The sequence below is a fragment of the Lacerta agilis genome, chromosome 14 (assembly GCF_009819535.1).
Source record: "Lacerta agilis isolate rLacAgi1 chromosome 14, rLacAgi1.pri, whole genome shotgun sequence".
In the NCBI taxonomy this organism is placed as follows: Eukaryota; Metazoa; Chordata; class Lepidosauria; order Squamata; family Lacertidae; genus Lacerta; species Lacerta agilis.
This window is the reverse complement of record NC_046325.1, coordinates 6264939-6403176: the sequence shown is the minus strand read 5'-3', so window position 1 is coordinate 6403176 and position 138238 is coordinate 6264939. Positions and strand designations below refer to the sequence as shown.

General features: G+C 49.4%; 8 protein-coding genes and 1 non-coding gene across 28 annotated transcripts in view; 2 read left to right on the top strand and 7 right to left on the bottom strand.

Moving 5' to 3' along the window:
- RBM23 (RNA binding motif protein 23) overlaps positions 1 to 15014 on the bottom strand; it is a 16881-nt gene extending 1867 nt beyond the window's left edge. For 2 of the 15 annotated variants that reach the window (XM_033171053.1, XM_033171054.1), the window contains exons 1-14: positions 14873 to 15000; positions 10022 to 10150; positions 9830 to 9910; positions 8056 to 8103; positions 7857 to 7927; positions 7724 to 7774; positions 7035 to 7214; positions 5821 to 5874; positions 4572 to 4689; positions 4203 to 4355; positions 3612 to 3749; positions 3434 to 3499; positions 3142 to 3349; positions 990 to 1088 (exon numbers count right to left, since the gene is read on the bottom strand). In XM_033171053.1, coding sequence (XP_033026944.1) covers positions 990 to 1088; positions 3142 to 3349; positions 3434 to 3499; positions 3612 to 3749; positions 4203 to 4355; positions 4572 to 4689; positions 5821 to 5874; positions 7035 to 7214; positions 7724 to 7774; positions 7857 to 7927; positions 8056 to 8103; positions 9830 to 9910; positions 10022 to 10057 — 1303 coding nt within the window. In that variant the 5' untranslated portion in view covers positions 10058 to 10150; positions 14873 to 15000. Of the gene's footprint in view, positions 1 to 989; positions 1092 to 3141; positions 3350 to 3433; positions 3500 to 3611; positions 3750 to 4202; positions 4356 to 4571; positions 4690 to 5820; positions 5875 to 7034; positions 7215 to 7723; positions 7775 to 7856; positions 7928 to 8055; positions 8104 to 9829; positions 9911 to 10021; positions 10151 to 14567; positions 14685 to 14872 lie in introns of those variants that run through there. The other 13 variants (XM_033171049.1, XM_033171052.1, XM_033171050.1 and 10 more) reach the window with 12 other exon arrangements.
- Positions 15015 to 16657: 1643 nt separating this feature from the next.
- On the bottom strand, positions 16658 to 36867 carry PRMT5 (protein arginine methyltransferase 5). The gene is made up of 17 exons (XM_033169562.1): positions 36757 to 36867; positions 34585 to 34703; positions 33926 to 34011; positions 32115 to 32249; positions 31349 to 31464; positions 30470 to 30519; positions 30180 to 30343; positions 28725 to 28886; positions 26984 to 27061; positions 26444 to 26502; positions 24787 to 24909; positions 21995 to 22170; positions 21718 to 21827; positions 20508 to 20601; positions 20148 to 20264; positions 19005 to 19069; positions 16658 to 17035 (listed from the first exon to the last, which is right to left on the bottom strand). The coding sequence occupies exons 2-17, from the start codon at positions 34685 to 34687 to the stop codon at positions 16883 to 16885; spliced, it is 1791 nt and encodes a 596-aa protein (XP_033025453.1). The 5' UTR covers positions 34688 to 34703; positions 36757 to 36867; the 3' UTR covers positions 16658 to 16882.
- A 462-nt stretch (positions 36868 to 37329) lies between these two features.
- On the top strand, positions 37330 to 37402 carry TRNAR-ACG. The gene has a single exon. It is a non-coding gene; the product is annotated as a tRNA-Arg (tRNA).
- Positions 37403 to 38808: 1406 nt separating this feature from the next.
- On the bottom strand, positions 38809 to 49635 carry HAUS4 (HAUS augmin like complex subunit 4). Of its 2 annotated transcripts, none has more exons than XM_033170387.1 (10): positions 49417 to 49635; positions 47583 to 47655; positions 47217 to 47359; positions 45437 to 45553; positions 44485 to 44625; positions 43029 to 43125; positions 42266 to 42411; positions 41307 to 41437; positions 40162 to 40230; positions 38809 to 39073 (listed from the first exon to the last, which is right to left on the bottom strand). In XM_033170387.1, exons 1-10 carry the CDS (start codon positions 49618 to 49620, stop codon positions 38896 to 38898), a joined length of 1299 nt encoding a protein of 432 aa, XP_033026278.1. In that variant the 5' UTR covers positions 49621 to 49635; the 3' UTR covers positions 38809 to 38895. The 2 variants fall into 2 exon arrangements, with proteins under 2 accessions (XP_033026278.1, XP_033026279.1); XM_033170388.1 differs by lacking the exon at positions 49417 to 49635 and adding an exon at positions 49258 to 49356.
- Positions 49636 to 52631: 2996 nt separating this feature from the next.
- C14H14orf93 (chromosome 14 C14orf93 homolog) lies at positions 52632 to 63079 on the bottom strand. 2 transcript variants are annotated; one of them, XM_033169535.1, is made up of 7 exons: positions 62982 to 63079; positions 58756 to 59410; positions 57812 to 58057; positions 57559 to 57620; positions 56895 to 56998; positions 56270 to 56382; positions 52632 to 53980 (listed from the first exon to the last, which is right to left on the bottom strand). In XM_033169535.1, exons 2-7 carry the CDS (start codon positions 59275 to 59277, stop codon positions 53579 to 53581), a joined length of 1449 nt encoding a protein of 482 aa, XP_033025426.1. In that variant the 5' UTR covers positions 59278 to 59410; positions 62982 to 63079; the 3' UTR covers positions 52632 to 53578. The 2 variants fall into 2 exon arrangements, with proteins under 2 accessions (XP_033025426.1, XP_033025425.1); XM_033169534.1 differs by lacking the exon at positions 62982 to 63079 and having other exon boundaries at positions 58756 to 59528.
- Positions 63080 to 64306: 1227 nt separating this feature from the next.
- Positions 64307 to 69572, bottom strand: PSMB5 (proteasome 20S subunit beta 5). Its single transcript, XM_033169767.1, has 3 exons — positions 69287 to 69572; positions 67731 to 68037; positions 64307 to 64783 (listed from the first exon to the last, which is right to left on the bottom strand). The coding sequence occupies exons 1-3, from the start codon at positions 69533 to 69535 to the stop codon at positions 64485 to 64487; spliced, it is 855 nt and encodes a 284-aa protein (XP_033025658.1). The 5' UTR covers positions 69536 to 69572; the 3' UTR covers positions 64307 to 64484.
- A 1362-nt stretch (positions 69573 to 70934) lies between these two features.
- Positions 70935 to 75724, top strand: PSMB11 (proteasome subunit beta 11). Its single transcript, XM_033170306.1, has 2 exons — positions 70935 to 71090; positions 74852 to 75724. Exons 1-2 carry the CDS (start codon positions 70935 to 70937, stop codon positions 75635 to 75637), a joined length of 942 nt encoding a protein of 313 aa, XP_033026197.1. The 3' UTR covers positions 75638 to 75724.
- Positions 75725 to 89396: 13672 nt separating this feature from the next.
- On the bottom strand, positions 89397 to 120501 carry CDH24 (cadherin 24). 4 transcript variants are annotated; one of them, XM_033169771.1, is made up of 12 exons: positions 120255 to 120501; positions 108644 to 108951; positions 106352 to 106646; positions 102352 to 102471; positions 100223 to 100390; positions 97652 to 97842; positions 96407 to 96660; positions 96120 to 96274; positions 95060 to 95181; positions 94555 to 94669; positions 92215 to 92463; positions 89397 to 90365 (listed from the first exon to the last, which is right to left on the bottom strand). In XM_033169771.1, exons 2-12 carry the CDS (start codon positions 108860 to 108862, stop codon positions 89851 to 89853), a joined length of 2403 nt encoding a protein of 800 aa, XP_033025662.1. In that variant the 5' UTR covers positions 108863 to 108951; positions 120255 to 120501; the 3' UTR covers positions 89397 to 89850. The 4 variants fall into 4 exon arrangements, with proteins under 4 accessions (XP_033025662.1, XP_033025665.1, XP_033025663.1 ...); XM_033169774.1 differs by having other exon boundaries at positions 96120 to 96256; positions 120255 to 120500; XM_033169772.1 differs by lacking the exon at positions 120255 to 120501 and adding an exon at positions 116149 to 116421.
- Positions 120502 to 128244: 7743 nt separating this feature from the next.
- ACIN1 (apoptotic chromatin condensation inducer 1) overlaps positions 128245 to 138238 on the bottom strand; it is a 16729-nt gene continuing 6735 nt past the window's right edge. The window contains 18 exon segments of the mRNA XM_033169279.1: positions 128245 to 128915; positions 129375 to 129475; positions 129892 to 129990; positions 129993 to 130110; positions 130152 to 130208; positions 132316 to 132423; positions 133290 to 133393; positions 133501 to 133608; positions 133611 to 133649; positions 133763 to 133796; positions 133799 to 133911; positions 135797 to 135866; positions 135868 to 135897; positions 135899 to 135958; positions 136059 to 136093; positions 136096 to 136135; positions 136138 to 136178; positions 137062 to 137107. Of these exon segments, the coding sequence (XP_033025170.1) occupies positions 128250 to 128915; positions 129375 to 129475; positions 129892 to 129990; positions 129993 to 130110; positions 130152 to 130208; positions 132316 to 132423; positions 133290 to 133393; positions 133501 to 133608; positions 133611 to 133649; positions 133763 to 133796; positions 133799 to 133911; positions 135797 to 135866; positions 135868 to 135897; positions 135899 to 135958; positions 136059 to 136093; positions 136096 to 136135; positions 136138 to 136178; positions 137062 to 137107 (1869 nt within the window). The 3' untranslated portion in view covers positions 128245 to 128249.

The following is a 138238-nucleotide window of genomic DNA, read 5'->3' as shown; positions in this document are numbered from 1 at the left end:
TGGTGATGGGAGCTTATGGTTCAACAATATCTGAAGAGCACCAGGTTTGGAAAGCTTCACCCACTGGAGAATAGCAGAATGCATGCCTTGAACTCAGAGTGACCCACCTTTCCGTAATCTGCAGCATCTCTGGTTTAGAGAAGCTCATGCAGCAGAGGTAGAAAGGACCTATCCCCAAGACCGTGGAGAACTGCTGCCAGTCAGAGCAGACAAATGGGGCCGATGACTGGCTCAGTATAAAGAGGTATCTCCAGACACAATTCCCAGGAGTGTCCAACAATGGTCAGGGATCTGTCTCCCTGCTAAAGATGCCTTATTAAAGATTGTAATACGACTCGTATTATATTTTAACAACATTTATCAATTTTGTAAACAAGAGACAATTAGTAGCAAGATGCCACAAAAACTTGCCAACTACCCAAACTGAGATAAACTTGAGATGATAGATTAAGCTCAGTTCTTACAGATGCTTGGCTCAGTTTTCTGTTTTCTTTATTTTTTAGGTAAGTTCATAAGGATTCCAGAATTAGGTAAGTTCGATGTTGTTCACAGTAGCCATGGGGTGCTGTTGAAGATGTACAGAAGACAGGGTGCTGGCGTTCCACCCCTGTTTCGCCCTAGCAGTCCAAGTAATTAAGAGGCTGCTGTTTCGCCCCAGATAGGGCCAGCTTGCTGGGGATGGCAAATAGTGCACTCCCTAGGTGGTTTTCTGAGCTTCTTCAGTGGTCTAGTCTCAAATCATTAATGCATGTACTGATATTAAATATCATTGAAGATACAAATTCTTGGCTTAAGAGGCTGGATTGCTTATACTTTTCGCCAACTCCCGTGCTCCACAAGTCGTATTACTTCTACTAACAGCACAGGTTGTATTTTTCTATTATTAAAGATTGTGGCTGGACCTCATGTCTCTCAAGGTTCTCATCAGGGTCACCCCCCCCACCCCCAAACAAGCCCATCCAATGGATCGCACGCATTTCCCACCTTACCTGTCAGGGCAGCTGGGTTCAGTGCTCCCAGGGGTATCGCTCCATTGAGCTGCAGGGCCGCCTGAGCCGCGGCTGTAGTTGACAATGGGATCCCGGAACCTGCTGAGGGGAGAAGCCCCAAAGGAGACGCTCAGCCACAGACACATTTTCATTCAACAAGCATTTCCTTAGCAGAAGGCGTTAAGTGATTTAACAATTCTTTGCACTAGGCTGCTGCCCAAGCCACAAGTATATTGGGACGTGAATGAGGACCCTTTCAAAAGTTTCCCCTGCACTCCCCCCAAAACCCAGTCTGAGGTTAGTGACGCGCACTTTTCGGTGCTCCACGCCTCAACTGCAGGTGGCCACACAAACTCTCCGAAGCAACTGAAGAATCCAAGGGGATCTTTCTTTCAGTATGACTAAGTGCTCAAAAATAGTAAAAGCTGCTATGTGGATAACGCTACGATGAGCCCAATGAACTTTTTTTTGCTCTCCTTCCCACAAAACGGGGAACTATAATCTTTTCGGACAATTCTGCAGGAACCGCAACTGTCCTCTTAGTGTCTCCTCTCCCCGTCATATTATTCTGATTTCCTTCCCAGCATATCACGAAGGCCCAGAGAGGACGGCGCCCTCTAATAATTTATCCTCACAAGTTTATTAGGCAGGCTGCCCGGAGATCATAGCAGAGAGCATCGACCTCTGTAAGAAGCAGGACTCCTGTCATGTTGAACAGAGGGGCCTGGGGAAGAAGCGAAGCAGACCAAAGTGACTCTGCAGCCAAAAGGAGGCTCAGTGTTCCTGCTTCTGCCACACTAACTCTTTTCTCCATGAGAACAGAAGATGAAGTACATCAAAGGGTTCTAATTTAGAAGGAGCTGTTATGTGCTGACACAGACAGAGGAAGAGATATTCCATCCCCTCGAATAGAACCAATGCAAGAAAAGGTGTAATTAGCCTTCAGGTGTGGGTGGGGCTGAAGTTCTCTATACCTGAACCAGGGGGCAACCTACTTCTTCTTCTCCTTGCCCACTACCATAACTGTTAATAATGAAAGTATAGAAGAGAGGCTGGAGTGTTGTGATTTCCTCATCCCTCACCCACCCCTGGGTTTGCGTAACTTCCAGCTTCATTAAGAGTTCTGGAGAACTTGGAAGGTTGCTCAATGTTCTGTGACATTTCAGTTGTTCATAATACTAGTATTATTAATTATTATTATTAAGTTTTCTATACCACCCTTCATCTGAAGACCAGAGGGCACTTCACAGTATAAAAACACAAAAATATATAACATAACACCAAACAAAAACAACACCCCCCCCCCGGCCTGCACAATTAAATTCGCCAAAGGCCAACAGAAGAGGAACGTTTTCATCTGGCACCTAGAGATATGCAATGAAGCTGCCAGGTGAGCCTCCCTGGGGAGAGCATTCCATAAGTGTGGAGCCACTGCAGAAAAGGCCTATTCGTGTGTTGCCACCCTCTGGACCTCTTGTGGAAGAGGCACACAAAGGGCCTCAGATGGTGATCGCAGGGTCCGGGTTGGTTCATATGTGGAGAGGCAGTCCTTGAGGCATTGCCCGACTACTTGATTTTGGTGTGTTCCCAGTTAAAGAGAGTTCAAAGGTTTTAAGACCAAAATGGCCTGGGAAATGGATCTCTGAAGGACCGTCTTCTACTGTATAAACCAAAATAAAATAAAAAAATTCCTTCCAGTAGCACCTTAGAGAACAACTAAGTTTGTTCTACTGGAAGGAATTTTTTATTTTATTTTGTTTTGACTATGGCAGACCAACACGGCTACCTACCTGTAACTTCTACTGTACAATCCCTTGAAAACAGAGATCTGGATATGAGGTCCTATTTGCAAGGTCCTATTTGCCCTAGAGGCAAGCTAGGCAAACGTCTACTAGAAGCAGGTGTCTTCCTGGTGGTACCCTTTCCCCTCCGTAAAATTTACTTCCTATCAGATCAACACCCTCAATTGTAGTGCCAAGCATTTAAAGACTGCTGCTCTCAAGATATCTGTCTCCAGCCTGTTTTAATATTGCTTTTATTGCTCCCTGCATGGCATATCACTTCTCAATAAACAAATCAGTTTGTTTCCATGATTCATGTGAAGAAATCACTCCCAGTTTCCTCGTTGCTCAATTCCTACCAGGAAACTCACCTTCTGCCAGTTTGGCCATGAGCTGGAGCTGGGAGCCAGTGGTGCTGAGATTAAGGGCCGACCGCTCGGGCTCATCACCATCTGGGAAGGTGATGTCGGTGGTGCCGTCCAGCCGCTCAGTGACCTGCCCCACCCGCATGGGTCGGCCGGCGAGCTCGAAACCATTTAGCTGCTCCAGGGCACGGCGGGCACACTCAGCCTCTGCAAACTGACAGGGAAAGAAAGTGCTTTAAAAGGGAAGTATCTGAGGCTCCCCACCCACCTTCAAAACAAGGGGAGAGGAGATACATACCGTGATGAAGCCATAGCCCTTGGACTGCCCGGTATCCTGGTCACGCATCAGCACAATGCTGTCAATCTGCATGCAGGACGAAAAAGCCACAAATCAGAACTCCGTGAGCCCCCACCACGCTCTGCCCACTTGCTCCTCCAACCCTCCCTCCCGCCTCACCCCAGTTATGGCCTCCTACCTTGCCAAAGGGCTCAAAGATCCCACGCAGCATCTCTTTGGTGATGTTGCAGTGAAGGGAGCCAACGTAGAGCCGCATGGGCCCCCCACTGCCTTTCTGAAGGTTGTTAGCCATGGCTGCCAGCCGGTTCTTCTCTGCCTAAGGCCAGGGAAAACCGGGCAGGATTAGAAACAGCCGAAAGCAATAGGCATTATTATTTTTAAAAAATCAAATGTTTTTTCCAAACATTTGTTCCCACAAGATGGCTCGCAATATTAAAAACAGTAACAGTGTTAAAAAGTCAAGAGCCGGATACGAGTCTTACGCAAGTGTAAGCAGCTCCTCATCCCCTGGCCTTTGGGTGGGAGAAGAGGGCTGCACAAACATGCCCAAAGGAATATCTTACTAACTCTGGTCTTGGGCTTTAAGAACTTCCAGCCTTTTCCTTAAAACCCCAGCCCAGCCAGTTCCTTCCAACACTCCTTTGCTCCACCTCTCTGCATCATCTCTAGCTCCATTTCCTGTCGTTAACAACTACCCCATGCATACAAAGTTTCTGTACCCGCCCCCCTCCCACCTCAAATGTCAGCTAGTTCCCACCGCATCTCGCACCTGGGAGGCCTGGACAATGATGGGCACCCCGAGGAGGCGCTGGCCTGTCAGCCCAATGGCCAACGGTACCGACTGGATCTCACAGAACTCCACGTAGGCGATGCCCTTGGAGCGGCGGGAGTTTCGGTCGGAGATGATCCGCACATCGCGCACCTGCTCGGAGGTACAAGGGGAGGCAAGTGAGAGGCTGAACAGCTGCAGGAACCCCATAGAAGTGCAGCTGAGGACGACTAAAAAGGCGTTTCTGGTTGAGATCACTGGGTACCATACAGAACACAGAGGGAACTGTGGGTTTCAAGTCTGCACTTGAAAGCGGGGGGAGAAATAAACAGAAGTCAAAGCCCAATGGAGGGAGGGGAGACGGCCAACCTTGCCGACAGCGGAGAAAAAGTCCTCAAGGTCACGTGGGCGAATGCGGGCAGCCAGCTGCATGCAGAAGACAGTGCGGGCATCACGCTCCTCTGGGCTCAAACTGCCCAAGGGCTCCCTGTGGGAGAAAAGAAGAAGTTGCTAAGGGGCAGAGAAAGGAAGGTTCAAACCTGGGAGGAGGAACTCAACAAGCCTTCTTGGTTCTAGGGGTGGGGGACCCCCTGGTCCTGAATGGAGTAGACCAGGTGCACAGCCTGGGGGTCATTTTGGACTCACAGTTGTCCACGGAGGTGCAGGTTAATTCTGCATGCAAGGCAACTGTCTACCAGCTCCATCTGGTATGCTGGCTGAGACCCTAACTGCCTGTGCCCTGTTTTGCCAGAGTGGTGCATGCTCTGGTTATCTCCCACTTTGACTACTGCAATGCGCTCTACATGGGGCTACCTTCAAAGGTGACTCGGAAACTAGAACTAATCCAGAATGTGGCAGCTAGACTGGTCACTGCGAGTGGCCGCCGGGACCACATAACACCGGCCCTAAAGGATCTACAGTGGTGCCCCGCTAGACGAAAATAATTCGTCCCGCGAAAATTTTCGTCTAGCGGGGTTTTCGTCTTGCGGAGCGGCAATGGGAGCCGCGCTCCGCAAAACGAAAAAAAAAAAAAGACGAAATTTTTTCGTCTTGCGAGGCAGCCCCATAGACTTTTTCGTCTAGCGGGGCAGCCTCCCGCTAGACGAATGCTTTCGTCTAGCGAGTTTTTCGTCTAGCGAAGCATTCGTCTAGCGGGGTACCACTGTACATTGGCTCCCAGTACATTTCCGAGCCAAATGCAAAGTGTTGGTGCTGACCTTCAAAGCCTTAAATGGCCTCAGCCCTTTATACCTAAAGGAACATCTGCATCCCACTGTTCAGACTGAACACTGAGATCCAGCACTGAGAGCCTTCTGGCGGAAGTGAAGTTACAGGGAACCAGGCAGACAGCCCTCTCGGTAGTGGCGCCCACCCTGTGGAACACCCTCCCATCAGACGTCAAACACATAAACAACTTTGTTACTTTTAGAAGACATCTGTATAGGGATGTTTTTAACATTTGATGTTTTGGTGTGTTTTTATATTTTGCTGTAAGGGGCCCAGAGTGGCTGGGGCAACCCAGTAAGATTGGTGGCATATAAAAAAATAAAATTATTGTCATTATTATTATTCTGGCCCAAGAACCACCACCCAGCCGTCCCCCGTCGCAAACACTCACCGGAGGGGGCTTTTCTCTCTGTACAAGGGACTCTTGCTGTGCCCAAACCGACGCCTGCAAGGAAAGGGAACGGGACACAATGCAAAATGGCCTAGTTCAACCGTGAGAGCATAAACAGAGCAAGCACTGTCAAAATACACAAACTACCAAGTCCTTTCTCATTTGCTTGAGATCAAAGCCAAGAGAAAACATCCCAATGCAAGTGACAGCCTGGCTATCAAGGGAGATGCTCAGTACCACTGCTACTATCTGAAGAAGAAGAAGAAGAAGAGTTTGGATTTGATATCCCGCTTTATCACTACCCGAAGGAGTCTCAAAGCGGCTAACATTCTCCTTTCCCTTCCTCCCCCACAAAAAACACTCTGTGAGGTGAGTGGGGCTGAGAGACTTCAGAGAAGTGTGACTAGCCCAAGGTCACCCAGCAGCTGCATGTGGAGGAGTGGAGACACGAACACGGTTCCCCAGATTACGAGACTACTGCTCTTAACCACTACACCACACTGGCTGCCATATATTACCCACTCCCCAATACTGTTGCTTCTTTCTTAGCTCTTTCACCTGAAACACCTTCCAGGGCAGGGTTCAGATAGGAAGCAGCAATCCTATACTGTTTATATGTAGATTGTCTAGCCAGTGTGGGGAACCTTTGGCCGTCCGGATGCTGCTGAACTACAACCCTCCTCGGCCCCAGCAATAACGACAAAGGGTCAAGGATCATCCGGGTTGTTGTGGTTAAGCAAACATCTGGAAGGCCAAAGGTTCCCCACACTTGATATGTACATTGATTATTGTACATCATTTGTAGTATACAATAAATTTGCATTGTTTGCGTATCGTCAGCCACGTTGGGCTTCGAGTCTGAAATTCGTTTTTTTAAAAGAGACTTGTGCATTAAATGAAATGGGGGGGAATTGTTTCTGGGATATGCAATGGATGGAGAAAGCTTTAAGCCATGTCATGGAGATGCTGCTGTGGCAGAGCAGGCCAAGGATTTGGGAGACATGGATAGGAGATGGAGGGAGAAGCTCAGAGGGACATGGTCCCTCTGAGCTTCTCCCTCCATCTGCTATCCGTGTCTCCCAAATCCTTGGCCTGACTCAGCCTCTTTCGCCATCGCTGTTGCTAACACAGCTGAGACGAATTATTTCCTCTCTTTGCATTAAACAGTTGATCACCCGGGGCTTTTGTGACAGGACTGTGGCAGTGTCCCTTACCCAGGGGGTGGGGGGCTCCGGTAGCGCACTCTCTCGTCCCGCCGGCGCTCTCTGCTGCGAGACCGGCTGCCCCGCCTGCGGTCCCGGCTGCGGCTCCGGTGGCGGCTTCTGCTCCGGTGGCGGCTACGGCGATCTCTGCTGCGGCTGCGCCTGCGGTGGCGGTCTCGGTCCCGACTGCGGCTAGAAGAGGTTTGAAGAACGAGAAAGGATTATGAAACACGGCGGCCTCCCGCAAACTGCCGTCGTTGCGACTCCTAACGCAGGACCATGGGAAAGGGAACTAAGCGTGCTGGGTGATACCAGGCCCTCCTTTCACCCCACGGTGCACGACACATTTAAAGTACATTCAGAATCCTGCCAGGACCCTTCCCCTGGGATGTCTGCAGGGGAAGTTTGCGGAATGCACTTTAAATGTATGGTGTAGATCTGCCCAAAGATACTGGCTGAAATGCATGCATGCAGCTAAAATCCAACTATCCTGGCCAAAATCCTCCAATTTCTCTGGAGCATGCAAGGGGAAGTGCTCCCCCTCTTGCATTCCCTGGAAAAGGAAGGACGGAAGGCAATAAACTCCTGACATCTACGTTTGCCAACCATGGCAAGTGGGGTTCCTAGGCTAGCAACCCACACAGCTCCTTACTCACTGCTGAATCCTCTCTCTGTGCTCACTGGAGCCCATCCCTACCTACCTATGTCTGTGGTCACGGCTCCTGCTACGACTCTTGCTCCTCTTCTTTTTGCTGCAATCGGGAAGGAAGGAGGTGAGATGCGCAGGAAAGAGGGAGGGGAGAAGGAAACGCCAGAAGAAGCAGACCAACTCACCTGCTGCTTTCCCCGCTGCTGCTGGGGGCACTTTCTTTCTTTGCGTCCTTTGCTTGCTCCTCCTGAGGTGGCTGGAAAAAGGGTCGGAAGACAGAAGAGAGGGGGGTAATATGCAGCCCCTGCTCCTCCCTCAGATGCCTTGAAGCCCAGCCCCACTCTGCCCACCCCCCAGCTGCTCCCGACCGCTTTCATACATTACCTGTGCTGTGGGGGGATCAGCTGGTGACTTTGAGGGTCCTGGCTGGGCCTGGAGCAAACACAGGAGGGATGGGCCCAGCAGGGAAGGGTCACTGAGACACACAGGGAGAGGGGGGCATACATACACACACTCCACCATTCCTCACCCCACTCAAACCAAGAAAACAACAACCACCCAAAACATGTTTCTTTCCATGTCTAGCACAGAGCGGCACATCTGAGGGACCTGCGAGAATCACTGGCAGTACGTCTCAGCTCATTAATTATACGACGCATGGGAGGGAGGACCTGGAACCCCAACACTTAGAATTAAAGCAGCTGTACACCCCCATTCCTTGGAGGGTGCAGCTGCTTTAAGATACTATGCTTTTAACGTTTTGCCTTTCATAAAAATTGGGAGCACAGCTGCAAGAACAACTGAGTACTTAAGCTGCCTCAGCCGAGTGGGATATGAGAGCAAAACACACACATGCACCCCAATATAGGCCTGTCCCCCACCAAATGCTGGGAGGAGGACCTCCAGGGCTCTTTGGCAGGGAGATAAGCCACTTTTGAAGTTTGGAAACCAAAGAGTTTTTATTAGGAAAGTAAGAATTATTAGCTTTTCATATCTGGCATGTACCAAAACTCCCCCTGCCCATCATTCTACTACCAGGAATTGTTTCCTTAAAAAAAAAAACGCAATATACTGCTCAACGCAGAATTGTCGCAAGCAGTTGATATTCAGCAACTCAACTTTCAAGGGGGTTTCCATCTACTTATAGAAGGGTCAAATCTGCTTGCCTTACACCCACTTTGAAACTGGTGCAGGATTTGCTTCCCTGAGAACCCCAACTTCTACTGTAAAGAAAAAACAACTTTTCACCCACTGTTTGGCCTACCCAAAATACCAGTGACACTTAACTGAGCTCTCTCCTATTGCCAAAAACCACTCTAGGAACATTTACCTGGCAAGTATTCAGTTTCCGGGGGGGGGGGGGGAGGAGGACCTGCAGCCGGAATCAACAGCAACAAAATTCTTTGATTTAATTAATACAGAATTTGTTGTTTTTGAGCTCATAATTGCATGAGCCAAGGCTCTGCAAGGGATGCTGTTGTTTTGGTCACAACAGCAGGTGGGGCGAAGTGCCGCATGCAACCAATGCTTAGGAAGAGATAAATGTCACCACGGCCAAAATAGTGGCCAGATTCATGCCCAATGATTTCTAATGGGAGCTGCTTCTAAATTAAGTGCATTTCAGAACTACCTTAAACAAATAAAGGCCAGGGGAAAAACAGCATGTCACACAAATGCACGTGGCTTTCTTTGGAATGGGTTATTCTGCTGCAAAGTTTGGGTGCTCTTTGGCAGGGATGGAGAGGAAAAGTGGTCTAAGGTTTATGAAAGAGAAGGAACATTTTTATTTTATTTTCTAGACTCTAGGCAGCATGGTGACCAAATTGTGGCAAGCAATTGGCAACTCCTGATCCAAGAAGCTTGTTTCTGAATTATCATGATTTCACATCTTTAGTGGAAGCTGCCCCTGCATCTATATGCAGGCCAATAGCCAATTTATTTGGTGGCCTTACAGTAACAATGGAAACAATAAAATGCAGCTACGGAGATTAGAAACGACGCTTAAAAACAAACAAACAAAGTTGAGGCCTTCAGAGAAGGGAGCTACACAAGGAACTACATTAGGCACCACACTGCAATCTTGGTAGCATGGCTAAGAACCCCTTTTTTTTCACAGGCTGGGCATGCTGCTGCTGCTTTCAAGAACTCACTTCCTTACCTCCTCTTTCTTGTACGGGGCCTCCAACATGGCCTCTATCACGATATCAAAGTCATCCGAGGCCATGCCGTCCTCTTGGCTCTGCAAGTAAGAAGAAAGAGGGGAAGGGTTAAACACAGAGTTGCCTGCAATGAAACCCCACAACACTACCTTCCCGAAGAACAAGAGAAGGGGGTGAGGGTGGGTACTCACTGGGTCCTGGGATGGATTGGGGAACGCCGGATCCATGGCTGGCCCAAACGGGTGGGCTCCCCACCACCCCGAGACACAGGAGCTGCTAGTGGAGAAGGGCTTCTAGCAGGCAGAGAATTCGATCACAGCCTGGAGAAGATGGAGGCATGGGTGAAATTGAGAAGTGGGCTACGCAGGGGTGGGCAGGGGAGACCGTGCATGTTGCTTGGATACGCTAGAGTTCTAGAATCTACGGATCTGTAAAACCAACTGGAGCCCACCATGTGACCTCTGGGATTCTGGAATGCCAAGACAAACATGAAAGAGCATCTCAAGTTGCCTGCCCACCTCCCGTGCAAACGATACCTCTCCTCTAGCAACCTGCCCCTGCCTCTTTTTCTAATCTAGAATGATCTCAATCCATCCAGTAAACTCCTTCACTTGGGAACGTGCACTCCACACTCCTTCCACAGACCTCACAATGAAAAACATCCCCCAGGAGAGTAAAAAATGAAAACACCCCACTTCTCCGTCTGGGTAAAGGGGTGCCTGTCAGGTGCACCTGCAAAATAGTGGTTGCAATATTTTTGCTTTAGAATGATGTGGGCAGGAGTGGATGCAGGGAAATAATTATTATGTGATGTGTTTTAATAAAATCAAGGTTTGGGCACAGAAACCGAACTTTTTTAGAGGGGGAGCAGAGACAGGACATAGAGGGACTGTGTATTGGCAACCTTTGTAAATGAAGACCTGTATTTTTACTCTAGAAAACCAGAGATCTGTACTAACACCTCATAATCCCAAATATCTCCACTCTGAACTGCCTTGCACTTATTTCTACGGGACTTTGCATAGGACGGAGCAGTTAAGTCTTTAGCAAACAGGAGAGCTGTTGTTTTCTCTATGGCCATGAAGTCTTCACTGCCAATAGCAAATTTTACATGAAAATGCTGAGATTCTTGTCATACCACTGTAGTACTGAATTTTAGGCACACACCTCACTGCCAGAACACATTGTTCTTCAAACCTTTTTAAACTCATATTCTTCTATGTTTATTCTAGTTACCTGAGCTAGGAAGTTACTATGCAGAAACCTTGCACACTTTTGTACGTATACTGTGAGTGTAAGGATCTGAGCACTGGGGCACTAACCCAACACTGGCAGTAGAAGAACCAGAAGTGGGCATCCCTGATCCCCTCCTACAGCCAGACAGTCATTCATTCAGAGAAGAAGGAAGAGCTGCTTGATCAGAAACTCTAGTCCGTTCCCTTCCTCTTTGCCGCTTTCACTGTTAGCAAAGTAGATTGGGTGGTTGCAAACTTCTGTTGCCAGGAGGAAAGCATATCTGGCTCTGTCTGCTGCAGGATCCACTGCCCTAAGAGTACCCCACAGTAGATTCACACAACCAACAGTAACCCTAAGGCTAAGAAAAACCTGCAACTTTTGGATGCATGGAGTTCATGTAGTTTGTGTATTGTCAAAGACCTGATGAACAGTGAGTCATAGTCTGTAAACATGCAGGAGTTTATGAGAGGCTTCCTCTGAAATTCCAAAGTATACATGTAGGAAGGAACCTTCATGTAGCTTTCCAACATTAAAAGACTATCACATCATTGTTTTAAATTTTAAGTTGATTCAAAGTTTCTAGTCCTTGTTGTTTCGTTCAAACAATTAGTTTTGTCACTGCTATGGAATTCTCCCCATCTTTGCCCTGGAGTTCTTTGGGCTTTAACTCTTCCATAGAAAAAGAGAACCTTGTTCTAGAATAGTAGCTGATCATTTACTGGGATACAGAAGCAACAATTTCCCACCTTCCAGTGATTTACTCAAGCAGAAAGATCAAGTGACAGTATCCGCTAGATAATACAGTACAATTAATTTCTTCATTTCTCTCGATAAATGCCTAAGCTTTATTACAACAGTGACAGCTTTTAAAGGACACACGGTCTACTGAAGACTCAGAAGCTAAAAATGGACTTCAGAAGTATTCCCAATGGCCATGCATGGCCTAGAAAACTCTCCATAACTCCTACAGGCTACCAAACACAGCCTAGATTCTGGGTTGGGTGGTGGTGGTCTTTCTTGGGATTTTTTAGCTTAAATATTCTGGTGAAGCCTAAAAAGTGCCAACAGACCATGCATATTGCACACATGCAGATATTTGCCTAAGCTTGGGGTTTCCTTGGAATCTGGAATGTGTCCAACCTTAGTTAAGATCTCTCGTGGTGTATAGCTGCATTCAGTTGTGACAACATGCATGGGCTTCTTATGTTAACAGACAAAAGATGCAGAGGAGCTGCTCTTCCAGTCACTTGCAGATGTTTTCTGGAGTGTCCAGAGTTGCCCAGTTCTAGTCTTCATGGTACAGTAGAAGCTATTATGTTTCCATCATGAGGAATTTAACCACACCAAAGAAAGCTAGCAGAGACGAGGCTAGAACACAGGATCTATACCACCCTGATAAAGAACTCACTTGGATCTCAGGCTTTTCAAATCCTTGTACTGTATCCTCTAAAACAGAAGCAGCCAACGTGGTGCCCTCCAGAAGCTGTTAGCCTGCAACTCCCACCACCCCACACCCCTAATGTGAGCTGGCAGTCCAACATCCGATTGGAGGCGCCAATAATGACTACCCCTGCCCTACAGCATCAAAATGATAAAGCATCTATGAAGATTGTCAAGCCTCAAATTTAAGGATTCACTATGCAGAACCTGCTTGCTCCCTACTCTCCCCAATTCCAGCCTTTAATTACTGCTCAGGTTTTATTACACTGTGCAACTCTTCCATCATGAAATCTATGACTAGCTTGATATACATGCCTGTAGCTCCAGACACCCACTAGTCTAAGGCAGTTGTGGGGAGCCTTTGGGCCTCGAGAGCTGGTTGGAATCCAACTCCCATCAACCGTGATGTGAGTTGTAGTCCAGCAATATCTGGAAGGCCACAATCTCCACCCCTGTTCTATTCCGTTCATGTCAGATATAAGTGAGGTGCCCTATGGCCACAAGACAAGTCCTCTTTAATACCAAAACAAACAAAACATGCAACTCCAACTCCGTCATTTGTTTACTAGACTTTAGTCAAGGAGCTCACACATGTATTCCATAAGACCGACTCACAGCCTGCTCCAGCTGAACTATTCCCTCTCCACCACAGGGCTACCTACCACCAACTGCTCTGTGGGAAGGATTCTCAGCAGGCAAACCCCACCCCAGAGTCTACTCTGGCTACACTTCCTTCACTCTCCCATAGGGCAATGCTACCAATAATGGTTGGATGGGAAGAATTGTGAGGGCTTTTCATACACTGATGTTGATCATCATCATCATATGAGGTTGAATGTTTCTTGCAAGTTGCCTTTGAAGAATCGTTATCCTGAAAGGAGGATTTAAGGAAATGAAATGAGCAGAAGCCACCATATTCTCAGGGGTAGTCTCCAAATGTTCTCCTTATACTGCAATTCCCATCTCCCCGACTATTGGGCGTGTTGTATTCCAACAACATGAGGAAAGCACCACATTGCCTACCCCTAGCGTTAAATAAACCCTTAGTTTGACTTTTCCTAATATAACTCAGTAGCTTTCCAGACTTCAATCTAGTGGAATCTAGACAGACAAGAATGGTTCACACCATTTCAAAGCTTTCCCCTAAATAATATCACTAGAGAATGCCACTCCAGTACCTGCTGGCTCTTCTTCAACTCCCTGCCTACCCCAAATAATCTACTGAATTTTGAAATATTATATTCCCACAGATCACTTAATACCTGTTCTGCCTTCAACTCGACTGTCAAAGTTACCAATACTTCAGTTGATGAGGTTGGCAACGAGGGGACTGCAAACCACAAAAAGAAAAACAGCATTTCTTGGGCTTCAGGGACTGCAATACCATGCATGCTAACCTGAACACAACAGCGCTTACTTTTTAGGAAAGATACACAGGTCTATATTAGACCTGCAGTCTAACAGGGAACCCAATAGGCTGCAATCATGTACAGTACTTGCAACATCCGTATCTATGTACAGCATCCGTATCTATGTACAGTATATGCACAACCCACTTTTCCACCCAAGTCTTCAAAGGGCCTCTTCACGTTCACCAAAGTACAATGGATACACCACAACAGACACCTCCCCCACTCCAAAGTGTGGCCTTAAAGCTTTTTTATCCCGAGGTGGTTTGGCCCTCCTCGAGTCCTAACTCCCTTTAAAAATGGAAACAAAATAAAAAATTCCTTCCAGTAGCACCTTAGAGACCAACTAAGTTTGTTCTTGGTATGAGCTTTAAAAATGGAGTAAGCTATACCACCACTCCAAACACCGCCTGCAAGTAGGAAATGAGCCACATACATCTTGAACATTTATGTTGCAAACCGCCCTGCTATTCTTGGATGAAAGGCGGTATATAAATTTAATAAGGATGATCATACATACATATATAAAACACAATACCGCCATGTTTAGTACCCCTCCCCCCGCTCTCTTTTAGGCTCAGAGGCACCATCTTGTTACCTGCCTGGAAACCCCCTCCCCTCCCCCATCGGAATGAGACCCTGCACCGCCTACCTGGCCTTTCATCCACCACCTGCCCCCGCCCGCAATGCGGGAGGCGGGTGGGAAGGAAAGCGGGAGGGCAACCAAAGGCCAGGCCCCGCCCCCTCCTCCCAAAGCCCCGCCCTTTGCCTCTCGCGGCGTCTGCGGCCCTTCGCCCCGCGCTCCCGTCTCTTTTTCAGAACGGCGGGGAGCCCTAGAAACCCCTCCCGCTGACGTCAGCACCGCGGCCGTGACGTCACCGCCGCCACTTCTGCCCGTTCGGCGCCTCCGGGCTCTTCCCCCCTCCCTCCCCTCAGGCCTTTCTCGAAGTCACTCACCCACCTCCCCCTCCCCTTTGGCCGTTAGACCCCAGAGGTCTCTTTCCGGCCCGGGTCAGCTCCAAAGTCTTTCGCTCTCTCCTCAGACGCGGCCGCAACAAGCAGCAGCGGCGATGTTAAGATGGCGGCGAACACTTCTCCCTCCAGAAGCTTCCCCCTCCCTTCTCCTTTGCCTCGCGGAGGCCCCAAAGCGCATGCGCGTGGACTCTATCGCCGTTGATTGGCTAAGAGCGGAGGAGGAGGAGGAAAAAGAGCAAGAAGGGTCGGGGGAATGGGAGGGGGAGTTCCATTACAATCAAGACGGCGATTGGTCGGGCTACGGCACGAAGGCGGGCTTTCAAGCCGTGATTTCGATGCTCACTCGATAATGGCTCAGGGACGTTTGAGGTAAGGTTTTCCTTTTGCCCCCGCCCCCGAGCGGAACCAATAGTTGCGAGGCGGAGGTGGGCCGAAGGCGGGATATACTTAAAGACGATTGGCCAAAACGACGGAGGAACTGTGAGGACGAAGTCTGATTGGGTAAAAGTGCGGGGGGTGGGGAAATAAAGTGTATTGTTCGCCATAACAATCAGTACTGGCTGTCATTCCTCGAAGGAGAGGGGGCTCCTCTAGCTATCATTTAATTATATGAAAAGCTTAGGAAACGGCACCCAATCGCTTGAACTGATTGGACGGAGGCCTTCATGGTGGAAGCGAATTCCTGATTGGCCGCTTCGCGGCGGAGGCAAGGCCTCTTTCCTGGTAGAGGCCAAAAGCCGCTGAGCTCCTGTAAAAAAAAAATGGAACGGAAGGGGGGCTGTGCCGCGCAGTTGCCATGGCAACAGGACGACAGGCCTGCTACGACTCCCGCGGTCCTACGGGCTGCGGTGGAAGCCAATTATCGCTCAGCCCGATCCAAGATGGCTTCCCTCCCCTGGGGCACCTCTCCCTCCACCTTTAAACCCTATAGTGGGGGGAATATGGAACACCCAAGAGCCGTATTTTGCCACCCCCTTGTCTTCCCAGTGAACCCTGCATCAAGCACAAAAGAGCCATTTCCTTTTAAATACTGTACCTTTGGGGGCAAAGGTAAAGGGACCCCTGACCATTAGGTCCAGTCGCGGACTCCTCTGGGATTGCGGTGCCCATCTTGCGTTACAACCCTGTTCAGCAAGGAAGAGCTGAAGCGTTTTTGAATGAGAAACCTACGCGGGTGCCTTGCCCTACATACAGGGCTTACTCAACCTGTTTGGGCACTTTGGAACTCCCTGCCTCTTGACATCAAGCAGGTGCCTCCGCTGTACTTGGCGCCTGCTGATGCTTAGGAAGTTGAAGGAATTTTATCCCGTTTTAGTATTTTAACTTTTGTACGTTTTAAAGTAGGGTTGTGATTTCCCCCCTCAATTCGTCTTATTCTTTTGTAAACTGCTTCAAGGTTTTTTCACAACCAAGCAGCGTATATATTTAGGAAATAAAATAAGTCAGAATTGCGTAGAAAATAACAACTGTTGGGTGTTCTGCTTGGGAAGACTGGAGTGGCTCAGGGATGCTTGGGGCCTCCAGCTGACGTGCGTCCTGTTGGCCCTGGTTCCTGATAGACTGCCTCTGAACATGGAAGTTCTACTTAGCAGCGACAGTAAACAGCCATCAGCAGGGCTATCTTCAAATGGTTTTAATTGTTTAAAGCCATCTAAGTTAAGACGTCACGACATAAGATGGCAGCTACTTCTATAACGGTTGTATCACTTTCAAAACCAAATACTGAAAGCGAGTTCCTTGCTTCATCACCGACAGCAGCTCCAAATACACATTTGAATGACTTTATTGAAATTTCACAGACCGGAAGCAACACATGGAACAATGATAGGCGTTAAGAATGGACCTTTTCTGGACCTACACCCGCAGCAAGGTTGGAGCCCCCTGCAGGCCTCTGCACAGTCTCTGATGCTACTCAGAGTGGAAAGAGGATTTCTTGTCGCTCAGGGCTGGCAGGAAGAAGAACTTGGTTAAGGGGAATGGACTTGATTCCTCTCATAGTCCAATGGTGTAGGAACGTCCTGTGGGGTTGTGGATGACGGAGCACATGGGAGAGACTACGGCCCACTCGTACCACACTTTCTTCGAGTTGCTGCAGCGCCAGAAGGCCACGCGAATGCGCTCACCTGCCTGCACGTTCATGGGTTGCTGGGAGGGAGGAGGGAAGAAGAGCATTAATAGCTGAGGGTCCGTTCATGAACCTGGAAAACACCACCCCAACACAGGGTTATATCAGGAACCTTTGTCCACAAATCCTTTTCCCTCAGCGGTCTGCTAAAGACTTTTCTTCCCTTCTCTTGTTTGGTTGTAAGTCACTTTGGGTTGCCTTGGGCAAGATAGAGGTTTAAAGACTCACTTGAGGCAAACCTTTAAAAATGTAGTATAAACACAGACAACTGGGAAACACTGGCCTGCGAGCGCTCCAATTGGAGAACAGCCTTTACCAAAGGCGTCATGGGCTTTGAAGACGCTCAAACTCAGGACGAAAGGGAGAAACGTGCTAAGAGGAAGGCACATTTGGCAAACCCTCACCGTAATCAGTTCCCGCCTAGAAACCTATGTCCCCACTGTGGAAGGACGTGTGTATCCAGAATTGGCCTCCAGTCACTTACAGACTTGCTGTTAAAACCATTTTCATGGAAGACAATCTTACTCGGCTACGAGTGATCGCCAAAGAAGAAGAAAGCAACTAACAATTTGAGAAATAATAATTTCTCTGCTGGAGGCAGTCTACTAGGGCAAACAGGGCACTGCTCCATCAAGCTCAGTCTGTGCTCAGACAGCTCTGACTTGCCTACGTGCTCAAAACACAACCAAGTTGGGAGGTCGGCCCTGGCTGCCAGCTCCCTCAGCGTTGCCTTTGTAGCTCCTCCCTGCCAAGTTAGATTTAGCTGGCTCAGTCTATCCCTGGGCTCTGGCTCTACCTACTATTGCCCACCGGGCCTTCCACCCTTACCAGCACTGCACTGCTTTTCTCCCAGAAAAGACCTTGTTCGTTTATAAGAGTTTTTGCATGCAGAGAAAAAGGACGAGAAAGGGTTCATTTAGGTGTGCTTGCCTACACCTGCAGCTGGCTAGGATGTGAAAACTTGTGAGAGTAAGTCAGAGAGCGACTTGGCACAATCCAAAGTATAAATACCCTTGTGTTTGTAGCAAGTTTGCCTTGGACCCCTGCCCCTTGGCTAGAAACTAACCTGCGCTTTATTATTTTTTGCTGTAAGCTGTCTGTTCGGACAGACCAAGATAACTTTATGCTGCAACTGCATGTATCTGCTAAGATGCGGATCTGCATTACACTTTGGACTTCTGGTCAGTAAAGGAACGGACTTCACCCCAACGTCTGGTGCTTTTTTTTTTACAACCCCATTCCGGGTTTTCCATTTGCACATTAAGCTGGTGTGTTGAATGGGCACTCTGCTCATGCCCTAACAGACCTTTCCACATGGATCCCCCAAAAGTTACACTTTGACATTCCCCCATATTTCCCCCAACCCTTTTAATTTCTGGAAGTGAAAACGACCACATTTTAGAACTGCTTTGTTGTTGCTGTTCTGCTGCACACCTAAACTGAGAAGCGGCAAGCCTTCCTTCCTCATCTACGCTACACGAGAGCCAGAACCTGGTGCCTCTCACCCTACTCTTGACGAAAGCCTCGTGATCTCAGCCCTAATCCTAAAGCATTAGGAATGTGTGAGCTAGCTGGAAGCATCCTGCTTTGTTATTTCCACCCCCAAATAGGTTTTCTTATAGATGTGAAAACCAATTTAAAAAAACCACCTGGTCCTACCACCACCAACAAAAAAAAGAAAAAAGTCAAAAGGAGATCAAAAGCAAAAAAAAAGGTGTGTAAGAGGGCAGAAGAGGAGAGACAGTGGGGTAAGAAGCGGCAAAGACAGAGATGAGACGACAGAAACCGTGTTGCCTTAAATAGCATTTGATTATCCTGGCACACGTTGTTGTGGTTTTCCCCTCGCTGAATGTAAAGCACACAAAACGCCCACACCTCCTACAGCTGTTCTTATCACCTTGGAGGTTCCCTTGGTGCAAAGTCTTACCACCCAGCGGTAACAAGGGATGCCTTCCTCTCCCACAAGGGAGCGTTCAAGGAAGCACTTACCTTGAGAGGGAAGAAGATAGGGAACCACGAAAACATGCCAGGTGAGTGAGTCTCAGGCCGAATACCTAGGCGGAGGAAACGATTGAAAAAGCCACGTTCTGCAACATCAAGGAACATCAAAGCAAGACCGCTCACTCCACACCTTCAACCTCTGAGGGGGGCACACCTGGTGGCTCCCCACCACCTGAGCTTCTGTTGGCGTTTGCTAGGAACCAAACCTTCAGTGCGACAGGTTCCTTACCCCGTGGAACTGCCTGCCATTAGAGGTTCAGCAGGAACCATTCAGCAGGAATGGCTCAGGACTGCAATACCTCAACACCGCCTCTTTCCCTATGAACCTACCCGGACCCTGAGATCATCATCTGAGGCCCTTCTTCGTGTGTCTCCTCCATGGGAAGTCCAAAGGGAGGCAACACGAGAACAAGCCTTTTCTGCACTGGCTTCCTGTTTGTGTGATGCTCTTTCCAATGAAGTTTGGGCTGGCACTTTAATTATAAGCCTTTAAGTGTCGGGCAAAAATGTTCCTTTTCGACCAGGCCTTTGGCTGACCGACATCCAACACCCTTTGAAATGTGTTGTGGAAGGGGGATTGTTGACTTGTTTTTACTCTTTTTTTTATTATGTACAGTGGTACCTCTGGTTACGTACTTAATTCGTTCCAGAGGTCCATTCTTAACCTGAAACTGTTCTTAACCTGAAGCACCACTAATGGGACCTCCCGCTGCTGCTGCGCCGCCCAAACACGATTTCTGTTCTTATCCTGAAGCAAAGTTCCTAACCTGAAGCGTTATTTCTGGGTTAGCGGAGCATGTAACCTGAAGCGTGTGTAACCCGAGGTACCACTGTATTTTGTGTGTTTTTTATATTGCAATTTTATGCCATGAACCGCCCTGAGATCTACAGCTATAGGGCGGTATACAAATTTAATAAATAATGTAATATTTATTATTGCCTTTTCAGAGTCGCTCAAAAAAACAACACCCTGTTATTCGGACAGGCCTTCTACCAGTGACTACTGACATTTTAAATTGCTTTTGTTGCAGTTTTGTATGCTGTACACCGCCCTGTCGTACTTTTCACGGGAATGGGGTTTAAAAGGATTTAAATGAATTAAATAGCCCCACTTATCCCCCCTCAACTTACTGAGAGTGATGTCTCCATACAGAGTGGTCTCAAAGTAGCCCGCGAAACCATGAAGCACTGTGTTTACATCCACGGGGAACTCCAGCGTCTGGTAGCGGTTGTTGTCTTTGACTCTGTCTACAAGAAGGAAGAGGGTGTGGTCAGCCAAGGCCACGCCCCCTCAAAGGACGGCCCACCTTGCTCTCTTAAGGGCACAAGCTGATCACCCACCACTCACCTGGTGTGTGCCAACCCAGGTTCTGTGCCAGTTTGGTTTTTAAAGGTGTGAGCAACAGTTCCGGCCACATCACGTGGCTAGTCCAAGCCCCACCCTCCTCAGCAGGGAACGTGTGGTTAGCTCCTCTGCAGCCCTCCTCCTACCTGGGTTAGGGTGCTTGAAGGAGAAGCATGCCTGTGGGGGTGCCAACTGGTGGAAGTTGTGAAGCCGGACAACGTAAGGCATTTCAAACTGAGCCTGGGGACATTAAAAACAGGAACAGAACAAAACACTGTTAGGACACCGCTCTAAAATTCACCTTGCATACATAGGCACCGACTGCTTGTCGTACTTGAGAGAGCCATGTTAAAGGTTTGCAATTGTTTCCTCCTATTATTTGGGAGGGTGGGGAGTGAGACAGTTGTATAAAAACTGTGTTGGGCCTTCTTCAAAAGAATACCGTCTTCGTCTGCTGGGTTTGTGGAATTCGAACTGACAAGTTCAAAACAGCTCAGTTCATGTCACTAATCTCTCCTGTCCCTACAGACCATTTACAGGTGGGTAGCCGTGCTGGTCTGCCATAGTCGAAACAAAATAGAAAATTCTTTCCAGTAGCACCTTAGAGACCAACCGAGTTTGTTCTTGGTATGAGCTTTCGTGTGCATGCACAATTCTACAGACCATGTCATTCCCCGTGCTCTTAACACTGATTCTTTTACAAATGCATTAACAAGTGTCTAGTCCTCAATGTAACAAGCTCTTCACCTCTGATTACATTTAGGCTGGAAGCCAAGCCTTATGAGGAACGGTTGAAGGAGTTGGGCACGTTTAGCCTGCGAAAGAACAGGCTGAGAGAAGATATGAGAGCCATCTTGTAGCAACTGGAAAACTAGCACATTTATTATGCCCTAAAAGCTGTCAGTAACAAACACTGTGCCATCCACATGTTGCTGAACGACAAGTCCCATCATCCCTGGTTATTGGCTCTGCAAGTTTTGGCTGATGAGAGCTGGGAGTTCAAAACTGACATAATGGATATGAGTCCATTCCATGAAGGCACGTAACACGTTCCCATCTTCCAGGTGCTACAAGACTCTGTTGTCTTAGCTGAATTTAGCTGTCTGGTCTCATATCCTTCCAAATGCATTTGTGTGTGTGTGGTTTGGAACAATAAAGGGGTATTTCTTTTTAACCTTGACCCAATGTTTTCATGCATTACTGGCGGTTAGGAAAAGCACAATTTTTTCTGCCTGTGTTATTCAGAGAGATTGCAGGATCCTGCTTTTTCTCCATACAACAGTTTTTATTTATTTTATGCATGCAGCAGCTGCAGAACTGCAGATCGCAGGGCACGGGGTACGGAGGAAGTCCCACCTCGGGGTCACGGTCTTTCTCACGACAGACGCGCACTTCGTTGTAGAGCTTCGAGGATGAGATTGGGCCCAGGAAGGAGGTGTAGTCGCCTGGGATGCTCACCCCTCCCTCTGCGTAGGGGAAGAAGGGAAAAGGCCTCAGGTGCTTGGAATTGGCTGGTAGCCCCAACCCACTTAGCACCTAGATGCTCAAAGCAGTGCCTCCCTCCCCACTCAAAAGGACCCCCCAAATTATACTCTCCCAGTCCGTGGGCTGCCCTCCACTGTACCCCACTCACCTTTCAGGCAGTGCTCTGCCCCATCCAGGCACTCTGGAGACAGCTCGTTGTCAGCAAAGGAGCCCAGCAACTCTGACACCATGAGGTCAGCCTTCTCGGGGGCTTCCCACTCACGCATGTCACAGGAGACCACCGTCACCTGGGAACCCCATTCCTCGTACTGCCAGCTCTCCAGCCTGCAGAAAGGGAAGGCAGAGGTCAAGGGCCCCAAACTGGCGCAGTTTCACCCTCAGCTGCTGTTGCCTTCAGGTAGGTCCGGCTTGTGGGCTCCCCAGAAGAGGCATCTGGTTGGCTACTGTGAGAACAGGATGCTGGACTAGATGGGCCTGATTCAGCTGGGCTCTTCTTATGAGGCTCCTTAAAGGTAAAGGTACCCCTGACCGTTAGGTCCAGTCGCGGACGACTCTGGGGTTGCGGCGCTCATCTCGCTCTATAGGCCAAGGGAGCCCGCGTTTGTCTGCAGACAGCTTCCGGGTCATGTGGCCAGCATGACAAAGCCGCTTCTGGCGAACCAGAGCAGCGCACGGAAACGCCGTTTTATCTTCCCACCGGAGCAGTACCTATTTATCTACTTGCACCTGACATGCTTTTGAACTGCTAGGTGGGCAGGAGCTGGGACCAAACAATGGGAAGTCACCCCATCGCGGGGATTTGAACTGCCGACCTTCTTATTGGCAAGCCCTAGGCTCTGTGGTTTAGGGAGGCTGGAATGAGTAACTGTTCCCAGCCTTTTCTTTCCCTGGCTCTTTGTTCTGGCAACACCACAACTCCACCACCTTCCCCCTTATCACCACAAAACAAAGCGAGGGGTTTTATAGCATAAGAACACAGGGGAAGCCCTGCTGGATTGAGTTGCAGGCCCATCTGGTCCAGTATTATCCTCTCTCAGTGGCCAACAAGACACCTAGGAGAAGCCTGCAAACTGGAGCACAACAGCACTGCAGTTTCATTCGTGTGTGTGTGTGTGTGTGTGTGTGTGTGTACTGTTTAACAATTGAGAATATACATTTAAACAACCTTAAGATATCAATGACTTCCCTTCTCCTCTTTCCATGCATATTTTCTATAAACTAAACCATTCAGTATTCCATTATTACAGCCATCAAAACTTATTTACGCTGCTGAATTTATCTTAGTGCAGCCAACCTTTTCAAGTGTACACTATTTCCCCCCAATATATTCAAGAAACATTTTCCAATCATTAAGAAGAAAGGAATGTCCTTCTTGTTCTCTTATTCTGTAAGTTAGATCCACAAGCTGCGCATATTCCATCAGTTTTAAGTCGCCATTCTTCTTGGGTTGGGACATCGCTCGCTTTCCATTTTTGGGCTAAGAGAACACGGGCCATCGTAGTGGCCTACATAAATAACCTTTTTCGATACCTGGGAATTTCCATCTGAATTATCCCCAACAAAAAGGACTCTGGTTTTTTTTTGGAAAAGTGCTTTAAAACATTTTTTTCAATTCATTATAAATTATTTCCCAATACTCTTTTACCCTTTTACAGGCCCACCACATATGAAATAACGTATCCTCGGCCTCATTGCAATGAGCAATGCAGTTTCTAGTAACTGATAATCCCAGCAGCGGAAGGAGAGCCTAGCTGTAAGGGTTAGCAGCCATCAATAGCCGAATCCTCTGTGAATTTCTCTAATCCTCTTTGAAACCCATTCAAGTTAACCACCACGTCTGCACAATGCTGAGAATGATAGTTACAGGAAAAGCAAATTTTCGCTGCTTCCCAGCAACACATCTCTAAATTAGTTCGGACTACGTGTGGGGGAGCCTTTGCTGTTGCTGAACTACAACTGCGATCGGGCATACACACTAGGGCTCATGGGAGTTGTAGTCCAGCAATAGCCAGAGGACCTCAGGTTCCCCAAACCTGGATGGGACAATGCCATTTCCCCCGGGGGGGGGGCACTGTGAACTGAACTCCACACTTGACTCACAGTACGAAGCCTCCTCACTATTTAGGGAAAAATGAAATTGTCATCAGGTCTCCCACCTGCAGTTTATATGGGAATTATGACAGGGTTGGGTGAGGCCTCTAAGAAGGAACAAAGCCTTTTCCAACCTCATGTTGCAAAGAGGTAATAGTATTATTGCTGTTGTATTTAGTAACGAGAAGTGCAAATGTGCCTGTCGTTATATTTTCGCAGCCTGCTAAAATCTCTTTATTTATTAGGAACCTGCCCAAAGAATACAAACCAATGTACAAGGTATCTGCCTAGAAGCTTCCATTTTAAACTAACGTGTAATACAAAGGGAAGGGGTACGGAGAGGAAACCCAAGCCCTCCGTAGTTCAGAAGGCATTTTCTCTCCCCCAGTTAAGAAACAACAACAAAGAAGGGGGGCGCCAGAGAGCAAAAAGTGCACATTAAAACTATCTGTTAATCTGCAGACAGCAAAACATTCTAGATTGCGGTTTCCTGCGTTATCTCCCATCTAGGTTCCTGTTTTGGAGCATTTGCCTGAGGCAGTAAGATGCAATGACCTGCAGGGAACTTACTGCTGCAATCTTATACCTTCAGGTTATCCGCTGGTAACTGCAGTTACCGCCCAACTATTGTAAAAATAAATAAATTATCTTTCGATTTGTTAGTTTGTGCAGGATGAAGAGCAGAGCCCCGGTCCGTAAACCTTTCCAAATCCTGCAGTTTTCTGGTTTCCTTTTCCTCGCAGCCAGTACGGGGGCCTGTGTGGGTTTCGCCTGCTCTCCTCTCAGAAGAGTGAGCACAAAACATTTCTTTTCCATTTCCACCCGGGGGTGGGGGGCTAAAGTACTTACGTCACCACAGCATTGGGGTTTTTCTCCACGGCGTAAATCTTGATGTGCCTGTCGGCCTGTCGCGCAGCGCGGAGGGAGGCATTCACGAGGGGCCCCCGCCCTGCCCCCAGCACCATCACCACCCTGAGCGGTTGGAGAAGGAGAGAAGGGAGAAAGGAGGAAGACACTGAGGGGGGTGCTAAAATAACAGGCAACTGAGCAGCTTATTCTCCAGATGGGGGCAGCTGGGGGCAAGATGGCTGAACAGCTGGAAAGAGCCGCTGACGCAGACCCCGAAAGCACAATGAACTCAAGGCCCACCGACGTCTTGTGAGGGAAGGCCACTATCCGTGCTCCATTTCTGAAGTACGCCAATTCCCGCTAGGCCACGTTCAAACACAAGTTGGGCTACTTCATTTTGACCAACATGCCCAGTTGGATTTTGGACCTTTTCTCCTCAGGAGCGGTCCTGCAGGGTTCAGTGGTGTTCGCTCCCAATTTAAGTGTGCGCAGGAAACAGGCCTAGCGCTCCCGAACACAGTCTTCTCAGCGAGAGAAGAGTTAAAAGTGAAGGAGTGCCGATTTCTCTTAAAAACGAGAAACCCTACTTCCAAACTGTTCATTCCTCTTTATTTATTTTTAATGCGCTACAAGAAACTGCTGGAGCCTGTGCTCAGGGCAAGACAGACAAAAAAAAAAGGAGAAAGCTTCATCAAACGGTGTGTTTCTCTGGGTGCACCCTGTGGTAGTTTTGATGCCAAGCTTTTCTTGGAAGAGCTGGCAGTAAATTTGTTGCTCCTGCGGCTGGGGGGGCGGCGGCTTGAAAGACGCTGTGCAGATTAGAGGATCTGGGAGTTCAGGCCGAGTAAGAAGAAACAGGGAGAGGGCCCTTTTCAACTTATAATCCACTTATATGAAAGGAAAATGGGGCAGGTGGTGCCGAACAAGAGTTTCATCCCCACTAAGGTGGCACCACAAGCTGAACAGAACTGAAATGGTACTGTATTTTTCGCTCCATAAGACACACTTTTTTCCTCCTAAAAAGTAAGGGGAAATGTCTGTGCATCTTACGGAGCGAATGCATGGTCCCTGGAGCTGAATTGTCTAGGGGCCAAAAGCAGATCCTGCTCTTTTCTTTAACAAAGAGAGAAGGGGGTGTTGAAAGGAAGCTGTTCAGCAAGTGATCTGGAGAGAGAGATAAGGCTCCCTTTCCAGCCCCGCCCGCTTGCCCAGGCCTCCATTGTTGAATGCAGAGGGAGGCTGTTTGTTTCCCCAGAAACATGTGACTGGCTGATTAGATTATCTGTCTGGAAACTGTAGAAATGGCTGTAGGACTAGAAGCTGCAGAACTGTGAGTTGGATCCCATAAAAAGGGGGCTTTTCCTCTTTGCAAAAAAAGCTGCACCACTTTCAGCTCATCCTCAAAAAAGCAGGGCTTTCCCCCTTTCCTCCTCTAAAAACTAGGGGCATCTTATGTTCAGGTGCGTCTTATGGAGCAAAAAATACAATATATTACCAAAGCTTCCCTGCCTGCTCATCTACTACTGAGCCTGCTGAAAACTTTTCTATTCCACCAGGCAATTGGGAATACGTCCTTCCACGCCCTCCCATTCCTAGCATCCTCCGCAAAGGCGGACAAATAAGGCCAACCCGGTTCATCATTGGGATTCTTACTCACTGAACGTTAGTTTCTTTCTCCTCCTCAGGCACACGGTCTAGCAGGCACTTGTATATCGCCTGACAGGAAGGAGAATAATGGGTTGGAGTGTGTCTGTAAAAGTTCCTCTCCCTGCCATTGAGAACTAGCCGATAATGTTCCCACTTCAATCTCCTCTTCACAAAACACTTTTCTTATAAGGCCTTTACTCTCTAGCCCAAATGTGGTGTCCTCCAGGTACTGCTAGACTACAACTCCCATCACCCCTGACTATTTGCCATCAGCTGGGGCTGATGGGAGTTGGAGTCCAACAACACCAGGAAGGCCAATTAGCCACCCTTCCCTCTAGTCTCTCCTCCTTCCCACAACATGTTGGCCCTGCAGTGCTCCAACCGGCTTCCGTGTTCCACCCAAGCACAAATATTTGGCCTATGCTCCTCCCCACATACCCCTCTCCTGCGCCAACCCCCCCTCTCTTTCCCTCCCCACTTCTTGCCCCTCTCTCATAGCTCCAACCTCCCTCTCAGCAAGCATCACACCTTTTCTCCACCACACACCAACCTGTTGGTACTGGGAGTACTTGATAGGGTCCTTCTCAAACACCTCATAGGTCTGGGATTCCAGGTTGTCCATCAGGGGCTGCGCGGGGGAAAAAGCACCACAAGGGGAAAGGATTCGCACCCAGTGTGGGCAACACAGACAACAAAAGGGGCCGGGTGTTTGTTAAGGAGCAGGACTTCCAGCATTGTGGGTTAAGGAGATGGGCGGATGGAAAAGACACACCAAAGGAACACACTACAGAGGTCAAATGGGAAGATCACAGAATCATGCAGCTGGAAGGGACCCCGAGGGAATTCTAGTCCAACCCCTGCAATGCAGGAATCTTAACTAAAGCATCACCATCATAATTTATTAGCATCCTAAAGCACCCAGAGATAGATCAGACTATTTTAGTCCAACAACAATCTGATCGTTGTTGGGCTAAATCCTGGCTGCGGTGGAAGTCAGATAAGGAAGAGGAGGTGAGTGCGAAAGGCGGTGCTCGCAGGGGGAAGCCTGACAGGGAGGGCCCCTCTGCTCCTTCGCCTCTACAGCCTGGGGAAGGGGAGGCAGTTTCACCTGCTCCCTGTCATGCCCCCACCGCCAGAGCGATTTGGCAAGGGCGCCGACCAGCCAGGAGAGGAGGCGCTCGGCAAACCGTAGCCAAGCACCCGTTACGCCAAAGCAGAATATGTGCAGGCTTCCTCAGTGTGGGTTTCGCACCAGGATGGTGGAATTCAGCCAAAACACACGGCAGTCCTCTTTGCAACATCTTTGATCTGATGCTTATCGCACATCCAAGGTGGTCAGATTTCAGAGGTGGGGAACGAAGGCTGAGAGGGAGCAACTCGCGTAATCAGATTGAGGTTGAATCCTGACAAGACAATAGTACTGTTTTGGGGGGACAGGGGGCGGGCAGGTGTGGGCGTCTCCACCCCCATCGTTCAGCCGGACACTGTGCCCCTGAAGGACCAGGTGCGCAACCTGGGAGTCATTTTGGACTCACAGCTGTCCATGGAGGCGCAGGTTAATTCTGTGTCCAGGGCGGCTGTCTACCAGCTCCATCTGGTACGCAGGCTGAGACCCTACCTGCCCGCAGACTGTCTCGCCAGAGTGGTGCTTGCTCTGGTTATCTCCCGCTTGGACTACTGCAATGCGCTCTACATGGGGCTACCTTTGAAGGTGACCCGGAAACTGCAATTAATCCAGAATGCGGTAGCTAGACTGGTGACTGGGAGAGGCCGCCGGGGCCACATAACACCGGTCCTGAGAGATCTACATTGGCTCCTAGTACGTTTCCAAGCACAATTCAAAGTGTTGGTGCTGACCTTTAAAGCCCTAAACGGCCTCGGTCCTGTATACCTGAAGGAGCGTCTCCACCCCCATCGTTCAGCCCGGACACTGAGATCCAGCGCCGAGGGCCTTCTGTCGGTTCCCTCACTGCAAGAAGCAAAGCTTCAGGTAACCAGGCAGAGGGCCTTCTCGGTAGTGGCGCCCGCCCTGTGGAACGCCCTCCCATCAGATGTCAAAGAGATTAGCAACTACTTGACATTCAGAAAATACCTAAAGGCAGCCCTGTTTAGGGAAGTTTTTAATCTGTGATATTTTAATGTATTTTCATATTTGTTAGAAGCCACCCAGAGTGGCTGGGGAGACCCAGCCAGATGGGCGGGGTACAAATAAGCATTATTATTATTATTATTATTATCATCATCACCATCATCATCAGAGCTGGAGAGGACCTTGAACCCAGGAGACTCACCTGCAGCGGGGACTGGAGGTAGTCTTCATAGCCCTTTGCAAAGAGCTCGTAGGCAGAAGGCGGAGGGCGGTTCTGGCTCAGGTACTCCAGGTACTGCAGGTAGGAGCAGAACTCCTTTTCTGGATGGTGGTGGGAACCTGTGATGATGAACTGCACCTCAAGCTGGGGGAAGGGAGTGGAAGGGCCAAGTTTATTTCTTTTATTACATTTACATCCAGCCTTTCCCCGAGGAGCTCAAAGTGGCGTAAAGGGTTCTCTGCCTCCCTCCTTTATCCTCACAACAACCCTGCGAAGTAGGCTGACAGACTGCGACAGACCCAAGGTCAACCACCAAGCTTCATGGCCGAGTGGGGATTTGAACCCCGGTCTCCCGCATCTTAGTCCAACAGTGTAACCCCTACACCATCCCAGCTCACGGCACACGCTAAAATATCCGCTCACCCACCCTAGTGACCCATCGCTCTGCAAATTATTGTTAGCGTTAATTGTGAACATGACGCTGCGGGGAACCTTCCTGGCCTGGCGGGCCAGTTCCTCATCTCCCCTTTGCAAAGCCTGCCTATCAATCATTTGATAGGTGACTGACACCTGTCAAAGTCCTGTGCGCAGCACTTCCCAAATGCCTGGCAATCATTGGGCTCTTGGGAAGTGCCATACAATAGGCTTTGCAGGCTCTGCAAATCAGTCAAGCTCAGCTTTTAGCAGCCCCGCACCTGACATTACATCTAACGTGGAGCAGGGACTAGGCCCACATGCACCCCAGATCTAAAAACAGACCCAGAGAAACAGGGGAAGGAGAGGGATGGAGACGGGAACAAGCAGGCAAATAATGTAAGATTATTTCAATTGCAGCTTATTTTGGCTTAGCTAGATCTCTCAGATGGCTGCTTCAGCCTCACAGACTGCAAGTCCCTCAGGAGTTACCTGCCAGGCACCTGTTCTAGTCATACATCTTTTCACACGTAGAGCTAACGTTTTCTCCTCAGGAGGATTTAATTTAGCAAAATCACACGGCTCAAAATTCTCTACTGCTAATCCTCCCTCCCCCCTTCATTCCTTGCGTGCCCTCGCAAAAAGCAAGGCTCTCTCCCAAAATGGCTTTGTGGCAGAAAATGGCGCCCTAGAGAAGACGGCGTTGTGCTCTTTCCAATGGCCGGATTTGTTTTGGGAAAGGCGGAGAAGAATTTAGACAGGGAACCCTTCACTCAGGGTTCCAGTGGTGGAAGGAAGCAGGCAAGAACATGAGAAGAGGCTGCAGTATCAGGCCAATGGCCCATCCAGCCCAGCAACCTGTTCTCAAGGTGGCCACCCAGATGCCTGTGGGAAACCTGTAAGCAGGATTCGAACACAAGAGCACCCACCCCTCCTGTGGCTTCCAGCAACAGGAATTTGGTAACATGGTCACCTCCAACCGTGGAATGAGCCAAACCGGAGGTGGAAAAGAGGGAAGCTGACCTTCAGCAGGCGGAAGACCAGGCGCTGATGCATCTTGGAGAGGACAGGGAAGCCTTTCTTATTGGTCAGGAAGATGCTGGTGGGCAGTATGGCCGCTTTGATTGGCTCCCCCAGCCAGCGGTCAATGACGTGATTGGACGGCAGGTCGGGGCCCACCTCCAGCGCTGAGGAGAAGGCACAAAAAGGCGTCAAAGGAAGAGAAGAGGCGCCAGTCTCTGCACCTCGAGGGGTGCAAGCCTCCCTCCCCCACCCTCTGGGGGTGCCCCCCGCCTCGGCCCAGCAGCACTCACCCACGGCAACACGCTTGTTGTAGTCACACAGCGTCCGGAAATTGTGCCACCTGGAGAAATAAGAAACTCATGTGTCCCTATGGGAAGGCTGGCATCTCCTGTCACTTCCTCTGACCTGCATTGTCCTCTTCCAATCCCTTCCTTCCTTCCTTCCTTCCTCTCTTTCTCCCTCAGGACTTGCTTACGCAACTAGCGAAGCTACTGATGTGTTCAGGAGGTGAGTCAGAAGACTCAGGTGTTGAGTTTCGGGAGAGGGGAGCCAAAAGGGCAGCCCCACTTTGCCACACGAATTGAAATAGCCAGTATTGAAGGGTCGAAACGTGTTTTGTTTTGTTTTTTTTAAAAAAGAACACGGCATCTAGTTCTTCAGCGGCATAACAGGAGTTCCAAGAACAAATCTGGATTCCGCCCCTGCTTTTAAAGAGAGACAACGACCTCTAGCAAGGTCAAGACCCCTCGATTCATTTCTTGCCCATTTTGGGATAAATGAATATGGGGTTATGGAAACCATCTTACTCCTGCCTTAAGTACAGGGCTGCATCCAGGTGAAAAGGGACCTCTTTGCAATTGTTTGTATACACGTTTAGTTAGGTATGTGGCTGTCCCAACTATTTTCATATATTTCCAAGTTATTTCAAGAGGTTTCATAGGAAGAGATTAATAGTTTTTAAAAATACGGTAAATAAATTTGTTTCATTTATTAAATTTGTGTACCGCCCTTCATCCGCAGATCTCAGGGCGGTTAAAATGAAAATAAAACAAACAAACAAAACTCAGCTTTAGAAGTGTGACTTGCACTCTGTTCTTATTCAGTAACAAACTGGCTCTACCTTCCCAGCATTTGCCCAGGTTCCTGCTGACAGCCAATTCCTCACTCACCACTGCCAGGTCTTCTCCTCGCCTGCAGACTCATCCTCTATCTCCTGCACTGCCTCGTTCTCGATGACGTCATCCCGCAAGTCCTCAGGGGCCAACAGTGGGACCCGCATCCAGAACTAGATTTGATGGGAAGGGGCGGGGGAAAGAAAGAGGTGGAGAAATGATCACATGCATGAGGCAGGAAGGAAAGGGTTGGTCCGTCTTTGTCTTCAACACTGACCTGAGCATATTGACAGAATCAGGGAATCGTAGGGTTGGAAGGAAACCCCAGGGATCATCTAGTCCAACCCCCCAATGCAGGAATCACACAGAAAGAATCCTTGGCAGATGTCCACCCAACCTCTGCATAAAAACTGATGAAAGATATATTCCGATGAAAGGCTGGCTGGCTTTCAACAGAATATTGAAAACACAATAAAACATCAAAGGGTAAATTAGGGTTTTCATTTTGGAAACTGACTTTTAGAAGGCACCTTTATATAGGAAAGTTTTTAATGTTTGATGTTTTATTGTGTTTTCAATATTCTGTTGGAAGCCAGCCAGAGTGGTTGGGACAACCCAGCCAGGTAGGCAGCATATAATAATAAAATTATTAGTATTAGTATTAGCTTTGTATTGTGTTTCATTGCATTGCTTTGAATGGCATTTATTTTTTCAATTGTTGTACCAACAAACAAGTAGCATGTTAGAGGGATGCAGGTGAGGTTTTTGCAGGTGTACTGTGGATATAATGGCCGGGGGGGGGGGGAGTATTTGATGCACTTACCATGGAAGTGTGATGCCCAGTATTGATGTGGTTACAAAGAACCCGGGCCAAGTTGGGGTTGTCTGCCTGCTTCAGGGGCAGCAGGAACGCTGGGAGTCCCAGGTACGCCCCAAAATTCAGCTCCTGTAACATGGCCTGCGGAGGACAGAGAAAGCATAGAACAGCATGTAAAGTTATTGCCAAAATCAAACTTGAAAGGATATACAGCAAAACTGGAGGAAGGTTTTGAATGGCTGGTGTTTTGTTTTAGAAAGGGCAATGAAATAAAAAAGGAAACCTCATTTCCCCTCCACAAGGACTCCAAGCGATACAAGGAAACGAGCAAACGAGAGGAAGAAATATTGGAAATGGCCAGCAGCTAAGATGGATCCCTCCAGATTTTGTTGGGCTACAACTCCGATCATCTCTGACCTGAGAATCTCTAGCTAAAAGAATATCAGGTAGCAGGTCTGGAAAGAGACCTTGGAGAGTTTCCACCCATCAGAGTGGCCGATGCTGGGCTAGAACGACCAAAGCTCTGTCTCTTTGTGCAATGCACAATTAATTTATGGAATTCAGTGCCACAGATGTCACGACAGCCACTGGCATTATTATTATTAATTCAATTTATATGCCGCCCTTTATCAAACAACGCCAGGGTGGCGTACAATATTATAAACACATTACAGAACATCAATTTCAAAAACATAATAGAAACATAGTAAAAAGCATACCAACGTACAGCCTAATAATAAAATAATCATCATCATAATAACAGTCTTCTCCCCCACAATTTTACAGGCCAGAGATTATTTAATAGCCATAGGACTGGGTAAAGAGGAAAGCTTTTTCCTGGCGCCTAAAGACATGTAACGATGGCACCAGGCGAGCCTCTCTGGAGAGAGCGTTCCATAATTATTATTATTATTATTATTATTATTATTGGGGAACCATCACAGAAAAAGGCCCATTATATAATAATACTAATAATTTATTATTTATACCCTGCCCATCTGGCTGGGTTTCCCCAGCCACTCTGGGCGGCTTCTGACAGAATATTAAAATGCAATAGTCTATTAAACATTAAAGCTTCCCTAAACAGGGCTGCCTTGAGATGTCTTCTAAAAGTCTAGTAATTGTTTTTCTCTTTGACACCTGGTGGGAGGGCGTTCCACAGGGCGGGTGCCACTACCGAGAAGGCCCTCTCCCTGGTTCCCTGTAACTTGGCTTCTTGCAGAGAGGGAACCGCCAGAAGGCCCTCAGCGCTGGACCTCAGTGTCTGGGCAGAACGATGGGGGTGGAGATGATCCTTCAGGTATACTGGACCAAGGCCGTTCTCTTGCTGCCACCCTCTGAAACTCTCTGGAAGGGTGGGGACATAGCGAAGGGCCTCAGATGACAAGTGCAGGGTCGGGTCGTTTTGTATGGGGAGAGGCGATCCTTAAGCTATTGACCAGTTACACGTACCTGGTCAAAAAAAGGAGGCTCATACTAATTTATATTTCAGAGGATATTAGTTAGGTTGGTTAGGACCAGGCGTTCCCATGCAAGATACCTCCAATTTCCATATGCCAGGAACACACAGACCATCATCTCTGTTGAAATGGTTATTCGGCACATCAACAATAAATTGGATTTACACAGATTTTAATAGACAAATTAACACCCACTGCTTATGATCTGGCTGGCCACTTCTGAAACGGTGGCCACGATGGAGTTTTGAGTCTAACAAGTCTTGGTGGACAGTTTCCCCCTCTCCCAAGCACCGCACGCAAACCTTTGCAGACCATCTTAGAAACAGTTTCCAACCCTTCGTTGCCAAGCTCACTCACCGCCTCAGAATTCCTGCGAACCTTTTCCACATTGGAGTCTGCCCGGATCCATGGGGACAGTTTGCCCACGATCAGGGTGTTCCAGTCTGCAAGGAAGCAGGATGTTAAGGAGAATGTGACCATTCATTTGGGGAGGGACAGACAGCTTGTTCAGAGCCAATAGCCGCAATGAGAATGCAGCTTGCTCTTTAAAACCAAATGAAAGCTTGTTTTAATAATAATAATAATAATAAACTTGTACTACTCATGGGTCACACAGTAACAAGTACTCGGTGACCTCCTACTAAGGAATTATCTCCCCTCCCCAATTTTTTGTCCAAATCCAGACCTGAATACCTTCCAGCATTTGTAGTGGAAAACGTTTGTCTGAACTGGCAATCACTGGTTAAGAATAGAGAGGTGGACATACTTCAATTGCTGTTTGTTTTTTACTGCAATTTTGTCCCTTTCTTTTAAACTTTGTTTCCAGTAAACTGCACAGAGGTCATCCATCAAGTAACTGGTGTGTGTGTGTGTGTCTGTGTACCAAAATAAATAAAAAATAAACCGAAGGGCCTTCCCTTGAGAATGTCACTACATTTTGACAAGTAAACAAATCCATTACTTCCCGCCCTGCCTTTTATGGACAGAGAAAGCAATCTGGGTTCCCAAGTTCTCACCTCTCCCCGAGAGCAAGAGGTCAGAGCGTGTCTGGGGTCCCGGTCGGTTTTTAGCTGGCTCCTGGAAAAACTCCCTCTTGTAGCGAGGGTGGAAAATGGGCATGCAAAGGAAATCAAACCTATAGGGTGAGGAGAGAGGATATTGAGAAGTTAAGATCCTGATACCGCGAGTTAAAATGACAACACTGCATCCCACCAGCACCTGAGATGTGTTTGGTTGGGATGCAGAAAAGAACCTTCTCTGTGGATGTGTCTGGAGTTTGACAAGGGAGTCACATCTTAACAAACAGACCCCATATTTTCTATACATTTAAAACGGTATCATACCACAGTTTGCAAAGGGTGCTGAGAATTGTCAGGAGTTTCCTATTCCCCTCAAAGAGCTACAATTCCCTGAGTGCTTTAACAAATCAATCCTTTTTCCCAGGTACCTCTGGAGGAAGCTATGTCTGTTTGAATTGGCATGATATGGCTTTAAAGTATAGTGCAGATTGGGCCATTCGCTCTGTTGGCCTTCGATTGTTGTGCAAGGCCATTTATTTCCCACTTGGCCGCCCAGGCAATTAAATTTAACCTCCCTGATATGTTAGTTCATGTGCTACCTACTGCCTCTTCTCTCTTTTATCGCTGATTATTTCATGGGTTTTTTGTTGTTGTTGTTTTAACCTGCCAATCAGAACGTAAGCACCTTCAGCATCTCTACTAATTGAAAGATGGGATAACAAATGCCTTAAAAAAAAAGATAAGCTGCCTGTAGTTTTTCTAAGTTTATTAATTAATGGATTAAAATGATTAACTAGTGGATTAAAATTTTAATACGGTTGTACAGCTTATACCAACGTCCCTTCCCCGTTTCTTTTCTTTTTGGGGATGATGTTATCTTTATAGTGGCGATAATCAACACTGTCTCCAGTGAATTGGTGTGTTTTTCTACAGAATCCCTTGAGACAGAATTGAAGCCTGAGCAAGAACTGGGGGAAACTCTCACTTGCTGGAAAAGTTAATTTCTTTTCTCCTCCAAGGCCATCAATATGCCACTAACAACCGTCACATTAATAGTCAGGTTTCACCTATAACTCTGCAGGTTTGTGACTACAGGAATTTGACCGAGAAGAAATCTTACAATATACAAAGACTGAATTTAAGTTTTTAGACCTACAAAATATATATGAGGGATGTAACTACAAAGCTAGAACGTAGTGTCTAAACACAGCAACTCACCCAGATGATATCCAAGTTCATGGCTGGCTAGGTGGTTGCAAACTACCGGTACTTTCCAAGGGAGGATGAGGGTGAGGAAACTCACGGTTTAAGTGTTTCCGCAATGAATCATAGAGTTGGAAGGAACCCTAAGGGTTATCTGGTCCAGCCCCCTGCACTGCAGGAATCCTTCCCGCAGCCATTCCTGGATGGGCTCAAACTGCCAGACTGACACATTGTGCCACCTGCTTCACTCATCAGTGAGCTTAATGGCAGAAATCCAACAGCGTCGCCACTACACCCTAGGAGAAGGTTCTTCTACGTCAGAGCTGGGGAGCCGGTGGCCCTCCAGATGCCGTTATAGACTCCAGCTCTGTCAGCTCCAGCCGTGGTGGACAACCCCTTGACTGGGTTACAAAAGTTGTAGGCCAGCAAGATCTGGAATGCCAAAGGTTCCATTGTCCTGATCTATGAAGCAGACGCATTGATCCCCGTCAATCTATCTGTTCAAAAGTGGAACCATCTCCCTCGGGTGGTGGTGGACTTTCCTTCACTGGAGGTTTATAAGCAGAGGCTGGATGGCCATCTGTCATGGATGCTTTAGATGAGATTCATGTGCTGCAGGGGGTTGGACTAGATGGCTCTTGGGGGTCCCTTCCAACTCTACTATTCTGGGATCTTCTATGGTAGGGGAGTCTCTGTCTGCTGGGAAGTTGTTGAAGCCACACAGAGGCAGCACTTTTGCATTCTCTGAGGTCAAGGGTCAGGTGACATGACCTCCGCTGGGGTCAGAGGTCACCCCAGGGATCCTGAGTAAATGGGAAGGCATTGAAAAAAATAAATCAAAGCAAACCCAACCAGCCCTCAGCCTAGGATGGTCCCAGGTGACGCCGCAGGTAGAGGTCAGGGGTCACCATGGCACGCTCAAGGGAGGGGTCGAGGGTCAACAGAGGACCACGTGGCCCCTCTCACCCCTGCCTGGCGACCGCTCCGAGGGTGCCCGCCACTTCCGGGACGCAGCTCAAGTCCCTCCCGCAGGAGACGCGCGCCGCCGCCGCCGCCCCCGGCCCCACCGCTGCCGCCGCCGCCATCGCCGCTGCTGCGTTCGCCGCCATGTCCCGCCACACAAGGAGCCGGGAGCCCGGCAGCCGCGCCCACTTCGTCGCCCTGGCCAATCAGCGGACGCCCTCGGAGGGGGGAAAAATAATAAAAGGTCCAGCCAATCGCAGGAGGCCTTTCCCGGGCAGGAATGAGAGGAGGAGCCAATTACTCCAAGCCGGGGGCGGGGAAATAGCTTTCTAGCTCAATGAGGCGTCGGGGGAAAGGAATCAGTTTCCCATCATGCTCTTGGGTGGAGAGGAGCTTGAGGTCTTTTATGTTCCCCTGCTGTTCTTACTAAAGATCAGCATGCCTTGCTCTCTGCTCGTCTGAGGACTGCAGTTCCCGGCATGCATCACGGCACAGGTTTTAAGTTGTCGTTCTTCGCGCTCGCCCGTCGTAGCGTGCTCTATAGGGAAGGTGCCGTAAAGCTCACAGAACGTCTAAGGGCCAGTGGCGCAATGGATAACGCGTCTGACTACGGATCAGAAGATTCTAGGTTCGACTCCTGGCTGGCTCGGAAAGGGCGTAATTTTTCCTCCACCCCTACACCAGTTTAGAATTAAAATATTATTGCCATTTAGGCATTAGCGTTATTTTACATCTTGTCTCCGCCTCATACTGCAGGGTTAATCCGCATAAAAATAAGCCTGCCCAAACGTGGCAGAAAGCTTTGCACACAAATTATAAATATTTTCATATGAACCCTTTAGATTTGAGCAATATTTAAATACAGCAGAAAAAGTCCTAATTTTTCATATTGGCCTTAAACAATTGAATATTTCCTTCCAACATCATATTTGCATTTTAAATTCCCAAGCAAGGAATATTTGCTTGCAAACCTAATAAACCCTTTAGCTACTACTGGGACCAAGATAGAAGGCTGGTTTTCTTTTATGCAGTTAAATATGGGCTGCTGGCAGAACGCCCTTATTTGTTTTTCCTAAATAATGCAGTAGCTGAGCACATCATTGTTGAAAAGGCATCCCTTCTCGCCTTCAAGGGGTGTTTTTTAATGCATCAAAGTTAGCCTCTTCAATAAGCAATAACGCTTTTAAAAATAATCAAAAACACCAAGCAACAAATAGCAACCATTACAAAGTTAATTAATTGAAGTTGTCTATGATATACTGAAAAATACTGCAGGTGTCTTATTTTTAAATCCCTTTTTACCAACAGCAGTCTATTTTTATTTTCTGCTTGCTAAAAATTTTACAAAAGGCTGTTTAGTAACATAAAATATAGCAGGAAAACTGACTATCCACAGGTCTGGTGGAAGCATATAGATAAATAGATATTCATTTATTGTATTCATAATTCAGTTGAATATTATATTTATATGTGCCTTTGAAGCCAACTGGCTCCCAAAACAGCTGAAAATTACAGTCCAAACAACAGCAGATCAATTTATTTTGGGTACAGTATCTGGAGATGTTTAAGGCTCTCTTTCGGTCTCTGGCAACTAATATCATGTTCCAGGTTCTTTCCCCAGCAGAAGGCGCTGCAAACAGAACTTGGGAGCTGGCTGCTGGTCAAGATGCCAACCCACAAAAGCCATCCTTCCACTTATCTGCACATTTCACCAAGTAAGAAAGCACGGGGACAAACGATTGCAGGGTTTATTTTTTGCTTTTGGATAAAGAGAGCAAGCCAGAAAAAGCCACAGGGGCAACCACAACAACCGCCGGTGCGAACCATTCGCTCTGATTAACAAAAGGTTTGCCGACTTCAACAACACGATACGCAAATCTGGTCCTGGAGGATGTAAGTGTAAGTTTTTCTTCTGGGAAATGCTAATGTTTTAGTGAACTGGAAATGGATACTGTGAGAAATCCAACAGTCTGTTCACAGGGCAGGGGAGAAAAACAGGACTCAGGTGTCTATCCATTAGAGGGAAAGCAACAGAGACATGTGGAGCCAGCCAGCCAGCATTTCCTCCGTAATTTATTGTACAAAACAGTCGTTACACACTAAACGGATCAATATTCAACCAGTCCGTGCCCAAACAGGGCCTCAGTCTTTGCTGAATTCTCTCAGGGCCCAGCGCCTGTTCTCAATGATGGCTTGCAGCCGGGCATATTCCTTCACCAGTTCTTCGAACTCTGGGCCCAGTGTCTCATAGTTGGAGACGATTTTGCGAGAAGTAGCCAGGTCTTGCTCCTCTTGGCTTAGTGCTGTCTGCAGTTTGTCCCTAGGGAAAAAAAACGAGGCATGGAAGACTGGCATGCTGGACAAGCTTCTGCAAAAGCTATGCAGAGACACACTTTTCCAGCCTCGTAGCAGATACCCAAAAACCCAGCTTCTTTCCACAATCCGTTCCTGTCCATCCGGAAAAAAAGTCTGACTAGAGTCGTGTTACTGAGAAGGTACTTCCTTGCCTTTGGCCTATCTCCATAGGTAGCTGAAAGGTGCCTCTTCAGAGTTATCTCCTTGTGACTTCCAAGCCTCAAGAACAAAGATCGTTCCTTATAATTCTGGTATGGCATATTTGTTAGAGCAGGGGTTGCCAACCCAGCGCCCATAGGCACCAGGGTACCCGCAAAGACTACCTTCTCAGCCTAGCCTGCCTCACAGGGTTGCTGTGATGATAAAATGGGGAGGTACACCATCTTAAACTCCTTGGAGGAAAGGAGTGATAGAAACATTATGGTACTCAGGCTGTGAGTAACAATGCTTTTGGCAAAGCCAAAAATGGCACCACACACACACACACACACACAGAGAGAGAGAGAGAGAGAGAAATGGGACATATTGGCAGGCCTGGGGAACCCCAAGGGTATGGAGGAAGAAAGAGAATGAACAGAAAGCTAGCCAGGAGGAAGAATGGAACGGATCAGATGGAAACCTGAACAGCAGCATTTTTGTCACTGGTTCCAGTTCTCCAATTCTCTATGTAAGGCTGGACAGAGACCACAAACAAGCAACTTTCCTGCACTGCCGGGGGTTGGACTAGATGACCCTTGAGGTCCCTTCCGACTCTACAATTCTATGATTCAATAAGGTCTTGGCATTACCCTCTAGTGCAGATGCAAAGTCAGCAAAAGCTCTGCAGCACAACTCGTTGTGACTTAGGGTACCTCAGAGATTTTTTTTTTAAAAAAATAAATAAATAAAAGGGAGCTGCCTGCCAACAAAACACCATTTGCTGGTAATCACCTTCCAGCTGCTATCTGTATTCACACCTGCCACAGCAGTGGGACCCACGGGAGTCTCCGTGTTTAGCTTTACGGCCATAAATAAAGACTGGCCGCTCCAACACACACACACACACACACTTACCTCATCATCCGATGCACATCCACTTTCTCAGGCGTGTAGGTTTCCAAAAGGATGCTCAGCTCCTCGAGCCTGTGGCAGAAAGAATTATTTGGAGGAGCAGGATTGACAGACACTAGAGTCCTCTTCCTGTAACACCTCCCATGTATGGCTTCTACTCTGCCCCTTACTCACAGATAACTGCAACAACTCCTAACCGCTGAGCTGGACCCAACTTCCTACTCGGAAAAGGCCTACTCAAATTAACAAATCTGAGTTAGTCACGTCCCTTTGTTTCAAAGGGTCTGCTGCGAGTACGACCAACGTTATGCGCAAACCAAATTTTCAAAGCATCTCCTGGATTCTAATTCTCTCTTGGAAACTACAGAAAACCTCCCTTTAGACATAATGACTTGCTACCCTATGACAGACACCCCAGGTTGGATACATGGTGGATCACTAAACCATATTCATGAGACAGATCTGATCTGGGTGAGCATAGGAAGTTGCCTTACACCGAGTCGGACCATCGGTCAATCAGGCACTATTGTCTGCACTGACCGGCAGTGGCTTCCCAGGATTTTCAGGCAGGGTTCTCACCCTACCCGGAGATGCCACCAGGGGTTGAAGTCAGCATAGCTCACTTTACCATTTAAAGAGTCTTTAATGATCACAGCAAAAGAACAAAGCCATTCTCGGAATGAAGGTGCTCCCAATTAAGGTTTCCACCCACTTCCCGTCTAGTCACTTCCGTGCCTTGCAACCTGATCTCGCAACTACTGTGTTTTTTGTGTAGCCACCTTAACTGCTCTACGTGACCTTGGACTAATAGGCTGGACACTTTCCAGCGAGAGAGTCTGTTAGCTCAGACCCTCTCTTCCAGTTCTTCTTCACTTTGCTGTTCACCCCCCAGTTTGTCCCAACTTTTGTCTTCAGAACTATGCCCGTCGGAAAACCACTGTTCCAAATCTATACTGCTCCTGGGAAGCTTCAGGATCCAGGTCAGGAGCAGGGGGAGGGGGAGGCTCGCACCATTCTTCATCAGAGCAGTACTCCTCAGCCTGGTCTCTGACACGGGGTGAGGTCTAAGGCTAAGCCATCTTTCGTTTCATCTCCAGCCTTGCAAACAATCTCTGACATGACACGAACAGACACAGGTAAGGCCTCACCGTATCTTGAAGAACATGGCATTGCATTTGGTCTCTAGGTACTGGGTGCTGAAATAGTCGAGTTCAGACTGAGCATTAAGGCGGAACTCGCGTGCCAAGCGTTTCAGTATGGCCAAGCAGCGTAACAAGACCTGTGGAGAGTGAAATTAGTGATTAATCGATTAATCAGTTGCTTGCTACGTTACGACTTTCTCAGTGACTTACAAAGCTTTAAAAACATAGGGCTGTGTTGGACTAAACCCTGATCAGAGCATTGAAATTAATGGACCTAACTTAAGTCATGACGTATACAGGCAGAAGCAAGGTCGGAATGAAAATGTCCAGCTTGTTTTCATCAGACAAAAATGAAGTGCCTCTGTTTGATAGACAGGGTGTAAATATGCCTATTTAGGAAACGATAAAGCACAATTGTGATCTGGCAGAGGCATTGATTCATTTTAAAGATTTGCTGTAGGGCTAGCAACACATTTATTTCCAGGTTATTTAATATTTACCTAGTTACTATTTATGCAAGAGAAACAGGGTATTTTGCACTTAAAAATAATAAATCAAAGCAGTCGGTTGTCTCCAACATTTTTGGAATACTCAGAAAAAATATTGGACTCGTTGAAACATTCTGATTTTTTTTTAACAAGGTGCTCCACTTACACAACAAGACTTTCCTTTCCTCTCCTCTCCCCATGTCCCCCAAAATCTGCCCCAGGGTGTCCCCTGCCCTTCAGGGGCAAATTTTGAGAGAGGGTGAGCACAAGGGAGAGGTAGGAAAACACTGCTTTTAACAATGTTATCAATTTAATTCTCCTCGTTACAAACAAACAAAATGTGTTTTAAACTGTGCAAGCTGAATGATTTCCCCCCCCCCCCTTAATTGCACAATTTTCTTGGCAAAGTGTGCACGGAGACTTCTGGCATGCCCACAGCCCACACTGGCAGACTTCCCTCCCTCCTCCAGCTGTTACCTGGGGATAGGCGGCTTTCTGCTGCTCCAGCAACCCCACCAGTTCCTGGTGCCGAGCCTGGCTTTCTCGCAGACGCTGCTTCTCTGCAGCCAAGCACTCTGCCAAGGTCCCCAGCATTGCTGCCCGTGCAACTTCTCCAGCGCCATCTGAGAAGAAGAGAGGTCAGGTCAACAGGCAGCCCCGACCCACATGGCACCCTTAAATCCCCCAGAATTGTTATGGGCTTCCCCCCACCTGCAGGGGGCTCCCCCCCTACAGTCATACCTCATGTTGCGTTCGCTGCAGGTTGCGAATGGCGCGGGTTACGAATGCGGCAACCCCGGAAGTGTTTACTTCCGTGTTTCACCGCACGTGCAGAAGCGCCATATCGCTGCTCAGGATGTGGATTTTCAGGGTGCAAACAGCACCCCGGAATGGATCATGTCTGCAACCTGAGTTACCACTGTATTTGCATTTCAAGTATTTGCACCCCGCTCTTCAGCCAAAAAGGCTCCCGGAGCAGTTTGCACACAACCCATTAAAACTAAACGGTCCCTGCTGCCCACAGGCCTACAAACTAGAAAACACGACACACTAGGTAGAGGGGACAGGGAGGGAAGAGGGGGAAAGCGAACTCAGGCAATGCTTCTTCCGATAATGACCAGCTGGCGCAGAAACAGCTCAAGGGCAGAAGGCGGCCGCTGGAGCCGGTGTCTCGGCAAAGCTGATGGAACGAGAGACCCTCTCCAGCTGAGGCAGCCTGGGGGGAAGAATGGCATCTCACCACTCTCAGGGAGGTAGTAACCGAGCACGGCAAGGCATTTGGACTTAAGGCGTTTCTCCAATTCCGCGGGGAGGTGTTTTTGCATTTGCTCCAGCTCCTGTGGCAAAGTGCAGAAAAGAGAGGCCGCATCAGTACTATGAATGTGAACAAGCTTAACTGTCGCCGGGGATTTTTTCAGAGTGCTTATCGCGTAGCGTTGGGCACACTGGATCTGTACATCAAACACTCGCAAGCCACGTCGACTGAAGTAACGGGGAGAGAGGAGATAAAAGCCCCTAAAGGAACATCCCCTCCTGCAGTGACCATACTACTACTAATAGTAATAATTTTTTATTTATACCCTGCCTATCTGGCTGGGTTTCCCCAGCCACTCTGGGTGGCTCCCAATAGAATATTAAAAAAGCGACAAAACACCAAACATTATAAACTTCCCTAAACAGGGCTGCCTTCAGATGTCTTCTAAAGGTCAGGTAGTTGTTTATTTCCTTGACATCTGATGAGAGGGCGTTCCACAGGGCAGGCGCCACCACCGAGAAGGCCCTCTGCCTGGTTCCCTGTAACTTCACTTCTTGCAGTGAGGGAACCGCCAGAAGGCCCTTGGAGCTGGACCTCAGTGTCCAGGCTGAACAATGGGGGTGGAGACGCTCCTTCAGGTATACTGGGCCGAGGCCATTTAGAGCTTTAAAGGTCAGCACCAGCACTTTGAATTGTGCTCGGAAACATACTGGGAGTCAATGTAGGTCTTTCATAGTCCCGGCGGCCACTCCCAGTCACCAGTCTAGATGCCGCATTCTGGATTAATTGTAGTTTCCGGGTCACCTTCAAAGGCAGCCCCACGTAGAGCGCATTGCAGTAGTCAGAGTGGGAGATAACTAGAGCATGCTACACTCCAGACTAGTAGGCCTTTCTTTCTTGAAATATAGCTTCGCTCACACCTAGTTTGGTGATAAAAACACAGATTGTGGAGGTGGGAGGGAATACCACTAGGAAGCATTTTTAATTTCACAAAGGCACTAAGGACTCCCTTAGAGAGCTAAGATTCCCAGGGTTCACTGAGAGGACACACCTTTGGGGGGGTTTCACGTTGGCCCTGCCTGTGTCCTGGGGCAGGATCTCTCATATATTAGCCCCTGCCCTACAGATGAATCTTCACCAGGCACCCCCAAACTCGGCCCTCCAGATGTTTTGGGACTACAATTCCCATCATCCTTGAACACTGGTCCTGTTAGCTAGGGATGATGGGAGTCCCAAAACTTCTGGGAGTGCCTGATCTTCACCATGCTCATTAAGCCTATCCTGAACAGGAGGAAAAGGCCAGTTGGGGAATAACGCGCCCTCTTCTTGCAGTAAATTATAAGTTTCGTAACGCGGTCTAAAAAGGAAGGATTGGGCCTCTACGCTTGGGCCTCTCAACAGCTCTGCTTGTGGGGAATTCTTCTACTTATGTCCATCTTACTTGGTTAGGGGGAAGAAGCTCCTGTAGATCAGAGGCCTCCAAACCCAAAAGAGACGGTTGTGTGTCTTGCAGAGAAGGGCCGAGATCAAGCATCCGTTTCAGTTCAGCTACCAAAAGCTGCTGCTCCAGGACCTCAAGGAACTGAGGGACAGGAATGAAAGAGGTTGGAGGGGGGGGGAAGCAAATCTCTCCCACACAAAGCCTCTCATCAGCCTCGCCAGACCTTCCACACACACAAGGCTTTTCTCTGAAACTTGCATAAAACCATCACATTTCACTGTTTCAAGGCTTGATTTTCCCGTTTATCACCCCATGTTTCTTTCCCCGACAAGAAGCAGCCAGGAGTTGACCTGCTCCTCTAAACGGCCAGAATCTACACATTCATCACTTCATTATAAGAAGTGTAGGTTTAAGAATGTGGGCTTGTGCTTGCTAATAAATAATAATAATAAATTTTATTCATTCATTCATTCATTCATTCCCCGCCCATCTGGCTGGGTTTCCCCAGCCACTCTGGGCGGCTTCCAACAGAATATTAAAATACAATAGTCTATTAAACCGTCTTCCCTAAACAGCTTCTCCTTTCCTCTCTCTTCCATCCCATTTTCCTCATGTGTCATGGGTTTCTTAGATAGTAGACAGGCAAGATCATCTTAGTACTCATTTCTGTAAGCTACCAGAGTCTTTCTGGCTAAAGGGCACATTGTAAATGCCTTCAACAAACAAACCGAGATCTCGCTGTCTGTTTCTGAGCCTTGTTAGAGCGCTCCACGAGCCCACTTCAAAAGCCGACTATAAGCACAACACCATTTTTCTTCAGTAATGCTTATTGCCAAATGCTTTAGCCAGCCTCTCTCAAAGCTCTGCCTACTTCCAGATTCCTACCGACAGCCCTCGCTCATCCTCCAATTTCTCCCCCCCCCCCCCGCCACTGTTTCCCTTCAAGCATTACTTTTTGGTCCCGTGGAGACAGGCCAGTTCCCAGTTCCCTTAGCGCCTCCTGCAGAAGCCGATGGACCACTTCCCATTTCAACCAGTTTCCTCGGCACCGCTGCAATTCCTTTCTTGCCTACGAAAGAGGAAATGTGTGGCCATTTGGGGGCGGGGGGGGGGGGGGAGAGAGACAGCAGTGAGGGTACCTCCTTAATAAAAAAATAAACACACTCTTAGAGTCATCCACTGCTGTACAAATCCTGCATTAGGCAACGGCGGAGGGATTGAGGACCAATGCAGCTCAGAGGAAAGCCAAATCACGCAACCTGAATTCTATATAGGGCTGGGCAAACTGGTCATAGAATCCTAGAGTTGGAAGAGACCACAAGGGCCATCCAGTCCAACCCCCTGCCAACCAGGAAACACCATCAAAGCATTCCTGACAGATGGCTGTCAAGCCTCCGCTTAAAGACCTCCAAAGAAGGAGACTCCACCACACTCCTTGGTAGCAAATTCCACTGCTGAACAGCTCTCACTGTCAGGAAGTTCTTCCTAATGTTTAGGTGGAATCTTCTTTCTTGTAGTTTGAATCCATTGCCCCGTGTCCGCTTCTCTGGAGCAGCAGAAAACAACCTTTCTCCCTCCTCTATATGGCATCCTTTTATATATTTGAACATGGCTATCATATCACCCCTTAACCTTCTCTTCTCCAGGCTAAACATACCCAGCTCCCTAAGCCGTTCCTCATAAGGCATCGTTTCCAGGCCTTTGACCATTTCGGTTGCCCTCCTCTGGACACGTTCCAGCTTGTCAGTATCCTTCTTGAACTGTGGTGCCCAGAACTGCACACAGTATTCCAGGTGAGGTCTGACCAGAGCAGAATATAGTGGTACTATTATTTCCCTTGATCTAGACGCTATACTCCTATTGATGCAGCCCAGAATTGCATTGGCTTTTTTAGCTGCTGCATCACACTGTTGACTCATGTCAAGTGTGTGGTCTACCAAGACTCCTAGATCCTTTTCACGTGTACTGCTCTCAAGCCAGGTGTCACCCATCCTGTATTTGTGCCTTTCATATTTTTTTTGCCCAAGTGTAGTACTTTACATTTCTCCTTGTTAAAATTCATCTTGTTTGCTTTGGCCCAGTTGTCTAATCTGTTAAGGTCATTTTGAAGTGTGATCCTGTCCTCTGGGGTATTAGCCACCCCTTCCAATTTGGTGTCATCTGCAAACTTGATCAGGATGCCCTCAAGCCCATCATCCAAGTCATTGATGAAGATGTTGAATAAGACTGGGCCCAAGACAGAACCCTGTGGCCACATGGGGATGGGCCACTGAGCCTTGCCATAATGGCTAGTAACCATCAGTAGCTGTTTCTTCCCTGAATTTGCCTAAACCTTTTTCATAGCCCTCCAAGTTGATAGCCATCATTGCCTCTCCGCAAGAGCGAGTTCCATAGTTTTAACTATTCACTGCATGAAGAAATATTTCTTTATTTATCTGCCCTGAGGCGACCCAAACTGTGCACAGTATTCCAAATGCAGCTGCGCCATAGATTTGTACGAGGGCATTCTTTGCGTAACAGCACAGCTGAGAGTCGGCATGTCAACACCCTGCCACTTTCAGGACTCACGTCTGTCGCCATCAACCCTAGAATCTTACCACGGCAGAGCCAGAAGGGACTCCCTTCCTCCTAAAAATGAGAGGTCGGATTTGCAGTCTGACGGCTTTTATTGTCCAACACCGCAGCGTGGTCATGAAGCACAGACTAGCCTGGATGAGACAACCTGCTCTTACCTCCTCCATTTGTTGTGCCAAGTGTACACTGAGCCCACTGGAGTCCATATGGCTGGTCAGGCCCAAAAGGAGATTAGCCAAGCCAGGGTAGGAAGCCAGATCCTCATCGGTGAGCGAGCAAGGGGGCAGGCAGCTCCCACAACCTGTGGGGAAAGGAAATGTCAAAAGAGAGTAAAGCTCTGTGCCAGGAGCAGATAACTTTTGTCCCTCCAGATGTTGCTGAACTACAACTCCCATCAGTTCCAGCAAGCATAGCCAATGGCCAGGGACAGTAGGTGTTGTAGTTCAGTAGCACCTGGAGGGTCAAAGGTTCCCCACATTTGCTTTATGCCTCACTCTCCCCTCAAATAACCCCAATGAAGTTACCTGGCTGCCGCAGCAACTGAACACCGACGGTCCCTAAGGCAGATGCCATTGGCCTTTTACCAGGGAAAATCAGCTAGAAAAGAAAAAGGTGAGATGAGAGCTGTTAGCAGGCAGAAAGACAGACAGGTCCCTCGGGGAAAATATATACTTGCTGCCATACAGAAACATCCCCTACTGTCTTGTGCAGCAACAAGCAAACCTGGAAGCACAGCTGGTCTCTGGCATATCAGTGCTGGCTGAAGAAGGAATCTATATACCACTGCCAGCCAGATAAGCATATGTAAAAGGTGTCAGCGGAAGGGAAGTTATGAGTTTGTCTCAGGCGAACTTTAGGAGATGCCTGTTGGAAGTGTGCCCCAACATATGTATAGGCACTGCTATGGAGGCATCTACTCAAAGCTTCCCGCACAGGAATACATAAACTCCTCCCCTCCATCACCCCCAATTTCAGGGAAGTCATTCTAATCCCTAAAGGAGATGCACACATATGCCACACTCCAACCTGACACTCTGAGCTAAACTGAGGAATACCTTTTTTGTTCTCTCCTTACGGAATTGGATAATTGTCGAGTTAGATGGGACCTCAAGGCTCATCTAGTCCAACCCCTGCTTAAAAACCTGCAAGGAAGGGGAGTCCATAACCTCCTGAGGGAGACAGTGTCAATGTCAAAACAGCTCTTACTATCAGAAAGTTCTTCCTGATGTCGAGTTGGAATCTTCTTTTTTGTAACTTGAACCAAGTTGGTTTGGGTCCTACCCTCCAGAGCAAGAGAAAACAAGCTCGCTCCAGCCTCCAGGTGTCCCCCATCTTATATTTGTGCAGCTGGTTCTTCCTGCCTAAGTGCAGAACCCGTCATTTGTCCCTACTGAAATTCATTTTATGAGTTTGGGCCCGGCTCTCCAATTTGTTAGGGTCACCTTGAATCCCAATTCTCTCTTCAGCGGCATTGGCTACCCCTCCCAGTTTGGTGTCATCTGAAAATGAGCATACTAGGTCATGCTAACCTATAAGAAGCATCCTTGAATGTCCTCATCACAGAGATTGTGCGATCCTGAGGTAGATCTACTTTAAGGCACTCCGGTTCATTGGTCCTCCTCCTGCCAATCCCACGGTAAGCATGAGGAGGGTGTCCTTTCCATTTGCTCTCCCTCAAGGGGTAGGGCAAGTTGAAGGAGACATCACTATATGCTGCTGCAGCCAATCACACTGACCCAAAACCAGACTCCTCATCCCATTGCCCCAGAATGCAATGGGGCACACCCCAAGCTAAACATCCCATCCTTTGCACAGATCCACCACCGCCATCATATGACACTCCCAGCCCTGTGCTTGAGGCAACTGGTCTTCAACTGGCAGGCCAAGGAGGCCACAACAGCAGCACTGCCACCATACAAAGATATAGCAGAAGAAAGAAATGGGTCCTCCCAATGCGTATAAATAAGTTTTTAGGCGTTTCTTCCCAGGAGGGTCATTGCTTTCTCTGGGAAAAGCTCCACGGCCTTACAAATCTGCAAGGCAGGCAGAAATTCAATTGGTGCAGTTTCCCTTTTAAACGAAGAGGGGAGGCTTTACCGGTTGAATGTCTGCCTGCCTGGTGTAAAACAGTCAAAAAACATGTGCACCTTTCCATATATTTTGTTAGCCTTAATACCAACAAACACCCCGCCTACTCACCCCAAAAGCCCATTTTCTTTGCAAAAAGTAAAAATTAGCATGAGTTAAACATCGAGGCACACCAAGATGCCCCACCCCCAATTCCGCGCGCGTTTCTTTTTTAGGAAAAAAGTGGGGGTTCTGCCAGTGACGTCACGAGAAGCTTTCACCTTTCCCCACCTTTTCTTTCTGACCCGAGGGCTCGATTTGCACGAGGCCAAAATACGGCTTCCAACCGTCTCCCCCGCGCGCCCGGCAAAGCCAAAGTTCCGAGAGGAGGCGGAGCCACCTACTTGGGGCGCGCCTTAGAAACCGGAAGCCAATGAGGAGCGGCGAGAAGAAAAGGAAGGCGGGAGGTTGGTGACAGAAAGGGCGGGACCTCATCCGCTTATTTACATCCCGATTGGTCTGTGTCTGCAAACCGCTTTCGTTGGGCGCTTTTAATATTCATTCAGAATGTTAAGGAGGCCTTCGCCCGCTAGGGCCGATGGGAGTTGTAGTCGTAAACATCTGGAGGGGCTCAGGCTGGCCGTGAGTTTTGTTTTAATCTATTCTGTTGTGGTTTTAACATTCTGTAGATTATGGTTGTAGATTTTTTACTTATAATTTTATCGTTTCATCTTTTTTGTAAACCGCTTTGAGTTCTTTTCTACAATCTAGCAGTGTATAAATTTTATGAAATAAAAAAAAATTCCCAACCGATGCTTTTGTGTTTTGAACAACTCCCAATGTTCTTTCTCTGCGTCCCAAGCATCACAGATGCACCTCAGGACTTATTGGGGAGTGACACACCGACAACAGAAAACAAAGGGCTCCCTCTTTAATAGTTTACTTGCAAGGGGGAATTTTGTCAGGGCATCTGGTCATGTCACAGCACTGCAGAAGTGAAGAAAGCTACACTCAAAAGATTTCTCTCTCCTAGTATTATCATTATTATAAATTTTATTAGTCGTTTTTTAGGTCACACCAACTCAAAGGCACTTACAATATTTTAAGCAAAAACCAAATACCAACCTTTTCTAAATAAATAAACAATATTAAAACATCTGGAGGAGCAGCTGGAGGAGACTCTTGAGAGTCCCATGGACTGCAAGAAGATCAAACCTATCCATTCTCAAGGAAATCGGCCCTGAGTGCTCACTGGAAGGACAGATCCTGAAGTTGAGGCTCCAGTACTTTGGCCACCTCATGAGAAGAGAAGACTCCCTGGAAAAGACCCCGACGTTGGGAAAGATGGAGGGCACAAGGAGAAGGGGACAACAGAGGATGAGGTGGTTGGACAGTGTTCTCGAAGCTACTAACATGAGTTTGGCCAAACTGCGGGAGGCAGTGCCTGGATAGGCGTGCCTGGTGTGCTCTGGTCCATGGCGTCACGAAGAGTCAGACATGACTGAACGACTGAACAACAAATTAAAACATCCCCACTCATGCAAAAAGGCCAGAAAGTTAAAAGTCAAAGGCCTGATTAAAAAGGAATGCTTTTTGCCTAAAGATATGCAACAATGGCACCAGGCCATTGGGGAGAGCATTCCTACAACTATTAAAGGTACAGGAGTCCCATCTGCTCTTTTTGTACCCAGCCATCATGGCAGGATATAGTGTTAGCCTTGAGACCAGATGGCTTAGTTCTTCCTCTGGCACAGACCGATTACCCAGGAGACTTTAGGAGAATCACTAGCTCAGCCTCAGTTTACCCTGTTTGTAAAATAGGTGTATTCTATTAATGTATCACCCAAAAGATTTATAGCAAGCTTTTGTTTATTTTTTCATGGTGGGGGGGTGTCTTATGGGCTCATGTGAACCACTATGAGATTCAGCTTGGTAAGGAATTGGTTGCAAAACTGTACAGCAATGTGTACACTAGAAACTGCTTTTTAAAAGTGTGTATACATGTAGTAGCAGGTAGTGGGAGGAGTCCACTTTCCCCATTACCTTAAATTTGCCTTGTGAAACCAGCCTAAAACTCAGTTGTTCCAGTACAGAATTGTTGCCACCCATACGACTGGTGATGGCCATGCCTAGCACCTGCTATTTGAACTGTCTCTGTGCATGGTAGCTTCTTTTGATTGATAGGTTTTGCAAGACCTCTCTCTATAGATTTCAGTTTGTATTTATCTGTGGAGCCGAGATTCTATCTGTACCATGAAAACATAGCCAGGGGACAGTCGTTAGCCCAGATGAATTAATGAGGAGATTTACAAGTGTGTTAGGTGCCTTATGCATACCTAAGATTTTGAACATAAGAAGTAGCCTATTGGTCCACCTACCCCTTTGCTCTAGGTGGCAGCGTATCTCCATCCCAATGTTCCTGGCAGTGTTATTTCCCATCACTGGAACCTGATCTTTACCAGTGACCTATTGTCCCATTCTTTCAATGCATTCTCTTATGGTCAGAATGGAGTTTCTGATTTTGCTCGTGACTGTAAATAGAGACAGATGGATTGTCATAGAAACCAAGATACAGGGTCATGGGAGCAGAGTGAGCATCGAGGAAAGGAATAGAGGGCTGCAGCAAGAATAATAACACTGACCACTCTTACACTTTGCTTTTTTCTAGATCAAACAAAGACTGATAACAGGTGTCTGCCCAGCCAGAGAGGAAAAGGACCACCCATCCTTTTGTACTATCTAAAAAAGCCACTAGAGGACAGTGATGGCTCAATAAATATCCAGTTTATGCTTTTGATATACTGTAGTAGTAGGCATAAGGATGGTACTGTGTCCCTCTTTTGGGGGGCTGTTCTGTACTCCCAATGTCTCCACGCCTGACTAAGCACCCTCTAAGATATGTTTCTCATAAGTCCATCCATGTACATAAGAACATGAGAAGAGCCTGCTGGATCAGGCCAATGGGCCATTTAGTCCAGCATCCTGTTCTCACAGCAGCTAGCCAGGTGCCCATGAGAAATCCACAAACAGGATCCAAGCAGAAGAGCACTCCTCAGAAGCATTACTGACTCTAGCTGTGGAGGCAGAGCATAGCCATCATGGCTAGTAGAGCCAACAACAGACTCCTCCATGAATTTGTCCAATCCTCTTTATAGCCAATATTAGTTGGTGGCCATCACTGCCTCCAGTGAGAGCGAGTTCCATAGTTTAATGACAGGTCAGTGGTAAGACTGACACATAGGTAATTTGAAACAAATTCTTTTAAAAACTTGAGCCAGGCAAGTCAACACATATTTTTACTTAGTAAGAACGATTAAGAGTCTCATGGCACCTTAACACACTTACGGCAGCATAAACTTTTGTGAACTAGAGTCCACTTTATCAGATGCATGAAGTGTTAATGACTCTTTGCTGTTTTGGCTGCAACATTCTAGCACAGCTAATCCTCTGGAAATTAATTACTGTATATTTATGTGAATTAACGTATGCAAATGTTTTTTTAAAAAAACAAAAAGCCTGGTGTTTTACCGCTGGTAAAAGCCAGAGATATTTTTTCTCTCTCCTGTTGTAGGGGACTTGGAGTTTGACAATAGAGAGCCATTCCTGAAACCTAGCAAAGGGTAAGTTATCACAACAATGAAATAATAAAAACCAGGAGTGTTGTTTCTTAGCTCTTCTTCACGTTCTTACACAAGATTTTTACTCTTCCTGCAAATAAGAGGGAGGAATAGGAACTCTGCAAGGAGGAGGGCGGTTTATGAAGGAATAAAATACACACCTGCCTAATGTTTACACAGATACAGGTGAGAACAGTCAACTTGGTATCACTAAATGTTTCTGATTTAAAAGCAATGCTATCAATGAAAAGTCAACCAAGAGGCACTCTTAAGTGTTCTCTTAACTCTTGTGGTCCCAAAAGCATTTCACTAAGCAATGAGCAATCCCCATAATTTCAGAAAATGTCTCAGACATATATATTTTTTGTGCCACTATTAGTATAACTGAGAGTAGTTTTGCACTGTGAAAGGTTCTCCAAAGTTTCTGATCCACCCAGTCCACAATGTAGTCAGTTTTTACGGAAATTCCTACTTTTGTTTCAAGGTTGCCTTTATTGAAGGCTCAGAAAAGACTTAATTCCCTTTGCAACATTGTACTCTCTTCATGTTCACACCATCAACCTGTTGGGTATAGACCAAACAGCCACATCTTTGTGAAGGGCTCCTTTTCCCAGTGGTGTCCCTCTCTATCCTCCATTTCTTCTCCATCATGACCTAGAAGTAATGGCTCCTTATGGAGCGAAGATGCGTCTCAGCCCACAAACGCAACCTGGCGCATGGCAGACAATTTGCTTCCCTCCTCTTCGGGAAGATACTGAGTTCAGCTGGTGGTGATCCTGTATTCTCTCCTTGTCTTCCTTTTGGCTGCCATATTAAACACGATCAGCATTCTCAGGTCACTCATCCTTTTCCACTTTGATCTCAACGAATGAGCTGAGGTCAGGACAAAAGCCTTTGTGGCTGGGTGGCCTAGGCGGTGTGCCCGCCCTGGCTCCTTCCTCTTGAAAATGGGGGTTGAAGAGGTGCAAGGGCAAAAGCTGAGCTTCAGCGGAGGGCAGGCGGTCAGAGGGCGACCCATAAACCCGGTTAGCTTTGGTGCCATGCTTTGAGTTGGCATCAAGTCGGTAGCAAAGCTGAGTGAGAGGGGTAGCGCGGAATCGTGGGGGGCGTGCCACCCACACACCTGGCTCACTTAGGCTGTCTTCCTCGTCTGACATGAGCTCCTCTGTCACACCTTGCCACAAACGCTGCTCTTCAGGGCCCAGCAGACGCGCCACCCCTGAACGATTTGCAAAAAGCTAATGGTAAGACAAAATGAAGCCTAATTAGTCATTCTAAGAATATCATCTTTGCCTACACCCCTGCAATTACTCACCCCATCTGTCCTCACTGGTCTGTCTTTCCCAAATGTCTCTCCCTGCCCCCAAACTCCTCTATCATACCTTCCCCCCATTTTGTCCCCCCCTAGTGTTGGAGGACTCCAAAACTCGGCTCTACCCGGGCTTGCCATATTGCAGGCCCCCACCACCTTAAGAATTTGCTTGCTTGCTGCCCAGTGTCTTTTTAAAAGTGGAACCCACTCTGTGGCATGTGTCTGAAAATCACAGCTTTCTGCTGCCCAGCATTTGACAAGCTAGCTTGGGAATTGTCTCTGCAGCAGAAATAGAACACATGCTCCAAGGCCTGCAGTTTATAATGCAAACACCTCTTGGCAGCTGTGGGTTGATGGGCTCATTTGCCCCACCACCCGAGTGTCTGCTCCCCTGGGTGAAGGAAAGTCTCTTCTGCTACAGGGAGGTCTCAGAGGAGAGTGAAGCTTTACTCTGAGGCAGGCTTCATTTTTCTTTCATTTTAAAGGAAGACTAGCACTGCTTTGATAAATGAGATTGGAAAACAAGTGGGATGCAGACATAATGATCCAGTTCCCTGGTTTTGTCTTCTTCTTTTTTCTTCTTTTTTGCCTTTTCTGTTTTAGGCTGCTGTTTTAGAAGCACACACTTGCAAATAAGCCATATTGAACTCAATGGGCCTTATGTCTGAGTAAATATGCTTAGGAACGAACTGCTAGGTAGGAAGCTAATTAGAATGAATAGTAGTTTGTTTAACAACTTTGATCAAGTAATTTATTTTTGACTGAGGGAATCCTCTCGCCCCACTAACAGACCAATCCTGTGCGTATTTATTCAGACGTCACACTTTTTTCAATGGGATTACCTTATGTATGTTCATGAGACTGCAGCCTTTAAAAAATGATATTTCAGTTGCAATCCTAACCTATCCAGGATTATGCCCTATTGGAGTCAATAGGACTTCTAAGCACTCCTCATTAAGGATTTTACCAGTTAAATTACTTCCTAGAACTTCCATAACATTTTGTAAACCATCTTGTTACCTTTGGCAACTTTCCATAAAGCATAGGCATACTTAACTCAAATGTAATTCTCACTGCAGTTCATAGGGCTTATTCTCAAGAAGTGTACATAAGATGACAGCCTTAAGGAGTAAGCTCCACTGAACACAGTGCCATTTACTTCTTAGTTAGGATCAGGATCAGGTTATAAAAAGGGGAATGAAATGGTGTTGTCTGAGGAAATGTCGTTATGGCTGGAATCCAAGAACAGTCAGAACTCAAATGTTATGAAAGTCACAGCTGAGGAGTAAACATGCTCTTATTAATTAGGAAATCTGAGTTATTTAACACCCAAACTGTTTGATGAAACTGATGGAATATCTTTGCAGTAGTTTGAACATATATTTACTTCAGGTACTGTAATTTCAACATCACGTAGTTCACTGAAGATATATAGCAGTTCCCACTACATGTAGCCTGTTCTAAGATGCCTTATATAATCAGGGTTAGAAAGGACCCCAAAAATCTATGTAGGGAACCTTTGGCCCTCCAGAGGTTGTTAAACTACAACTTCCACCATCCATGGCCACAGGCCATGCTTGTTGGGGCTGATGGGAAGTTGTTGTTCAACAACATCTGGAGAACAAAGTCGAATCCCCCTGCCAATGCAGTAAATTCTCTGCTATAACATCCCTGATAGCCATCTGCCTTCAGCATAAAAAACAAAGAGTCCAACTTCTGAGGCAGGTCTGTTCCACTGTTAAGCAACCCATCCCATTCAACAACTGGAGTGTGCTGAGCAGAGATGAAATGGGCCAAGAGACCAGCAATGTAATGAAAATTTGGAAGGAGTTGTGGTATGTTTAGCCTGGAGCATAAGAAGGCATCTTTAAATATTTGAAGGTCTGTCACATAGATGACAGAGCAAAATTCCAGGGAATAGGACATGAACCTACAGTTCAAATTACAAGGAAGAGAATTCCAGCTAAACGTTAAGAACTTTCTTAGTGCACCAAACCTATTCCTTCACCTGTCATATACAGTGTTGCTTCTTTATGTTTCGAACCAGAATATAAATGCCATTTCCTACACCACTTCAGTGTGATTTCTGGAATTGATGGAGGAATGCATTTGGGCTTAAATAAAAAGAGGGGCAAAAAACTATTTTTGGTAGATAATGTAGCGTTGAGATAATACGGGAGAAATACTTCCTCGGAATAATGGATTGGTCCCTTACCCGGTAGCGTCTACTTCGTAGTTTCTTCTCCTCCTTCTCCTTGAGTCCTTTGAAGGGATTGAGAGAGTTGCGATACTCACGTCGTTTGGTTAGAAAGTAGGCCACACAAGCACCTAACAGAACAAAAAGTGGGCAGAGCAATTGCAGGCATGAAAAGCAGGAACCGGGGCACACTTGAGTGACCAGAGGATATTTATGTCTGCATGTCTGTGAGTATGAACAGCCAGCATTTCAATGTCACCAGAAGGTAAAGACTTTTCTCTTTACCTGGGATTTTTGGCTCCTAATTTGAAGGGTGGCACTGTGGCCTCTTATAGTGGGGTAGAATTTGCAAATCCTGCCTTTTTTGTGCATAGCTGTGCTTTTACATTGTCAATAGATATTCTGAACTGGTTCCAACACAAGTCACTTTAGTCACTGTCTGAGAAAAGTGACTGACAAATATAACAACAGCAGCAGTAAGTTCCAGAGTGAACACCAAGAGAGATATTTATTTTCAGACCTGGAGTAAAATTTACCAGCAAAGTGTACTGTATAAGGATTACTCAATGGGTAAAAATGTTCTAGGTATGTTCTAACAATAAAATCCAGACAAGTGAAGTGTTTTTATTCACCCTCATCTTACCTTTTAGTTCTTTGTCAGTATAATTGTGGTGATTTGATACCAATTCATGCTTGAGTTTCTCCAGCAAGAATTTCACTACAGAGATATTCCATGAAGATTTAATGCTGGGGTGGGGGGAGAGAGAGAAAGAGAATGGAGAAAACGTAAAGACTAGAACAAATCCATCTTCAGAAACCATATTTTTAGCAATTCCTTCAGCACAACCTCCAAGTCCTCATACCATAATCTAACTAACCCTAAGCACATTTCTCCCATCTTTACCATGACTCTCTCCTTCTTCTCCTTCCTGTTGTCTCCCATGTGTTGCATTCTATATTACAAGCCCTTAAGGCAGAGACCTCTCCTCTTGTAGTTTATAAAGCACGTTGCAAACAGATGGCCCTATTTAAGCATTAATAACCTGAACGTTATTAAGGTGCCTTAATAAGGGATAATAATAATGAAGGCTGACTATTCAGGATGTCGAGATTAATTTCAGTAGGAACATGGGTTGATCAATAAAGGTGTTCTGTGCTTCTATTAGCTATGCAGAAAAGACAAGCTTGATCCATGCAACTTCCTTCTCCCACCACAACGCAGTGAGAAGAGAAGCCACACTTGTTGGTTATCTTTCCTTTGCAGTTACTCTTCCTTATCTTATTTGACAATCCCACCCAGAGCTCACCTCTCAGAGCCATCAAACCTCTTGTCATTGGTGATGTGGTTGTGGACATTATGGACCAGTTTCTGGGAGAGTAAACAGAAAGAGATAAGTGCCCCTCCACAGTAACTCTGCAAACCCCAAGCTATTAAAACAGAGCAGCATGCCCCAGAAAGTTAATTAAAATAAGCTTTGCAGTGTCTAAGCTACTGGGCCCATGCCAAGTTCCTTGTAAGACACAAGCTTCACTATGTGGAAGCTATCTAAGGCAACTAACCGAGAGCACCAAGTCCCTCTTGCGCCTTGCATTCTTCTGTCCCATGCTTCGGTTTCTACAAGGAAGACTTGCAAAGCCCAAAGAGAAACGTGGCTCCCCGCGCATGTTGTCCTCCAAGGTGATGCTGTTGGGGGATACCTCTGGGCAGGAGAGAGAAGGATCATCCAGAGGCTGAGAGGAGGGGGAAGGTGGTGTGGCATAGACCCTTTGAATGGAGACATCTACTGCGGGTGATTCTTCTGCGCCCTGAGAACAAGAAAAAGACTTGTACAACTTAATATGATCTCCTTCATTCCAAACAGCAGCTACCCTTCCTAGCGCAGCTGCTATTCCAATTCTACAGCTCTGGCTCAAATTGTGGGCCTTTAATTTATCTCTGCTCTACTATCCTTTAAAGTTCCTCCAAACCTTCTTTTGTGTGTTTTCACACATGCACACAAAACGCATTGGCCTGCAAACACAAGTGTGTAATGGCCAAAACACATAGCTGAATTTTAAAGCCTCTTTTTATCTTTCACTGACAAAAGTTCACAGTTGGCTCAAGTGGTACGGAAGGCTCAAAGGCACTTCTCATAGCGCCATATATATGAAAACATTCTAACACTAACCCACTAGAACGTCCGCCAATCACAATGTTGCCAATGCCCCTTAATCATCGCAAACAGCTCCAGCCTGACTCCCGTACCAGCTTTGGTATCACATATACAAATACACATACACTTTTAGCTCTTGCCAGTGCCCCCCAACCCCAGGCCACAACAGCAGAGCAGAGCTTGGCATGGCTCCCAGAATGCATCTCTCCTGAGCAGGTCATTGGCAGAGGAGGCGAGAGATGCCATCAAATATTCATGAGCCCATCTGTGTCTGACCGGAGGGACATGGGGACTGTGTGTATTTTGTGGGGTGGGAGGGACAAAGAAGCTCTTAATCTTCAGCCTACATACCCCGCCAAGCCCCCCAGGCCCCAGATGCACAGGCGAGAAACCCAAGTGTCCAGGTGGCCCTGCCGCTGCTCCCAGCTGCCGCAGTTCTTCAATGACCACCTGGACGCCACTTCTGAAGCCTTCAGCCTCTTGTTCCTCCTCATTCTGCTCTTCATTGTCCTCTTGCCGCTCCTCAGGACCACTCAAGGGGCTGGCTTTGAGGACGGGGGCCGTCCTTCGGCGCAGTGTCCCCATTTCCTCCTCCAGCCGCCTCAGGGCTTCATTATTGGCCTTGGCCAGGCTCAGCGCCACCTCAGCAAGGCCCACTGCCTTCTCTACACGTTGATAGATGACATGGAGCAGTTGCTCTGAAGACTGTACTGCTAGCCCAGTGCCTGTAACCGTGATCGGGGTGCTTGATGAAGATGGTGGCGGTGGCGGCGTAGTCGTCTGAGCCCCCGGCTCCTGCTTGCAGGTGCAGCAGCAGCATTTTGCTTCTTTGGTGTTGGGAGGGGAGAACAAAATTGTGGCACTGAATGACATGACGATGCAGGTTTATGAGGGATTCCTGGTGTTCCCCAGCTAGTTCTCTTGGAGGAGGCAAGGCGAGCTTCTGATCTGGCCTTGAATGCTCTGCAGTGGAGGCATGCCCATGGCACTGCTCAGAAGGCTGGGTCTCAGCAAACAAGAGGAAAGATATTAAAGAAATATTTCTAAGAATATGACTGGAGAGAAGACAGCCATGTTGTAGTACATCTGAACCTACCTGATTCTGATAATCTAAATTGCTTAAATTTAGGCTCTAACCTCTGTACACACATCTGCTGTAGCCAAACCCAACAGGGCAGGCCATTTCATATTTGCATTCAATCTGATACTGTATGTCTAAATCTGTGGTTCGGAAACTCCTCCTTCCCTAACCCCTTGATGCAGTTGTAATGCCCTTTGCTAGATGCTGTATTTTTAACTGTATTTTCCTTTGTTCTTTTATTTCTTATATTGTATCAAGCTGAATTACAATTTGGATTCCATAGAATTCAAATTATAATTCAATAAATATGAGAAATAAAAGAAGCAATTAAAATACAATAAAAAAATCATCATATTTAGGCAGACATGCCACAGACCACCTGAATAAACTCAACAGACTATGAATCAGTTTGTGAACCCCAATCTAGATTTATGCTCAGTGTAATTAACATTAGGAGGGATTCAGCACTATCTTCCAGCCACCGAGCTTGTCCATTTGGATCTATATTAACCTACAGCTGACCTCTTGTAAATCTTATTGCTTTTACAGTCTATATCTATTGATTATTTTGGCAGTCAAAGTCCTGCAATGAACTCAAGAGCTGAACTAGCAGTTCAGGTTTTGTCTACCTCTTTTCAATTTCTTTGTAGAAGCACTGAGACCCTGCCAAAAAAAGGGGGAAAGGGGGGGGGACCTCTGCTTTGTTTCAGTAGTTCACACTGTGCAACCTTTGTTTTTCCTCCGCAACAGTACAGTTTGCTTTTAACCACAGCCCTTGAAGAACCAATGTTTTTGAATCTCCGTAACTGGGCTGGGGACGGAGGAGGGGGCCGAGTCTGAGGTGATAATGGAAAGTAAAGCGGAGAGGAGAAACTACCTATCCCCATCCCTAGGAAGCTGTTCCCCTTTTCCAATTTGAAATGCTCAAAAGTGGTTTTTAAAGTTCATGCAAGGCATCTCTTTGCATATTTAAAATTCGCAACCCCCAAGGCGGGAAACATGTCCGGGGCTTCTCCTTGGCAGCCCAACGGTTTAGAATCCTACGCTCCTCAGCATTCCATCCCGCGTGTGCAGCGCCCCCGGGGGGGAGTGGGCAGCAGGAGAAGCAAGAGCGCCGCAGTCGTGTACGAACGGCACAGCCCTCCGTCCGCCCCGCCGCTCTCCGATTGGCTATTGCCGAAGAGCAGGAGGGAGCCGATTGGTTGCAGACGGTGGCGCCTAGGCCCGGGGATAGGAGCGAGGGGCGGGGGAAAGGAACATGGAAAGGGGGGAGAAGGGGGCTCTCTGAGGAGGTCCGCGAGGCTGGGCCCTTTTCAAGGCCGCCTTCCCCACACTGGGCGGCCGAGGGCTTTCCTTTCCGTGGCCCCGCGAAAGGCGGCGGTCGTCGTCTACGGTTTAAAATCCAATATAAGGACATGTCAAATACCCAGTAATTACACACCAACGACAACAGCGTATAAAATAAATGATTTCCAAAAAAAGTTGCCTTGACTGGAGTATCTTCCAAAATGGCTGACCAAGTCCAAGGTCATGTCAAGACTCTCAACACGTCCAGTTGGCACACAGGGGCACCGACCGTGGCCTTGAATCAGAAACCCTCCACATTTAAATCCTCATTTTCTAATAATAATGTTTCTCCCTGCTTTTATTGCTGGGTTATGTTGCCCCCCTGCCCACCCAGTTACTGGGTATCTGATAAATATTTTTTCCATAAGTCCTCCTCCCTCAGCTGGTATCCTTGACTAGCAAAGCTGTCTGTCCCCAATGGGTTTGTGCGTCACTCACAATTTTAAAAATTACGTGGCCAGTCTTTCCCTTCTTAATTTACCCTTGCTTTCAAAGTGAAGGTTAATTTATTACTCGGGGGGGGGGGGGGAGAGAATATCGACAGGTCTCACAGCGCCTGCTTCCCAAGCACCTGACACAACCCTTCCACACAAAATAGTATACAGATCCTCGCAATTTATTAGCTGCCATGTTCCTACTGCTATGTCAGGGCTAGCACACCCCCAGGGTCATAAACACTTAGAATACTCTTTTATTCCAGGGAAGACAGGAGAACTAATGCCAGTGTACTGGAAGAAGCAAAGATCAATAGTGTCAAAGCAATGATTCTTCAACATCAACTTCGTTAGACTGGTCTTGATGTTCAGGTGCCTGATTATCGTCTTCCAAAGCAACTACTCTATTCCGAACTTAAAAATGGAAAGCGTAATGGTGGCAGTCAACAAGAGAGGTTTAAAGACTCTTGAGGCAAATCTTTAAAAATGTAGTATAGACACCGACAATTGGGAAACACTGGCCTGCAAGCGCTCCAATTGCAGAACAGCCTTTACCAAAGGTGTCATGGGCTCTGAAGACACTCGAACTCAGGACAAAAGGGAGAAACGTGCTAAGAGGAAGGCACGTTTGGCAAACCCTCACCGTGATCTACTCCCACCCAGAAACAAACCTATGTCCCCATTGTGGAAGGATGTGTGGACCCAGAATTTGCCTCCACAGTGTTCATGGAAGGCAATCTTAGTTACGAGTGATCGCCAAAGAAGAAGTATAAGAAGACCCTTTTATTCCAGGGTAATTTAAGTCCAAAATGATTCCGCAGCCAGTCACTAATGAAAAATTGGGCCAAAGGAAATTCACCGTTTCACTGCTTTACAGCAATCCTGACAGGGTGAACAAAAGAATTAATAATGCATGTTAGCATATTTGTCACCCCAAATGATATTGAATAAGCCCCCTGTGCCTTTTCTAATCACCCTCTTGTAGAAACAAAAGCACGATTAGATTGAGACGAGAGAAGGTATATTTGATTAAAAAATCCAACGCAGATGCATGCATTATTCCTCAGCAAGCCTGATCATGTAGACACACATCCTGTGTGCCTAATTAGTATACTCACAGCCTCACCTCTCCACTTATTTTCCTATCCACTCTTCTTGAAACACCATTTACCTCTACAGCATCACAGCCAAATCACATTACTTTACATAGCGTTAAATAATCCAGACTAACTGCCTTGTTATTAATGACCACTACTAATTCCCATTAAAATTCTCACATCATCCACAATAAAATGAAGAAAGGTATTCCCCCCCACCCCCATTCTTTAAAGCCCCATAGCAGTTAAAGGGCTTGGAGGGGTAAACTAATTTATGATCTATGATATCTGAGTGTTACACATTTTCCTGTACACTTATCCATTCCTCAGCATTATATAGACCTCTTTCTTCCTCTCTTTGCTATATTCATGTACAAAAACCCACAAAGCTACTCTGTTCCTGCATGTACATATATTTTCTGCCAAGCATATCCCTGCTCTCCTGCTTTCCCCCCTCCCACATTCTGCCACATACAAGCCTCTCTCTCCCTTGGCGTATATTTTCCCTGGCAAGGCCAAACAAGGGATTGGGGTGCCTCCCTTTTCAATCCCTCCCCAGTTCCTTTCCCCCCGCCCCACCCCCCAATTCCATCCCACACGTCCCTGGGAAAAGGATACTGGAAGGTCGTGCAGCTCTTTGTATTCGTGTGTGTGCAAAAGGGGAGGATGTGCACCCTGCTGCCAGCCGCCACACCCCCATGCTCCCCCCTTCTGCCCTGATTGGCCAATCTCCTGTACGCACACAAACACACACCAAAGCTGCACACGCATTCCTGAGCAGGGCCCCAGCAGGGGACACCTAGACTGGCTAGGCACTGCCAATTTCCCCCTCTCCTGGACATGTACAATCAGGCTATTTTTTTATTGCTCCTCCTGCAGCTCCAATTTACACTTCCCTTTGATCCTTGCCACCTTTTACTTCTGCATGCTATTTTGTTTCTCAAAGCCTTCTCATGCTCCTGCTAGTCCCTCATGTTACTCTGTACAGTATTTCACTGTGTTATTGCTCTCCCCTTGGCTCCTGTGTACACACGGCTTTCACTGCATTGCCTTCCTCCTTCTGTTCATCTTTCTTGCCAGCTCTTCCTTCCTCAACCTTTGCAGCTGTACCCCCCCCCTCAATCCAGGAAACCCCTTGGCCCACGCCTCACTCATTTTGTTGTGTACTGTAACCCTTATTTTCTTCCTCTCCACCCACTAAACAAGCATGAGGGTCAGATTTGGAAAAGGAAAGGCCGTTTACCCAGGAAGGTTTCTTTTTTTTTGTTTTCGACTCCCTACAAAACTACGCCTCCATCTTGGCTGCTTTGTTCATTCTATTCCTGCTGCCCTGCAGCTGGCAATAACCTTTTCTGTTCACATTAGGTTCTACGCACTGCACACACATCGCTCGCGTCAATTGGGTGGGAACCAGAGAATGCAACAGTGCATAAAAGTATTTGGGATGGCTATGCTTGGCGAGGGGGCCAGCATGGGTTAATATTGGCATGCACTTCTTAATCTACGACTGTCAACATTCAACAAGCATAGATTTGGGGTGGGTGAGGGGGTGGGATCCCTACGAAAGGCAAGGAACTGGTTTGATCAAACGTGTGTGAAGATGCAAGTGAAGTAACACGGGCTATCATGGGGGAAAGGAGCAATTATTTAACAATCGTTTGACTTCCTCCCTCCCTTGGTATCGGGCAGACACGTATGCTTCTGTGCCTGTGGGAACAGCCGACCTTCTGCTTTCTTGCCTAGGAACAATGAATTTCAAGAGACATTTATCTCCCACCTCCTGTGCCCAATCACTAACGCCCACAGAGGCAGCCAGCATGTTTGCCCCTCCAAGGCATCCCTCCGTTGGCAGGAATCCAAAGCCAACAACACACCTCTGACGGGACTGGAGTAGCCAAGATTTCCCTTGCCCACTCTCGTTTTTCAAGTGAAGACAAAAAGCAGTTTGGACAGCAGAAGTTTAATTCTGAACAAGGAAAAAATAAACCAAATACTACATGAAACATGGGTTACAAGCATGAGACATCTTTCCAGACATCTGTGAGTCCCGCCCTTCCTCCAGCCAACAACCCTTAAGAGACCCCAAATCAGCACCCCAGCTTTCTTCCAAAGTCCATCATCTCAAGCTACTGTTTCTGTGGCTTTATCATTATATAATTCATGCAATTTGAACACGTCATCGCTGGAGACACGGATCCAGCCATCCTGGCGTACGTGGTAGAGGTTGACTGTGCCCCCTGAGTAGGCATCGCGGTATGTAGCCTGGTAGATGGCGCGACGGGCCAGATCGTAGGCTTCTTCGACGGTGAGATCGTTAGAGTAGCCACGGTCCATCACTCCGTAGGCGTAGACAGAACCGGAGCCCACCGAGAAAACTTTGCCCGAGATGCGGTTCCCTTCACTGTCCACGTAATAAAGGCCTGAAAGGCAGGGCGGGGAAGTTTGTTACTGGAGCTATTCACAAAATCATTACAATTATCATATCGGCACCAAAGTTTGCCTTGCACACCCTACTCACCTCTCCCCCACAAAAATGATCTCAATTTCTATACCATGATGTATAGCACCGTGTTTTTAAACAGGTTGATGGAAGGGAGCATACAGTCCTCTGAGTTTCTTCCAGCAACCCTCTCCAAGTTTCAACACCCAAGCGCTACAGTTCCTGATGCTGCTACACGTGTCCCAACATGGGGCTACGCAACACCCAAAGGAAATGTGGCAACTGGAATGCTAGGGGGGGGGCAGTACGTTTATTGGGAGGAGCTATAGCTATGCATTTTGTACCAAGCTCAAGGATAAACTTGGCCACAGCTCCAGGCATCTTCTGCCCTATGTTCCCTGCTCTAATCAGCCTTTCTGGACCGTTGACAAAACCCAAAAGGATTAATCCTTCAAGACAAGTTTCCTAGCCTGACGGAACAAGCTGCACAGATAACTTCACGATGAAAACACTGGGGTTTCCCTTTCTATAAAAAGAGCTGCAACACACAGCTATGTGGTCCTGTATCCTACACCAGAAATAGGGAACCTGTAACCCTCAAAAAGTTGCTGGTCTCCAACTCCCATCAGCTCCAGCCAGCATGGCCTATGGTCAGGGATGGTGGAAGATGCAGTCCAACATCTGGAGGGGAAAGGTGGTCCTGGGGAGAATTTGGTTTTAAGTGCTTAGGTGGGGTACAGAATCCTTTGGGGAATGTCAAATGAAGAGGTATGTTAGGACATCCTGAAATTGTAGGCACTGATTTAGAAAGAAGTGGGCGGGGGGGGTTGCACTGAGAGCACAGCCTTGGTGATGGAAAAGGTAGAATATGGTGTAGAATATGGAACAAGATCCTCATGCCTAAGTCAGAGGAATAAAGGAAAACAGAAAGGTTTATATCCTAGTTCTTTGCATACTTGGATGCAAAGTATCACTGATTTCAGGGGAACCAAGACTGCAGCTTCTCTCAGCCCCAACCATATATAGACATATTGGGTATTCCACATGGAAAGACAGGATGTAACATATGAGAAAGGGATTTATCAAAGGGACTACTAGTCTGTGCAAACATTCAGGAAATTAAAAATGTGCAGAGCCCATGTAAATTCTTTTGATTTTTTCTCAGGAGAGCAGCCAACCTGGCCCAACGGTCTGCTATGCCAATATTAAAAGTAGGCAAAACCATTTTAAATAGGATCACCACATTGTGATTCTACGCTAGTGCAACCAAGTGCTTCCAGAGGAAGACCTTTATGGGCAACAAGTACTGGGCACCAACAATCTATGTGGGGATTGTGGGAATCTTCCTGCTGACAATTAATTGCAAGCCCAGTCAACTTAGTACAGTACATACATCCTTCCCCTGGTATCCTCCATAGATTTTGGACCACTGCTTCCATCAGTCCCAGACAGTACAGCTGTGGACTAAAATATCTGGAGGGAACCAGGTAAAGGAACCAATGTGCATGGCACAGCAATTAGCTGCACCAGAGCAACCATGGTTATACCAATCACACTCTACCTGGAGATACCACCTCCCTAGTTAGCATATTCAACCTGGAGGTACAATCGCCCTTGCTTCTAAACACATTTTTACACAACCAGACACAAGCTTCTAGCAGCAGCTCTGCAGAAGTTAAATAGGTCTGGGTCTGATCAGTACCTGAATGGGAGACCCCTTGTGAGCCCTACATGCATCATCTTAAGTTTTGAGATGGGAGAAAGCAGGATATAAAATATATTTAATTGGTAAACTATAATAACCTCACCACTAGCAAGTTGCGTTGTAAAAGTACAGCAGTGTTGGGGGGAAGCAAGTTGCAGCTACGACTACAAGTGAGACATTGGCCCTAACCGCTTTATATATTTTAAGCAGCATCATACCATTTTAAACAGTCATGGCGTTCCCCAAAGAATCCTGGGAAATGCAGTTTGTTAAGGGTGCTGACTGTTGTTAGGGTGCTCCTATTCCCCTCACAGAGCTACAACTCTCAAGACTTCCCAGAAAAGAGGGATTGACTGTTCTGGGAACTCTGGCGCTGTGAGGGGAATATAAGCCTCATAACTCTCAGCTGTTCCCAGGATTCTTTGGGAGAAGCCATGGCTGTTTAATGAATGAAATACTGCTTTCAATGAATGATGCAAATAGGGCGATTATCAGTCACTTCTCCAGTAATTTATCCAGTTATCTGCCAGATATTTTAATCCAGCTAGCAGGGCAGTTTCTTTCCTATGTTACTGGTTCCACCTCCTTACAGAATTGAACACTTACCTATAAAAGAGTATTAATGTGCTGTAGTTTCCCAAGGAAGTAGAAACAAACAAAAGTGAGCTAGAGAAAGCAGGAGCCAAAGTATCACTTGGGATGCACAGCAGAATTCAGAATCGGTGCATATTCTTTTCCCAGTGTCAAAATGCAATGTCGGAAAACCCAACCCAGCAGCATGTGAGGTGGGGGTACAGCCTTAATTAGTCCTAAACCAATGTAGCTATAAAGGTTGGGGAGTCTCAGAAGGTTGTTTTAAGTGAAAAAAGCAGGAACAGGAAGACACCGGACCCCAGAAAGATAATCTTAACCATCATTAATTTTTTTTATCCTGCCCTTTCTCCCAAAGGAGCCCAGGGTGCCAGATAAAAATATATATGTGCATTCGGGAACATCACACAATGGATTTATCACCACCTGTATAGCACTTCCCACAGCAAATGCCAATGTAAATACAGACAAGGATTGTGGAGTCACCAGAACATAGGGGTGGGTACAGGCATGATCAAGGGAAATAGCGCAAAGGCTAAATCTGGCTAGAATTTACTAAGACAGGGGAGTGGAGAGGACATTTAAATCTCATGAAATCCCCCCCCCCCAAATAAAAATGTGGTGTCCTCACCTGGCCCTCGCTTGTCCCAGCCACAGATCATGGTACCCATAGAGAGCCCCATTCCCTTGTACTGATACACCATGTTGGCCAACAGCTTTGAGGCAGCAGCCACCGATATCTGCTCCTTGTTGCGGAGTTCATAGATACGACACTGCCGTGCCAGCAGCCGCTCCCAGAAGCTGCAATCGGCTGCACCACCAGCCATGGTGCCCAGCAGGTAAGGGTTAATCTCGATGACCTTCTTGACTGTCTGAGAAGCAATGTAGACACCTGCTGTTGCCCGGGAATCCACGGCCACTATCACACCATGCTGAAACTGGAGGATCAAGGAATCAGAGGTCAAGATCATGTTGAACAAACCACAAAGGATACACACAACCTGAATGAATGGCAATCCAAAGTGTGCCCACCCTACTTGAAGGCACCAATGCAAGAAGGTTCCTCACACCCTATTACATGGTCCAGGTGATAAAGAGGCAACATTCATCTGCCAATCCAGTATGGGATTTGCCAAAGCAGCCTACCTCTATCTCAACCTGACTCACCAGTGTTTGTGAGGCCAGTATCCCTCTCCCTCAAAAGTGCCCACAAGACATCAAAAGCCCATTAATTTTATTCCGGAAAACTCAGGTGATAATCTCAAAGTGACTTTTGATCATGTAAGACAATGCCACCCATTGCCCACCTTCTCAGGTCTCCCGTTTCCTGAAGCCTTTCCTTGGACTTCCTTCCAGTGAATCCCTCTCTACAAAGTGCACCCTCCACTTCCCAATTTTCTATGCCCCCAACTGAACCAACCTATTCTCCCAAATTATCCCAATGTGGACTCCAGTATCCCTCGCACATATCTGAACATCCGGTTCAGGCTTCTTATTCGCCACCCCCAACTAACTACAGCCACCACCAGCCAGATATATTTCTTGTCATCCCTACTCCCAGGACAGCTTATATATTTTAAGTCATTAATATTCCGTACCACTTGTTCTGTAAACCACCTTGTGATCCTCAGATGAAGGGCGGTATATCAATTTAATTAAATAAATATCAAAATTATTTATTAAATTTGTATACCACCCTTCATCCACAGATCTCATGGTGACTCACAATCATAAAAACACAGTATCAAAACACAAATAACGTAATAAAAACAGGAACGAAAAAGCCCAGAACCAACTCACAACAAGCACCCACCACCCTGTGAGGCTGACAGATGGTGACTGGCCTAAGGTCACCCAGGGGGGCTTCATGGCTGAGTGGGGATTCGAACCCTGGTCTCCCGGGTCCTAGTCCGACACTGTAAACGCTGCACTTTGCCTTCCACGTGCAAATAATAAAAACAGCGAAGAACAGCTTTGAGCAAACAAACAAACAAACTAGATACAGGTTTCAAACCCATGGTTTGTAATCCAATGCTGGCCGTACTCAAGAGAGGACCAAACTTATTCGTCTCAATGAGTCTTCTCCAAGTAGGGCTAGCTCCCAAAAGCGATGCATCCAACCCCCCCCCCCACCACTCGCACCCAAAGCCCCCAAGAGGGTGTGTCCTCCCACTCCCCGCCGCCCACCTTGAAGGCCAGGGTGGTGGTCCCATGCAGCAGCTCGATCTTGGCATCCCCCGCGGCGGTGCCTTGGTCCAGGCCGGGATAAGGGGCCGCCAGAAGCAGGGGCAGCCCCGAGGCCTGGGCCTCCGCCCCATGGCCGCCTCCACCGCAGGTGCCGAGCGCGGGGAGTCTGAACTCGTTGCCGGCCCCGAAACCGAAGAACCCGGCCCTGTTCACGGGCAGCTGCGGCTCCAGCAGGCTGGCCAGCGCCATCTTGGATAAGGGCTAGTCACCGTGACTCAGGGCCTACAACCTATATAGGCTCCGGGCGCCATGTTTGGTGTGGGCAGAGCTCGCGGGAGCCGCACGCATATAAGCAAGCTGCGGACGCCATCTTGGTGCGGTCTCGTTCTCACTTCACGCCGCGTGCGAGAGGTTGGCTTCGCCATTTTTAGTGAGGGGGCAGCTCCGTTGCCTGAGGCTTGCTGGCACGAATAAAAGGCCGGGCGCCATCTTAGGTGAGGGCAACTAGACCTGAAAAACCGGTTGCCCCGGCGAAAGCGAATAGGCCTCCAGTCCATGGAAAGGAAACGCGTCAGTCACCATCTTCATTTCCTGGGGCGGGTGGGGGGTGAGGGATGTCGTTTGGGGATGGGAAAGGACGAGTGCTTTTATCCCTTTACATTCTGAGTAACCAGCGAAGTTAGGGGTTGGACTAGATGACCCACAGGATCCCTTCCAACTCTACAATTCTAGGATTCTAGGACAAGGATGAAGCAAAGTAAAGGAAACGAGTTTTCCTTGTATGGTGCAAGATGTGCAAAGTGCTAGTTTCTTTTCCTGTGGAACTCGCCGCCACATGTTGGCATGGAGGGCAACAACAAATACTGGGCTAAAACAAGTAAGCAAGATAGCCCCTCATTCGTGATTGGACAGTAGTAGCTGGGGAATCCAGAAGCAGAATTCAAGTACCCTGAAGTGTCTGATCTTTGCAAGTGTGAAAAATAGGGTTTAAAGACTCATGTTCAATTATGCCACTCTTCTTCTGAACTGTTATTATTAAATTTATTTTCAGCTTTTCACCATCTAGGTCCCAAAGCAGCTTATAACAATAAAATGACAAAAACAAACAGAATGTAAAGCATAAATTTAACCTCATAAATTTTAAATAATAAAAACAACCCTAAAGCATCAGAAAATGTAAAACTTCAAAGACGCAGTCATGTTGCAAAGGCCTCCTGAAATAAAACAATTTTAACCAGGCACCTGAAACTCAGCAGGGATGGTGACAAACTAACATCTAGTGTAGGAATAGCCTACGTGGTGCCCTCTGGACTACAACTTCAGTCAACCCCAGCCAGCATGGTCAGTGTGTCTGGAGGTCCTGGGCTGCCCAGTCAACAAGACCCACAAATGCAGTCGGCAAAGTTATTCAGGGCTTTATACACTAATTCAATAACTTTGATAGGAAGCCGGTACAAGTCTTTTAACACTGGTGTCATATGTCGACGATAGGCAGCTCCCATCACCATACAGAGCCACAGTACCCTGCACTGGTGGAAGCTTTGACTGGAGAGGTCAGGGAGCAGCCGGTATCCCCACATCTTTGGTATCAGCCTCTTCACCTTCTCCTTGGCACCATCGGGGTAGGGTGGGGGGGAAAGCCTCCAAGATGGAGCGTGTGCATTTACACACGGGCTTCCTAGAGATGGCACTGCTCTCCAGCGAGCCTGAGCGCCGTGCCATTGCACAGCACTTGAAGGATCCTGATGCATGGAGACAGGAGTCCCTTCTACCATCCATTGTGCCCCAGCAGCAGCTGCCTGACGTTAGCGGGGGCAGCTGGCTAGGCCTTTTTGCTTCAGGTGGTGGAAAGGGAAAACTCCAAGCCTGCATCCGTGGTCCCTGGCAGCTGCCTGTTAAAGCCCAGAGGAATGCAAGAAAAGCCAGCTGAACCGAGCTAAAGGCCCGCCTAGTTCAGTACCCTCTTCTCACAGTGGCCAACCAGATGCCCAAATGGGAAACCCACAAGCGGGGCCTGCGTACAACAGCTCTCTCTGCTCCTGTTGTTTCCAACAGCTGGTATTCAGAAGCATTGCTGCCTCCAGCCGTGAAGGTAGAGCATAGCCATGAGGCCTAGTAGCCATCGATGACCCTTCCCCCCCCCCCAGAATTTGTCTGATCCTCTTTTAAAGCCACGTTGGTGGTCATCATGGATTCCTGTGGCAGCGGGTCCCATAGTTCAACTCTGCATTGCATGGAGAAGTTATTCCTTTTACCTCTCCTGAACCTTCCAACATTCAGCTGTCCATGAGTCCTAGAGTTACGACAGAGGGATAAAAACTGTTCTCTGTCCACATTCTCCATGGCAGACATCATTTTATAAACTTAACTGTGACTTGAAATTACCAGACACACCCACCCACCCCGTGCCAAGTTCGGAATGCATTCACACTTACCTTTTCTGCTGCAGTGTTAAGTTCTCCGGATTGTGCTTCTCTGATAGTTCAAGTGATAAATGCTCTGCTTCCTGTTAATGCAGCGTAAGCCCTAAACATCTTCTGAAAAGGATCTTCTGTTTCCCATTAACATGGGTGTCTCCCACCCTACTCTTTTCTGCTGGAAATGCCTGTTTGCTTTGTACACCTTTAACGGCGCTGAAGCCAACTGTTTTGGTCTCGGAGGACAAAAGCCAAACCGCCTGCACTCCCTCTTTCAGCACCAGTTTCTCTAAGACGTTTTGCATTCAGGGGGTCTCTGGTTCGGTCCCCAATGGCGTCTCCAGTTAGGGCTGCCCAAAATCCTGCCAGTCAGTGCAGGCAATACTGAGTTAGGCAGACCAACTGTCTGAATTAGCATAAGGCAGCATCCTGCAGTTGCTACCCATAGCAGGATCATCCAGAGGTCTTGACTATCACTGAGCTAAGTGTGCCACCACCACCCCAGGAAAGGTGAAGGCACTTCTGGAGAGAAAGCAGAGAGAAGCCATGAGTGCAAGGCCTGGTGACAGAGTGCACAGGATCGCCCCATCACCTTGTAACTGAATCACAACCAGGACTGCCCTTTGAGGGTCTTCTACACACACACACACACACACACAAACACACACACCTCCAATTCCCTCTTGGCTCCCACATTCCCCCACTCACTTCCCCCAGCCCCCCAAGCGCTAGGTAGATGCTGCTGGGGGACTCGGCATCACGTTTCGGTGGAGCATGCGGAAGGACGCATTTGAGGGTGACAGATGCTGACAGGGCAGCGTCTCTTTTAGGTCAGGGCGGGAGGGAAGGGAGAGGTAACCCTCTCGGTGCTGGGGACCAGTTTGGCTCAGGGTCCCACTCTCGCTAGGCCAAGGTGTCTGGGCTGCACAAAGGGCTACCTAATCGAAGCCGAGTTGGTCGGTGCCCGTTTTGCGCTGATGGGCCATCCTTGCCAATAACTGGTGGAGCTGAGAAAACGAAGCAATATTTATTATGAGCTAAATTGCAAGCAGCAAAAGCATATTTGATGTGTCTGGTTGTATAATTCCAGCTGCCAGTTTGCTCTCTCAGAGACTGTCCTAGAGCAGCTTCCCAGGAGCCAAACACAAAAGCAGATTGCGGCCTCTGCCAAGAAAGGACCCCATCGCTTTTGCCTTTGACGTGGCACTGGGGACGCGGCAAGGGTGAAACGTGCTTTATTGGTCTGACTGGGCTTCCACTCCGCCCCCGTCCCAAACGCTCGGGGGAGCAACAATACCTTCACTCGATTGTGATGGCTCTGGGTGTAGTGAGGTTTTGTTGTTGTGGTTGCTTTACAAAAAGAGGAACCTCGATGCCAAAGTAAAGGGGAAGTTCTCCTTGTGAAGAAAGGAGACAGTCCCAGTTTGAAGTCCCCACATCTCCAGGTAGGCCTGGGAGAGACTCCATGCCTGAAACCCAGTGTGTGATGGATTAGTGTGTCAGACTAGGCGCTGGGAGACCAGAACCCAACGCCCTGCTTGACCATGAAGCTCACTGGGTTACCTTGGGCCAGCCACTGCCTCATTGCCTAACTACCTCCCAAGGCTGGCTCAATAAATGTTGCCGCTTGAGGCAGAACAGAAAACGGCACACACCAACACACCACCTGAAGCAACTGGACATGGCCTGGGGAAGCTCTGGTATGCTGAGGGGGGTGGGAGAGAAGGGAGGCTAGAGAGGAGCAGGTGGTGGCCCTGCTCTTTGCAGGAGGCGGAGAACAGCACACTCCTTGGGGGCCTGGATCTGCCACCCCTCTCAGCATACATGTCGTTGCAGGGATTGAATGTGGAGGGGGGGGCAACCATGCACACCACCTCAAGCTCCTTGGAGAAGATGGGTTGTCAGTGCAAGAAATAAGAGTAAATAAAATACACCCAACCAGCGTAGGCTTATCCTGGGCTAGATGGCCAAATAGTCTGACTCATGTCTCGGGCAGCTTCTTCGGTCTCTCTGGGGGCCCAAGAGACGGGAGATGGAACAACCCTGGGACAGAAGGGGTCACTCACTAACTTGTTATCTATGCTCTAGCAACCTCTAGGTTAGATCGCTGCAATGCATGACACATAGGGCTGCCTCTGAAGAAGGTTCAGAAACTTCAGCTGGTGCAAAATTCAGCGGCTAGGATGCTCACCAGAGCAAGATGGTTTGAGCGTACAATGCCAATCCTGGCCCAACAGCACTGGCTGCTAAATGCCAATTAGTTTCTAGGCCCAATACAAAGTGTTGGTTTTGACCGATAAAATATTAAATGGCTCAGGACCTCAAGGACCGCAATATCTCAAGGACCAGCTCTCTCCATATGAACCTACCCGGGATCTGAGATCACCAAGGCACTTCACCATGTGCATTCTCCACGAGAGGTCCAGAGGGTGACAACACACGAACGGGCCTTTTCTGTGTTGGCTCCCCATTTATGGTATGCTCTCCCCAAGGAAGCTTACCTAGCACCTTCATTATACACCTTTAGCTGGCAGGCGAAAATGTTCCTCTTCATCCAGGCCTTGGGCTGATTAACATTGTAAGTCCTTATAAATGTCTTTGTGGGGTTATGGGTTTGTTCTTGCTCTTGTTACATATATTTGTGTTTTCATTTTGTACGTTTATGTTGTGAACTGCCCCAAGATCTTCGGAGGAAGAGCAGTATACAAATTTAACAAATACAGTAAATGAAGAAGGCGCACCACGGGGGTGTGAATGAGACCCAGCTTTTCTTGCTGTATCATTCACCGCTCGCCGTTTCAACCCCATTATGAAGTACTCGCACATCGGTTTCTCAGGCTGCAGTCCTAGACACAGGCTTGGGAGTGTGCCAAACTGAATACAATAGAATCCACTGCTCATAAAGGATGCTTCTCCCACCTGCCTTGAGACTAAAATAAAAAAGGAAATTAATGTAAAAAAACAGGCCAGGACCTGTCACCTAGCAGAAGCTTCCTGAAGCTTTTCGTCACCCTCCTTTCCCCCCACCGTTAAACATGCAACTTTACCTGACCCATCTCACCTTGTCTCCAGCCCCGCCTCAATCCTTTATCTGATCCTTCCCGGAATCTAGGCCCCCTCCCTCCTTTTATAAGCTCTCTTCTCCCAGTGTTTCCAGAACCCTTCCCAAATGGCTCTCCAGAACGTCCTGGGCATGGACCTTCCGCCGAAGGCCCCCAGCTGGCCTCTGCCACCCCCAAGCGGGAGTGTGGCGCCCCTGCCGTTTCCGCTGTCCCACGGCACCACCACGCTGGCCTTCCGCTGCAGCCACGGGGTGGTGGTGGCAGCGGACACCCGCGCTTCGAGCGGGAGCCTCGTGTCTGACCCGTCCGCCCGCAAGGTCATGACCCTCCACCGCCACCTCCTGGCGACCACGTCCGGGACATCGGCCGACTGCGCCTCCTGGTTGCGCCTGCTGCGGTGCTCTCTGCGCCTGAGGCAGCTCCACGGCGGGCGCCAGGTCAGCGTGGCAGGGGCCGCCAAGCTGCTGGCTTTCCTCTTGCGGGGCTGCCGCCACAAGGACTTGTGCGTGGCCACCGTGCTGTGCGGCTGGGACGATGGCGGGCCTGCTCTGCGCTACGTCTACAGCGATGGCACGTGCCTCCAAGGAGACCTGTTCGCAGTGGGCTCCGGGTCTCCCTACGCCTACGGGGTGATGGACGGCTCGTACCGCTTCGACCTGCCACGCGACGAGGCTTTCATGCTGGCCCGGCAGGCTGTGGCTCACGCCGCCCACCGAGACGCCTACTCCGGGGGGAACGTGGACCTCTACCACGTGCGGCCAAGCGGCTGGGTGTGCATCTCCCGGGAAGATCTCGGCCAGGTCTATCGGGGCTTGGGGCCACTGGGCGATGGCGATGGCGACACTAAAGAAAGGCATCGTGGAATCGACTAGATACCAGCCTAAAATGGGACGGGTCTGGCGGTTTCAGCAAGAAGCAGCCATAACCCAGATTCAGAAACCATTCATTTCAGCAAAGCAGTGCAGAGAAAGCAAAGCACAGGTTGCAAAATAGGGAGGGGGAAGGCCCCCCGAGTGGACTAAATTGATTTAGAAAAAAAAAAACCCACCCCAAAGCTGCAAAGACGGCAGCTTGGACCATTGCAAACCCAACATAGGGACAACCTTGTAGCAAGATGCTTAGCGCAGAGAGAAACCAATCGCCTGTTTCCACAAACGGCAAATCAGAACCCCAAATAATTCACAAATATGGTGAAAAGCAATCAGCGTGGCTTATTAAAAAAAACAGCTTGATTTAGCATAGGGCCAATTATGGAGCAGATGGTAGCGCAGCGTACATTAGATGTGGGGTGGCGGGGGGAGCCTTGGGCCAGTGTAAACCAGTATGGAACTGACTCTGCTGGTTCTGATGTATGGAACTGATCTGTGGAGGCCGAAATGACGCCCAGGATCCCTTTGGACCAGGCAGGATGGCGGCAAGGAACCCTCCTAGGCCTGGACTCATGTTTGTGCAACTGGGTCGAAATAACCTGCGAGTATCCTTGGATGGACCAAACATGTTCACCCTTCTTCCTTGGGAGGAAAAACCAGACGCAGCCGGAACCAAGGGGGACCGAGCCACGGCTGCTCCATTGTTTGAGAAAATAAATGGGGGGCGTCTGCTGGCCGGCGCCTTTCATCGCATCATCTCCTCCTCCATCCGCCGCGCTGCGGAACGTGTCCCGGCGACGGTGACAGATAGGCGCTGTTATCTCTGCCGTCTCGCCGCCGCCGCCTCGTATCTTGCTGCCATCTCCCCGCTTCAATGTCCTTCTGCCCGGCCCGCGTCGCCGCCCGTCATCTCATTACACTCCCCCCCGCCGCCGCCGCCCTCCTCCACGGCATTGTCTGCCGACGCCGCCGGGAGCGCAGCCTCCTTCTTTCCTTATCGCGCCTCTCCATCTCCCCGGCGCGGCTGCTGCTGCTGGGGGGGGAAACAGCTCCGCGGAGGGAGGAGGAGGACGGCGATCGAACCTTCGGCAGCAACGCGCCGCGGGCCGGATCGCGGCCCCCGGGTCCCTAAAGCGCCCCCTAGTGGCTGCCCCCCAAAAAACCAGCCGCCTAACCACAGCTCCTTGCTAGGCCTGGCGCGCTTCCCGGCTGCGTTCTGGGGACGCCGCGCCATTGTGCGCCCTTATCTTAATTGGCATCTCCCGGCCGCGGATGCGACGCTGGCGGAAGGCCCGCTTCCGCGCCCCTCCCCGCTCCTCCGGCGAGGCCTGCCTCGCCCTGTCGCTCCCGATCCGTCTGCCTCCTGCCGATGCTCCACCTTCCCCTTCTCTTCTCCATCTGCCCCTTTCTCCTTCTATCCATCATGCGTGCCCCACGTCCCCTCCTTCTCTGCGCTCCCCTGCAGTCTCCCGTCCCTCCCCGGCTGCGCCTGCCCCCTTTTCTTCCTGGGCCCATGGCTCCATTCTTCTTCTTCTTCTGCCACCTCTTTCCATCTTCTCCAGCCCGCCCTCCGATTCTTTCCATCCCTCTTTCATTATTTCTGCCTTCCGTCTTTCCCCACTCCCCATCTTGCGTTGGCTCCTATTTCCCCCCCACACACACACACACCCTCCTCTCCTCCCCACGTGGCCCTCTGTGGGGTGGGGTGGGAGGGTGCCCGGGCCTGTCCATCAGCGCTTTTGCGCCACGGGGTGTCAGTCCATTAGCAGGCGCCGCGGGGGAGGGGGGCGCCAATTATCAGCACTTTAGCTGTTTCACGCCTGGGTGGAGGCTGCACCTTGAGGCGCAGAAGAGAGCGAAGGAATGAAAAAGTGGCTGGGAAGGAGTGCAGATGGAAAGGGAGAGGCAAGGAGGGAGGCAGAGAGACAGTGTGCTTGGGGGGGCACACTGAGAGGGGAAAGCGAAGGGGGAATAAATGTCTGGGGAGAAGGGTGTTAGGGGCGAGGCGGCAGCGGAGCGAAGGAGTGTGAAAGTGATGCGAAAGGAATGCAGAAAGGGAGCGGAGGAGGCCAGTGAATTAATGGAGGGAGCGAAGGGAATATGGAGGTGAGAGAGGAGTGCAGAGAAAGACGGGCGGAACGGGAATGAGGAAAGAACGGCATAGGAATGGGAAAAGAGGAGGGAGAAACGAGGCAGTGAAGAAGGGACTTTTGGTGAATTGTGGAGGAGGGATGTGGAGAGCCCTGAGGAGAAGGCCAAGGAAAGCAGGAATTGGCTGAGGAATGCAGAACGAAGGAATTAGAAAGGAAGTTCTGGAGATAACCAATACCATGCCAGTGAGCAAAGGCAGATAAAGAATTTTATTTTATTTTATTTTAGGTTTTATACCCCGCCTTTCACACAAAGAGCTCTCCACGCAATCCTCACGACAACCCTGCAAAGTAGGTTAGGCTGAGAGATAGCCCACCCACCCCAAGGTGGGGATTTGAACCCTGGACTCCCAGGTCCTGGTCTTAACACCCTAGCCCGCTACATTGCAGTGGCTGTTTTGTAGCCGAGAGAGCCAGCTCTGGCCTCAAAGCTCAGGCAGACTTGGAACGGATGGCCGGCCGAGAAGGGAGAACACTGGGAACCAGCCTTCGTTTTATTAAAATATTCATATACACCGCCCACTCGTAAAATATCGAGGCGGTGTACAGCAGCGTGTGTACCAGACACAACAGAAGGTAGAATGCCACTAAAAAATGCCGTGAAGAATTAATCGTAAAAGTTGCTTGGCTCAATGCAAGGAAGGGTGGGGAGGAGGAAGGGAATGTGCCTTGTTAAGTAATGAAAAGGGACGGTGGGCCAAGTGTGGAGATCAAGACGGAGGAGATGAATGGAGGAACAAGAGGGTGATCAAAGGAATGATGGGGGGAAAGGGGGATTGCAGATGCATACAGACAAGGGGAGAGGAAGCGAAGGAACGAGAAAGCAGGAAAAGGAGTCAGTCAGCCGTGTGGATGTGGCCAGGGATGAACTGGAGGAGGAAGAGGAGCATGTCTGTTTGCACTTGAGCTCTGCACTCCCCTTGGAAAGTAATTAATATTCTTGTAGTGCTGGGCACAGAGGGGGCAGGCCCGCCCTCCTCATTTGCATATAAATTAAATCCTTGCACAAAGACACAGCAGCCAGAAAAGCAATCACAGCCCCAGCTCCCTCCAGCCCAGGGGTACCACTACTACCCTCCAGGCCTTCTGCCCCAGACAAGCCCAGAAGTGCCCAGGGTGGCGCTTCTCCTTGCACCAAATCACAGGAGCAGAATCCCACCCCGAGAGCCTCCTTGGACTGACATGAAATCTCCATGCTGGGATGAAAACCCAGGAGCTGCCCACTTTTCCAACCAGCTCTTCAGTGGCGCTCCAAACCCAGGAGATGTATCCCCCTCTCCTCTAAACCAGTCGGGTATCACACCTTGCTTCCCCCCCTGCTGCCATATTGTGAGTGTGTGGGGAGCCAGGCATCTCTTACACATTCATCATTACTCGTCTTTGTATCATAGGGATGGCCAACTTTAACTGAACCCTAGTTGCCTTACCAACGTTCGTCATATTTAAAAAAGTAAAAACCAGGACACCCTGAAATTGGGTTGTTGAGCTTTTTTAAGGAAACCTCCAAAATTGTTGAGCGCCACCTTTCGGAAATCCCCCCCCACCTGGACGTCAATTCTGCCTTTGAAATCCTAGTACTGTAATGACCAGGAAAATTCAGGTGTATGGCTGCCCTAACCTACAGCAAAGAGAAACGTCTTTTTAAGTTGTAAGAAATAAAGAGATTTCCCCGCAACATAATGTCATTTGTCTCTGGGTGTTTTGTTAGCTTGCTTGTATTTAGCATGTAATTCCCCCCCTCCCCCCGAGTGCGAATCCTTATTGATAGATGGGACGCGGGTGGCGCTGTGGTCTAAACCACAGAGCCTAGGGCTTGCCAATCGGAAGGTCGGTGGTCCGAATCCCTGCGACGGGGTGAGCTCCCGTTGTTTGGTCCCAGCTCCTGCCAACCTAGCAGTTCGAAAGCACATCAAAGTGCAAGTAGATAAATAGGGAACGCTCCGGTGGGAAGGTAAATGGCGTTTCTGTGCGCTGCTCTGGTTCACCAGAAGTGGCTTAGTCATGCTGGTCACATGACCCGGAAGCTGTCTGCGGACAAACACCGGCTCCCTCAGCCTATAGAGCGAGATGAGCACCGCAACCCCAGAGTCGTTCACGACTGGACCCAACAGTCAGGGGTACCTTTACCTTTACCTTACCAGTTCTTTTTACAGAACCCAATCACTTGTAAGCTGGTCAGTTTGTGCCACAAGGATACACTTCCAGCCTCCGGTCAGCTCTCCTAGGCACTGGGTGGTTTGGTGGGGCTGTAGAATTGGGCATTCCCACTATACAATGCAACGTTTTTAAACGTACAAAGTGAGCTACATGAGAGGAGCTTTGTAGGATCAGACTAAAGGCCCATCGAGTCCAGCATCCTGTTGTGGCCAGTAGGAGACCAGACACATCTGGGAAGCCATCAAGCAGGGCTTTGAATGCCACGTTCCTCCCCTCTTGATGCTCCTCAGCCCCTGATATTCAGGAACATATCATGCCTTTGCATGAATGTTCTCTGTACAGCCGCCACTCTCCATAATTGTGAACTCAGTGCCTACAGAGCTGGAGTCAGAAGAGGGCAGCTGAGATCCCCTCTGCGCTATACTGTACCTTTAAAGCACTATCACATTTCTTCAAGCAGTCATAGCTCTTCCCAGAGAATTCTGGGAAGTGTAGTTTGCTAAGGGTGCTAAGAGTTGTTAGGAGACCCATCTATTGCCCTCACGGAACTACATTTATCAGAGCAGCGTAACAATCCTTGCATGGAACCCTGGGAATTGTAGCTCTGTGAGGGGAATAGGGATCTCCTAACTTCTCTCAGCACCCTTAAACTACATTTCCCAGGATTCTTTGGCTGTTTAAAGTGGCATAACACGGCTTTAAATGCACAGTGCAGATGGGGTATGAGAAACAAGAGTATTGGCCTGAAAAACAGGTAAAGAGGTGGGATGTCCTTCTTGTGCACTTTAGTATTCTGGGAGAAAATGTGGCTGAACAGGAAGACTCATAGGAAGGTCCATCTACCTCAGTATTGCCTACACGGACTGGCAGCAGCTCTGCAGGGCGTCAGGCAGGGTGTCTCTTCCAGCCCAACCCGGAGATACCGAGGATTGAACCTGCGACCTCCGGCATGCAAAGCTTCTTCCCCAAATGAGGAGAGGCTACGCTGCTGCATCTTCTTTCAGGTCCCGCTTGTCTCAGCCAATCGCCTCTGATATATGTCCCCTCCTCCTCTCTGAACTTGGCTAAACCATTTTAAAAGCCATCTACGTTAATTGGCTATCGTCGCATCTTTTGGCAGCGGCTTCCGTCAATTAATTCTGTGCGGTGTGAAGAAGGGCTTTCTCTTGCGCCTCCTGAATTTATTGCCAATCGCCTGGCGGACCCTCCGGCCTAGTATTATCAGGGAGGAAGGGGTGCGTGTGAAATCCCTCACAATTTTGACCACACCTTGCATAATGCAGCATTATAAACTTCTCATCAAGCTCTGTGTTTGTCGTTTAGCCCAAGGCCACACAGAGAACATGCCGGAAAAGTGGGATATGGACCCAAGTCCCCCCAGGACATCTTGTCCAAACCATGACTTCTGACCTTTCGGCTGCCACATCCCCAGCCAAGATGATTTGGGGTTGCTCGATGGTGGAGGGGGACCTGTGGCCCTACCAGCCCCAGGCAACATGGCCAATAATCAGGGCAGATGGGAACTGTAGTCCAGCAAGAGCAGGCTCTGTGGGACTCTCCCCCCCCATAAGTCCCTCAGGACCACTTACAACTTTGCAAGCAGGGGTACAAATCCTGCAGGACTTACCCTCCCTAGATATTTAGCATGGTGGCTGCTTAAAAAGAGCTGAAACTTCACAATTCTTTTGTTCGTTTGTGTTTTGCTTTGCTGGGCAGCCGGAGGCGTCCCGATGCATTTATTACAAGGCTTAAGGGTGGGGGAGTGTAATTATTTAGGGTATGCGTTCGCCCATGTTCTCAATCTCCGCCTCGCTTTTAATAATATCGCAAGCTGTTTCTGAAAAGTGGTGTGTTTGCGGTATAATATTCACCCCCTTCCGGTTGACCTATAGGGCCTGCGCTTTGCAGCAGATTTCTGCAAAAAACAAAAACAAAACACACAAAAAACTCCAAAAGCCAAACGTTTTGCTTTTATTTATTTATTTATTTTGCCAGCCCTTCCTCCCGTGTTGCCGAGGCGGCAGAGTGCAAAGTTGCCAGCCCAGCACTTTCCCCCCCACAGGTGGAGCCCACATTCCGGCACCTTCTGAAAGGAGGGGCGTTGTGACTTTGGCTCATTTGCTTCCCTGTGGCATTTTGATTTCGAAGCAGCAGGGGGAAATTTCAAATACCTGGGCCTTTAAAAAAATGGGGAGGGGGTGTGATGAGAAGGCCAGAGAGGTAAAAAGAGAAAGGGGGGGGGGGAGATTACTTTGCCAGCTTCCTCTAAATGGGCCTGTCTCCTAGTGCCAGCAGAGATTGGAGGTGTGTTGGGGGGGGGGGAGGAAAATGGAAGAAAAAATGTGGGGCAGGAAGTAACCTTTGCCAGTGGAGAAAGGAATGGGCAGTTGTGGCACTACAGACTGGAGGTTGTGTCTAATGTTATCCCTACTTGGATCAGACCCACTGAAAATAACGGGTGCATTATTAGAATAAAAGAATTGCAGAGTTGGAAATGGGTTCGGAGGGTCATCTAGTCCAACCCACTGCAATGCAGGAATCTTTTGCCCAACATGGGACTTGAACCCACACTCCATTTGTTTCAGCGGGCCTACTTGGAGTTAATTTTAGTTGGAAAGCAGTAGGGGAGGGCTTAGCTCAGTCGTGGAATATTTGGGTGTTGTTCTACAATGAAAAGGGGAAAAGAGCCTCTGAGCACGTGCAAAATGTTTTACCCCTCAGGACAGAGAAGGCCTAAACAGTCCACACAAATCTGGGATTGAGGAAACAGGGTTGCAGGACACGGCGGCAGCGGGGAAGGCAGTTAGGGGCTGAGGGAAGAAAGAGCAGATTGGAAAGGTGAAGCGAACAGGATTATGGAGTGTAAATGCACCTTGGAACTCCCTGCCTATTGAGATACCGCCTTGACTGTACACTTTTTGGTGCCTGCTATAAACATTCCTGTTTAGACAAGCCTACCCAGATGCTTACAAAGTTGAGAGAGGTCCTTTTAAACTGTTTTAGTATTTTTAAACTGTTGTATGTTTTAAAGTTGTTATTTCCCCCCTTGATTTTACTGTTTTATCTTTTGTAAACCACTTTGAGGTTTGTTCTTTTTTTACAGTCAAGCGGTGTATCAGTTTTATGAAGTAAATAAATAAGCAAGCAAGCACCGTACCAGGATAGAAGTGAAAGGGAAGTCACAAAGGGGCACCCAGATGTTAACAAGAGTGAGGCAGTGCCTGGTTTTTGTATTTTAATACCAATACTTGATATGGGGCGGTCATAAAGTATCCCAGAATTCTTTGGGGGAAGCCATGACTGTTTCAAGTAGTATAACGTTTTAAATGCATCGTGTGAATATGATCCTAATCACAGTTTCCCTCCTTATGGTGAAATGTATTGCATTTCCAGTTACATTATAGCCATTTTTTGACTTTTGCATACCCTCCAACACTTTGAAGCCCAAATCTAGGATGCCGTGTTCCCATTTTTTTTAAAGAGCCCAGCAGCCATTTTTGTTGCCTTGATTTCATGTTGCTGTTCTCACCCACCCCAAAAAGTGCTTTTTCAGGGTGCAAGATTCACGGCAGCCAAAATGGCTGCCATTATCTCACGATTTAAAAAAGGATGTTCCCTTTCCCCCCCCCCCCGAGAAGCTTGCAGGGTATGCATTTGCATCTATATGTATAACTTGGCATATATGCAAAGCATACATGACTCTGCCCTCTTTTTTGGCAATGCCTAAATGGGCACAATAGTTCAATATGAAAGAGCAAGAGAGTGTTTCTGCGCCACGTGCAGATTGCCTTTCAGTACCAGATTGGGGGATCAGGAGTTTCCAGAGCAGAGGGCGCAACTCCTAGGCAGGCTTTGAGGCCTAGCAACCTCCTGGTCCTCTAGGCTCGGGATGCCTGGGTCCTGAGCCTATTTTCCACCGAGCCGCTCCTCTGTGTGGGAGTGAATCCAGAAACTATTGACATTATTTTGGAGGCCGCCGTTGTCTCGGCATCAGAGACAGCGACGGCATTAACAGCAGGTGAGCCAGCCTTGAGCTGCGGACGAGGGTCAGGCGGCTGTGGAAGAAAGAAGACAGAACGAGTGCAGCTCAAATAACGGGGAAAATGAAAAGAGGACCCAGCCTTTGAAATGGAGTGATGCGAATGATAGAGAAATGAGGCAGCAGGAAGGAAGACACCCTTTTGAAAAGGCTGAAGAGGAGAAGTTGCACAGAGAAGACTGGACGCTTTTCTCTTCTTGATAGGAAGAGAGGGGAATGGAGGGAGATCAGCTTGACTGCTACTGCTGCTTTCAAGATGGTTACTAGAAGATCAAAGAAGCAAGGATTTCCCTTTATTTCATCCTCTGTCTCTGAGCCCCACCCGGGTACCAGGATTTCGAGCTGTAGGAGTGGCCAGCATTCAACATCTACATTCTCTGTCTCGTCCCACATTTGCGCAATTTCCCATTGTGGCATCAAAAAGACCCACGTGAGACCACCATGAAGTGGGGTTCTGCAGCTTGGGGTAGTGGGTGGAGTCCAAAGTCCTTTTTGAAAGTTCTCGTGTGTTAATCCGTTAGGAACAGGGCTCAGGATCCAGCTGGGTACAGTTCCTTTGGGGTCCTCACTCCTGCCCATCAGCCGTTAAGCAGGGATCTGCTTAAAGGTAAAACGGCTTTGATGTTGTGCAAAGTGCAGCACATCTCCTGCCTCAGCAAAAAATAAAATAAAATAAAAATCTGTTGCAAGAATATCAATGCAAAGGGGTTGGAAATGCTTCAGCACAGAAGCAGACTTGCAAATATGACTAAAAATTGGAAGTTGCATGCATGCGATTTCCAGGATGCAATTGCATTTTGAAATTCATGGCTTTTGAGTAGTTGTTAAAGGAGGGCTGGCAGCTCAGGTGTGCCTTGAAGTTCTTTTTGCCATTTGGAAAAAAGTCAGGATAGATAAGGGGTACTGGAGAAGTTTTTTATTTATTCTTTTTCCTTTGCACGCTAGAGTGGAGTTAAAAGGTAAAGGTAAAGGTACCCCTGACTCTGGGGTTGCGGCGCTCATCTCGCTCTATAGGCCGAGGGAGCTGGCGTTTTTCCGCAGACAGCTTCCGGATCATGTGGCCAGCATGACTAAGCCGCTTCTGGTGAACCGGAGCAACACCCTTCCTGCCAGAGTGGTACCTATTTATCTACTTGCACTTGATGTGCTTTCAAACTGCTAGGTGGGCAGGAGCTGGGACTGAACAACGGGAACTTTCTCCGTTGCAGGGATTCGAACCACCGACCTTCTGATAGGCAAGCCCTAGGCTCAGTGGTTTAGACCACAGCGCCACCAGCATCCCACAGAGTGGAGTTAGTTGCTAACAATTAAATAGATGTTTGTTTGTGACAGGAACGTTATTTTTTATGTTGTTTATTATTAGGATTTGTATCCCAAGCTTCCTCCGAGGGCAGCAAAGACCAAGGGGTTTAAAACAGTACCACTTAAAAATAAAACAGAAACGCATTTAAAACATTTAAAAACTAAAAACCATCTAAAAACTAGCTGAAATACCCGTCTGTGTGATTGTGTGTGGGTCTGGCCTCGCCCACTACTGGAATGTGGCCCTCTAACCGCTTTCCAACAGGTGATGCGGCCCAAAAAGTTTCCTCACTCCTACGCTTGAGGCCCACACAGGCACATTACTTAAATAATTTTTCTTTAAAAACATGGTTAGAAATTAACATTCTCGGGAAGTGAAGCGGTGGAAGAGACTGCTTCGTCGTCCATATTGCCAGAAGTGGAATCTATTTGAAATGTGTTGCTTAGGGCTTGGTTATCTGCATACGCTTCTGATAAGGCTTAATTAAATTAAATTAAAATGTTTAAGGAAGATACATCCTTGGTGCAGGGAGGGGCCCAGGAGTTCTCCTCGCTGTTCCTTCTGGTGCCAGATATGCCCTCTTTCTCAGCAGTGGGTCACAAGGACACAGGAAGCAGCATTGCCCTGATCCATCTAACTTGGTGGCAGGATTTCAGCAGGGAACATTGCCAGCTTTGCCAGGAAATGGCATTAGGGACAGACGGTGTTCTGCACTCGAGCTACAAACCTCCACCTAGAACATGAAGGCAATAGGCTTCTCTTGCTTATGGGTAACGCACAGGTAGAGTGCCTCTGCTCCTGGAGGCACCGATTATTGCCATTATGTTCAGCGGCTGATAAAGACGGTTCCTTTATCAGTAGGCAATGCCTCTGCCTTGTCGTATTATCTGCTGAGCGATTGGATGGATCCTGCCAGGAGGGAAGGAGAGCCTAGCAGGGAGGGGGTCCTGGGGGTCCTTGCCTGGCCTGGCTGGCTGGTAGGAGACACAGCAGATCAGTTTATCCCAGCTGTACACGCCTGGAGGCTGATGGGAGTCATAGAATCATAGAATCATAGAGTTGGAAGAGACCACAAGGGCCATCCAGTCCAACCCCCTGCCAAGCAGGAAACACCATCAAAGCATTCCTGACAGATGGCTGTCAAGCCTCCGCTTAAAGACCTCCAAAGAAGGAGACTCCACCACACTGGAGCATTGGAGCCTCCACCCACTGGAGCCTGGCATGCTCCAGAATGCCACAGGTGATGTGCCTTATAGATCTTATTCTCCAGGTCGAGCCAACAGGTGCTCATAGCGCCCAGGGCCTGTGGGAGGGGGCAGCTTTTTCACCCAGGGGAGTTCAGACCAAGCCCTGGGGGAATGCTACGCCTTAATAAGCCAAGGAAAAAGACAGAACGCCTTGCAGCACTGCCTTTGCCACCCTCTTTTGCCCCTCCAGCTGCTTCCCGTAGCAGAACCCAGCAGCCTGCCCTCGATAACACACCCTGTTTCCGATCTATTATACTGCCCACCCTGCTCCTCTTGTAGACTAGGCTAGACCTTCGCTTGCAAAAGCTCACGCCAGCTACGGCAAACTCAGAAAGAGGGCCGTGCCAGATCGCATCAAAGACCTTTCAGTCTGGTCTCGCGTTCTGTTCCCAAGAGTAGCCAACCATAAGCCTGGGGGGAGCCCACAAGCAGGAGCTGAGCCCAGTCTCCTCCGAAATCTGTCTAAGGGTGTTTCCAGATGACTCGTTTACTGAGCATTTAACCTGATCTGTTTGCAGGGAGACTACACGGCAGTTGGCCGTTTAATAAGCACTCCTGATTTGTTTGTGGGGAGGTGAGGCAACTCTGTCAAAGCAAGCTACCTCACAACCACCAGTACATTGCAAAAAGCCCAGTCTTTGGGGGGTGGGGGTGGAAGGTTTTTGCACAAGACCGCCTAATGCGCTATAATCGCACAACCTGAATTTGCCAGAATCCCGTCCCCAAATTGTGGCAATCTGGAAGGGCCCAAAGTTTTATTGGTTGTCATGCTGTCATGGGGTGTGGGAGTTGTTAGGGGAGAGGTAGTACCTCTGCGGGGGGGCGGGACGGGACGGGACACATTGTGCTCCTACTGGGGTAGACCTTTGCACTCAGCTCTGTGGCTCCTGGAAGCTGCCAGCAAGCGACGGCGGCCACACCCCGGGAAACAGCTTCAACTGGCCAGCTGAATCAGGTGAGGGCAGCCGATGGGTCTCAATCCCTCGGTGAGTTAGGGACTTCCTTTGCACATGAAGACAGGCTCTGGCAGACTGAGTGGATGAGAGCAAGAGTAGGCCCAACGGTCAAGAAGGCACTTTCTGCATGTGCTGTAGAGGAAGGAGAGGGGCAGATGGGAAGGTAGCCCATCTAGGAGAAGGAAAACTAATTCTAAACCTCCGCTGCCTTGTGGGATGTCTTCACGAGTAAAGCCTACACAAATCCAGTGCGGAGACCCTAAGGCAGCCAAGCTGGTGCCAAACGTCCTGCTCTGCTTTCCTTTGGACCACATCAGCGAGGCCAGGGGGGGGGTCTTGTCGTCTGGGCAGCCCAGGACCTCCAGACACACTGCCTAGTTTTGCATACTGGGGAGGTCACAGCTACCGTAATGCAGCGGTTTGACTTCACCCCCGGAGGCACACTCCATTGTCTCTCAAGACATACGGATGCCAAGAACAACACTGTGGGAATATACTTTTCAGGTGCGCTCGCACCTGTGGTTATTTGTGTTTATTTGTGTTTAATTATGATTGATTTTACTGTATCCTTCCACCTGGAAGGAAAGGCAATAACAGGATCCGGCAGGCAATTTACTGCTGGGATCCCTCCACGGGGTTTTAGTGGCTCCAAACTTTAAAGTAGTCAACGGTCAGTTAATCTGCTTCCCGCCCAATTTAGGGCAGAAACAGAGTTGTTATTGGTTCATGTATTGATTGTGACGTTGGTTATTCACTCAATAAAAAGCTGCCGCTCCCTGCTTGGGTGGGTGGAGAACGCGTGGAAAAGCCCAGTGAGAAGAACGTTGCGTGACAAGCCTAGGCAAAGCGAAAGTGAAACTATCCACGCAGGGCAGCCAAAGCTGTTTCCCTCCAGACTGCAGTCTCCATTGTTTTATTTTCATTTTTGCTTTTAAAGTCTTTTATTTGGCCTTTCAGTTTTGGCCACCTTTAGCCTTATTTTCCTCTTCGGAGTTTTGGACCAGACAGACGCTCGCAACCATCTACGAGGCAATCTTCACGAACTCACAGAACTCGAAACCTTCAGATTGCAGCCAGCGGTTCTCTTCGTCCACGGTGCGGTGGGAGCAGGCTCCGGAATTACCGGCCGTCCCGTCCGCAGGCTGCCTATCCCCGCAACTGGCGCCCCGTGTGAGGCCAACTTCGTCCTGCACACGGGAGGTGTCAGCAAAGAATCCCCACAACTGGTGCCCCGTGTGAGGCTACACGGGAGACATCGGTTATTCCCACACAACACACCAACTTGTTCACATCTCGCTCAGGCAGACGCACAACTGAAAATCCACAGTCGTCTCTCTCTCTCTCTTTTTTTTAGAAAATAAATTGTTTATTACGAAATTATAACATGGATGTCCCCCACCCAACACCGATTATGCCTTAGCTCCCTAGAATAAAATTGTCCCGGCTATAGAAAGTCCCTTTGTGGTATCAGGAGAGGAGGGCTTTGTCCAGAGGGCAGAGGCCAGGTCTCGTCCTCCGCCCTCGCTGCCATCTCCACGCATTTTCCCGGGAGCCCATGCAGGGGTGCTGGTGGTGAGGTCAGAAGCCCTGCCCTGGCTGGGGGGGCTGCAAGTTGAATGAGAGGTAAATCCATGCTGGCAAGACTGGATTGTTAGGGTCCAGGTAGGGAGGGAGTTTGGTACCGAAGGATTCCGGGAGAAAATGAATGCATAGAGTTATTTTGTACAGGAGAAGGGGGAAAGAAAATAACGGAAACAAGAAACAGAATAAACACGGCACAGGTAACAGCAAAATGAAGAGAAAACAACGTGAATTACAGAGGGGACAAAAAAACCCAAACCCAAACAAACCCATAACATTTTTGTTTAAAGGCTGAACAAATGACAAAGTAGCATAATAAAATTGAGGACATCTAAAGGAACAGAGTAAGGAATGGCGGAAGCTGGAAGGGCAAAGTAGCTAAAGAAGGGAAGAGAAGAATCCGAAATAAAATCAAAGTAATTTAAACATGAAAGATTTGGGGAGCGGGAAAGCCGCGAGAGAATGAAAGACGCACTGAAAGAATAATTGGGGTGGCTAACCTGTGGCCCTGCAGATGTTACACAACCACAGGCCCCCCCATCATCCCTGACCGCCGGCCATGCTGGGTGGGACTGATGTGACTCAGAAACATCTGGAAGGCCACAGACCAGCCGCCCCGGCCTACAGGGAGGTGACGCAAACAAGGACATGAAATGTCTAGAAGACAAGCCGAAACCGAGAGCGAACCAAAAGGGAGAAAGCAACAAGCAACACGACAGGGACAGAGAGGACTGGAGGGCCGCGCTGTTCCGTGGATGTGGCCCCTCCCCGGTTCGAGGTCCCTCAAGTTGGCGGTGGCCCTTCTGGGGTGCCGTAGAGCTCAGCCAGCGTTCGGAAGAGTGGCCCCCATTCTTCCAGGTACTCGTACCCGCCGGCGTCACTGTCGCCAGCGCACGAGGACCCCGGGGAGCTGAGGGAGCCGGCCGAGGAGCCCTGTCCCTCGTATCCGTACACCTGGATAGAGTCGTAGGGGGGGACGGAGGGGTCGGCGTCCACTTCGCTCAGGCGGGCCGCCAGGAAACTGGCCACGTCGTGGGGCTGCGGGGGCAGGCGGGCTGGCAAGGAGGGCGGGAAGTGCAGGCGGGGGAGCACGTCCCGCCGGAAGAGGCGGCGCTGCTGAGGGGGTGGAGGGGCAGCGTCGGGGTTCTGCAAGGCGGCCATGTCGAAGGCCTCTGTGTCCTCTTCGCCCCCGCCCTCGTCGTCGTAGGTGATGATGTTCTCGCGGACGTCCTCTTCTTCGAAAGGAAGCAGCGCCGCCTGCTTCTGCCTCCGGAGGGCGACAAACAGCAGCACCAGGGCTAGACGCAGGGAGGCGGGTGGAGGGTACGGGCAGAAAGAAGAAGGGGAGGAGAACAGGCGTTAGCAAGGCACAACAAACAGCAGGGCTTTCACCACCACCACACACCCATACGCCTTGTTGGACGCTGTTGTAAGAATTTGGGGTCTTTTATTTATATATATATTATATATTATTAATTTACCATGCAAACACAGGAAAAACAGGCCTCACACCAATTTTCACTCCCAAACTGATAAACTGCTTCTCTGCAAGGAAGGAGGGTTGGGGTACCTTCCCATTATCTCAGGAATTAAAAGTGATAATCCCTGGCATCCTGTTGCCTGAGTGCCAGACTGGGTGGCCATTCCAAAGACAGCAGGGTCAGATGGAGGCAAAAGGGTGTGATTGCCTTGGCTGGGAAACAGGGAAATGTAAATATCTCTTTTGTTTTACTTGATGGGTTTTGGTGGAGGGCAAGAGGGGTCAGGGTCCAGGATGCTCAGATCGCTGCTACCAGGCCCTCCCAATTTGTGATGTAGTTCCGATGTATCTGTGATGTATGTACGGTGTATGGAGGGGTGGTCTTGAGCTGGGGGGGGGGGCGATTTCAAAAGTCTATATAGGAGCTTGCGCGCCTTTGTTCGAGGTCTTTTGCTTGCAAAACACCCTGCTGCAGCAGTTTCTAATAAACAAGGCCTTGCTTTGGGAGACTCGGTATTGTCTTTGTCTTTTGTGCTGCATTGTCGGAAAGGGCTCTTAAAATATAGCGCTCTTCCCGGGGTTATGGACTCCCTTCTGGAGACGGACCCAGTTACAGAATTTTTATAACAACGCTTCTCGTGGAATCAGAGGGACATAACACAGTAAGAGCCTTCCCAGACCAGGCCAATGGCCCATCGAGTCCAACATCTTGTTATCACAGCGGCCGACCAGATTCCCTAATGGGAAACCGGCAAGCAGGACCCGAGTGCAACAGTGCTGTTCTCCACTCCATCTTCAGCGGAGGGAGAAAAGGCTCAAAAGCCCACCCTCCATGTTTCTAGAGGTCCTCTGCTCAGTTTCAACACCCATCCTTGGTGCCCAACCTCTGCTCTCAGATCTTTTCGGCGACTTTCTGAGTTCGTGATCTGCAGGGCCCACATTCTTGGAATACCATAGCAGTGGCTCGGACAACCTCACTCTAATGCTTTTCTCCTCGACCCCGGGACTCTGTCTCAAGCCCTGGCCCAGTTCACATTTCAAGCTGTTTTTTGTTTGTTTGTTGTCGGAGATCCATCCTCAGATAAACATTAGAGATTTAGATAAACAGCCTCTTCCTTGTTTTGAAACTCGATCTCCAGGAATCATTGATTCTACTCATTCTGAAAATATACCCCTGCCCTGTCCGGGTTTTCGGTGGGGATGGGCAAATCGTCCAATTGCAGCTACTCATTTTTTAAAAACGCTCTTAAATTCACTTCACCTTTCTGCAGTAAACTGCAATTTTAAAAAATCCTTGCGAAAATTCGTTCTAGTGCAGGTTTCTCATAATTACGCTCTTGCACGCAGTTTTAGCTAAAATGCAAAATTTCGCAAGCAATTTCCCCCCAACGCAATGCATTTCTGTACGTAATTTGCAGTAACGTTTTTACGCACACTTGCCCCCTAACATAAACACGTTTGCACCAGTTGTTTGTTCCTCGAACTGCGTCACAAAATTCTGAAAAGTGTGAACTCTGAAGTTCAGCTATGTTTCAGTTTGCGTATTGGTGCAGAAGTGTGAATTGACGATCTTCTCACTGGAGTGCGGAAGGACTCAAATTCCTCCCCCCTCCCCAGTTCGCAGCCCCCATTTCTGCCGCCCGAGTGCAGCCCCTGTTCCTTCTCACCGAGCAGAGTGCCCACGCAGGCGAGGATGGCAAGAAGGGCGCCCGTGCTGAGGCCTGCCGGGGAGCCCAGGGCCTCGGCCCCGCAGGAGTGCATGGCCCCATCGCGCCGACACCGGCAGATGCTGACGGTCAGGGTGGGGGAGCCTGTGCGGGTGGGGGAGCCCCCGTCCACCAGTTCCAGCGGCACCAGCAGGGACCCGCCTTGTGTGGGCAGGCGGGCAGCACGAAGCAGCAGGGAGGCAGAGTTATCTGGGGAGGGAAAAGATGAAAGGTGGTTAAGGGAACAAACTTATAGACCGCAGCATAAAGCGGTGTAAGGCGCGTGTGTGCACATACACACACACACACACACAGAGAGAGAGCGCTCTGAAAATCATAATATCAACAAGGCCTTCAAAACAATAAGGCGACCCTACAAACTTCAGAAACAAAGCAATTTTTTCAGATATAAAATTGATATTCCATAAATGATTGGGGTACCCCTTGGGGAAAGCGCTCCTGTACAAACATGGATTCTGTAGGCACCTAAGCATCTTGGCACTAGGCGATGGCCTTATTTCAGCTGGTAATTGATCCCAGAGAGCTGGAGCTGCAACACTAAAAGCCTTCCTTGTGCTACAGGCTAAGCAAACAACTCTCTGCAGCGCCCCATCTGAGAAGCGCAGTTGCTAGGCAGTGGGGTCCCTCGGATATATCGGTCTCAAGATAGAACCACAGAATTGTACAGTTCGAAGGGACCCCCGGGGGTCATCCAGTCCAACCCGCTGCAGTGCAGGAACCGCAGTCAAGTTGCTTAGGGCTTTAAATGCCGAAAGGTAAACCTTGAGCTGCGCCCGTGTTGGCAAGCCTGCGCGGCAGAGGTGTCGATGGGATGCCCTGGGTCAACCTAGCTGCTGTGTCCTGCGCCTGCTGCCCCTTCCAGGGGAAGAACCCCACATAGAGACCACGTTGTGGAAATCCAGGCTATGTCAGTCGAGGAGCAGCTGCAACCAAATGTGGTCAAAGGCACTCCTGGACTTTGGCTAATGAAACAATCTACGGTCTTTGAAGCTGTGTGTCAAGGCTATCATCTCCCTTTGTTGTTATGGTATGTTTTGTGTGTGTTTTCATACTGCAGACTGCCCTGTAGGTCCTCGGACGAAGGGCGGTACAGAAATTTTATAAGCGACAAACAACAACCGTAACAGCCACTGATGCTATCTGTGCAAACGAGTGACAAAGATGGATCCAGCAGCAGCCCCAGGCTATGTACCTGCTCCTTCCTTTACTGTCCGCAACAGGTAACTGAACTACGCCCTGGACGTGGGGAGCACTCGCACACAGGGCCTCTGTCTCGCCAGGGTTTAAGCTCCGTTTGTTGGCACTCATCCAGCCCTCCACTGTGGCCAGATGGTGGTTCAGAGCCTGCATGGCCATTCTCAATTCAGAGGCTACATACTGTAGGTACCAATCGCCTGATGAGCATCCTTAAGGGTTTCATATGCTAAGTAGCATTACGGGGGGGAGGGGAGAGTGCCCCACAGCACCCCAAAACATAGATGCCAAGGCTGAGGAGCATTTTCTCCAGTGCCACTCTCTGGAGATGATCCTGCAGGGGGGGGGGACTGGAACTTCTGTAAAGCGGTGCCCCCAACACCCATCCCACAGAGAGGACGCCACGGTTGATGGTGTATCAAAAGCCACAGAGAGATCAAGCAAACGAGGCAAGATTGCGGTCCCCTTTTCCCTCTCCTGGAAGAGCTCAAGACCTGAAACCGTTCTGAAATGAGTCGAGATCCGTGGTTCCCAAGCCACCCCCCTCCTTGGTTCCATATAATAATAATAATAATAATAATAATAATAATAATAATAATAATAATAATAATTTATTTGTACCCCGCCCATCTGGCTGGGTCTCCCCAGCCACTCTGGGCGGCTTCCACCAAACATTAAAATACATTTAAAATATCAACACATGCCCAATGTTCCCTGCCCTACAGAAAGCACCATTCAGAATAGCAGTCGGCACGACCCACTAAGGAAGATAATAACACAGTAAAATTAAACAGTAACGATTCATTGCACATGTATTCAAAATCCAATTAAAACTATTTAGTTTAATTAATTCAACAAAGTTGATGAACTAGATCCAGGGATACCAGCTTTTCAAGGTCTGATTGTCATTTGCACCTCCAGCCACCACCACCAGCCAGCCCCCCAGCCCTTGCCTCTTAGCACCCCACCCTCCCAGGTTATCCCACTACCTCCCAGGCCACTGGACTAGATGACCAGCTTTATCTGAGATTGCTTGCCAACCGCCTGGGACGTTTGAGAAAGCCACACCTGAGTGCAATTCCTCACCCTTGTTGTCTCGCACAGTGACGTTCGGGTCCCTGGCCCCAAGCGGGGAGCGGATTATGATGCGGCTCACATTCCCGTCCTCGTCTCGATCCACCGCTCGGATCAGCTGCACCAACTAGCGGGAGAAGGGGAACAGAAAGGGGTGGAGGAGCCAAGCTGCGGCCTCCTCGCCTAGCTCCATCCCAAACCGGTAGCCAAACCGGTGTGAGTTATTACCCGTAGCAGGTCCCAGGAAAAGAAGAGAGAAGAAGAATTTGGATTTGATATCCCGCTTTATCACTACCCGAAGGAGTCTCAAAGTGGCTAACATTCTCCTTTCCCTTCCTCCCCCACAACAAACACTCTGTGAGGTGAGTGAGGCTGAGAGACTTCAAAGTAGTGTGACTAGCCCAAGGTCACCCAGCAGCTGCATGTGGAGGAGCGGAGACGCGAACCCAGTTCACCGGATTACGAATCTACCGTTCTTAACCACTACACCACACTGGCTCTCACTGGAAGCACTTACGTGGCCGGGGGCGGCATTGTCACAGACAAACGGCTCGTAGCTGTGCTCCAGCTGGGGTGGGTTGTCGTTGACGTCCAGAATCTGGATGGCCACTTGGACGTGGGAGGCCTGTGTGGGGCTGTCTGAGGGCAAGAGCGGGGGGATGGGGAAGCAGCATACAGCCCACACACAGCGTGAGGCGGCCGAGGAAAAGCCACGCGGGACATGCCGGGAATGGAATGCAGGGGACACAGAGGGACACACAACAGGCAATTAACCAGGATCCCCCAAATTAAAAAATAATAATGTTAAATTCGCAAAGGGGGAAAGCAATACAGATCAGCCGCCACAGGCCAGGGCAGTTCCATGTGGTAAGTGCGCATAGGATCAGATGCAGCCCGCATCAGAGAGATTACAGCACACAAAGAGGCGGACCATAAGGTGGGGTAGTTAGAAGGTTGCGCAAAAATGAACACAAGGCAGGTACACAGAAATTGGCACCCACGCGAATGCAGTATTTTAGAGCACATGCACACAGCCCCATAAGATCCAAGGAGAGGAAGGGGCCAGCGCATGGTATGCCGCGTTTACGCAGGGGTGGGGAGATGCGCGTGATCAAGCAGCCACGTTGCGCCCGGCGTATGCAACCATGCAAAAAGGAAGGAGCCACAGCGAGGCGTGCAGGCCACAGAATTGGCATGCAGAAGAACGTGTTGCCGCCACGCCAGACGTCAGCCGTGCCCAGTGATCATGTCAAGCAAGGAGCCACGAGGGATAAAGATGGCAGAAAGGAGCAAAGTGCGTGAGGAAGTGCATCCCGAGCAGGCGGCGGCGGCCGCATGCAAAACGATGCACGGAGAGAGAAAGAGAGCGAGAGAGAGACAGTGAGTAAATATTTGCCCATTGGGAAATAGGCGTGTATATTGCACACTGGGGAATAAAAGCATTTGTTGCGGTATCTGTCGGTGGGGGAATCCAACCCGTAAAATGAATATCCCAAACCCCGCCACCCACCGCGTGCCATCTCTTCTCCACCCAGAGCCACCCACCTGGCCCTCCCCAAACCCACCCCGTCCCTTACCAAGTTCCGTTGCCACCACGGTCATGTTATGCCAGGGCAAGAGCTCCCGGTCGAGAGGCACAGAGGTCAGGATCGTCCCGTCCTGAGGGTTGATGCTGAAATAGCGCTCGGGGTCTGTGTGCGGCAGGATGGAGTATCTAGAAGATGGGGGGAACCTGGGGCATCAGGTTGTCGTGGCAACCAGGCACAAACGGAGCAACTGTAACTTTCACACACAAGGCACGCAGATGCTAACCCGCGCAGTCCCCACCCCACCCTTGCTCCTGCGGCCCCCCGCTTGCCGTTACCGGATGGCGCTGCTGGGGGAGTCGAGGTCCACGGCTGTCACCTTGCCCAGCAGGGTCCCCGGGGGGCTGTTCTCGTAGACGGCGAGGTGGTAGTCGGAGCGGGAGAACGCCGGGGGCTCGTCGGCGTCCTCCACCGTGATGCGGACGGTGGCCATGTCTTTGAAGGGGCCTTTGCGGATGTACTGGGGGTCGATGAGTGTGTTGGTGGCTTCCACGCGGAAGGTGTACGAGTGGCGCGATTCGAAGTCGAGGGGCTGCGGGAGGGTTTGGGCAAGTTAGAGCGGGGAACCGGAGGGAAAGAGGGGGGGGATCTCTATGGGACGGGGAGACCCATGTCAAAAGACGGCAGCGGGGATGGTGGCGGAAGCAGAATAGTGAACGTCAGGGTCACTTCTTAGCGTGGGTCAGGGAAATAAGGAGAGCAGGCCGTGGAGCTACAACTAAAGTGCAAGGCCTCTGTCAGTCGTCGTCTACAGAGTATTCAGTATCGTTCAGTCCAGGCTGACAGTTTAGTAGCCATATCTAGCCTGTTCCAGGTCTCATCAATCCCACTTTCCTGAGCAGCCTGTTGGTGACCACATTTGCTGGCACATTAGGACTTATTCCGCTGCTTTAAAGGACATCAGAACATAAAAGTGGTCTGCTGGCTCAGGACTTCAATACCTCAAGAATCGCCTCTTTCCATATGAACCGACCCGGACCCTGAGATCATCTTCTGAGGCCCTCCTTCGTGTGCCTCCTCCTCGAGAGGTCCAGAGGGTGGCAACAAGAGAATGGGGCCTTCTCTGCAGTGGCTCCCCGTCTGTGGAATGCTCTCCCCAGGGAAGTTCGCCTGGCGCCTTCATTACACACCTTTAGGCGCCAGGCAAAAGCGTTCCTTTCTAACCAGGCCTTTGGTTGACCCGATTGACATACCGGTAATATACCCTTTTAAAATGTGGCTCTTTTGGGGGGCGGGCGTTTTTGTTCTTATTTTGATTTTATATATTGGGATCTTTTATGTGAACTGCCCTGAGACCTCCGGGTATAGGGTGATATATAAATTCAATAAATAAAATCATCACCATCATCATCATCAGTGGTCTTCCCCTCCATGAACTTGTTGAATCCTTCAGAACCCACAGCTCCCATCTTTTGCTGCCTGCGGGGCAAATGGAGGGGGTGGTCCCTGGGAGGAAGGAAGGAGGATCAGCCCCCCCCCTAATTCCAAGGCACCACCCCCAGAATGGGGGCGCCTCCACCAACCTTTTTCACTGTGATGATCCCATCCTGTCCCAGCGCATCAGTGTGGATTGCAAAGGCTTCTGCTCCATCTCCTCCGTCAAGAATGCTGTAGGCCAGCAGAGCGTTCTCCCCTTCGTCGGGGTCGTGCGCTCGCAACCGCCCCACGGCAGAGCCAGGAGGTGCAGTCTCTACCACGGAAAACTGGTAGGAGCCTGGGGGGTGGGAAGGAAGGAAGTGCAGGGAAACAGGCCTGTGTATGCGAGAGAATGGGCGCAGCCAACAAAGCAAGGACTTTGGGCTAACCAGCAGGACCTCCCCACTCCTCTCCCTCTATGTCCCCCTAAATCTATCTATCTATCTATCTATTTATCTATCTATCTATCTATCTATCTAAATTTTCTGTTTTTCAGTTTAAAATACTCATTTAAACATCCTTAAAACATCAGTGACTTCCCTTCTTCTCTTTCCATGGTTCATTTTGCATATCATAAATCCCCGCACATTTTACAAAAACTAAACCATTCAGTATTCCATTATTGCATCCATCGAAACTTATTTACACTGCTGAATTTATCTGAATGCTGCCAGCGTTTTCAGATGCACACAATTATTTCCCTTATATTCAGTAAGCGTTTTCCAGTCTTCTCTAAACGTGTGTTCTTCTTGTTCTCTTATTCTATATGTTAAGCCTGAAAGCTGCGCATATTCTGTCAACTTAAGTTGCCACTCTTCTTTAGTTGGGACCTCACTCATTTTCCATTTTGGGGCTAACAAAACACAGGCCGCAATAGTAGCATGCATAAATAACCTTTTTTTGACACCTGGGAATCTCAGTCTGAATTATCCCCAACAAAAAGGACTCTGGTTGTCGTTGTTGTTTTGGGGGAGGGGAGTACTTTTAAACATAATTTTTTTCCCAATTCATTATGGATTATTTCCCAGTACTCATTTACCCTTTTACAAGTCCACCGCATGTGAAAGAATGTTCCCTCAACCTCTTTGCATCTGCAACACCCTAAATCCTAAGGATTGCTCGAACCTTTCAGAGTGAATGTGGGGACACATCCCTCCCTGCCTCAGAGGTCCCTGGTAACTGTAATTTACTTCCCACAGAGCTGCATTTCCCAGCACCCTTAAACTACAGTTCCCAAGATTTTTGTATGTGTGTGCATGTGCTTTACACATGCGTACACAGCCATATTCTGTTGAAGACTTCCCAATTCATAGAGTCATGGAATCACAGAATTGTAGAGTTGGAAGGGACCCCCAGGGGCCATCTAGTCCAACCCCCTGCAATCTCAGCTGAAGCATCCATGACAGATGGCCATCCAACCTCTGCTTGAAAACCTCCAAGGAAGGAGAGCCCGCAACCTCCCGAGTTCCGCTGTCAAACAGCTCTTATGGTCAGAAAGCTCTTCCTGATGTTGAGTCGGAATCTCCTTTCCTGTAACTTGAATTCATTGGTTCAATGTGCCGCCTCTGACTTGAGTCATTTTAACCCCCCACCCTCCATCCACACACTACAAAGTGGCAGCCACTGATTCAGTCTGTGTTCAGCACACACTGTACCCTGAAAGCACATTCGAAGCACGTTCCCCTCCCTCAAAGAATTCTGGGCAACGCAGTTTACCCCACACCGAGTTACACTTCCCAGCAGCCCTTAACGAACTACAGCGCCCAGAATTCTTTGAGGGGAATGTGCTTCGAATGTGCTTTAAAGGTACAGTGTGCGCAAACTTGCTGTGCTCCAAGCAGCCCTGCTCAGTCCTCTGCCCCGCATGAGAAGCGGGGAAGGGTGAGTGGACTACCATGAACAGGCCGGCCGGATTTCATTATTCAAGAAATGTAGTCTCCTCCTTTCCTGATCTTCCTTCTCCCCTACTACTTCACACATCATGAATATGAAAGGAAGGCACTGCAACATCCTGCATTAATTCGTAATCACGCTCTTAAAACATTTACAGTATTTGTTCGCCTGTTACATATTTTTCAACAATCGTTAACGTCAAGGATAGCATAACGTCTGAGGGTGTTGCAGGTTTCCTTGTGAGCGCGCGAGCCGCGTTTCCACGCGCCTTGCAGTTTTGTGTGTGGTTACATTAAAAAACGTTTAATATGCTAGGCTCCGAGGCTAAACCGTAAACAAAACATCCAATTAGATTGCAAAACCAGGAACATCTTGCCTCTCCTGAACAAAGTTAAGAACCAACCGAGACAGTTTTGCTGGTAGACAGCTCAGATTTAACGTTATGTTCAATCGACTAGCAAGACCTTAGTTCTGAGCTATCTGGCACCTCAAATTTAGTAAGCTAACATGGAAATGAATAGCAAAAGTGGCTAGGGAGCTAGGAATTGTTGCTTTCTTTTTTGCTTTGCTTTATGTACTTTGCAAAAGCAGCTCCAATCCCAGCTTTCTATTAAAATCTGAAGTTTCTGGTCAACCTTTAAAATCCTCTGTTCCCCCAATAAAGTGGCAGGCATATCCTGTCCACAGCCCCCCCACACACCAGCCTTCCTGCCCTGCGCATGAAAATATGGTCGTATCCATAGAAAGAACCAAGGTCTGATGCTGACTACCCTTTCCCAACTTACTCTGAGGGAAGCGAGGTGGGTTATCGTTGACGTCGCTCAGTGTGACAGTGACGGTCGTGCTTCCTGAGAGACCCCCGGCATGCCCTCCCATGTCCTTGGCCTGAACCACGACAAGGAATTCTTGCTGGGTTTCCCTGTCCATGTTGGGGGTCGCTGTCCGGATCACACCTAAAACGCAGGAGGAAGGAGGAAGAAGAAGTATCAGAGAGGGAGTGGCAGAAGGAGCAGTGGGTGAAGGACCAGGATAGAGATAGATAGATAGATAGATAGATAGATAGATAGATAGATAGATAGATGATCGATTCCCACCCTGCAAATTTCCCTTCCATCATCTCAATTAGCTCCACCTAAAGGGAAGGAAGTGTTATGTATTCAGTGGTCTGTGTTCACCTGAGCTTGGGTCTGGACTAAGGATTCTGAGCTCCTGTGTTCTGATTCGATACATGTTGTCCAATTGCAGAACATTTCGGGATTTGGGCCTCTGCCATTGGCCCTTGAACTCTGAGTCGTGATTCGCAGCGTGGAAGTTTAGACAGCCAATCACGTTGGGAGGGGGAGCGGCTCAGGCTTTCAGGAATGTATATAAGCAATTGCTTTGCCCCTGTTTCCCAGTTAAAGGTAAAGGACCATTAGGTCCAGTCGTGGACGACTCTGGGGTTGTGGTGCTCATCTCACTTTACTGGCCGAGGGAGCCAGCGTACAGCTTCCGGGTCATGTGGCCAGCATGACCAAGCTGCTTCTGGCGAAACAGAGCAGCGCACGGAAACATCATTTACCTTCCTGCTGGAGTGGTACCTATTTATCTACTTGCACTTTGCCGTGCTTTCGAACTGCTAGGTTGGCAGGAGCAGTAGTTCAATAAAGGTTCTTGCTGTTATCGCTGTGTCTTGCCTCGAGGGAACCCACCTACACTTCACTGGCGACGAGGATGGGATGCTAGGCTAGGTATGCGGCTCCGGCTAGCTTCCACAAGCTGAAATCGCTGCTGAGCTGAAATGGCTGACTGCAGCCACAAGGCAGATGACATGGAGCAGACGTCATGGCCACCCAGGGCCACACACCTACACTGGTCAGAGGCTGGTCAGAGACACTGCGCAGAGGCACTATGATCTGGATGAATGTAAAGACAGTTGGCCGTCCCAACAGATTCAGAGCTTGTTGTTCGCGTGACCATGAAGCTGGACAAATGGATGGAGGGTTTGGTTGGTGAGATGAACCACTGGTGGTTGGATAGACTTGCAGAGAAGAAGGGGGCAACTCAGAGGCTTCAGGACAGCACCTTTAAACCTCCCCTATGGCGTGCGCACACACACACTTGCATAGGCTTGGATTTGAAGGCCTGTCTATGAGGGGTGTGTGTTACAGGTGTACTCTGCAATGCGTCACTGATGCAATAATAGTGCCTCAGTAAAGGATTTGTACTGGACTGTCCACGCATCATCCTATGTTATTCTGCGATGCTTCCCCAATGTTTCCACATTATTTCTTTCCGGAGATGAACTCCTGTGCAGCAATACGACAAAATGAGGTTAACCCCCCCCCCCTAATAGGGCATTGGTGGTATGTAAAGCTACAGGATTTCGGCAGGACGTTACAGGGCATGCGCTGGTTGGGAGCGAGGCAGGGCGTCCACCCCAAAATATTTGCAGGTGCACATAGTGTTGAAATAACAAATGCCCATTAAAAAGAACATCTGTAAGGGGCTCTTATCATTCCCAAGCATTAAAACTTGGCCTATTGCAGCCTTTCCCTACCCGGCAACCTCCAAATATTGAATACTGAAATTCCCACCAGCCCCAGCGGGCATGGATGTGCAGTTCAAAACATCCGGAGAATGCCCAGTTGAGAAAGAGTGGCCTGTTAATAGCCAGTTGTTCCAAAATGCAAGGAGGGGAGTGTCGCACTCCCCGTTGAAGGAGGTTTCTCCGTCATCAGCTTTGATGACCATCTCTGTGATTCCAAGCCAGTCTGCCATTCCACGGCAAATCACAAATCCGACAACTTGCCCCAGTCCCCAAGAGCACACGACAATGGCCTCTTGCCCCATTCTTCCCTTCGCAATGGGGCAACAATGGTACCACCGCCCTTCCACCCCCCCCAAACCTGCCCCCCTCCTCCCCGTTGTGTACCCGTCTGGGGGTCGACGGAGAAGAATGGCAACCCCTCGAGTACCGTATAGACCAGCCTGGCACTGTTCCCGTAGGCCGGGTCGTCCGCATCGTGGGCCGTCACCTGAATCACGGACGTACCTGCAGAGACGGGGCAGAAATAACAGGGGGGGGAAAGAAAAACCAAACACACACAGGTTATTGACGATGCTGGTTGCGAGAGTCCACAGGTCAGCTCAAGGGCCAGAGCTCAAGAAGGGTCTTTTTGGCACAGTGACGTAGTTTCCGTCTTGGCCATAGTGCTGCTATTTTGTTGGAGGCCCGTCAAGAAGGGCAAAGTTGTAAGGCGTTTGAAAAGCAGGAACCCGGCACAGTTGAGAAAATGCTGAAAGCCATCTTAGGTACCGTGCATAAGTTTTTAAAATATATATATAATAAGGAAGACCACCTGTACTACCTGCCAGGCAAAAGAGCCCCCCCCCCCCCGGGAAGAAGAAGAAGAAGAAGAAGAAGAAGAAGAAGAAGAAGAAGAAGAAGAAGAAGAAGAGTTTGGATTTGATATCCCGCTTTTCACTATCCGAAGGAGTCTCAAAGCGGCTAACATTCTCCTTTCCCTTCCTCCCCCACAACAAACACTCTGTGAGGTGAGTGAGGCTGAGAGACTTCAGAGAAGTGTGACTAGCCCAAGGTCACCCAGCAGCTGCATGTGGAGGAGAGGGGAAGTGAACCCGGTTCACCAGATTACGAGTTTACCACTCTTAACCACTACACCACACTGGCAAACAGCATCTTAAAACAGCCATAAAAATCCAAACATGTATTCTCCATTAAGAGCAAACTGTAAAATGCCAAAATAACAATATAAAAAAGCAGCATCTCCAAACAGAATGCTAGATGAGAAAGTCTCTTCGCAAGAGTCCTGCTTGCAGACGCAAAGCTCTGGCAGGCTGCAGCGTGGTTGCTGTCATTCCCAATCCCGGTACCCTGAAAAGTTACTATTAAATCATCAAAAGTACCTGTCTCCACCCTCCTCCCAAAGTACTCACCCCATAAAGGGAGGCTCCCTGCTGCGTCTCTGTATGATTCACCACCCTGGCCGTGTTTCACTCTACTCAGCCTCCGCAGGGGAATAGGTAATTTCGGCTGTGAGTCAGCGTGGGGTGTGACTCGAGCATTCAATCAGGCCCAATAAAGTGGCACAGGCTGTGCACACACTTGGCCTCCAAAGCCCATTCTTTCCCCTCAAAGAACTCTGGGAACTGCAGCTCACCCCTCACAGAGCTACAGTTCCCAGCAACCCTTAAGAAACTACAGTGCCCAGAATTCTTTGGGGGAAAGAATGTCATTCAGATGTGCTTTAAAGGAACAGCATGTACGCAGCCATAGTGGATTTGCCTGCCCTGAGAAGAGGCTACACGTTACCTCCCTTTGTGAGTCGCAGGCCTCGCCTGCTTCCAGTTAGGAGGCATGCCAAGATCAACAACTCCTACAGAATCACAGAGCGGGTAGATTTATCTGAGGCTGGGCAGTTCGCCCACTTAACATACGAAAAGTCAACATGCACTTCTGGCTTTTGATTCGGAAGAGAAGTGGAACATGGGAACCCATGGACCTCCAAGAATGCTGAATGATGGAAGAGTCAGGATATATAAAAGAAAGGACTTCTTCGTGCAGTGTTAAACTATGGAACTCTCTCCCACAAGAAGCAATGATGACCACCAACTCAGACAGCTTTAAAAGATTGGACAATTCATGGAGGAGAGGGCTATCAAGGGCTAACAGCCTCAGGGAGGGTCAGGCCCTGCAGGACTTTAGTGGCCATGGTGTGCAGCAGGAAATCTAGCATATCAGTGGTGTGATAATGTCATGTGAGGAATGCAACGTGGCTTCAAAGCTTGGTTCTGATTTGAATCATCATCTGGGGATGCCATTCACACACTTAAAAGCACACGGGGCCAACCCAAGATATCTGGGTGACTCAAGCAGGCATCTAGAATAGCTCCCGCAATTTCACCTCAAACTCTTTGCCTGTGTTCTCTGGAGCAGGAGGAATTGGAGCGCCCAGCAGAATGGGCAATCTCTCTCCATAATGCCCCGCCCCAGTCCCCCCCAGGAAGAAACAGGAAGGGGAGGAACTGGGCTCCGGTATTGCTGAGACTCCTCCTCCCTCCTCCAGTTCCCTTCGTAAGGACGTAAGAAGAACTTTGCTGGATCAGGCCAGCATCCTGTTCTCACGGTGGCCAACCAGATGCCTGTTGGGTACAGGCAAGTAGGATTTGAGAGCAACAGCCCTCTCCCGTCCTGTGGCTCCTCTCCTCTCTTGTGTGGGGAAGCAAGAAGACAATAAAAGGAGGGGTGCCCTGGTCCAGGCATGGAAATGTTCCAGTTGCAGGAGGCAACAGCGCATGGCCTGCCATATTTACACAAAGCCAACCCCACACCTGGCCATGCAGTGGCGTTGAGCCGTTCATGCTCTTACATCCAGCCCAGAGGGTGACCCTGCCTGTGAGCTTCCAATTCCTCCAAATTCTCTGTGTTGCCCCTTGTAGGACTCAGGAAGGACTCGTGTCGGCAGGACTCAAGCTCTGTGTTATGATACCAGTCATGGCTTCTCCGAAGGAATTCTGGGAACTTTGGTTTGCTAAGGGTCAGGAGAGTCGTTAGAAGGCTCTCTCCCCCAGAGTTCCAGTTACAGGTGGGTAGCCGTGTTGGTCTGCCATAGTCAAAACAAAATCGAAAATTCTTTCTAGTAGCACCTTAGAGACCAACTGAGTTTGTTCCTGGTATGAGCTTTCGTGTGCATGCACACTTCTTCAGATACACTGAAACAGAAGTCACCAGATCCTTAAATATAGTGGGGGAGTGGGGAGGGGTATAACTCAGAAGGGTGGTGGGAATGGGTGATAGGCTGATAAGTGTGGAAAACCTGTTGACGACTCTAAACGGCTGCAATTAGTCTTGCAGGGAAAGGCAAGGGGTGAGATGGCTAAAGATGGCTTTGTTATGTATAATGAGATAAGAATCCAATGTCTTTGTTCAAACCAGGTTTCTCCATGGTTTTAAGTTTGGTGATTAGTTGCAATTCAGCCACTTCTCTTTCCAGTCTATTTCTGAAATTTCTTTGTATTAAGACAGCTACTTTGAGATCTTTTATAGAATGTCCTGGGAGATTGAAGTGTTCTCCTACTGGTTTCTCTGTCTTGTGATTCCTGATATCAGATTTATGTCCATTTATCCTTTGGCGTAGGGTTTGGCCTGTTTGTCCAATATAGAGAGCTGAAGGGCACTGTTGGCATTTGATTGCATACACAATGTTGGAAGATGAGCAATTAAATAGTCCTGAGATGGTGTGTTTGATGTTGTTGGGACCAGTAATGGTGTTATCCGGGTTTATGTGGCAGCAAAGTTGGCATCTGGGTTTATTGCAGGCTCTGGTACCAGTGTCCATGTTGAGTCCTGTTTTTGTATTATTGTGGGTGAGGAGCTGTTTGAGATTGGGTGACACTTCCCAGAGTGGTTTACCGATCCCAAGGCCTCTTCCCAGGGAAATCTGGGGGTTGTAGTTCTGTGCGAGGAATAAGAGCCTCCTAACAGCTCTCGGCACTCTTAACAAACTACAGCTCCCAGAATTCTTTGGGGGAAGCAGCATCGCAGCACTTTAGGGCGTGGAGGAGGCCTTATGTTTGGGCTCTGCCTCCTGTCGTTTTTCCATGCCTTCTGCCCTTCCAGCCCAAAGAGCGCCAGCTGCAGCAGCAGGGAAGGGAAGAAGATCTCCCAGGGTGGGAGACAGGGAGAAGAAAGGGAAGGTTCCAGCTGAGAGCTGGGAGGGCCCACCTCTCCCTGTGTGAGACAAGGGTTAAGATCTACCTGTGAGAGAGGATGTTGCATTTGCCTTCCTCTTTTCCCCCGTTTCTGTTTTGGTTTAAATTCGGGGGTTTTTTAAATTACATTAGGAAAAGGCTCAATAAAATCTTATCAAAAAGGGTACTCTGCAAAGGGTCAGCCAGGCCACTGAACTCACCCACGTTGCTCATTTCGGGCACAGTCGCGTGGTAAGGGCCATGGAGGAAGACCGGCGGGTTGTCGTTGATGTCTTGTACTTTGATGATGAACTCAGACGGCGGCTCCAAAGGCCGGTTAGAGGCCCGATCCACAGCCTGGGCCAGCAACGTATACTGGGATTTCTCCTCCCGGTCCAAGGTTTTGGTGACGTGGATGTTGCCCGTTTTCTCATCGATCACGAAGACCGTGCCGGCCCCCTCTCCAGTCAAGACGTACTTGATGCGGCCCTCGCCCCGGTCCACATCGGTGTGAAGCTGTGAGAGGAAAAAGAGAATAGAGACATGGAACTCAGTATAATAATAATAATAATAATAATAATAATAATAATAATAATAATAATAATAATAAATCTATAACCCTAACACAGCCTTCGCCAACCATGAGTTTTGGAGCACAGCCGCCAAACACAGCTGAGGCTAATGGGAGCCGAGGGACTCGGAGGGTCATCTAGTCCAACCCCCTGCAACGGGGGAATCTCAACTAGATCACAACATACACAACAGGTGGGCTGCTGGGAGTTGTAGTCCAAGACCTCCCAAGGGCACCAGGGCGGTGAAGGCTGTCCTAATGTAAGGGATTGGGTGGTGGTGGGAGCAGCAGCGGCAGTGAAACCGCTGGCGGTGATTGGCTGAACTGCCCTAATGCCAAGCATTCCCTGGCTGCCATTGGCTGACTTCCTCCAATCAAAGTGATGGGCTGGGCAGGTGGCCAAGGTTACTAAAGCTGCTTTCACACCTTATGTTTAAAGTGCTATGATAAAACTTTATACCAGCCGTGGCTTCTCCCAAAGAGTCCTGTGAGCTGTGTGCTGAGAATTGTTCGGAAGACCTCTTATTTCTACATTTCTCAGAATGGCGTAACTACCAATCTCTCTTCCCGGGAACTCTGGGAATTGTAGCCCCTGTAACCGCCTACAGTTCCCATAATTCCTTGGGGAAGCCATGCCTGTTTAAAATGGTATCATAACACTTTGACAGAATGGGGCGGAGGTGGCCTAACAAGCAAGACTGCTTTTTCATGTACAATAATCCAGTGTTCAAGGTACAATATATCTTGTGTGCCCACATCTTCAGGTGCGAGATTTTTGCCTTGCGCTAGCTCCCATCCCCTCCACTGACCAACTTGCTCATTTATTACTGTACTGGGGGATGGTGGAGGGACCCGCACTGCGCTTTGAGGTTGATAAATGCAGCGTGTCTAAATTAGTTCACAGCTCAGGTGCCATTCGAGCCAGGGACTTCTTGACTGAAAGCCAGTCAGAAATGAATATTATATTGTTTCTGCATCCTGTGTGCAATAAATGGCTTTCAGTCTGGTTGTCTGGGGGAATGTGTGTGTGTGTGTGTGTGTGTGTGTGTGTGTTTTGTTTTTTTTAGACATCATTTTCCCTGAGTCCGTTCCAGGAAGCCATTGTGCAGATGAGAATTCTGAAAAAAAAAAGCCTGAGCGCTTGCTTCCAAATGCAAAACTCCACAATATTGGGGTGGGCTGTTAGGGCCTAGGGAAGGAGGGTCCCAGGAATGAGGGAGAGAGGAGAAGGGCTGAGGCAGGAACCTGAAAGGGGGAATAAAACCTCAAGGGGTTTAGCCAGGAGGATTGGGGGACCTGTGGCCCTCCAAAAGTTGCCTGCGACTCCAGATCCCATTATCCCTGACCATTGGACACGCTGCCTGGGGCTGACGGGAGCTGGGTCCTGGCAACAACTGCAGGGCCGCAGATTCCTCATCCGTGGCCACAAGTCTCTGTCAGAAGTTCAGAAGCCCAGTTCAAAACGCTGTGGAAAATAGCGCTGGGCTGCAGTAAATCTTATTGCGTTCCCACCTTTTCTCCAAAGACCTCCCCCTCTCCATTTCCCCCCCCCTCACAATAACCCTGTGGGGTCGATTAGCGCCTGGCCCAAAGTGGACTTCATAGCTGAGCAGGAATTTGAACTCAGGTCCAGCACTCTAACCACTACTCCACACTGTTGAATGCGGCACTGCAGGCACTTCCAGTCCGCTGATCCGCTGTGCCCAGAAAACATCCTTTGGGCTGAGTCTCACTCTTACCTGCCCCACACATAAATGATGTAGGGCAGGTAGCTTGACTGAACCAGCCTTGCAGACCTTGTCGCAAGGTCTGGTGGGCCCACCAATTAGGACCCACCCTTCTGCAAAAGTTAGGGTTGCACCCCATAGGTCCAGACTGCCCCTCTTTGCCTCCTCAGCCCTCCACGCCGGCCAGTGTGGGGCCCAGCCATCCTGCAGCTCACCCTCCCGATGAGGACGGGCTCCGGTCCAGCGTACTCCTCGATGACGAAGAACTGGTTCCAGACCCAGCTGCGACGGGACCTCAGCAGCGGGCGCTCCCAGCGCTGAGACACGTTCCCCCGCAGGGACCCGGCTCTGGCACCCTGGCTGGGCGGCATGAGGCGGCCTGCACAGCCGCAGCCTCCCAACCAGGCCAGCAGGAGCTGGAGGAAACTGGCCATCGCTCAGCCCCGCAGTTCAGTCCTCCTGCAGCGGGGGGTGCTGCTCATCTGTGATGCCCATAAGGAACAGCTACCCCATCTGGGTGGATCTGAGTGCATGGGGGGCAGGGTGGGGGAAGAGAGAGAAGGGGAGAGAGAGAGAGAGAAAGACTAGGTATCATTGCCAGCCACATGCACCCTTCCAATCACGTACATCGCCATCCACCCCTGTCCAAAATAAACGGCTGATTCATTCAGATAATCCATAAAAGAACACTGTTCCTCTTCCTTAGGCAGCCTCTTCTCCGATTCCCATCCGATTGGGCCAGAGTTTTTTTTATTTATTATGGCATTTGCAAACCACCTTCCCTTCCATGGGGGTGTATACACTTCTGTCTTGAGTGGGGGGTCAGCCTAAGGGGTGGCGACTAGCTCAAGGTCACCCCACAAGGTCAGATCCCCAGGTCTGCCAACTGCAAACTATGGGTGGGAGATACCCAAAATCCTTCCCAGCCTTCCGAAGAGAACCAGATACCAGATCTACGAATGATAACTGATAACAGGTAGACCAGGAGACACATCCACACACGCCCCCAACACTGTACCCAAATGACCTATAGGTCTTCCCATTGCAACCCATTAGCAGGACCTAGCCCAAATCCCTCCTAGCCTCCCGGATCCCTTCCCAAGGCAAGCTGGCCAACTTGGTTGCCTGCAATCCTTCTGCAGAGAACTGCCCTCCTACTGGATCTAACCAATGGGCTCCAAATTGGACTTTTTTGGGGGAACCGTCTGCCAGGGATTCGAACCCTGGTCTCCCAGGTCCTAGTCCAACACTCTAAGCCCTACACCACACTGGCTGTCTTCAGGGAATGGCGAAGCCAAGGCAAGGGAGCCGCCTGGGACACACTCTGCACGTCTTTGGGTGCACACTCTGGGCTGGCACTGCCCGACGCGGCAAACGATCGAGTCGAGAGGCAATCTTTGGGCTCGCGCTCCACTGCGGATGCTGCTCGGCTGGCGTGTGAGCTGAGAACCTCATCCCAGCATCCTCTGTTCTTATTGATTTGCAATATTTGCGGACCCACCTCCCGGCTAGGAATCTCCGGGCAGTTTAAAACAGGACTGGGGAAACCTGTGGCCCTCTAGATTTTGTGGCTAGTATGGCTCACCATCAGGGACGATGGGAACCGCAGTGCCACAACATTCGGAGGGCCACCTCTCGGTTCACGGTAAACATTAAAATTATTTGAAGGCAGAAATGGGAAATCTAAGAACAGAATCAGTATCACAGGTGTGTGCGGGTTCTTCGGCTCAACCCTTGGTTTTCCTAAACTACTCCACAGGTGAAACTCAGCTGCTTCCAGCAGTGGAGAGAAGGAAAAAGCTCATTTAATGGAGAAAGATTTACCTATTATAGGTACCAGAAGGCCAGTTCCGCACTGGGTAAATCGGTCCCACTGGAGGTTATATTACTTATGCGTGATGACGGAGATGGGTCGCGGCTCAGTGGCAGAGCATTTGTTCTGCATGCAGAAGGTTGCAGGTTCAATCCCCAGCATCTCCAGGTAGGGAGAGGCTGAAACCCTAGAGAACGGCTGCCAGTCAGTGCAAGCAAGACTGGCCTAGTTGCTCTGACTCAGCATAAGGCAGCTTCCTGGGTACTACTTCTGACCTAGGATCTCAAACTCTGGGTCTTTCTGTCCCTGCCACAAATCATAGAATCGTACAGTTGGAAGGGGCCACTGAGGTCCTCTAGTCCAACCCCCTGCAATGCAGGAATCACAGCCGAAGAATCCTTGGCAGGTGCCCACCCAACCTTTGCTTTAAAACCTCCCATGAAGAAAAGTCCACCGCCTCCTGAGTGAGCTGAACTGTCAAACGGCACTTATTCCTAACGTTTAAGTTGCAACCTAGTCCTGTTAGCTTCAGGATCCCGAGTGACGTGAGCTGTACTTGTGAAAGTCACATCAACCGACAAGGCTGTCAGCCTAAACACAGTTCTGGGGTCTGACTCAGGAACGGGAAAGAATGAATGGGAAGGAAGAGGGCCGGCCCTATCATTGGGCGGAGAAAGGAGATCCGCCACCTCTGCTTAATAATAATAATAATAATAATAAACCTTTATTGTCACTACACGACCTGTGTGCAGTGAAATTAAACGAGCCCCCCCCCCATACACTCAGTCTTGTTCTAGAGCTTCCTTCCGAAGGCCCCCTCCATGTTGCTCTCTGTTGGAGGACCAAGCTGTGCAGGGAACATGGGCCAGCCCAGTGTCCCTAAATAGTCTGCTGCCTTCGGGTGACAGGAGGATGCTATTTCCGTTGCTGGCGCTGAAGTCAGCTCAGCTGGAGTGGGGAGGGGAGGGGGCGCCATCTTGTCTTTGGCCCTAGGCAGCAAAACGGCTTGGACTAGCCCTGAGGTCGACGAGGGCCCCTAGGTCAAGAAGAAGAGGCCACAGCTCAGCGGGAGAACACCTGCATTGCAGGCGGGCGGTCCCAGGTTCAAGTCCCGGTGTCTCCAGGTACAGCTGGGAGAGAGTCCTGCCTGGAACCCTGAAGAACTGCCGCCCAGTTTGTTTAGGCAATAGACCCGTTTTGTTGGTTAAGTCTGTGGGGTTCGCTCCTCTTTGCCGTCGGGGGAAGCCCCAGCCCCGAATCATTCGCAAAGCACCCCTTGGGTGCAGCCATCTTTCCAAACCCACAAAACCACTAGGGCCTCCCCGTGGAGTATCTAGTTGCCCACCATCCAGAGTCTGCCATCCGCACGTGTACCCCCGATGCGAAATGTTCTGACCATCCACGCATCTCCAAGTTCCTTCCCCCCCCCATGCACCCACCCTTTCCCCCCTTCCTCCTCTCCCCACACGTTCCCCTTTAAACCACCCATCCATCTCCTCGAGCACCCGCCCACTATTCATCCATCCGTCCACAGAGATCTTCAAATATGCCCATCGCTCCATCCACCTGCCCATCACCAACCTGTCCAAAGACAGCACTTAACTATTCATCTAAGCCATCCATCCATCCATCCGTGCAGATTATTTATCTATGCATCCATCCGCCTGTGCCTCCCTCTCTCCTTCCTTCCCTGCATCTTCTCTCCCTCTTGTTCTCACTCCCTGCACCCCCCCCACCCACCCACAACACACAACACACACACACACACTCCTTGTGTCTCTGTTCTACATTCCCCTCAGGTCCTGCTCCCCAGCCTGCCCTGCAGATGAGAGAGGACAGATGATGGATGGAGCGAGAAATGGACAGACGGAGAGATAAACGCAGTTGCAAGGAAGGGCAGAACGAGACAGAGATACCGCCTCGTCCTGTTTTGTGTAGGGATATATATATATATACTTACACTCTGGAGTTAATTTGTCGTCGTCCCCCGACAACCTACCCGGTGGGATCTAGCGGTGGAAATGGGCAGGAGCAGCCAGGGCCAGAAAAAACTCATGGCTCCTCGGCAAAATATTTCAGCCACGTTTGCCTCTGTGCTTAAAACCTCTGCCGTCATCGACTTGGGCCCCCGAGGAAGCCCTGAGGTCCTGTCCGCTTTCTTCTAGGACCCTTGACCACACTAGGGGGATAATAGCAGGGCAGTTGGGGTACCCTCTTCACTTAACCCTCTGCAATATTTTGCCTGGCTACCTGCCTGCCTTCCGAGTCCGTGGTTTCGAGAGGGTGGGGGACAGATGCCAGGACCCAGATCTGCCTGGAAGGAGCATCCTCTGACCTGGAAGCTCTCATCCTCATCCCTTGACGTGGGAAGACTCTCTGACCTCAGGAGCCTGCAGGAGTCGCTCGCTCGCTCCCGCAGGAAGCGGTGAGGAGAGCCACCGACTTAGACAGCTTTAAAAGAGGATCGGGCAAATTCGACGGAGGATCCGGCTATCAACAGCTACTAGCCACAGCGGCTGTCTTCTGCAGCATGCTTCTGAATACCACTTGCTGGGAATCTCAGGAGGCGGAGAGTGTTTTGGTGCTCAAATCCTGCCTCTGGGTTTCCCCCTGGGGCATCTGGTTGGCCACTGTGAGATCAGGATGCTGGACTAGACCAGTGGCCTGATCCAGCAAGGTCTTCTTATGCTCTTAAGGGAGATGCTCAGGGGAGCCCTTGTTTTGCTCTTGCTTCATAACCTCTAGGGATAAGCTCTGCCATTGGCAACCAGTGCTAGGGCTGAGCTCCACCACAGACCCTTCCTTCCTTCCTTCCTCAATTCTGTCGCTCCTTCTTCCACAACCTGGGAGCTTCCAGACTGTCACTGCTGTCGAGCAGGATTCAACCACATACCAGCACGATTACAGTCCTGGCCCTCTTGTACTCAAAACCCTGTGTGTGTGTGTGTGTGTGTGTGTGTGTGCGCGCGCATTTTTTCCTGCCATGAGCTGCCCTGAGATCTTCAAATGAAGGGCAGTATACAAATTTAACAAAGAAAGAAATAAGAAACCCACTTCCCCCCCCCCAAAGATCCAACTTTTCACGATGCGGAAAGCGCCGGGGTAACACCGGCTTCGGCGCAACATCATCTAACCTCCCCGCAGACGAACTGGGGCAAACGCTTCCCCGTGAACGAATCAGGACAAAATGCGCAATGCACAGGTCGTCCGGAAGCGCCCCGGGTCTCCCCACCTCTTTTGTATTTCTATCGCTCAGCCGGCATCTGCATTCTCTGCCTTTCTTAGCCCCCCCACCCCCCCCCCCCCGGCCGCCTTCCTTGTTAGCGGTTTCCCTCCGAGGCCTTCGTTCAACCCAATTAACCTGCGGGGCAGTTGGGCCCAACTGCGGCCTGACCTGCTTTAACCTTTCGAGCGTGATCCAGAAATGCAGTTAATAAATTTTTTCTTTTTCTTTTTTTTTTAACCCCCCCCCCGCCCGCCCGCCTTGCCCTCCAGTGGCGCCCTCTGTTGAAACTGGCACGAAGATCTGGTCCCCAGTTCCTCCTCCCTCCTCCTCCTCATCATACCGGGGCCTAATCGCTGTAATTCATTCAGAGCGACAACTGATTCAGTCACTTGGCTTCTGCTTATTGATCGGAAATGAAGATAAACAGCGAGGAAATGAGCAGGGGGGGGAGGGGAATCGGAGGCTGGGAACGCGTGTCCAGCAGGTGCTTCCTCAAGAAGCAGCCGGCCCCGGATTTAATTTGAGGTGGGGGCAGAGGGAGGGAAAAGGCTGGGCTTTACTCCTGCCGAGCATGCACTCTCTCAGGCCTCGGCCCCCCCGTTTTCAGTAGCCGGGTGCAGCCCTGGGCAATGTAGGCTGTGTTGCTCAGTGCCGGATCATCAGCTTTGCATGCAGAAGCTCCCAGGTTCGATCCCAGCCTGGGGGTGTTTCCCTGCCTGACACCCTGGAGAGCCACTGCTGCCAGTCAGTGTAGGCAAAACTGGACTCGATGGGCCGACGGTCTGGCTCAACGTAAGGCAGCTCGCTGTGCTCCTGTAAGCAACCTGTTCGGTTCAGGCACGAACCCAACAGCCGCTGCCTCCCTCAGCCACTTTTGGTAATGTAGATTATAGAATCGTAGAGTCGGAAGGGACCCTGTGGGTCATCTAGTCCAATCTCCTGCAATGCAGCTGCCCCACGCAAGGATTTGAACCTTCAGCCTTGGCATTATCGGCACCAAGGGACTGTGCTGGTAGAGAATCTGGTTTGCAGGCAGAAGGTGGCAGGTGAAATCCCCGATGGCATCACCGAGGAGGGCTGGGAGAGACCCCTGTCTGCAGCCTTGGAGAAATGCTGCCAGTCAGTGCAGGCAATACTAGATAGACCAGTGGTGTGACTCTAGCACAAGGTGGCTTTCTTTTCTCCTATCATTCCAAGGCACCAAATTCAAGTTTCCTTCCCTGCCCTCAGAGGAGCCCCAAGTCGTCTCCTCCTCCCTGCAATTGGAGACTCAAGAGTGAAAGACTCGACCCTGGAGGGCCTCTGAACATGTGCAGAGTTCTCTCCCTTCGCCTGCGAGTTGCCACAAAAATCTCTCCGTGTCTTCCTGGCTACAAGGGTGTGACTGCAAAGGGGAAGTATCGCTCCTTTCAGAGACTGATCTCTTTCACGGGCCTAAAACCAGGTGAGGCCTGGCTCAAACTTGCCAGGGGTGGGTGCCAGGAAATGGGTTGAACTTTGGGACTTCTGCATTTTAAACAAAGTGCTCTGGCGCGGAGCTACAGTCCTTTTGCCATAAAACCCAGAGGGCCTCCCAGGTTCCCCCACCAGCAACCCTTGCTCTAAGAAGCGGCGGTTTCTTCCCAAGTATTTTTAAAGGGTGTCAGAAAGAAGACGGAGAGTATGCCGTATCTGCTGAGGGCAAGGATAAGAAGAAACAATTTTAAATTACAGGAAGGCGCATTTAAGATCTGAGAGATCTGAGGGCTGGGGAGAGGCAGGATGGAAAAGCCCCCCTTTCTAATTTCAAAAGCAGCTCAGTGTGGAGCAACCAGCTTGGGGAGGGCAGGTGGGGAGAGATAGGATTTTCACCGTTGCAGGTTTCTCAAGAAGCCGGCAAGCGACGAAAGCTCAGGTCTAAGCTTCTTGTCAGCACCGCATTTTCCCGGAGGCAACTTGCCCTGTCCCACAACGACATCTCCTCCCTTTGCTTTTCTCTCGGCGTTCCCGATTCAGTTGCCAGCCTCAGGTATCCATTTGAACCTTTACAAAAGTAGGACTTGATTCCTTTCCTACTCCCTTCCAAATTTCCCGTTGTCTGTGATTTGAATGAAAAGACCCGGCTCTCTTCACTCCTTTGCCCTGCATTAGTTGCATTCACACATGCAGGCACGTATCCTGCCTATCAGGCACCTAGCTCAGTCGGCAGAGCATGAGACTCGTAATCTCAGGGTCATGGGTTCGAGTCCCATGTCGGGCAAAAGATTCCTGCATCGCAGAGGGTTGGACTAGATGACCCTCGCGCACCTTTCTTCCAATTCCATGATTCTATGATTATATCACATAAATAACTCCAGAGGGTCTCAGAGGATCTGCCGTCGCACATGAAAAGACACACCGATGCCACTTTCTTGTTCCCTGAGCCTTGGCTAACAAACCCAGAGTAATGACCATTCGCAGGTCGCTACCACAGGTCAGAATTAGCTCCGACAACACACACACTTCAAGGTCGTCTGGGGTGTGCGTGGTAGCAGCACCCATTTCCCACCAAAAAAAAAAGGTGGCTAATGAAATAAACGTGCTAGGAAGCTGAAGGAGGCTCGTTTCCTACTTTTTACATTTCCTCAGACCGGCATCTTAAGACAGATGTCCGAAAGCAACCCCAAGCTACATTAAAAAATAATAATAAAACGTTAGCTTACAAGTGGGTCAAGTCAAATACATCTAAACTCCCTCCACGGAGCCAAAAGCTGATCGGCCAACCACAAATCTGGGCAGTCAAACAGGCGCAGAGGCAGACCGTTGTAAAGTTTCCGTTTCATAAATTTTGGAACGCTTCCCAAGATGTGTGCGATGTCCAGAGCCAGCCTCAGATATTTAGCCACCTGAGGCAAAACAGCTAAGCTGCTTCTCTCCCGCCCAGGCCTGGCAAGATTCAGGCCGGCAGATCCAAAATGGCGCATAGTTCCTGCGGCCAAGCCGCTAAAATTATACCGCCGAGGTGGTAATGTTTGGGACGGAAATTGCCCCAAAAAGACAAGCCCTCAAATTGTGGCCTGGTTCTGCCACCTGAGGGGATGACTTTTGATCTGGCCCAGCCCAGGACAAATAGAAAGAAAACACAGAAATAGCAACACAACCCCCCTTTTCGCTCACACATCTAGGGTGGTTCAAACATCAGTATTCTTCACATACATTCCCCCGCCCCCCAAAAACTATTTTCAACGTGCTTTTATATGAAGTGGCAGCTGTTATCTGTGTCAATGTTCGAAGAAAGGGATCACAGAATAGTCAATACAGAATAAATATTAGCGATTTTGCGTATGACAATGTATTTGAGGAAACTGGCCTTATACCGAATGAAACTTATTTGTCCACTTTATCATGCTTACCCTACTCTGACTGGCCACGATCCACCATCTTGTTATTATTAAATTTATTATGATTATGTAACTGGAGACACCAGGGATCGAACCTTGGACTTCCTCCATGCGGAGCGAACGCTCTGCCAGTGAGCTACAGATGATCCCCATTTTGCGGGGTTATAAGTAAGGCACTCGCATGCTCAAATGTGCTAGGAGGTTTGAACTTCTGTGGGTACAATAGCTGGTTGTGGCTAATGACGGTTGAGGAGAAAGGCACTCTGCCAATGCTCAGAGCACATGCCGCCTTTTTATCATTTCCCCGTATCCCAAGGCTGGATCCCAGCACTCCAAAGTATCTCAAGCATTAAGACCCAGTAATAATTCAAAATTTTTGTTTGTTTAACAGGGATGCTGACAGCACCTTTTAGTTTGGAATCTGTCACTTGCAAATTTTGTGAACGTGGCCCAGAAAGCAGCAAACAGGCAATTATTATGTTTCCGCGATCAAATGTACATTCTTGTTTTCGCTTAACTTACTACAGATCTGGGAAGTGTTAAGGCAGCAGCTTGTTTTTGTTTTTAAAAAAGGAGACAACACAGAAATGTGGATTCTAATAGGCACCAGGGAGTGTGATTGTGGGATCAGGGGGTGGTACTTATTCCGGATTAATTAATCCAGATTGAAAGACTGATCATGTCCACACACACACACACACACACATATACACACACACCTTCCTCATCTCCGTTAAATGATTTTGAGCCAGCACACCCACAGATAGTGTGCTTTCTGCCTGCCGGTCCTTCAGAGAGTTGCCAACTGCTTCCCTGTTCCCCAGCTCCTGTGCTTTTGACGTTAGCCCATTGCTCAGAAACGTAACCTGCAGAAAGTTTTTTTTTCCCCTGGATCGAGATCAGGAGATGAGAAAAGCTTTCCCCTGCCTAATTTCTCCTCAGATCAGACTGCTGTTAAAGGCACAAAAGGTAATAAGTTGGCAGCTTTTCTAGGACATAAGGAAAGATGAACCTAAAAGACTAGGTCCCACTGATTTAAAAGTCCTTGCATTTCATATTTTTTTAATGCAAAAAACAAAAAAGGGGGGGAGACATATATAAGTATCTCATTTATTACTTCCCTGTTTAAATGCCAATTTTCAGTAGCCTCTGTGACTGTAAATCTTGTATCCCAGATTTCCTAGATGCCATTAAAGTAAATCAGGGGCTCCGAATGAGGCCCTAAGCTGGGACCAACGCTGGTTGTGTTTGTTTTAATTCCCTCCTGCTTCCTCCTGCAAGTGATGCCCTTCTTTCCAGCCCTCTCCACCCCATCCCTTCCTTCATTTATTCCTTCTCCCCCTCCAGGCAGGCTCTGTCTCTTTCCTCCCTCCCCCCTCCCCTCCTGCCCAAATCTAAGCGGATTTTTTAGGATTAGTTATTCCCAGACCCTGGGAGAATAAACCCAGCAAATCTTATTTCGCCTCGTCAGAAAATTGACTCCAAGAGAAAGCGGGGGGGGGGGGGGGTAATGCAGCCCTTAGTTGTGGGGAGGGAAATATAATGAGGAGGGGGCCATGATGGACCTGGAATGGGGGGGGCAGATTCCCCCTGAAACTAGAAGTCCAAAAAGATATTGGGTGGGTTTTGGTTTTTTTGACAAGCGGATTTGGTTAGAGTCACACTGGGTGTAGATAATGTTGGGGGGTGGCTGGGCCTCTGAAGTGCAGTCGGACAGGGTGGTCTTTTTATGGGGGGGGACACCCTTGCACCCCAGTTTTACGATTCAGTGTGTTCCTAACGTTTCAGTGGGTAGAGTGGGGGCAGAGTTAGGTCCGAAATGGTTAGACCTGGAAGTACTGATCAGGATCCAAGCTGGGATTTATTTATTTATTTGCTGGTTGTGGGAAGAGGGAATCGGATCTGAAATTGAATCTGAGGAGCATCAATGGAAAGAGGGAGGCCAGAACACCAGGGGCTTGGCGTGGATGGAAGAGGTCAAGGGGCCTTTGGGAGTGTGCATGGCGACAGGTAACCCAGGAACGAATAGCATTCATTTAAAGATCAGGGGGGCAGCTTTTGGGGGCTGTGGGGTCAGGAGGAGGACCAAGGTGCACTGAGGAATACAGAGGGAGGACCAGGATTATTGGGGAGAGGGGGCGGGCATAATGGGCGGAGGCTGAGGGCAGAGCCAACCCCAAATCTACAGCCACCCCATAGCCCTTGTGGAGTACCTACGACACTTGAAGAGGGGGTGAGCTTATGCTGATGCGTAAATCAATCTGGGGAGGGGGGGCTGTCATAAAATGCCTTGTAGGGGGTCTCTCCAGATCTGGGTATGTGTGTGGAGGGGGGGGTTGTGGTGTGAGGGCTGTGGGTCAGGTTTCAGCAATCCTCACCATAGCCCTCCCTCTCCTGGGAATCCTTGTGGGGTTGGGAGGCTGAGGTGGTGGGGGTCCTGATTTATCTCCATCTCTCCCCCCCCTTCCCTTGGTCATGCCAGCAGGTGTCCCCCCCTCTCTTTTTCCAGCCTCCCAATGCCCCCCGCAGTCCTTTCCCCCGCGCTGCAGTCTTAACACTCCCGGGGTAGATTTACAACCCAGGGCTGCGTGAGTGAAATTCCTAATGAGGCGCCTCGGAATCGCGGAATGAGACAGGCAGAAAGAAAGAAAGAGGGGAAGAGAAAACGGGGGGTGGGGGTGAGGGGGAAAGAGAGAGAGAGAGAGAGAGTAGGAGGGAGAGAAAGGGGAGAGCGCGTCTGTTTGGGGAAAGGGAGGGGGGGGGGTCCCTCGCCGTCCCAGCCTCCCCTCCCAGACGGGAATCCCGCCAGCCACAACATTTGTCACAATCAATACGGAATTCTCTCCGGAACGAAGGAACGAAAAAGCCCGGCGGACGGATGAGTGCGGGCGCCGCTGGCTCCCCATCGCTTTCCCCCCTCCTCGCTCCCGTCACGTCCCTAATCAAACTTTGATCCCCGACTCCCCCCGGGAATTGGGGGGGGGGGAGAACACACACACATACATATATATACACAGCTGGGGCTGGAAAGAAGGAATGAGAAAGTGGGAGGGACGGAGAAGTGCAGGATGGAACCGCCTCCCCACCGCAAATAGAATTCTACATATTTTGCCTTTTTATCAATTAGTGATTCCCGCGCTCCTCCCATGCGCTGGAGCCAGGTCTAGAAACAGCCCCCTCCCAAAATAATAATATTATTAATGATAATATAACATGGTTGTGGAAAGAATGGATAAAGATGGGGGGAACTGAGCTCTTGTAGGGAAGTGGGGTGGGTTGTGGGGTTCTCTCCCACTCCGTCCCCCCACGCCACCCCCACATTTTGCCACCCCCCTCTTCCTGTGGGTACCCTCTGGGGGCTCCACCCCTCTATCCTTCTTCTCCCTCTGCCTCCCACCCCCCCAACCCCAAAAGTGAAGGGAACCTACCTGAGTCGCTGGGAGTCCGGGAAAAGGGGTTAAGGAAGGAGGGAACGAGACAGAGATGTAGAAGGAAGGGGGGAAGAGAGAGGAAGAGAGAGGAAGAGGAGGGAGGAAGAAGAGAAGAGAGAAGGAGAGAAAGAGAGAGAAGCAAAGGGCGAGAAGGAAGACGGGAGCGCAGCAGGACCAGCGACAGAGAGATGCAGGGATGCTCCTTCTGCAGAGATGCTCGTCTGATCCTCCCCCCTCCCTCCCTCCCTCGTCTTTCTCAGCTACTACTCACTCTCCCCCCTCCCGCCAGGGTGGTCTGAGCAGAGGGAGAGAAATAATGGAGAGGAAGAGATAAGAGCCCCCCACCCCCACCCCAAAAAAACTGAAAAGCGCCACCCCCCCTCTGCCTGGCACTGCGACAATGTCTGCCACCAAACCCTGACCCACAGAAACCCCCGCCAGCCGTGCCACTGTCCCAGTCCTGGACCCCTAGAAGCCTTCGACTAGGACTCCCCAGCCCCCACCCCAATTTTCTGAACTCTCTTCAATCCCCATCCCAATAGATTCGTCCCTCCTGGTATAAAAGGTGTCCCCCCAACAATTGGGGGTCCTCAGTCCTGACTTGAAGACCCCTCCTCAGAATTGCTGGTATCCTTCCACTCTACTTCCCTCCCTCCCCCCCACCCCCAAAAAAATCTCCTGTCCTGTCCCGGCACAAATCTAATTATTTATTTCATTCCCCCACCTGCTACTTGTTGTCAATGTCTTGCTACCCTCCAACCCAACTGGACTCTTAAACTCTGCTGCCCCCCAACTGACTCTCAGGACCCCCCCCAGAAGAGCCCCACAAACAGAGTGCCTGATCCATAGTTTATATCCAACCTTCAACCTTGCCCCGCACCTCAATATCTCACTCTACAGAACTAGGTTCCCCTCTGTTTCTGACCCATGGAGACCCCTAATCCCCACATCAGTTAACCTAACCTTAGTCCAGACCCATCATTTGGGACTTAACCCAGCATTCTTTATAACACATTTTCCAATTCTGCCCAAATCCCCCCCACAACCAGCATCTATAGGCCAGCCCTGCTCAAAACCAGCTCAAAATCCCATGCCAACCCCCCCCCCCCCCCCATTTTAACATATTGGTGTGCCAGCCTCCAAATATAATGTCCCCCTGACTTGACACTACAGACCTCCAACGTGTGCTTCTCTTGAGTCAGGCTTAGCCCCAGAATCCAGGAAAATGGGAACAAGCTGGACAAGAGTGCCTCTGAGCATGAGCAGAGTGTGCTCGGCCTTCCTCACTAGGTAACAACCCCCAGACATAACATGTGGAGAGTTAAGCGGAGAGGGGGCTTCCGTGGCAAAACGGAAGACCCCCCCCCCCCGGCACCTCTCCGTTTGGAGATCTATCAAATACAGTATAAGGTGTCTTGAACCCGAGCCCTGCGCCCAAATCTTTCAGCTCTGCCTCCCAGCTCTGCCCCCAGCCTCTTCCCTCAGCCAGAATACCCCACCTGCTGCGTGCGAACCCCCACCCCACACGAAATGAATTGTTTGGCTGCAACTGCATTTTAATGAGCTCTTGAATATTTTAAGGGACTGCGAGAGGTGAGGGAGGCAGAAATTTGGCCTATTTGGGAGGGAGCGGGAGGGGGGGAAATGGCGGGGAGTTGGGAAGCGGGTGGGCACCCGTGATGCTTGTGAACACCCCACCCGACCCCCACCCTCTCTCACAGCCAGGATCTTGGAAAGCGGGGCTCCCAGAAACCTCCCCACCCCACATTTCTCTCCCCACCCCACCTCCTCAACCCATTCTCTTGTTCCCTGAATTATTCACGAGAAGGAAACTTTGTGAATTCCTAATGAGGGCTCATTTTAAAAAATTGATAGTGGGGCTTGCGCTCCCGCGGACTGCCAGGCAGAACGAAAGAGGGGGGTCCCTTGCCACCCCCACCCCGCTTTGCCCAAATCCAGAAGAGGGGGAACCAGAGGGCGGGATTGGCAGGGCAAGGCTGCAGGTCAACCATCAACACAGCTCAGAAGAAGGAATGAGGGAATGCCCCCCCCAAAAAAAAGTGGGGTAGAAGAGAGACTCAGGGTGTGCAGGATGGCTGAGGTGGAACATTGGGCTATGTGTGGGTCAGGATTGGGGCTTGTGGTGCAGCGATGGGGTATGAGGGATGTCCTTGGGATTGGGGGGGCGGCTTGAACTTTCGGGGTGCTGCTTGGCTCAGGCCTGAAAGGCATCGGGTGATTTTGGGGTGCCCACAATGGCCGGGAGTGGGGTGGGGCTGGGGGGGGCGCTGTGAGTCACGCTTGTGGAGGCCCAGCGAGGCTGCTGGCGTATTCATTATTGGTCTGCTTTTAACGATCGATTGAGGTTTAATTAACTGGCTGCGATTATTTGAGGGAATTTAAATAGCGTAATTAACCCGGCGGGGGAAACTGGGCTCTCTGCTGTTGAGGAAGGCTGAGGAAGAGGCTTCTGGACTGGGGCGGCGGGGGCTGAGGAATGAGCGGAAAGGGGGGGGCAAACACCAAATATTTGGAGAGGGCAAATCCATTTGGGGGCGGGGGGTGTGTGTTCAGAGCTGAATCAACCCATTTCCTGCCAGCGTTTCCAGTCTGGGGAAAATGGGGGTCATTTCGGTTCCTTCCTCACCACAGTTACCGGTAATTGTGGGGGGTCTTGTGGTCAAGCTCTACTTCCCTATAAGTGGACTAAGAGGACAGGCGTTTGTGTGTGTGTGAGAGAGAGAGATTAAATATATTAAGCAAAAGCTCTGAAGTTTAAAAAAGGAAAGGAGAAGACTTTTAAAAACCATTGTCGGCACACCAGGCTGGGGCTAAAAGCCATCACCCACCAGAAGTGTGGGGCTGGTGAGTGACCTATATGGAGGGCTGGGGACAAATTTGAGGAGTTGCACTGGTCAGATAGGAAAGGTGAATTTTGGGTGTGGGTCTTTCCAGGGCTGTTTAGGTGGCGAGAGTGGATCGTGGCTAGGGGGGGTCAGTGTCTATAGGTTAGGCCAAAGCCAGCAAAGGTCAAAGGGCAGTTTTGGTAGATATGACTAGACCAGTCTCCCATATAAAGGGGGCTGTGGGTGGGGCAGGGGATCTAGGCTTTGGCCTAGGCTGGCAATTGGGGAAGGGGTCAAGGAAAGGGTGGGCATGCAGGTTCTTGGAAGTGGCCACCGGGGTCAGGAGTCAAAGATTTTTTTTCCCGGCAGAGCCAATCCTGGCTTCCTCTGAGCCGAAAGCTGCCTCACAACGCACAACAGCACAACCAGAGAAAGAGGTGAAGGAGAAAGGCGATAGCAGAGGAGAGATAAAAATAGACCCGCGAGGAGAAAGAGGACCCCGGGGGAATCGCGTGGGAAAAGAGGAATCTTTTCCCCCCACATCCATCGCTGGCTGTCACTCAGCGCCTAACCGTTCCCACACCCCTCCGCTGAGGCAGGATCATAAAGGGAGTCTCTCCGTGCCTCTGCTTGCCCCACAGCAAAGCCCTGACCCCCAACCCTGGCTAGGGCAGCTATCACATCCAATCCCCATGGCGCACTGAGGCAGTTGCCTCCCAAGGACTAAGAGGACTCTGAAAGTGGACAGGCCCCACTCGGCACAAGTTTCCGCTGTGTGGAGAATAGCGGAAAAACAGAAGCAGAAACAAATGGCCAGCCTAGCCTGAGCTGAAGTGTTGTATAAGCTGTTTTTTAACAAGACGTTTATTGATTTGTAATAGTATTTTTATACCGTTAGTTTGCTTTATGGAGGTGTTTTTTATAGTTACAAGGCTCCTGGGACAGAGGAGAAAATACAGGCTAAAAATATCTGAATTTGCCACCCTAAAACTCTCAAACCTTTGCTTAGACCTGCTCCTGCATTCCTTCCTTTCATCGTTTTTTGTCACCTCAACTCACGTTTAACTCTGCCACCACAAGGACTAGAACCTTATGTAAAGCAAAAGCTACGGTTCCCATGGCTGGATTCTGCTTCTCGTACCAATTTCGGCGCTTGTGTTTTGCAGAAGGCCAAGCAATCCACACAGGCCTGTGGGCAAGCTATGAAATAAAATAAATAAATGAGGGGGTATATAATGGATAACAAGGAGAGGCGGCTACCATGATCACTTCTCCCCCTATCATAATATGCTGCCAGCATCAACAAATTTAAAGACAAGGTGGGATCAGTTTGTGGCCTCTTAACATCAATATCCCATTAGAACCTCCATGTTCCAGTGCAACATATCTGTGAATATACCGTAATCTGCTGTGGATAAACAGCAGGAAGTGAGCTCTGCGAGTGCGGCTTTCTCCCGATTGAAGTGTTTGAGGACCTGGAAATTCGCAGGGAAACCAAAATGCTTGTTTACTATTGTACTACCAACCTTACTACAGTGGACGCTCGGGTTGCGGATGTAATCCGTGACGGAGGCACGTCCGCAACCCTCAGCGTTTGTATCACGCAGCGGCACGTCTGCACACGGGCGTGACATAATTTGGCACTTCTGCGCATGCGCGAAGCGCCAAAACCCAGAAGTAACCCGTTCCGGTACTTCCGGGTTCCCACGGAGCGCAACCGGAAAAGACGTAACCCGCAGCGATCATAACATGAGGAATGACTGTATATGTTTGTGAAACATGGACCACTTATAAATGCCATCTCCAACTCCTCGAAAGATCCCACCAACAGTGTCTCTGAAAATTTCCACACATCATTTGGGAAGACAGGCGAACTAGTATCAGTGTACTAGAAGAAGCAAAGATCACCATTGTTGAAGCAATTATTCTTCAACATCAGCTTCGTTGGACTGGTCATGTTGTGCGGATGCCTGATTATGGTCTTTCAAAGCAGCTACTCTATTCCGAACTTAAAAATGGAAAGTGTAATGGTGGCGGTCAACAAAAGTGGTTTAAATACTTTCAAGGCAAATCTTAAAAAATGTAGTATAAACACCGACAACTGGGAAACATTGGCCTGCGAGCTCTCCAGTCGGAGAACAGCCTTTACCAAAGGTGTCATGGGCTCTGAAGACACTCGAACTCAGGACGCAAGGGAGAAATGTGCTAAGAGGAAGGCACGCTTGGCAAATCCACACCGTGATCAACACCCACACAGAAACCTATGTCCCCACTGTGGAAGGACATGTGGATCCAGAATTGGCCTCCACAGTCACTTGCAGACTCATTGTTAAAACCGTGTTTATGGAAGACAATCTTATTTAGCTACGAGTGATCGCCAAAGAAGAAGCCCAGATATCACCACTGGCAGAGAATGGGGTTAATTCTGGATTGGCGGCCTTTTCTGTGACAAAATTTGTGCTTTTAAAATTTGTGTCTTGGGGGCTTCAGCGGTGGGGCTGGCTGGCAGAGAGGCAGAAAATAAAGGCTATCGCGACCGCAGTAGTGTACATGCATGAGGGACGGCAGAAATCTCCAAAGCTCCTCTGCAGCCCATAAGTTGGCTGAGCATCCCTCTGGTGCGCCCTTAATGGAGAATTTGCAGGGGACCCACTGCGACCGGCACCTAGGGGAAACAGCAGAGGGTCCCTGGGTGGGGATTAGCTCCTTCTCCAGCTAGGCCTCTCTTCTCCGGCCACCCCCCACCCCCAAATCCTGTTAGGTGATGTAATCCTCCCCAGCTTGAGCCGGAGTTAGGAGGATCGAAAGAGGAAATCTGGTGGATCAAGCAATCTGCTATGGAGAACGAGGCAGAAACGGCGGCCGTGTGGGTGTGGGAATGTGTGCAAAGCTTTAATCATCTGCAAGGTCTAAAACCCTCGTCGTCTCTCTACCCACCCGGTTCTCCCTCCCTTCCCCTCCCCACAGGCACACACACACACGCACAGCCACTCAACTGCGCCCAACTTTCCACCGAGACAGGACTGCCGCTAGTTACCTGGCAGAGAAGCACGTAGAAAGGGCACCTGGAAGCTGTCCGTCCTCCCCACCCCCACCCCTTGTCAAGAGGGCTGAGTTTGGTGCACTGAACATCGCCACAAGCAGAGCACACACCCACCTGCTGCAAACAGGTGGAGGAAATGGGGGAGAGAAGGGAGAATAGGCTCAGCCGGGTACATAGGAAGCTGGTTTGTGCCACTCTTAAACCTCAGGGTCGCGGGTTCAAGCCCCATGTTGGGCATGTTGCCCTACCCGAAGATGCCATCAGGGACTGAAACTGGGGCCTTCTGCACTCAGAGCAGATGTCCTCCTGCTACGGTACGTACGGCCCTTCTGCTGCATCCTGGGAGGTGCGCACAGCATCTTCCGCAGCATCCCTGGAGGTGCACCAAAATGTGAAAGGGAAAATTCTATTCTGCCCTGTGTGATCTAGTCGAGATTCCTGCGTTGCAGGGGGTTCGTCTAGATGACCCTTGGGGGTCCCTTGCAATTCTTCAATTCTGGTTTGAGGAGGGTGAAAAAGGCAGAGGGGTGGCTGAAGGAAAGTGTTTCTTCCAGGCATAGAAACTCACCTCTGGTTTTTGTACTGCCAGAACCGCAGCTCATTTTCAGAGGGTTCCTGCATTCTCCTTTTTCCTAAGTAATTAGCTGTGGAACACTGGTGCCACCTATCAGCCAGGAAGGGAATTGCATGCCTAACAAATGCTTTTTAGGCTTTTATAGACCTTGGGTAGGCAACCTAAGGCCCATGGGCCACAAGCAGCCCATGGGGTTGTTTTATCGGCCCATGAGCTGCCCCCGAACCAAGCCACCTGCTCAGCGAGTCCCCGCACGCTGTGCTAAACTGGCACAGCACGCCACGGGGACTCACTTTTGTGGCACTGGAAATCGCGTCTGCACCTGTGCAGACTCCGAAAATAGTGTCTGCGCAAAGAAAATCACAGGTAGGCGTGCAATCCAGCCCACGAAGGGATCTCTGCTGGAGTGAACCGGCCCAGGCGAGGTAAACCTTGCTGACCCCTGCCCCAGACAAATTCATAGAATTGCAGTTGGAAGGGACCCTGAGGGTCATCTAGTCCAAAACAGTGTGGAGGAGCTCCAGATACCCAACTCAGGTTTATGAGGAGCGGAGACGTCCAGGACTGTGCAATTCTTCAGACAGGTTAAAAATGCAAACATCTAGCAAAGTTCTCCATGAGGCAGAAGGGAACCATTGCAAAACTACTTTTCATAACGTAAGGCTTTTGGGATAGTTTTATCTTTTGCAACACGTCATCCCATTTCTGGAACTTGTTTTTAAACTCAATTCCAAGAGAGGAGCAAAAAGACGGGCGGCTGAAATGGGGTCAGGCTAGCCGCTGTAGTCCCTTCCCATGCTACATATGGGAGTTCTAGCCAATTGACTTTTGCCTCCAATTTTTGCACTCTAATAAGGTCTCTCTTGTTGGAGCTTTATGTACCCAAACACCCAAGATGTGGATCACGAACAGCTGGTTAACGCAACTTGAAATGTGCAGTTTTATTGTATTAGCATGCATTGTGTAAGCTTAGGGGGAACTTGCTTCCCCTAAGATTTTGTGAGGCACTTCCAAAATCAATCCAAGCAAGCAAAGAACTTGGGTTCTCATCTTCGGGTTTCTTTTTGGGTGGATCCAGGTGTCCCCCGACTGCTTGTGGTCACTTCTTGGGCCTTGTCCAAGCTGTTCGGAGACCAGCAGGGCTTCTTGACAGTTCAAAGGCACCAGTGAAACCCATCTGGGTACTGGGAGGAGTGATGGGGCCTCTGCCTTCTGCTCTCAGACACCATCTGCTGCCTAATGGCTGTGCAGGCGGAAAACACGTGGCCCCAGGAGGGAACAGCGTAGTCCCAGGAGGGGGGGGAAAGATGTTTGACCCCCGTTTCTGAAATTGCCCTTTTCTATTTTAGCACAAGAGGCTGGAATCACTGAGCTCTGTTGGTGTGTGCTAGCAAGCTCTGTGTGTGTGTGTGTGTGTGTGTGTGTGTTTTTTGCACAGATGTGTCGGCAGCTAAGGGGCACCCCGCTCTGAGCAGGTTCTGGAACTCGATTCCCCAACCCGACAAGAAAGACGCATAGCGGGTATAAAACTAACGCCATCTCTTTATTATGTTCTCTTTTCCTGTATTCATCAGAATAAAAAAAAAAGATTTTCCCAAAATAAAATACAAATTAACGGGGAGGGAACTGGCCCCAGGAGAAGAGGGGAGCGGGAGGGCTGGGGATAGAAACCGCCCCACATTCCGAGGAGGAAAGCTCCTTCTGCCTGTCGCAGCTATTCCATCCGCCGAGCGCGCCCCTTCCTCCTCGCAAGAGCTGCTGGAAAAGGGGAAGCCCAATCCCTGGCTGTCCCAGTCCTCTCCCCAAAAACCAGGGCCAGATTGGGGGTAGGGGGTGGGGGAAGGAAGTGCCGCCGCCGTTCCCCCTCCCTCCCCGCAGAAGGTCAAAGTAAAGAAGCTGGAATAAGTCAGCGGCGCCCCCCCCCTGTCCTGTACAGGCGTGCTGCGACTCCGGCTCCGACTATGGCGGGCCTTTGCCTCGCGCCGCTCGCGGTCCCGGCCACCGCGCTCGCCCCCCCTGCCGGCCCCGCCTCCTGTGGCGTTGGGGCGCTCCCGCTCCCGGCTGTGCTCCCGCCTCTTCTCCCGCTCGGCTTGGCGGCTGCGCTCCCGCTGGCGGGCCTCCTCTGCCTCCTGCTCCTTGCGCCGGCGCTCTCGCTCCCGGGCCCTGGCTGCCCGCTCGGCCTGCCTCTGAACGTACTGGAGGGGAAGAGAATGGGTGAGAAAAAAAGGGAGGTTGGAAATGGCCCCATGGACCAGGAGGGCAGATCCCCGGTGTACCCAGAGCAGGGAAGAATCCATTTAATAATGCACTTCGTCTCCAAGCTTTCCTTCAGGAAAGGCCGCATGGCTGTTCGCTCTTTACGACGGCTAGCACAAGTTTATTTAGAAATGAAAGTTTCTAGTCCCCAGGGTCACAGAGAAGGGAAAAGGTGGAAATGTATGCCCCCTCCCGCTGTCCTTATGACCCAGTGTCCCAAAGGATCGGAGAGCGAGTGCAGATTTTTACCGACGTTCTGGATTCCTTGGCTTATTCGCCCTGAATAATAAACAAGGATAACCCGATAGGCGAAGCCAGCCCATCTCCCTGCCAGTCCAGACAGCACCAAATGATATGACAGTCTTTCCCGAGCGTTCCTGAAGGACAGTGTCTCTCACCTGGGTGTCTGTCAGAGGAAGCCAGTAAATGCAGGGGGCTGCCTTGGTTTTGCGGAAAAGGTCGTCTAGCAGTTTAGCAGGGGGCTCTTCCTGGGCCTTTTCTGTGGGGAGAGACAGAGGAGGAAGCAGAGACCTCAGAGGGGCGAATGGAGCCTCACACTTTTATTCTTACAGTTGTTGTTATTGATTAAATACTTTGCACGCCAGAGCGGTCTCTGAAGGGAGGCTTCCCAGCCTGTTCCCTTGGGCTTCCTAAAGACCTCAGCCCACCAGAGGCTCTCAGCCACTCAAAATGGCGACTGCTGAAAGGCGAGGCGGAGATTTCAAAAATTCACGCTGCACCAACGGTCACGCTCATGTGTCAGCCTGGTAATGCCAGAGGAAAAGGCTGAATCACAGCATCGTGGAGTTGGAAGGAAGGGGCTGCGTTCTGCCTGCACCTTCCCACACAGCCCTGGATCCATCATGGAAGGAAGAATTTTTACACACACACACCCCGTGGGCCCATATAACTCACCCTTCTTCTCGGCTTTCTTCTCCTTAGACTTGGGGCGCTCCTTGCGGCGTCTCTCCCGGGATCGGGACCGAGAGCGGGGCCCCTCGCGCACCTTGTCCGGTCCCACTCCCGCTCGGCCCTCGTCCTCTCCCGGCGCTCCATCTCTCTCTCCCTCTCGGCCCACTGCTCCCGGACCACTGCCTCCCGTTCTCGTGCCTCCGAGCGCCGCGGCATCTCGCGCTCCCCCCGCATGCCAGGCCCACCCCGGGGAGAGAAAGCGCCTCGTCCGCCTTGGCTTCTGCGGGACGCTCGGCCAGCAGACCCCGTGTGGAATCCAGCTGGGGAGAAGGAGGAAGGGGAAGATCAGACACACATGCAGCTTTCCTTAAAATGCCCAGCACTCTGAGCATTCAAGCATTTTCCCAACTCATTCCATTGCATTTGGACTTAGCAGTTTTGTGTTGGAAGATTCGAAACAGGCCAGAGAAGGACTTCTTTAGTCGGTGCACAGGAATTTGATCCACCGGATGCAGTGATGGCCACAGATCTGGGTGGCTTTTCAGAGAGAATTAAGACAAATTCATGGAGGGTAAGGCCATCAGCAGAGGATAAAGATATTCCCCCACTTTCAGAGGCATTATACTGGGAACGTAATGGAAGGGCTGTTGCACTTAGGTTCCCATTGGGGCAGCTGGTTGGCCACCTTGAGAACAGGACGCCGGACTATATGGGCCTCTGGGCAGATCCAGCAACCAGGCTCTTCAGATGTGCCATGGAGGCTCCTTGTGAGCCAAAGGGCAAGATACAAATGGAGATAGAAAGATAAACTGCCCCTATAGAGCAGTGTTATATTTCTTTCTGACTGTGGCCAGCCACTTGCTCTGAGAAATGCGCCCACCAGGCCAGGCCATGTCCGTCTAGCAAATCGCAGGCCTTTACCTCGATTTCCACTCCATGTCAATAGAGCTATTATCCCTGGGCAGACTTACACCTCCATACATTGGCCCCATCCTCCAAACCCCCACTGGCTGCCACCACAAACCTTCAACATCAATGAGTTTCACAAGAAAATGTCTTGAAGCAAGACATTCATTTCTGTTTTGTCCAGTCTGAATTCTCCAACAGGTTTTTTAGGAGTTCTGTTTTGGTTCAGTTTCCTCTCCCAACCTGTTAAGATGCTACACTCCTCCTGCGTTCTACTTTTAGGAGCCTTCGCCTCTCCAGACCCTGCTGGACCACAAATCCAAACACTCCTGACCACTGGGCCAACGCAGCCAGACATCCGTCTGCCTCGCTTCGAAAAAGAAGTTGCAAAATTGGAAAAGATTCAGGAAAGCGCAAGCAAAAACATTGAGGGGATGAAGAAAGTTTACAGCATTAGGGGTTTGGGGTTTTAAAGAAAAGACGAGGGCGAAGCAATACGATAGAAGATTATGAATGATGTGTGGCGTAGAGAAAGTGGATAGAGAAAAGTCCCCCCACCCCATAAACGCTAGAAGTCGTGGGCATCCAATGAAAGTTGAAGGGTTCAGAAGAAAGTACTTCTTCCTGCACGCATAACTGAACTGTGGCGCTCGCATTCCCAGGAGGCAGTGACTGGGCACCAACTTGAATGGGCTTCAGAGAGAATGGGTCACATTCGTGGAGGAAAAGGCTATCAGTGGCTACTTGCCACAATGGCTCTGTTCTGCCCCCCGCAGTTGGAGGTAGCAATGCTTGTGAATACGGGAGGAGAGTTGCTGTGCTCAGGGTCCTGCTCCTGGTCTTCCCAGAGGGCATCTGGTCGGCCAAAAGCAAGACCAGGATGCTGACTCGAAAGGCCTGACCCAGCAACGCTCTTGTCTGGATGGCCCCATGTGCCCCGGCCCCACACTGCACCTCTCAGAAGGGGAGGTAAACTCAAGACCTTTTTAAAAAATGGGGCTCCTTTGAATCAGTGAATATAATAGGCGATAGCTATACAATGTTAGGTTAAAATAGTATATAAGAAGTTAAGAATTTGTTTTTTTCTATTAGAAGTTATGGTTATGAATAAGTTGATAGAGATAAGATAAGATGTTAATTGAAGATTAAGAATAATGGTTGAATGATTGTTAAAATAGTTACAAAGTTACTAAAGTAAATTAGAATTGAAACGCAGAAGAGAGAACGTGAGGAAGTCCCCAAGAAAGATTTTGAAATAATCAGATTGGTGTGTTTTAGTGTTTTTGTAGGGTGATAGGTATGTATTAGGTCTTATTGTTATTTGTATTTTGTGGTGTGTTTGTTTTATATGTAGAATGTATGTTTTTATTGTTATCCTGTGTGGAAATACAATAATCTTATATATATATAAAATGGGGCTCCTTCTCCCCATCTTACTGCATGCAGCCTCTCCTGAGACATCGAGGGGACTGACAGCAACAGATCCACCCTCTAATCTTCCTTATCTCTCACAGTTCATACCTCATCTTGCTCTGCAAAGTCTGCCGATAAGAATTTGGGGTTTGATTGTGGCCACTTGACACCATGAAGGGCGTTGCGAGTTGCTACCGCTTCTTCCACTGTTGAATACTGAAAAGAAAAAGGGAGGTGAAAAGGTAGGAAGGTTTTATTTTTTTTAAAAAGGCCGAGCTTGGTTTCCCTTCATGCTTTAGAGCAGGGGATTGTCGCCAAGTGAGCACAAATCCAATAAAATGTTCAGTTGACAAGGTTCGCAGGTGGCGTTGGCATTACACTCCAGTCTTGCATACGGCTCTCTCTCACATTTATGTTTTAGCTCTTCAAAAAGCAAGTCTTTCACCTTCAAGGCTGCTGCCACCCTTTCCTGGAAAAAGAGTGAACAGGATTTCCTGATGGGAAAACCTGCTCTAATCCTGGCTTTATTCAGTGCACAAAACTTAAACACCGCTTGCTTGCTTGCTTGCTTGATGAAGTTATCAATGAGAAACATTAACAATTAAAGACATTCAAATAACAAGGAACTAAACTTGGTTGAAAACAGTCTGGGAGGCAGAAGCTCTAGGAGCAGGAGTGGGGAACTGCAGCCCTGGGGTCCAAATGCGGCCCTCCATAATATATCTCTGCCTGGCCCTCAGAACTCTCCTCAAGCCACACCCCATGGCTGGCCTCGCTTGGCCCCTCCAAGAGTGCTTTTGCCTGGCTGGAATGTGTCGCAAATGCCTCCTGCTTGCCTGGGTGGAAGACACAGAGGGGCCTGCAGGTGCGTGGAGAGGCAAGTCCACTGTACAAAGGACCAAGATGACCTTGGTTGCCCTGCCCACCTTTGCCCCCGGCCCCTGGAAGGCTCCCCGGAAGGGAATGTGCCCTTGGCTCTGTCGCAACTTTTTCCAGGCCATCCGCCAATCCATCGCAGGGCACCTGTGTTCGAAACAAGGATTTGCTCCTCTGAGCTGGGGGAGACAGGGCAGAAAACTCACTGTGACGTAGCAGTGGGACTTGATCTTGTCGATCCAGAAGGCTTCCTCCACGAGGGTGCCTGTCCGGCCCAGCAGCTCCTTCAGCTGCCCGGAGAGTGAAGGGTCTCACCTGTGCAAAAGGACGACGCCGGGGTGTTAAGGCAGGTGCTGCCCCGGTCCGGCTGGCTTCTCATCCGTGGCTTCTGGAGGTCCACCCTCCCCAGTCACGTACTCACCAGGTTGCAGATGTGGACGATGCTGCTGACCTTACCGCGGGGCGGAGAGGGGACCTGGGCTGTGCGGACAGGGTCGTCAATGGTGATGGAGACGCCGGAGCGAGCTGGCTGATGGAGCGCCGCGTCAGAGTGTCGCTCAGCGTAACTAAGGGGCGGCAGAACGAAGGGAAGTTGGGGCTCAGAAGCAGGAACTCGACTTTCCGGCCCCCCGCTTGCCTTCCCCCCCCTGCAGCCTCCCCCTTCTCCCTCGACCCGCACCTTTTTTCACTTCGTGCTCCCCGGGTGGCGGCAGCCGACTGCCTCTACAGCGACAGCAGGAGGGGCCTCGGGCGGCTCTTCCTCGTGCGCCTTCTCTTCCTCTTCTTCTTCCTCTCCTTGGCCGTTCTCTTGGCCTTCAGCCGGCACACCTGGGGGAGAGAGAAAAAACAAGTGTTTTTCAGGAGCGAGGGACAGAGAGGGCTTCCATCGGCGGCAGCAGCAGCAGCGCTTGCAATGTGCCCAATGGCGTTGCCAGAAAAACACACAGACGGGCCTTAGCAAGGGCAACAGGCCTAGAGTGCGACTAGGATGCCACCTGGCTCAGCTTCATCTCATATGTAAACACCTCGGATGAGATTCCAAGGCTGCCTACACCTCTCCAAACGTAACTGGCTGAAAACAGCATCAATATTGCATCATTTTTATCGTAACCTGCGTATATTTACTCACACCAATAATATAATCTAGAATGGAACAAAATGAATCTGCAAAACATGCAGGAGGATACTCCTTCTACTAGAAGTCCATAACACAAGTTCAGCAAGTCCTGCGTAGATCCTATGATTCAGAAGAAGGTCCCAAAGACCGACAGTGCTGGATGTGGAGGTGGTTGCTCCTACGGTCTTTGTCTGTATCTTATCCTCGCACTGGTATGTATATACAAGAATCTCCTTTATGGGTTGCTTATACGCATATATAAGGGACCCAGGTGGCGCTGTGGGTTAAACCACAGAGTCTAGGGCTTGCTGATCAGAAGGTCGGCGGTTTGAATCCCTGCCACAGGGTGAGCTCCCATTGCTCGGTCCCAGCTCCTGCCCACCTAGCAGTTTGAAAGCACGTCAAAGTGCAAGTAGATAAGTAGGGACCGCTCCAGCGGGAAGGTAAACGGCGTTTTCCGTGTGCTGCTCTGGTTCGCCAGAAGCGGCTTTGTCATGCTGGCCACATGACCCGGAAGCTGTTTGCGGACAAATGCCGGCTCCCTCGGCCTATAGAGCACGATGAGCGCCGCAACCCCAGAGTCGGACACGACTGGACCTGATGGTCAGGGGTCCCTTTACCTTTACCTTATACGCATATAAGTTAGAATATTGATTTATTATATTGCCTTATAATATGCAGCATACCCTTTGCTGATGAAGCCAACTTGGCGAAACAAGGATTTTAATCTGGATAACCATGTCTACTGTGGGAGTGGTGAAACTACTCTCTATCGCCAGACTCCTTAGTGTTTCGTACACCCGTCGAGACAACGACATTCCTACACATTTGATTGGCACGACCACAGCAACCATCTCCACCATCCAGCACTGTCGGTCTTTGGGACCTTCATCTGAATCATATGATCTACGCAGGACTTGCTGAACTCTTGTGTTATGGACTTCTAGTAGAAGGAGTATCCTCCTGCATGTTTTGCATATTCATTTTGTTTCAATCTAGATTATATATTAGTGTGAGTAAATATACGCAGGTTATGATAAAAATGATGCAATATTGATACTATTTTCAGCCAGTTACGTTTGGTGTATGGTTATTATGCGTGATACGTAACTTAGGTTTGTTTTTTTTGGTGTTTGTTACTGCCTACACCTCACGGCTCGTTCTCAACTGAAGGAAATGGATCTATCGAAAGAGAGACACTCTTGGTTATCTCTGCATACCTCTCTTTGGTTTAGCTTTCCCCAGGTATTGCTTACTTGCTTATACTATGAAAAATATGAATTACAGCATTTAAAAAGCACTGACGTGAAGCCCCAAAAAAGAAGGAACGAAAGATAAAGAAGAAGAAAAACCCTGTTGTCTTTCAAATATGCAGTTTCAAGGGGACATTGTTCTATCCTTGTGCTAACTTAGGAAGGCAGCTCAGCTGCCACCTTGAGCAGGCAAGACAATGCGGAAGTTGCCGGGCCTACAGTGGCCTGGAGGGGGGAGGCCCCCGAGGCTTCCCTTGCAGTTCCACTCAGAAGACGCTCCGGCCCACATTCCTGCAGCTGCTTCTGAGCCAAAACGCCCACCCAGATCCCACCGGTGATGGACGAACCTGCGTGACGGTGCGGCAGATCTTGAGGGCTTTCTCGTGGGGGGGCTCCTCCGGGTGACGCTCGGCCTTCATCTTCGGAGATGCGCGAGTCGTCGGCGGTGTAGGTCCACCACTGCTTCCTGCCCTCCCGTCGGTGGCTTGATATCGGGGATCAGGCTCTGTCGGGGGGGGGGGGGGAACCAAGGGAGAGGGGTGCATCAGGCCAGGAATTAAGGAGTTGTGCCCAGCCTAAATAGAACCGCTGTGAGCCCAGTGTACCTTGAGGGACTCTGTGGTGCTGCTGATGGAAGGTTCTTCTGCGTGGTGGCTGTGCTGGCCCCCCAGCGCCGCTTCCGGCTCCTGGCTGGCCTCCCTCTGTGTCACTGTTTGTCGCTGCCGCTGTGCCCTGGCCACTGATGACGCTGAAATCAAGAGGGCAGACCCAACGCTAAGACCCCTCCCCTCGCAGGGACGCAGCCTGCTCTGTTTTTCAGTGAAATGATACCTTGTTGAGGCAGAGAGGGTATCTCCCTTCCCTGCCGCCCTCAGGTTCATCTCTCAAGGGGTTTATCTCTCGAGACAGCTACACGGGCTAATGCGTCGTCCCAAATGTTTCTGTAAATCCAGGTGGTTTGGGGAGGAATGCACTCTGCACATGCTCGGTGTTGGGGAAGATATGGGCAGCTCCCCTCCCTTCATTCCAAAATCTGGCCTAAGCCAAGCAGTGATGACAGGGGAGGGGAAGGATAAGGCGCTTTGTAAATGTTTACAGCCCTGTGAAAGTTACTTTACAGCCAACTGATCCTGCACTAAAAGAGAAAGAAATCTGCTTTCTTGAGTTCCAAGGGAGGCAGACTTCCCCAAGTATCGCTCATACTCAGCCCAGTTTGTGGCCACCCACCATGAGGACTAGAAGCTTGGGTCTTCTCTTTGGAAAGTGGGAGAAAAATAGGCCAGGGGGGGAGAAAGACACACCAGCACGTTTCATCCTCTATTAAACAGCATGGGAAAATTCCCTCTGGCCCCACTAAGACCAACCTCCTGGGTAAAGGCCGACATGCTGTGCCTGAATTATGGCCTATCCAGATTTTAACCTGGCTAAATTCCATCCACTGTGACCCCAGAAAAGGCAGCAAAGGCTGCTCATTGCTCCTGGTTTTCCTTCCCCTCGGAACTGCATTGGAGTGGCGGTGGGGGGGGGGAGATCCCAGGATAACTCCCACCCTTCTCCAACATGTCCGGATGCCACGTGTGGTCGCTGGACCAGGGCTCCTTTACTTACAGACAACAGATATCTTCCTCTTGAAGGCCTTGGGCTGAGCTGAACCCTGCAGAGAAAAGGGGAAGGGGGGAATGGAAAGAGAGAGAGAGAGAGAAGGGAGGAAGGGGAAGGAGAGAGAAAGAGAGAGAGAGAAAGAAAGCCCCGCATAGAGGGGGTAGTCAGGTCAGCATCAGGGGTTTGGAAAGTGGCCGCCACAACCTGGGGGAGGGGGGGGAGAGGAGGGCATAAGTAATGAAACAGGGGCCCAGATGAGGAGTTGGGAGCTGGGCAAGGGTCCTCTGCTGATTCAGAATAAAGTCAAGATGGCAGAATCCCTACACCTCAACCCTGCCCCCCTTGGTAGCTTTTTGGCAAGCGCAGCCTGTCCGTGGGGAACACGGCACACACACACACCCAGTCCCAGCACCTTCAGATGCTGCTGTCCCTGCCAAAGGGATGCCCCACAGGCAGATTACGAACCAGGAGCTCTTGGAGCAGCTCTCAGAAGTTTATTTGGACTCAAAATGTGTTTCGAGTCCTCACGAGCACACGAGGATCAACACAACGCTCCTACGTGAGCCTACGCAGTCTCTCACAATTGACACTGGAGGCCCCGTTCTCTGTCCTAGAATCACAGAAATGTAGAGTTGGGATGTACCCTGAGGGTCATCTAGTCCAACCGCTGCAATGCCGGAAACTCAACTAATGTTGGGCGGGTAACAAGAGGCAGGAATTCCTGGTGATAGCACCAAAACTTCAGCTTTCTAGCTTGTTCGAAGATGCAGTATGACTTTCATAAATTTGGCCTGGTCTGCTATTTTTAAATCTTAGAAATGTAAGACTGGCGTATTTTACTGCTGGTTTTTGTTTTAATGTAGTGGGTTGGCTATATATATGATTCCGCCCCCCCTGACATTATGTAAGCATCTTTGGGGGTTTTAATTGAAAAGCAGGTAGATAAATACTAAATAACAGTTGCATTGAGACACACACACACTTTAATCCAAGATCTAAAGATTCTATTATTGGAATAGAGATACAAAGAATCCCTAACTATTTGGACAACCGAATGGGATATTATCCTAATTTACTTTAATTTTGAATGGTTCAGATAGGGGAGCTGCTTGTGCATCAATACACGATAGTTATTGAACAAGGCTTGGCGACCTTTTTTTACTTTTAAACCATGCCCCTTCTG

What these genes read in the sequence shown, in the direction of transcription:
- CDH24 (XM_033169771.1), bottom strand. Translation starts at nt 108,862, where the DNA reads ATGGCCAGTTTCCTCCAGCTCCTGCTGGCCTGGTTGGGAGGCTGCGGC. An exon ending in GGATCATCACAGTGAAAAAG is followed by an intron (nt 96,661 to 97,651) that starts GTTGGTGGAGGC and finishes ACCCTCCCGCAG; the next exon opens with CCCCTCGACTTCGAATCGCG. An exon ending in ACAATGCCGCCCCCGGCCAC is followed by an intron (nt 94,670 to 95,059) that starts GTAAGTGCTTCC and finishes TTCTCCCGCTAG; the next exon opens with TTGGTGCAGCTGATCCGAGC.
- PSMB5 (XM_033169767.1), bottom strand. Translation starts at nt 69,535, where the DNA reads ATGGCGCTGGCCAGCCTGCTGGAGCCGCAGCTGCCCGTGAACAGGGCC. An exon ending in CCACCACCCTGGCCTTCAAG is followed by an intron (nt 68,038 to 69,286) that starts GTGGGCGGCGGG and finishes TTGATCCTCCAG; the next exon opens with TTTCAGCATGGTGTGATAGT. An exon ending in CTGGGACAAGCGAGGGCCAG is followed by an intron (nt 64,784 to 67,730) that starts GTGAGGACACCA and finishes CCTGCCTTTCAG; the next exon opens with GCCTTTATTACGTGGACAGT.
- PRMT5 (XM_033169562.1), bottom strand. Translation starts at nt 34,687, where the DNA reads ATGCCCATTTTCCACCCTCGCTACAAGAGGGAGTTTTTCCAGGAGCCA. An exon ending in GGCAGAGCACTGCCTGAAAG is followed by an intron (nt 21,828 to 21,994) that starts GTGAGTGGGGTA and finishes TCCCCTACGCAG; the next exon opens with AGGGAGGGGTGAGCATCCCA. An exon ending in GTATGGAGACATCACTCTCA is followed by an intron (nt 19,070 to 20,147) that starts GTAAGTTGAGGG and finishes TCCTCCGCCTAG; the next exon opens with GTATTCGGCCTGAGACTCAC.
- PSMB11 (XM_033170306.1), top strand. Translation starts at nt 70,935, where the DNA reads ATGGAGCGTGTGCATTTACACACGGGCTTCCTAGAGATGGCACTGCTC. An exon ending in CCCAGCAGCAGCTGCCTGAC is followed by an intron (nt 71,091 to 74,851) that starts GTTAGCGGGGGC and finishes CTCTTCTCCCAG; the next exon opens with TGTTTCCAGAACCCTTCCCA.
- C14H14orf93 (XM_033169535.1), bottom strand. Translation starts at nt 59,277, where the DNA reads ATGTCATTCAGTGCCACAATTTTGTTCTCCCCTCCCAACACCAAAGAA. An exon ending in AGAGGGACTTGGTGCTCTCG is followed by an intron (nt 57,621 to 57,811) that starts GTTAGTTGCCTT and finishes TTACTCTCCCAG; the next exon opens with AAACTGGTCCATAATGTCCA. An exon ending in AGGTTTGATGGCTCTGAGAG is followed by an intron (nt 56,999 to 57,558) that starts GTGAGCTCTGGG and finishes CCCCCACCCCAG; the next exon opens with CATTAAATCTTCATGGAATA.
- HAUS4 (XM_033170387.1), bottom strand. Translation starts at nt 49,620, where the DNA reads ATGAGGTCCCGCCCTTTCTGTCACCAACCTCCCGCCTTCCTTTTCTTC. An exon ending in CCTCGGGTCAGAAAGAAAAG is followed by an intron (nt 47,656 to 49,416) that starts GTGGGGAAAGGT and finishes TTTCTTTTCTAG; the next exon opens with CTGATTTTCCCTGGTAAAAG. An exon ending in TGTCTCCACGGGACCAAAAA is followed by an intron (nt 44,626 to 45,436) that starts GTAATGCTTGAA and finishes CCTGTCCCTCAG; the next exon opens with TTCCTTGAGGTCCTGGAGCA.